The 133,531-nt window shown below is 34.7% G+C and overlaps 6 protein-coding genes and 1 long non-coding RNA gene across 9 annotated transcripts in view; 6 read left to right on the forward strand and 1 right to left on the reverse strand.

Moving 5' to 3' along the window:
* The first annotated feature begins 9,127 nt into the window (after window positions 1–9,127).
* On the forward strand, window positions 9,128–12,983 carry LOC130622126 (F-box/LRR-repeat protein 15-like). Of its 2 annotated transcripts, none has more exons than XM_057437532.1 (4): window positions 9,128–9,896; window positions 10,421–10,651; window positions 12,238–12,274; window positions 12,439–12,983. In XM_057437532.1, the coding sequence occupies exons 1-4, from the start codon at window positions 9,783–9,785 to the stop codon at window positions 12,615–12,617; spliced, it is 561 nt and encodes a 186-aa protein (XP_057293515.1). In that variant the 5' UTR covers window positions 9,128–9,782; the 3' UTR covers window positions 12,618–12,983. The 2 variants fall into 2 exon arrangements, with proteins under 2 accessions (XP_057293515.1, XP_057293514.1); XM_057437531.1 differs by having other exon boundaries at window positions 9,376–10,190.
* Window positions 12,984–13,177: 194 nt separating this feature from the next.
* On the forward strand, window positions 13,178–27,686 carry LOC130622127 (pyridoxine/pyridoxamine 5'-phosphate oxidase-like). The gene is made up of 8 exons (XM_057437533.1): window positions 13,178–13,318; window positions 16,890–17,047; window positions 19,090–19,189; window positions 19,531–19,584; window positions 20,108–20,236; window positions 20,339–20,409; window positions 21,012–21,186; window positions 27,331–27,686. The coding sequence occupies exons 1-7, from the start codon at window positions 13,232–13,234 to the stop codon at window positions 21,175–21,177; spliced, it is 765 nt and encodes a 254-aa protein (XP_057293516.1). The 5' UTR covers window positions 13,178–13,231; the 3' UTR covers window positions 21,178–21,186; window positions 27,331–27,686.
* Window positions 27,687–44,624: 16,938 nt separating this feature from the next.
* On the reverse strand, window positions 44,625–48,462 carry LOC130622128 (uncharacterized). The gene is made up of 3 exons (XR_008981002.1): window positions 48,329–48,462; window positions 47,954–48,043; window positions 44,625–45,879 (listed from the first exon to the last, which is right to left on the reverse strand). It is a non-coding gene; the product is annotated as an uncharacterized LOC130622128 (long non-coding RNA).
* A 184-nt stretch (window positions 48,463–48,646) lies between these two features.
* On the forward strand, window positions 48,647–90,545 carry LOC130622125 (diacylglycerol kinase beta-like). Of its 2 annotated transcripts, none has more exons than XM_057437530.1 (25): window positions 48,647–48,977; window positions 62,934–63,007; window positions 66,344–66,515; window positions 66,826–67,008; window positions 67,341–67,568; window positions 75,277–75,326; window positions 75,407–75,481; window positions 76,115–76,234; window positions 76,622–76,648; window positions 77,972–78,065; window positions 78,755–78,849; window positions 79,059–79,172; window positions 79,506–79,601; window positions 79,697–79,839; window positions 79,924–80,084; window positions 80,788–80,838; window positions 80,925–80,966; window positions 81,318–81,387; window positions 81,898–81,988; window positions 82,264–82,328; window positions 88,240–88,330; window positions 88,665–88,824; window positions 89,131–89,251; window positions 89,486–89,546; window positions 90,194–90,545. In XM_057437530.1, exons 1-25 carry the CDS (start codon window positions 48,908–48,910, stop codon window positions 90,299–90,301), a joined length of 2,562 nt encoding a protein of 853 aa, XP_057293513.1. In that variant the 5' UTR covers window positions 48,647–48,907; the 3' UTR covers window positions 90,302–90,545. The 2 variants fall into 2 exon arrangements, with proteins under 2 accessions (XP_057293513.1, XP_057293512.1); XM_057437529.1 differs by having other exon boundaries at window positions 66,344–66,542; window positions 90,194–90,544.
* A 20,166-nt stretch (window positions 90,546–110,711) lies between these two features.
* On the forward strand, window positions 110,712–124,937 carry LOC130621590 (bridging integrator 2-like). The gene is made up of 14 exons (XM_057436897.1): window positions 110,712–111,203; window positions 111,279–111,359; window positions 111,506–111,560; window positions 114,847–114,941; window positions 115,417–115,512; window positions 119,788–119,850; window positions 119,962–120,015; window positions 120,401–120,486; window positions 120,758–120,833; window positions 120,932–121,023; window positions 121,424–121,916; window positions 122,067–122,354; window positions 122,460–122,561; window positions 124,792–124,937. The coding sequence occupies exons 1-14, from the start codon at window positions 111,108–111,110 to the stop codon at window positions 124,870–124,872; spliced, it is 1,758 nt and encodes a 585-aa protein (XP_057292880.1). The 5' UTR covers window positions 110,712–111,107; the 3' UTR covers window positions 124,873–124,937.
* A 701-nt stretch (window positions 124,938–125,638) lies between these two features.
* On the forward strand, window positions 125,639–132,086 carry LOC130621589 (uncharacterized). Its single transcript, XM_057436896.1, has 2 exons — window positions 125,639–127,381; window positions 129,230–132,086. Exons 1-2 carry the CDS (start codon window positions 127,351–127,353, stop codon window positions 131,437–131,439), a joined length of 2,241 nt encoding a protein of 746 aa, XP_057292879.1. The 5' UTR covers window positions 125,639–127,350; the 3' UTR covers window positions 131,440–132,086.
* A 349-nt stretch (window positions 132,087–132,435) lies between these two features.
* The window catches only part of LOC130622540 (major facilitator superfamily domain-containing protein 6-A-like), a 2,398-nt gene continuing 1,302 nt past the window's right edge, over window positions 132,436–133,531 (forward strand). The window contains exon 1 of the mRNA XM_057438000.1: window positions 132,436–133,531. This exon is cut by the window's right edge and continues 1,302 nt beyond it. Within this exon, the coding sequence (XP_057293983.1) occupies window positions 132,791–133,531 (741 nt within the window). The 5' untranslated portion in view covers window positions 132,436–132,790.

Here is a 133,531-nt window from a genome sequence, read left to right on the forward strand (position 1 = left end):
CCTGAAAATGGACTCTGGAGACTCCGTGTCAGTGATGGGTACTCGGTAGTGATAAATCGACAATTGCAAGAACTCTTAGGACTGCCCTGCGATCCCGCAAAAAAGTACTATATGAAGGGCGACTATGATGCATACTACAGGACCGATGTTTACCATAGATTCAGACTCGTTTGTCCGCAGTTGGATGAAGACAACTGCCTGCTTGATGGCAAAAAGTCTAAAATGCTGGCCTTGAGGATTAAAAAACCATATATTTTATAGGCCATACAAGACCTATAAAATATAAATATAAATTAGGAGCTGTAAACAGGAGGTGTGTCTACATAGTGCTTGCATACTGTAGAGATTGTAGTTTTTTTTAAATTTCGTCTTTTCCCTCTTCTCGGCCATAAGCAACTAACTTGGCACGCTCTTGTTCCTTGATACTATTCACAATCCTGTTAAAACGCTGCCGCATCTGTTCCTTCAAAAGCATATACCTCTGCTTTTCACGGCTAATCAGGCTGTACTGGTAGTTACTAACCACAACGTTTTCTACTGCCTTCGAGATGAGATCAACAACAGAGTTCAATTTACTTTCAGCGAGTAGCCTGATGCCCTCATGTTTTTTCGATTTAACACGGAGCCTTTTTGAAGCGTTCCGGAGACCGGCTTGACCTATCCCAGCCGCAATCGCGATTCCCCCCATGGCACGGCCAAGGGAACCCCCATGCCTGAGGCCATTGCTCCTATCCCAAGCCCGGACGTAATCACGCCTATACCGAGCAGTCCATGGTCGCAGAAGCGTACCCACGTATCATACATTTTAAATTTCTTCGCAAGCGTGTTCCGCTCCTTTATTTCATTTCGCAGATGTATCTTTATTTCCTCGATTTTTTAAGTCTGTAAACCTGTCCTTCATCCTGTATATCAGAGCCTTGCGCAGGCGCACTCGGTAAATTTGGGTACAGCTTACCTATATCGCTCATCTTTATTCTATGAGGATCTGCATCGTAACGTTCGTAACGTTCTTCTCATGGTGATATACGTCTGTAAGCATAAACTCCAGACGATCTGTGCTACCCTTAAGTGGAAGGTAAACAGGGGTGTTAAAACTCCAGGTTAAAATATCCCCCAAGCGTTCAATTCTTTGGTGGGAAGTAATGCCAGAACTTTAGACTTTTTGCCATCCAATAGGCAGTCGTCCTCGTCCAATTGCGGACAAACGAGTCTCAATCTTTGATAAATATTGGTCATATAATAGGCATCGTAGTCGCCCTTCATATAATACTTTTATGAAGGCTCGTAGGACAGCCCCAACAGCTCTTGTAATTGTCGATTCATCACCACTGAGTACCCATCACTGACACGGAGCCTGCAGTAGCCATTTATCAGTACGAAGAGTTTAATCTTATCTTCTGCCTGGCTATTCACAACAGTCGCAATATCTTCTATCCTGCATAAACCACTCAGGATGTCGATCCGAGTCACCCTCTGGTCAGGCCCCACTTTACGTATAGTAAACTCTGTATTGCTATACCAATTCAACCATCCAGGTCGAATACTTATCGATTTCAGAGCTATACGAGTGTCCTGTCCAAGGTAGTCTTCAAATATAGTAGGCTTCTCGATATCGGTGATATACAGTTGTTTCATCCTTCGTTTTAAAACAAAGATGAATATATGCTCATACAACCCCAAGGCAAAGTACAAAAGTAACAGGGGAGAATGGCCACTTGGTGTAACCAAATTGAAACATCAGGATCTCTATTTGGGTACAGAATCACATACATCTGTGGTATTCCCCGAGTTTACCAAGTATGCCATAAAGGTTCCAACAACCTACCTTGATGACCCCGTTCAACTGGGCTGGAAAGGGCAGGTGCTGGACTATTGGAATATCCAGGTCAATTTCGCTACCCATTGCGCCACAAAATTTATTATGCCTACAAGTCAAGGTTTGACATCTGAAGGATTGACCAAGCTAAGCGAGAGTGTCAGGGTTTACGTGGTCTTATTGCTGAGGTCTGAGGCATTGGCCAAGGCATCCCTGATTGGCTCCGGTGCCGACAACTACACGGCAAGGCAAATTTTGTCGCAGAAGTTCGAGGCCATGATCGAACGTCAGGAGAATGTAACTCATGACATCACCGAATTCCAGAAGGTGTTGCAGTATGCCAGAACTCCTGCAAATTTTGCGTTATGCATGGCGTGTACATGCTACCTTCCGATATGAATTTACGCATAGGCAAAATCGTAGGGTATAACAACAACATCCTCATAGCGCCCGCAAATGCAATTATTGGTATCCGGCTTGACCTGAATAACAAACCTGTTGTGAGGCATGCATCTGTCGCACCCCTTAAGCATACTGAAAAAACACCTCCTATACCTCCAAAGCATACCACACCTCCTATACATACTCCTGATCATACTATACAGGCTATAACATCCATACATACATGCTACATCGCCTCATATACCCGAACAACCACCACATGAGGATGTCAAGACTGCCATGATCATAACAGGGGTCGGTCTCATCCTTGCATATCTATGGCTCAAAAAATAGGTCTATTTCCTGATATAGAGCACAACAAAACTAGAGGCTGCTGCAATTGCAATGTACAGATGCTTAGCCACGTATTCCACCATAGTTGACGCTACCCTCAGAAAGAAGGAGACTACCGTACCGATAATACCGGGTAATGCAGTACCTGTCTTGCCCGCAAGATATTTCTGCATTCTTAATATTTTTGTTATACGAAGTTATCTTATGTTCTAAGCTTTTAATGTTACCTTGATAGGTTTGAAGTTCAAGGTTAAGTCCATTTAATTCACGCTTGGTGAATTTAGAAAATGAAGTTTCTTCTGTAAGTGTTCCTGCATCATGTACAACCCTCTTGATATTATCTATAGTTTTCATCTGAATGATCTCACCCGGGTGCTTCTCACCTTCATTAACAATAAAATCAACCTCCATCGCGAGTTTCCGGACCGCTTCCGTCTTGTTTGGCGTAGAGACATAGCTGATAAAGCCCATATCTCGAATATCTTGAGCCGTAAGGCCATAATTTTTTAATGTACTTAACGCAAGGAACCCGACCCCATTCTCCTTTGTAAGCCTTATATTTTTGAAAAAAAGCTGTTCCCCTTCAAGCTCGAAGTTACCATTGATCACGTTTTTATCTACCCGAGTTTCATCCAGAGGTCCCAGGTTCCAATTATTATTAATATGTATATAAAAATCACTTACCTCTTTTTGTAGTACAGATTTCGTCATTCTGTCACGTGAACCTCCCTGCTGTTGTTGTTTTCCAGGCGTTGAAGTCCCCGATGTTCCAGGGAGTTGCGTCGATTGCTGTGTGTCTTCACCCTCATCATGCCTGCCCATATCCTTCTCAGGTGTAAATGCTGGATTATCAGCCATTTATTACAACATTTTCCATATATAATAAACAATGAGCATATACGGAACTTTAATGGATCCCAATGTGGAGGCCAAGCAGCTACTAGGTATGAAAGGACGCCGTCAATGCGTCCAAATCTCGAAAAACCCCTCAACGATCAACCAGAACGAGGACCTGTGCATTGATATCCCCAACATGCCTCAGAATGATGTCATTTTTCCGGGTAGTCTCAAGCTTCTATTTGATCTGACGCTGACGGGAACAAACACCAAGCGTACCATTGTCACCAATATAGGCAAAAGCCTGGTGAAAAATCTACGTATTACTTTGAACGGCAAAGAGGTCTAGAATATAAGCGACTAAAATATCCCTGCCGTGTACCGGGACTTGTGATTAACAAAATTTTATAGGGACAACAACCTAATTCTCCAAGGCATTAATCCGAACGACGGAACGATCAGAGCCACACAGGTCAAAGCTAGTGACCACGTGGGGAACGATGAAGAGAAGACCATCGTGGCCGCCTATGGGAACACTTTCTACGTGCCCTTGGGAAGAATGTTTGAGTTGACCCGGGACCTCCCATTCTACCCGGCGGGCCTCCATGACAGGCTGCAATTCGTCATACATTTTGCGGCTCATGCAGATGTTATAAAAGATGGGGCTACGGCAGTCTCGGGGAGCACAGGAGCCAAGGCAGCCGACGCTGCCTACAAAATTACGAATATCAGGTTGCAGTTTGATAAACACACTCATGATGGCCTCGCGAGCGCCATGATGTCCTGGTATGCGAGATTTGCTTGCCCATATGAAAGAGTACTTAGAATGAAGGTAGTCACCATGAAAAAAAATGATACCAGTTCTAGGACCAAATGGATAGATGGCATGCGTTTTGCGGAAAAATAATGTTTTTCGAATTTTATGTGTTCTATTCGGTTAAAGTACTTGAAGTACCTAGCATTTATTTTATTTTATTAAAGAAGAAAGGTAGATTGTTCTAATATTTTTTATTACAGTAAACTTAAATTTTACAAAAAAAGTTATAATAATTTAAAAAATGATAAAATACAATTTTTTTAAAAAAACTGTGGAAGCCATTTTAATTTTGTCCGCGGTTCGACCGTAGCGAAACAGCCGTCAAAGAAAAAAATCGTGTTGGACGATGTTGGATGAAGTTTGATCGCCGTCAAACATTCCATCCAACATTTTTGGCAAGATCAAAGGAACTCTCTATCTGAGTTGCGTGAATTTTCATATTGGATGGTTTGGTGGTACTTTTCATCCAACATATAAAAATCCCGCGAACTTCGAACGTTGATGATATCAGATGGGATATTTCATTAAGGAGGAAATCGAAACCCCCACATCCATCCGAAACATTTTCCTAAATCCAAATCTGTCTTCGATCTTTAATTCTTTAATGATATTACTAAAATATCCATTCTGTTCCCTCCTCTTTGCCAATCTCTTGTTTTTCCGCGGGTTGGTTTTTCATAGATAGATAGATAGATGTGCATATTTTACATGGCTAGCCTCACAAATATCGAGGGATATACCCTGTCTATTATTTCCAGGAGGGGCCATGGCTTAGATGGAGAGTCCTAGTGTATTTAATGCTCATTTTGAGCGACGCAGACCCAGTTAGGGCCCGCGCTCTACTAGACAACTCCCGGCAACATCCAACGGCCCACACAATGTGCCATCTTCCCAATTTCCCTCACATGGCTTGGGTTAACCCGGGGCTATGGTAACATTCACTCGCCCATATGTTGAATCGCCGTCAAGAATAATCGAACCCCGGTCTCCCGCACAGAGTACGAGAGCTATAACCACTAATCAACGGCGCCATTCATCGTCTGAATCGAGGAGTTTGTTCAGCAACATAAGCAGCACTGAAGAATTCCTTCCGTCCGCTTTGTTTTTCAGGAATGAATGAACTCTTATCGTTCGAATGTCTTTAAAAGCAGTCCCACAAACCTAAAACTTTGCTTCATCCAACATGCATTTTTTTATCCAACATTTCATCAAACATGGGAAAAAAATGTTGGATGAAATGTTGCCCCCCGCCTGTACTCTGTGCGGGAGGCCGGGGTTCAATTCCTCTTAACGGCGATTCAACATGGGCGAGTGAATTTTACCATACCCCGGGTTAACCCAAGCCATGTGAGGGAAATTGGGGAGATCGCTTCATGTGTAGGCCGTTGGATGTTGCCGGGATTTGTCTAGTAGAGCGCGGGCCCTAATTTGGTCTGCGTAGCTCAAAATGAGCAGTAATACTCTAGGACTGTCGATCTAAGCCCTGGCCCCTCCTGGAAATAATAGACAGGGTATATCCCTCGATTTTAGTGAGGCTAGCCATGTAAAATATGCACATCTATCTGGTGTAGTGAAAGTCAGCTATAGCCTAGTTTCCATGGTATTTGATCATGTAAAGACAACTTTATAAGGAGAGGGTGAAATATTTGAAACAAGTTTATTAATTGAAACAAGTCATTATTTTAAGCTGTGAGCTTAAAAATGAAACGATGTGGGAGAGAATGGAATACAAATTGGTAACAATTCCGAAACTATTTTAAAAGGAATCCAGAAACAAGTAAAACAACAGTTATATATACCTTATTCCAGGAAATCATGAGGCATAAAAAAATAAACCAGATTTTAAAATTTCGCGTTAATTAAACGCCCCTTCCTTATTAAAGTGTAAGGTAATACCAGGACTTTTAAAAAGTTACTAGAGGTAATTTAAAACCTGTATAGCTATATATATAAAGTTTATATGTATATATTTTTCTAGCAATTGCAATATTAACCCCACACACGCATACTTCGCTCTCCAATACAGCTCACCCCCTGATGTGATTGGCAGGCTGTAGGTTTTGAAGAAAACAAGAGAAAAAGCTTGTCAATAACCAATTCTCAAAAAAAGATAAACATATTTCCTGATTTGCTTTTTTTGAATTCTTTTCGCAAGTTAATTATGGTATTTAAATTCCTTTTTACAAGTTGCTTAAGCACTTGCATTAATTTGCTTTTTAATTTCATGCTTCATTAATTTCCTGAAATAAGGTAGATCTCAAGCCAATCATGGCAACATTTTTTTAACTTTCCCTAAACAATCTACAGTGATGTGTTTGTTTCCTGCAATCCCAGCATGTTTTTTTAGAAATTGTTGATGTGTGATAAACATGTGTTATGTTAGAAGCATTTTTAAAGGGATTTGAACTAAAACAAATTTTACAAAGTGTTGAAACAAAATAAATTTTGTTTTTTTGAAACGATTTGAAACAATTTTGTTGTATACAGATTGTTTCAAATAAAATATTATACGAATTGAAACAATTATTTTTGAAAAGATTGTACTAACCTTTATGCTACTTTCTTGTTTTCCAATTACTTGATACCCTGTGAAGCTATCATCATCATCATCATCATCATCATCATTCTCGGCTTAACGTCCGTTTTCCATGCTAGCATGGGTTGGACGGGGTATATTAATGACCCTCTTCCAATCTGATCTAGACTGTGTTAGATCTAAACTCAACTTCCTCTGTATCAAGTCTGTCCTTATAACCTCCTGCCAAGTCTTTCTCGGTCTGCCTCTGGGCTTTGCCCCAGGAACTATTAAGTCCTCCTCCATTCTTTTCAAGTGCCCCAGCCAATTCAATCTTCTTATCTGGATAACATCTTTAATTATACGGAGACTTAGCCTGCTTCTTAGCTCATCTGAACTCTTTCTGTCTCTCAGACTGGCGTTACACATCCACCTAACCCTTCTCATATCATTCCTTTCTAAACGGTCAAGATCAACATAACACTTCTTACACATATACAACCTACCTTTTACCTCAATTGACAGGACTCTGCTAGTCAACAAAGGAAGTAACTCTCTGAACTTTTTCCAAGCAGAACCTATCCTGCAAGTAACACTTCTTCCAACACCCCCTTCAATGCCCAACATATCACCTAAGTAACAGAAGTTCTCAACTATCTCTAACGAGCCACTGTTGTATCAGAAATTGAAAATACTTTAAAATCATGGTCATCATTGCGATTTTTTCTCAAGAGTGTTTGGGAACCTCAGAAGTTTTTAGTAGCATAATCAGGTTACAAATCACCTAGTTAGTCTACAATGTGTTTCCTAACTAGGTTATGTGGCTTATAATTAGGTCACCATAGTCTAATTAGGTGTTTAGCCTGACTATTTTATTCTTAGGCACCTATTGTGCATGTCAGTTAAAAGGAAGTTTAACAAAAATCCTCCTTGTATCTTTAGCATATATACCTGAAATTATATCCATGTTATGTTGTAAAAATAGTATTTTCTATGTAAATTAACCACTGTTGTAGCCAGAGAATAAAGTTTAGTGTAAACTCAAAGTCAAACAGCTGTATTTAAGTACACAACATTGTGCAACCCAAATAATAAGGCGACTCCAACTTAATTAGTTGTTCTATGGGCCTGACTGACCCTAATTTTCACAAAAACAAAAAAATAATAATATTAAACAAAAATTTAAAAATTTTTAAAAAATAAAAATTGAAAAGGAACACCACATTTTCTCATCCCATCCTGTAAAAATATAATGAGCATAGAAGATAATCAATGTTATATGTTGTTGGTTGAATGTCAATCTACAATTATACCAAACAAGGAGAATCAATAGCGTTACTTAAGACCACCGTTGTTAAGGCCACTTGCAGTTGACTCTCTGTTCATGGTATTTTGTTGCGATTGTTATGACAAGCGTACTCTACCTTGTTTTTATTATTTTCCTAAATGGTATCAACTAAAGTGATTTATAACAAAAATTGGCTACTTTTGCTGAAATAGTTATAATGCAAGTGAAAAACAAGACACCCTCCTTTGTTATGATTATTTTAACAAAGAAAAATTACGCTTGCTAAAATGTAATACTGAAAGACTTTTAGTCGATACCATTTAGGAAAAATAATAAAAACAAGGTAGAGTACACTTGTCGTAACACCCTCCTCCATTATGAATTTTGAATAAATAATTTTATTGCTGCAAAAGACCTTGAATGTTGTCAACTAAACTATAGTCCGTAAAAATTTTTGCACTAAAATTTTTTTATAAGGCTGCGCAAAAAACATTAAAAGAACTCTATAAGATTTTATCAAAATAACTTTTCTGTTTTTTTAGTAGTAGTAGAAGAAGAATGCATTGCTGTATAAATTTCAAAATGGTGCAAGTATAACTTGCTGTATGACTTTCAAAACAACAAGTATATGCTGTATAACCTTCAAAACAGCACAAGAATAATTCTTGCCGTATAACTTTCAAAACAACACAAGAAAGATTGTTTTCAGTATGCAAGTATTTTTATCTTTTTACCTTGACAGCTAGTTATTTTAAGAATTCAAAACAAGAGAACAAATTTATCAAAACAATTTTTCAGTGCAAGACAAATTATTATTTTCCTTCGCAACCAAAAAATATTAACTACTGCGTGCCTGATGCGAAAATACATGGAAAATATGCTTGTCGTACCACCCTTCTCTGTTGTTATTTTTTATAATTTTTTGTTGTTGCGACCATACATTCTCGATAAAATTTATTTTTATTTCGCTGACCGACCGTAAGGCACTACCACTTTGCCTGTAGAACAACTAATTAAGTTGTAGTCGCGTAATACCTAAAATTATTGAGAGTTAGACATACAATTAGGAAAAATTCCATGCAATTGCGGTATAAATAGGGCAATGACTTAAGAAGTTATGCTAAAAATAAATCACAATTTTTTTCTCTAAATGCATAGTGTGGTGCAACTGTGTTTTAATAGTTGTAACAACCATTATATACTGTGTTTCCTTTAATAAATGCCACTGCATTTATTGAAAATCCCAGCTTTTGGATGCAGCATTTAATAAAAGAAAGTGCTCATTTGAGGGTGACATTTTTACAAAATAAGAAAATGAGATAGTCTTTAAACAATGTTTTTTTCTCCTAAAAACGTAACAAAAAATTGTTTGAAAATGTTATATAAAAAAGTCAATATCACTGTCATCGTCAAAGTCCTCAATATTTGTATTTATTCTTAGCTGTGGAAAAACTTGTTTGTAGGAAACAAGTAAAAACTTCTTGTTTAATCTGTTTTCTAATAAACACCACTTCTTAAAATGTGACATTTATTACAAAGGAGGCGTTTATTAGGGGACAGCATTTATTACCAATGTTTGGCTAAAAGTGCAGTGTTTAATACAGGGCAGCATTTAACAGAGGGAGACGTTCATTACAGAAAATATGTTAGTGTGTTTTTACCTCAAATTCTGTTTAAACCAATTTGAACTGTTTATTCTTGTTTGTTAGAAATTGCGACCATTTTATGGTCCAACAATATCTTATATTATATACTATATATAGTTCAACGAAGTATGAAAATAAATATCTTGCTGATAACAGAACTGCTACAGTATCACATTCTTTCCTACTTGAGCTTATCTGAACTTTGTTTGTTGCGACGAGTGTCAAAGTACTTTAATGAAGAAGTAATTATTTATTTCTCTAACTTAAAAACCCTGGATATTACTGGCTACAAAAACATTTTAACCGAAGAAGGATTTGGGTATATGGTCATCCATTTTAAACAATTGTTAGAAGTATACCTAACAAGCTGTTGGAAATGTGCTTCTGCCATAAACGTGCGAGTGATCATAAATAGATGTCCCAACTTGAAAGTTTTTGTTGCTGATCATTGTGGTTATATCGATGATAATATTTTAAAAGAACTGGGTAGAAGATGCAAGAGTATTAATCACCTGGACATAAGTTACTGTTTCAATGCAAGTTAATATATAATCTCAGTTTGCCCTACTAGAAGTTGGTGGACAGTGTTTTAAGAATATTTTTTGCCACTTTCTGAATCTTGCAAGGCTAGTAACCTTTACAAAATTAGTTGTGGTGTTTACCTTCCTCTATGGTTTTTACAAACATTTCAGACGTATATACTGTTTGTTGAGTTTAAAGTGTTTTACTGGTGTGTTGAGTGTAGTTACATATTTTGCCATTTTAGGTAACTGATAAAGGTGTATCAGCAATAGCAAAGTGTTGTTGTGACCTTGATGTCTTGCACATTAGCTCCAACTATGGAATAACTGAAAAATCAATTAGGTCAATTGCAAAAAACTGTAAAAAGCTTACGAAACTGGATGTTGCATTTTGCATGATACGGAGTGAGGCCTTTCAACACTATCTAAACAAAAAGACTTCTTTAAAAGAAATACGAGTCACAAAATGCCCGAATGTAAGTAGCATTATTTAATCTCAATTTGGTGCACTAGCTAAAATTAGACTGACTGTATGTTTTTTATAGCATAAAGCTTATAAGCATATTCAGGCTTAGATATGGTAATCTTTCAAGCATATGCTTAGCATATTGCCAGGCTTGGTGAATCCTTGTGTGTTTTTCTTTATGGGTTTTTTGATTAGTCACAGACTTTTTAATTCCTTATACACAATAAGACTTCATTAACACCACTATACTGTCTGAACCTGTCTTTATAATTATATACCGTTAGTTATATACCGTATAAGTTAGTTTTGTCCCTGTTCTTTTAAAGATAAAGAAATTTGAATTTGAAAGGCTGTTAGCTACTTAGCATTACAGCCTTTCAAATTCAAGTTTTTAAATCACAATTGGTTGAGAAATAGTAAATTGAAGCTAATCATTTATAAATCACTGAAAAGTAATTTTATTAAATACTTATTAAATCTTCAACACAGCCTTTCTTTAATGAATGACTTCTTTTACAGAAAATTTCTCAAAAAGAATATAGGACCATAGATTGAAATGTTGTCAGTATGCATTGAGTTAAACCTCTTCAACAAAGATTCATTTAACTTTTTGTATGCTCCTGTTTTTACATGTTAACATTTTAATGACAAATTTTCAGAAGAATCAAAGATCTTTTTTATTTTTCTTCCAGGTAGCAGCAGTTCTACTGGAAATGTTTAATTGGTTAATCACCTCCTTTTTTAGTCTCCCTTTATTCGTTGTGTTGCAAATAAAAGAATTCAAGAAGCTTCAAAAAACTTCCAAGAATTTAAAAACACGAAAACATTTGAATCTTAGGATCCACATGGTAATATACGACTAAAAAACCCTGAGAATTTGTTACATGGCTTTTTAAATGGGGATATGAATTAAAGAAGTTCGAATTAAAGAGTTTTCTTGTGAGGTTTTACTAGTAAGTTTTAAAAGAACTCGAAAAAATTGTTTCATTTAAATGATTTTTCGAATGACAGAAGTTTGAATTGCATGAGTTCAACTTAATGCAGTAAAACTTGGAAACTTATGATTACATTTGATTAACATAAACCATAATGTACTTTAAATCACCATGCCTGATACTTGAAAAGTTGGTACAAAATTAATATTTTTGGTCATTTGTCATGTACTTTTAACAATTATACAAATGGTGCCTAAAAATCTTCGTAATTCTTGTTATTTAAAAAATCTTTTCATTTTCTACTTTTACCCTTAATACCCTTTGTTCCATCAAAAATATACATAATTGGAAATATTTTATTTCTTCTAAATTTTTTAGTATAGTTTAGCAGTGTTTGTAAATCTGTTGGTTTGAATTGTTATATAATTTCAATTTATTTTAGTGAAAAACAACTTGTTAATATCAAATACTTTTAATAATCTTTTCCAACCCTTCTAACGGGCACAACTAAAGTAAAAAGTTTCCCTAGATTTGAATTTTGAATTTTTTAGGATTTGAATGTGACATTTTTAGGATTTAGAGTGCAAAAATTAGAAAAAAAAGTTTCAACACATTCTCAAAGCTTGGTGTTGTTATAAAGAATGTCTATTGTTTATTTTAGATATCAGAAGGTATCATTGAAAAGTTGGTGCATCAAGGTATCATTGTAAACTCTTGTTTTTAGACACTGTCCTTGTGGAGTTAAACAAGTGTTATCCTTTGATGGATTGTAGAATTATAGATTATTTATTATGGTAGAAGCTATTATATTACGCATTTTTGTGACTTGAATTGTGAAAAAATGACTTTTCCAAATTTTTAGTACAGCAAATCAGATGGTTAGTTTGCATCATCAGCATTTGCAAAAACAAAACAGGATGGATCATTTGTGACATATTTTTGGTAGCCTTCGAATTGTCTTTTTATTTTACTAAAATGTCAATCTTACTGTCTAATAAAGAATTTTTAATGCTAATTGTAGTTTTGATTTCAGTCCGTTAGTTTTTATGATATTATTTTTCTGAACATAAATTTTCACATTTTAGTTGAATCACATTTTATAGTCAAAGCGTTTTCTTTTGTTACTTTAATGGGAGAAATTTTCATGAGACAAATTTTCGCGAGGTCAAAAATTGGTCGTTTTTTAGGATTTTCGAAATTCGCGAAAATTTTTCTCGCGAAAATTTCTCCCATTAAAGTAAATATTATTTTAAATAGAGTTTTTATTAAAATATAGGTTTTATCAGAGACTCATGGAGAAATTACATATTTTACAGCTATTGTCGTAGTGTTGGTTTGTATGTGATTTTAAAATGTGTGATATTTTGGGATTCTATTAAATGGCTAATACACTGATTTTTTAACGTATCATTGCTTCTTACTGTAGAATCATTTTTTTATTTGATTTTTATATTACTTGATGTGTATGTACTTGTTTGTTTACAAGTTGTTGGCGAATCACTTATAATAGTATAAAATAAACAGAAAAAAAATAATTTCAGCTCTTGTTACAAAATCAAACTGGGAAATGTATTCTCCCTTGTTGATGAATTAACCTAAATGCATTTTAATATTTTTTCATAGTTAACAATTCTTATGTATCAACTAAAAATACCATGATATGCGTACGTTTTGTGGAAAGAAGACTTTCTGTTTCAAATATAAATATTCTGCAAAGGACAATGTCAGCAATAGAAAATAAGGTAACTGGTTGAATGTCTTTTTTACCAAACGACCTGGCTAACTGTTGCTTCATGTAATGATGCATAATATTTTGCTTTTACTTTCATAATATAATTTTTGATCTTCTCAACAGAAAAAAAAGTTAGTGAAACTAGAAGAAAATTTTTTGTAAATACCTTTATTTATTAATTAGGACCATTGTTAATTTTCAGTCATAAATTGCTGTTATGTGTGTACAAAAACCATACGTTTTGAGGCCGTCCTTCAAATTTTTTTTATTTCCTGACCCTAAAAATTATTGTTAAAAAAAGACTTTACACGTCCTGTTTTCGTTAAGTTCGGAAAGTATGTGGAGACTTTGGTGATTTTGGCGTGCAATAAATCTTTTTTTTAATAATTTTTTTTCTGTTTTTATGTCGACCTTAAAGCTTCAGGGACATGGAAACAAATTTTCATGCGATTGAAACAAAATACAATTTGTTCCAAACACATGAAAATGTTTCTGTGTGTCCCCTCGTTAAATTACTAGAATTTACAGCATTTTTTCCTAAAAGTTTTTGTTGCGGAAAAAAAAAAATTCAAATCGATTTGAATTTTTTTTTGTTTCAATAACAAAATTTTCATGTTTCAAAAGTAGAGATATTTCAAAAGTAAAAATCTGCCGTGTCCCGCACCTTGAGTAAAGTGTTTGCAGCCTTTTTTTTTTTAACCAATCAAATTCGTTCATACAAATCAAAACAAACCAAAGCATTTTATAACATACTAGCAAATGGCGGAAAGTCAAAGCGTGCAACAAAGCGAAAGCTTTCTGATGAAGAAAAATCAAACCTTATCAATTTTTATCAAAAACACGAAACACTCTGGTTTTCAGACGTCTACCTTCTGAATAAAGAAGAAAAATCTGTAGTTAAGGAGGATCCAACTTTTTGATGAAAAATATACTGAAACTTTCCTTGACAAAAACTTCCAAGCTCTTCATACCGCTTTTAATTGAGGGTCAAAAAGAAGGAATTAAAAAAGTAGAGAAAAAAAGTTATATTTGATTCAGAAGAGAAAGAAATGTTGATTAACTTTTTCAATTTAAAACCAGCCCTTTGGAATCACCACCTCACTGAATATAGAGATCGTAATTTGCTAGATTGACTGCTCAAAAAATTGATTGATCAGTTCGAAAGAAAGTTTTCAAAAGAAGATATTAAACGTAAATGGCATAATTTACAAACAGCCTATAAAAGAAAAAAGGCAAAAGAAGATGGTTCAAGGGTTTTAGGTTCGGGTTCCTGTGAAGTACATGTTTCTAGTTGGGAACTTTTTAGTCAAATGGAGTTCCTTGTTGTTACAGTTGATAGGGTACGTGTTATACATCTCTTGATAGTACAGCATGTGCACAACCACCGAAAAAGATCAGAAAGCAATCAAGTTATGCCGAAAGCGAAAAGTTGTGGAAATCATTGGCAGCTTCTTTGAAGCCGCAACAAAAGGTGGCAATAGAAAATACAAAAAAAGAACGAAAAAGAAAGAAAATTATCAGAACGTGCAATTTTATTTGGAAATGTTGTTGCTGATTCACTCTTGCAGTACGACCCTAAAGAAAGTCTTATTTGAAAAAGAAAGTTATGGACGTGTTCTACAACTTAGAACAACAAAAATTAGTTAGCCATCCAAGTTACCATAACACGCCCTTTCAACCGCATCAATTCCAAGGGAATCAGTTCCAACCGGGTCCATTTTTAACATAGTTAACAGCCATGCTTTGGTAAGTCAAAATGCACAGTTTGATCCATTTTTACCTGCATCAACGTGTTTTAACGATTCCTAGACATTTAAATTAAGACACAGATTTTTTTTCCTACGTTACATTTTTGTATCTTTATTTACTTAAAAGCGTTTTCAGTATGTTATAATCACAGCCATAAAGAAAAGTAAATATACTTACACACTAAAATATACTATCGTCCCTACTTTTCTTAGACATCAAGTCTAGCACAGCGCCACGGCACACATCCTTCATTGTAAAAATAATCTCTGAACTCCTCCCTGATTGCTTTCGCCTCATGCGTAGCGTTACTTGCTATATTTAAGGAAAAAGAGTACCATGATTCGGTAGGTGGGTCTTTTCTCCAAGATACCTCAGTTAACTCCCCAGTCATCACATCTTCATTATCAACTAAACCCTTAGGAACATAAATCTTTCCGTAAGTAGAATCCTTTTGCAACCAATTATGAAGAGTGATTGCACCAATTGTGATACCTTTAAGCTTTTCTGGTTCCAGTGAAAATGAACGCCTATACACTGTCCAACAATGGGCTAAAATACTGAATCCATTTTCAGAAATGCGTCGTATTCTCGAAAGTCTGTAATTAAATACACGCTTTTCGGACGTCAAACCTTTCAAGGGTATGGTTTCATTATAAAAGTAGAAAAAGGAAATGCATTATCACCTGTACACACATATGGTATTCTTTTAGATCGACCAAGGAGGGGTGCAGATTCAGGTAAATTAGGTGGGCCAGACTCTTAGGCAAGTTTTATGGGCTTTGGGACCAGTTCCTGCCATCCGAATTTCTACCATTCATTCCTACATCTGCGAAAAGAAACTCATAATCAGGTCAATCATTCCCATCAAAATTATGCTATCGCTTCCTTTATAGTTTCTATAATGTGAGCCAGAGTTCTTTGGTTGCTATTCGTCCACTCCACCCAATCCATTTGGAAAGTTCTCCATCCTTATCCACTCTTCTGTTGTTTTTGGCGTTTTAAAGTAATGTTTTCCGAAAACATCGATAATAGCAGCGCACACTTCTTGAATTATATAAGATACTGCTTTCTTACTAACCCAGAATTGGTTATAAGGATCTAAATGATTCGCCGCTCGCAAGATATCTTAAGGCGATGCAACACAACTGACGGGCTTTTTACATTCGCTCATGTTGGTATCTTGTTTTTGCAAGATTGGGGTAAGAAGGTGAACCAACTCATTAAAATGTTTAACGTCCATTCTCAAATAACCTTTAAAACCTTCGAATCTTCTTCTTTAAGCTTTTTAAACAAATTATGGTAATTTCCATCAATTTGTTGGCGAACCAACCATAGTATTGTCCAAATAGAGCACCTTGTTTGTTTTTTCGTTTCTTCTTCATCAAGAAGAAGTGCTATTGATGCTATTACCACATTTTTTTTACAACCGCCATCTTTCTTCGTAGCTACATGCAAATTTGTTTCATAAGCACCCACGCGACACGAGGAAAAAAATCATGTGCTTGAAACAAAAATTTTGTTGTTGCAATGCCATGAAAAATGTTTTCGTGTCCCCGAAGCTTAATTCTCTTTTGCTAACCAGCTGACCCAAGTTTATTTTTTAACTGGGTTTACTGCAAACAAATAAGTTATTAAGGATGGCCCTGAATCCCGAATTGAATATTTTTTTAAAAATAATGAAATTAAACATGGTTATGCTTCAAAGTTCATTCTGCTTAACGATTGTTTAATTGTTAACTGTATATTTTCTTGCTAGGACTGGAAAATTAAAATGATAACATTTAAATAAAGTTTTTTGACATGTAATATATTTTTCCACAACCTTTCTGCAGGTAGCTAATATGCGCATTGATTACGGTGTCAATAGCAGCTTTCAAAGTACCCTGCCATCTAAAGACCCATATGAATGGTTCAAGTTATGGTTTCAAGAAGCTGTTGAACATCCTGGCGTAGGTGAGCCGAATGCTATGTCTTTATCAACTGCATCTAGGTAAGATACTTCATTTCTACATACTCCTGTTTACGTGGAATATATGGAAGTTCTGCAAACTTCTGTTTTAACACAAAAAGGTTTAATTAATAAAATGTGACGTAATAAAATTAATATCAGGGCATCCACTCGGTCAAAATCGAATAATTTTTTATTGTCAAAAAACTTAAAGTTCATAGAAGTTGCATAAGTCTGCTTACATTTTTACTTAAAAACGTTTATACATACAGCTTGGTTGGATTTCTATGTGATTCTAGTATTTTGTGTCGTTTTCAGGTTTCTGTCTATAAGAAGTTTCATTCTGGTATCGGTTAAATTAATTAGCAGAAATCAGGAATTTTGATATTTTGCACTAATTAGATAATGGAATTCTTAGAAATCCTCTTACTAATTTAGTTCTTGCCAGTATAGCTCATTGGATGCATAAAAAGCTTCGCAGTTGTAAATAATTGTAAAATAGGATGCTAATGGTTAAGCTAAATCTGCAACATTTCTCTATATAATTGAAATACAGTTTGGATGAAATTAATAAGAGCTTTGTGTGCGCACATTTTTTTATGTATATCACTAGTCGATAAAACCCGTGGAAAAATCCACTTAGACAGAATAACAGTAAAAAAGAACCATTATTTAAATTTTGATGACGTCAGCAATGATCTGTCAACAACAAAATATTTTTTCATGGAAATTTGTTTTCACGTTGCCTCTATTGTGTAGAGCGTAAACTGCTGATCAAGACAACGTATATGATCATGTGGTTTTAATAAGCAATTAATGAGATATAAATGTTTCCTGACGGCAGCAATGGCCTGTCAAAACCCCAAAAAATTTTTTTAGAAATTTGTATACCTGTTGCCTTCATCGTGTAGATCTTGAAACAATAATCAAGGAAATATATAGGATCATGTACTTTTGAGAAACGGTTGCAGAGATATTAGGGTTTGAAGATTTTTTGATGACGTCATCAACCCGTCCATCCCGAAACAGATTTCGGGACCCAGGTTTGGAAAACTTACCCAAATTGGTCCCAGGTGGTCCCTAGTTACCCACGTGGTGAAAAATTATTGACGTCACCACTTCGTTTCCAAGTTTTTTGGCCTCAAAGTTTTAAGTGCACTGTAATGGCTTCACTTATGTTAATATACTTTCCTTTGACGTTAATATTGTTTACCGTTAAAGTTTGATAAATTACAGAACCGTTTTATGTATGTATATGTATTTTATATTTTATCCACTTTGCAAAAGTCACAGACAGAAGCTCCGTATTATTATATAGACTAGTCGATAAAGAACCGTGGAAAAATCCACTTAGGCAATAGGACATTGAAAAAGTTTGTTGTTTAAGACGTTTTGCTGACGTCAGCATTGCAAACCCAAACATAAATTGTCGAAATTTAGTTCATTCGTTGCCTGTAAGGTGTAGAGGTTGAAGCGCTAATCAAAATAATGTATAGGATCATATCTTTTCTTCGAACGACTAAGGACATATAAGGGTTTAAAAATTTTGCTGACGTCAGCAACGGCCCGTTAAAACGCGAAAAAATTTTTTCAGAAATTTATGTCCCTGTTACTTTCATCGTATAGACCTTGAAACGATGATCAAGAAAATGTATACGATCATGTATTTTTGACAAATGGTTGCAGATATATTAGGGTGTAAAGGTTTTTTTGATGACGTCATCAACCCGTCCATTCCGAAACGGATTTGGGGACTCAGGCTTGGGAAACTTACCCAAATTGGTCCCAGGTAGTCCCTAGTTACCCACGAAGGAGATGACGTCAGTTATTTCCACCTGTTTCAAAGTTATTTAGCCTTAAATTTAAAAGTGCAATGCAATGGCTTCACTAATCTTAATATACTTTCCTTTGACGTCAATATGGCTCTAACGTCAAAGTTTGCTGATTTACAGAACAAATTTATAGGCGATGTTTTATAGACATTATCAAAGAAATTTTATCCACTTTGCAAAAGTCACAGACAGAAGCTCTGTATTATTATATAGATTTACTTTTGATTAAACATTCTCTTTCTTCTTTTTTAGTGACGGTACACCATCATGTAGGTATGTGTTACTGAAAGGTTATTCAGACAAAGGATTTCGATTCTTTACAAATTATTTGAGTCAGAAAGGTCAAGATTTGGTAGGTTAAATTACGCTGTATTTTCAACCTTAAAAACCATCTATTTATTGATAGTACATAGCAGGTCTCTGTTCAATAAAAAATGCATTAGAAATGACAAGAATTTTTAAATAAGAACTTTGAAATTCCTCTAATAACAAAATTGCTATACACCGCTAGATGGGGATTGTAGAAAGCGCCTTTTAAACTGCCATGACGTAACCACAAATTCAACTTTCAAAGCAAGGATTACTTCAGAGTTCAGTAATTCACGAAGTTTAGGATGTATCCATCATCTATCTAACTGCTCGAGTCCAATGCATGGGATCTACATGGCAATGCAGTCTGCCCTTGTCTTTTAGACTGAAAATCCGAAAGCTGCTTTGACGTTTTATTGGGAACCTCTACGAATGCAGGTGATGTCATACATATTCATACATATTTTTTTTTGTGAGAAACCAATTAAAAAGCAAGTTAGTACTTGCTTAATCCTAGCTTAATTAAGTGTCGTGACTATCTGCTGTAAACATTTCATTGGAATAGATGAAATGTTTTTTTGTGAATACATGTCCTTGTTTGGATTTCCATAGATATATTTGAAGTTAACCTATGTATCATAATGTCTGTCTGTGAGCAAAAACGGTAGCTGTGAGTAGCGATGGGACCAATATCTGTGAATCTTTCACAGGCGAAAACTTGTGGATTTTCCAGAGGAAAACGCGTATCAGTTAAGAAACGCATTAAGAAACTTTTGAATATAAATTTTCGGAACTTAAAGTTTAGCACTTGACCCTTCGAAAACTTTTTTTTTAAAGAAATCATCGTTGTGTGTTTTGATTAAAAGCAGGACCGAATATCATTTCCTAAATTTCCCCCTAATTTTCCTCGTTTCCAAAAATAAAGATAATCTCTCCGTACCTAATTAGATATTGTTTTCAGATTCGAATTAATGGAGATGTAGAGCGGCTATCAAACGAAGAGTCAACGGAATATTTTCATTCTCGACCATTTTCAAGTCAAATATCAGCCTTAGTTAGCAAGCAAACGACTGTACTACCGAAGAATTGGGTATGTAAAAAACGTGCCTTGCTTATCCAGTTATTGTCTTCATACAAAATATAACAATTACCATTAGTTAAAAGTTCTTGCAAGTTTGTTGTTTGATTTTAGTGTTTAAAAGATAAGATGTGCGAACTAACCGAACAATATAAAGGAAAGATTGTTCCAAAGCCTCACTACTGGTATGTTTCTTTAGCATGTACACTTAACCTTCTTTTCATCTTTAGTTTATATTATTCGTATTTACTTCCAAGAAGGCGAAATGGGGGATTTACTTCTCTTAGGGACTGTTCATATGAGGCGAGCTAGCCCGGTTAACCGAGCCGGCTCGGTTGGGCAGGCTGATATTTTGTTACGTTCATATGAGGCGAGCTGGCCCGGTTAGGCGGGCTGAAAATAGTCACAGATTTTGTTCATGTATTTTATATCGCGTTCTAAAGGCAATTTAAATTACAGGGATTCTGAAAAAAATGTAATCCATAAAAAGCTACAAATAATGCTTAATTTGGCTGGCTCGCTTCTCATATGAACACATGCATTTTTTATAAGGTTTACTAAAGTATGGCGAAATCTCGCCTAAGTTAGGCAGCCTGGTCAACCGGACAAGCTCGCCTCCATATGAACAGCCCCTAAATCAATTAACTCATGAAAACTTTTGCAAAAACATTCAGGCCATTTGCGAAAATGAATACCCACAATTTTTTTTCAAATGTTTAATGTTATGGAAGAGCAATCATTCAAATGTATTCATATTATTTCACTTAAAAAAATAATTCTATTTCAGGGGTGGTTATTTGGTTAAACCGCACTCCTTCGAGTTTTGGTGTGGTGGTAGTGCGAGGCTGCATGATAGAATTCGTTTTCGTAAACAAGGGAAGGGTGAAGTGGTTGACGAGCAGCTGGTCAGCATGGGAGAAAATGGTTGGCTATATGAACGGTTGTCACCATGAGAAGACTTCGTAAGTTTTATTACACTTCGAGTGAGATCCGTGGGAGAATATCACTCTATCTCGCCCGCAAAGATAGTATTCGTTTGCAACAAACTAAACTAAACTAGTCCCAAATAGGTAATTGCAACGTCACAGATTTAAACTTCGTACCTAAACTCTTTAAGTACTTCCATAAGAGTGGCCTCGAACCCACTGAACCATGGCTCCGTTGTTGATTTTAAATTGTGATATATATGATAAGTGAAACGTTCTTACGTTTTTTGTTTTTGAAGACAAACTATGAAGACCTGTCATAAGTTCTTGTGTGAAACTTAGGACGAACATTCTCGACTAAAATCACTAAATTTCTAAAAAAAAAATAGTATCTTGGTCATTTCTAGTAACTTATATCACCCTCGGTATCACCCTCGTTTGGTGGTAGGAAACCCTTTTTCTTGATTTTTTTTCAATTTTTTTTTTTTATTTTGTTTTGAAGCAAATTTATCGTCGATTCCGAATATGTATGTTTTCTTTATGAAGTTGAAAACAACGTATTTGCTGTCATTGTACATCATGCAACAATTTTTTCGCTTGACAACGCCCTTAGCAACATGTTTTACCCTTGTTTAAATCCAAAAATAGGGCTTAATTCAGCCTTAAAATAACACCATAGTGTTTATGCACCCTTACGGGATTGCCACATTATTTAATCTAAAGGCTATAGCTCTAAAAACCACCAAAATGGTAGCAAAATGAGTGGTAGGTCTTGAGGCTGATACACTGAATCAGGATGTAGCTAGATGGCAGGATGAATATTCCTACTATAAATTATTGATTATGGCATATGAATCATTCCTTGAAAAGGTAGCAGAACAATTTAATAAACAGTTTAATTCTACTTTTACTTCTTTTTTAAAAATGTAAACAAATATAGCTAGTTGTGCCAAGAAACAAATCTAGAAGTCGAAAGCGAAAATTTTAGGGAAACAAATTCACTTTTCGTGAAAGCAAAGTAACTCCTTCTTGTGCCAGTGCTAGCAAAATAAATGTCACAAAGAATTCTGATTCAAATGATACAGATAACTACAATATAATTATAAACTTTCGAACTTTTAAATCATTTTTACAATAATTTTTATCGTGTCCGCAATGCAAAAATGGCAATGTAGTTTTATCGAACGATTTATCAAAGCGTCAAGGATTTAGTTATTTATTATTTTTCAAGTGTCACACATGTTTATTTGAGGACTCTGTTTTTAGTTCTGAACTTTCCCAAATGAGACCTGTTAGGGGAAGACCTGTGCATAATGTGAATTTGCAAACGTTTGTAATTTCGAGAGATTGGAAAGGGTTAACAATCCATTCAATTGTTTTCAACCTTGATGAATATGCCGCCACCATTGTCAAGACCTGCATATAACAGGATTAATGATATTTTACATGTCACTTGTAATGGCACACAAGTCCACATCATCTGCTGCTGAACAAATTAGAAAAGCATCAGGAAACATAAACGACATTTAAAACTGTCAAGCTTCATTTGACGGTACATGGCAGGGAAGAGGATACGCTTCAATCAATGGCGTAGTGACAGCTATTTTCAGTTTTAATGGAAAGTGCTTGATGCCCATGTTATGTCGAAAAACTGTTATAGTTGCAAGATGTGGGAAACAAAGAAAAATTCTTCTGGATTTGACAATTGGAAATCCAATCATGATTGTCAAATTAACCATGTTGGTAGTTCCGGTTCAATGGAAGCAGCAGAAGTTAAAGAGATGTTTCACCGGTCGATTAAAAAGAATATGCTACGTTATACTGAGTATATTGGAGACGGTGATACATCCTCATTTTCTGTTGTTTCTGATTCAAAGCCTTATGATGGTATTGAAATCAAGAAACTTGAATGCGCTGGTCATGTTAAAAAAAAACTTGGGACGCGATGCAGAAATCTCTGCCAAAAACTGCGGGGGAAGAAAATTTCAGATCAAAAACTTATTAATGGAAGAGGAAGATTGACAGAGAAAGCAATCAACACACTCCAGAATTACTATGGAATAGCAAAGTAATATCTATGGAATGAAAAAGTGTGTTTGGGCAGTGTTATATCATAACTGCGATATCAGCAATGAAAATGTCCGCCACCAATTTTGTCCTAGAGAGGGAAACTCTTGGTGTTTGTGTTCAAGCAGACAAAATTAATGGAAAGAGTACCTACAAGCCAAAACTTAGTCTTCCAATGGCTATTAAAAGTGAATTGACTGAAACGTTCCGAAAACTGTCCAGCGAAGAATTACTCTCTAAATATACTCACGGGAAAACTCAAAATAACAATGGGTCACTAAATGGAGTTATCTGGAAAAAATGTCCTAAATCTGTGTATTTTTCCAGAAAATTACTTGAGCTAGGAGTTTATTCTGCCATTATAGAATTTAATGATGGTTGCAGTGGACTGAAACTAGTTTTTAGTAAGTTGTTTGGTGATTTGAACAAGCGATTTTTGGAGAAAGTCTTATTAAAGAACGACCTAAAGCGCATTGATAATATACAAAGAAAATCGTCAGCAGCTGGAATTGCTAAAAGAAAACACCTGAGAGCTGCTAGCAAAGGTTTTATTGACATAGAGAAGGAAAGTGAGCCAAAGCCATGATATTCCAAAGGAGATTATATGTAATTAGTTTTAATTAGTTTAGTTTTAATTGTGACTTTTTATGGTTTAATATTTTCTTTATCCGACTTGCAGTTTTAAATCAATAAATCTTTTTTAGTATAAGTACAACCCTTGAAATTTTTCACACAGGCTTGTTATATGTATAGGTAGGAGGTATACTAAGAAAATCTTGTTCTGAACTTCATGTCTATTTTTATGGCGTTCAATCTGCCAGGTTTAGGTCCCGTTTTTTGATCAAAAAATGAAATTTTACGTTATTGGGAATATTTTTTGAAATAATTACTGCTGCAACTTGATTTTGAGCTGAAATAATATAACCAATCAAGAGATGTAATTTTTTGGATTTTAGAGTTATTTCTGGGCAAGCGAGGCAAAATTTTTTTTCAAAAAAATAATTATTTTTATTTCCTTAAATAAAAGCAACAACATTTTATCGAAAAAAGCTTCAAATAGCCTATATTTAAGAATTTTGAAAAAAATGGTTTCCCACCACCTTAAATTATATCCATTATTTTCCTCAAAAAATATTTTTTTTACAAATTTTACAGCTGGATTTACATTTTTTTGTAAAATACCGCTAGTAGCTTCATCTAGCTGTTTTAAATCATTATAACTAATAATTTTCTGAAAGAAATGGTTCAGCCTTTATTTTTTGTAACTATTACTTATGTTTGTATCCTGAAAGACAATCGAGTAATCAGAGTCATTGAGATTGTAATTAAAACCTCATAGTATGTACGAATTTGGTTTGTTTGAATACTAATTAAGCAAATTGGGTGTGTCCATTGTGAATGTGTTCAGTTTCCAGGGGCGGATACAGGATTTTTTTCTCCTTAGGCGGATTTGCGAAGCGAAGCGAAGCCCACGCGCAATTTTTGCGTAGCAAAAATTGCGCGTGATAAAACAGCTGGGGGTCTTGGGGGAAGTGGAGTCTGGGGCGAAGCCCCAGAAGCTTTAGCTTATTTATCTATTTCAGCACTCAAAAATGCAGCAGACAGGACCTTCACATGTCCATTTCTTATATGTTATTGGAAAAAAAACAACCATAAAATTCATAAATAAAAGCCAAATAATGTTTTCAGAAAAATTAAGGCTAAAATTAGCCAGCCAGCAAAATTTCTTCTTTCTTCCAGATTCACATCCAGATAAATGAAATCCAAAAATAACATTTTTTAAAGATTAGAGGATTAAATTAATAATCCAGTCAAAATCTTCTTTCTTCATTCAAAATCTTCTTTCTTCTTTCTTCCAGCTTGCACATCAGGTAATATAACCAACCATGAACAAAATGAATCTGTCATGAAATGAGTCAAATTGATCAATTGTCAAAACCAACCAATGAATAAATGAATGAACAACAATCAAAACTGAAAATTTTAAACTAAATTTCAGTACACCAGGTCAACATGAAGCATAAAAAAACATACTCCCTTATATACCAACTTACTTACCTACTTCCCTTACCTACTTACTATACCTACTTCCCTTACCTACTTCCCTTACCTACTTACTATACCTACTTCCCTTACCTACTTCCCTTACCTACTTCCCTTACCTACTTACTATACCTACTTCCCTTGCTTACCTACTTTCCTTACCTACTTCCCTTACCTACTTACTATTATTGCATTAGGGGAATACTCGCACCCACCAGGCTGACTTAAGACAAGTATTATCATTGCAGCTAGCTGTTTTGTTACCTTAACTTAAAGTATAACCGTCTTTAGACAAGTATTATCATTGCAGCTAGCTGTTTTGTTACCTTATTAACTGAATATTATTTATACTGCTATCATGGATGTATACAGAATTTATGAAAATAGCCTAAATCTTATCAATCACATCTAAAAAATTTAACAATCAGATGAAAAGAAAAAGGGCGAGGGGAGGGGGGAGAGAGAGAAAAAGAGCAGAGAGGTAAAAAAGATAACGGGGTGGGGGGGTAACATGGTAAGTACTATCTATTAACATTTCTTTATCATTAGTTATATATCTCAAAACATGTCATGTCTTAAAATTTTAGTCTTCTGTTATCAATGGAAAATTTATTTATAACTTCATTTATATCAACGTTTATTTCTTTATGGATGTGGAGAAGAGCTAAGCCATTTAGTCTATCGTTAGACATAGTACTGCGGTTATAATTTTTTAATCGTCGTAGTGCAGAAAAGGACCTTTCACATTCACATGAGGTGACTGGTAATGTGCCTAAAATTCTTAGGGCCACAGTTATATTTTCAAAGCCAGGAAAATGAATTAATTTAAGTGTAGAGGAAACATTATCTGGTGCATCAAATTTGTACGAAGTCCAATATTCTTCCCACAAGTCCATTTCATTTCATTTCGATGACCCAAATAGAAACTTTTTGTTTATTGTAGTGAACCCCCTTTTGTTTATTGTTTAAAAGCTTAATAGCTCTTTGTCACCACAATACAATTAATTTATTTTTAAACATTCCTTAGGGATTATCAACAAAAGTAAAATTAGATAGTTACCTCAAAGCGACGAATGCTTTCTCTTTTGCATACCCAGGAATAAAATGTTCAACACTGAAATTTCTGCTTAACAACTTTTTCTCAATCTTTCTCCAATGATCTAATGTTCCAAAATCAGGAAACTCTGTTATTTTATCTTTCAATATCTTATAAAGACTTTTACATTCGCAAATATCATTGCTTTTTACAGCAAGCACAACCCGATCCCGCAAGCTCCCATCAGAAGACATGTTGGATCAGAAAGAACTTCAGAATTGCAGTTGGCCGAAGCTGGCCGAACCCATTAAACAGACCGGCTACCGCGAGGCAATAACAATAGGAAGAGTAAATTATTCCTACGCACCCATCCCCTAATATCAATCTTTCTTTCACCGTAAATTTCGACTAAAGAGAGTCCAAAAGTCCACACTTCGGCGAGATTCTTTTTACGTCACAAATTCTTTTGTTTTAACCAGAGTCCAAAAGTCCACACTTTGGCGAGATTTTTCTCGACGTCATAATTCTTTTGTGTTTCTTTTGTTTAAGAGAGTCCAAAAGTCCACACCTCGGCAGCCGCCGAAGTCGACTGTTTTTACGGCAGAAAACAAAGGAATCGAGAGAAACAAAGTCAGCGAAATGCGGCAAAATGTAGTTCGACTACCGTAAGAACCATAGTACTTCGGCAAAGCACATCGAAGGAGAATCGAGCCTCGGCAAACACTCCTGAGTGGAGATAAGAATATTACCTCGGATCCTGGGCGCAAAGGAATCTTATTAAACGCTTATAATAAAAATTATGCGTTGCTTTAAATCAATTTCTATATTTAGATACACATGATTTTCTCATTGGCAAAATTTCTCCTTAGGCGAGTGCCGAAGTGGCCGAAGTCTAAATCCGCCCCTGGTTTCAACTATTTTAATAGCGAGATAGTTTATGCAGTTTCTGCATCTTGTTCTTGTTGCCGTTGTTATCTTTTTGTTATTTTTATTTAATCCAGGAGAATGATAGACTACTAATTTTATCGTTTTAGGTTGCGAGTCTTAATTATTCGAATGTGGCATTGATAGTTAAAGCGCTAGTCAATCAAAGTCATTCAGCACCCATGAATTACTTTTGGTGTTGTTGTTTTTTTTTTAATTTACACGTTAACTTATTATTAGAAATATAAAATTTGTAAACAAAATTAATTACACATTTGATTATATCATTTGGGTAACTGAATCATGCACCATAAACAATACGTACCAAGGATTTCTGATATGATTTCTTATGTTAAACGTTTAATTTTAATACTATTTTAATAATAGTTCTAGTACCAAAAATTATTTGTAAGGGTATCTATATAATAATACGCCAGTTCCGTGTGTCTGTGACAGGCAAAGTGGATATGTTCATTTTCCTTTAATCTTACCGAAATTTTCTTTGAAGTAACCGAAAAATGCATGTCTAATATGTTAAATTTTCTGACGGTACGGCGCGACGTCAATAACACCACTTTAACGTCAATATCCTATATTAAATTAATGAAGCCGTTACAGTGCACTTAAAACTTTGAGGCCAATTAACTTGGAAACGAGGTGGTGACGTCAATGATTTTTCACTGCGTGGGTAACTAGGGACCACCTGGGACGAATTTGGGTAAGTTTCCCAAACCTGGATCCCCGAATCCGTTTCGGAATGGACGGGTTGATGACGTCATCACAAAACCTTCAAATCCCAATATTTCTGCAACCGTTTGTCAAAAGTGCACGTTCCTATACATTTTCTTGATCAGCATTTCATGATCTATACGATGAATGCAACGGGTGTACGAATTTGTGAAAAAATTTTTTTTGGAACTTTTGATAGGGACTTTGCTGACGTCAGCAAAATTTTAAAGCCCTTAAATCTTCTTAGGCGTTTGTAAAAAACATAGGATACTATACATTTTCTTGATCAGCGTTTCAAGATCTATACGATGAAGGCAACAGGTATACAAATTTCTAAAAAAAAGTTTTGGGGGTTTGACTGGCCATTGCTGACGTCAGCAAAATTTTAAAACCCTTATATCTCATTAACCGCTCATCAAAAGCACATGATCATATGCATTTTCTTGATCAGCAGTTTAAGCTCTACACAATAGAGGCAATGTGGAAACACAGTTCTACTTTTTTTTGTGGATGGGTTGCTGACGTCATCAAAATTTTTATTCTGCCTTAGTGGATTTTTCCACGGGCTTTATCTAGACTAGTCTCTATAATAATACGCCAGTTCTGTCTGTCTGTCTGTGACTTTTGCAAAGGGGATAAAATTTCTTTGATAAAGTCTATATAAAACATCGTCTATAAATTTGTTCTGTAAATTACCAAACTTTGACGTTAAAGCAATATTGACGTCAAAGGAAAGTATATTAAGATTAGTGAAGCCATTGCATTGCACTTTCAAATTTAAGGCTAAATAACTTGGAAACGGGTGGAAATAACTGACGTCATCTCCTGCGTAGGTAACTAGGGACCACCTGGGACCAATTTGGGTAAGTTTCCCAAACCTGGGTCCCCGAATCCGTTTCGGAATGGACGGGTTGATGACGTCACCAAAAAACCTTCAAACCCAATATCTCTGCGCAACCGTTTGTCAAAAATACGTGATCCTATACATTTTCTTGATCAGCGTTTCAAGACCTATACAATGAAGGCATCAGGGCAGCAGGTATACAAATTTCTGATTATTTTTGACTGGCCATTGCTGACGTCAGCAAAATTTTAAAACCCTTATATCTCATTAAACGCTTATCAAAAAGACATGATCATATACATTTTCTTGGTCAGCGTTTAAACCTCTGCACAGTACAGGCAACGAATAAACTAAATTTCGCCACCACAGTATTTCCGTAACCGTTGGTACATTTTCTTGATCAGCCTTTCAAGAGCTATAACATGAAGGCAACGGGTATACAAATTTCGAAAAAATAATTTTCTGTACTTTTATTAGGGACTTTGTTGACGTCAGCAAAATTTTTAAACCTGTAAATCTCATTAACCATTCATCAAAAGCACGTGAATACATACATTTTCTTGATCAGCGCTTTTAGGTCTACACAATAGAGGCAACGTAAAAACAAGGCTCTAATTTTTTTTGCAGATGGGTTGCTGACGTCATCAAAATTCATATGACGCTTATTTTTCAATTTTATCCTGCTTCAGTGGATTTTTCCACGGGCTTTATCGACTAGTGATCTATATAATAATACGCCAGTTCTGTCTGTCTGTGACTTTTGCAAAGATGATATTTTTTACCACTCGAATGCGCGAGTTTTTCGAGTTTTTTTGTCAATATCTTTTAACGTCAATATCTTATATATTAAATTAATGAAGCCATTACAGTGCACTTAAAACTTTGAGGCCAAATAACTTGGAAACGAGTTGGTGACGTCAATGATTTTTCACCGCGGTGGGACCACCTGGGACCAATTTGGGTAAGTTCCCCAAACCTAGGTCCCCAAATCCGTTTCGGACTGGACGGTTTGATGACGTAACCAAAAAACCTTGAAACCCTAATATCTCTGCAACCGTTTGTCAAAAGTACATGATACTATACATTTTCTTGATCAGCGTTTTAAGATCTATACGAGGAAAGCAACAGGTATAGAAATTTCTTAAAAAAATTATTGGAGGGTTTGACGGCACTTTGATGACGTCAGCAAAATTTTTATACCCTTATATCTCCTTAGGCGTTCCTCGAAAACATATTATTCTATACATTATTTTGATCAGCGTGTCAATTTCTACACATTACTATCAAAAACTAAAATAAATTCCGCCAATTTTTTTAGGGATCTGCACTGCTGACGTCAGCAAAACATCTAAAACAACCTATTTTTCCATTGTCCATCTGCCTAAGTGGATTTCTCGACGGGCCTTATCGACTAGTACTTTATATTTGTAGTACATGTTATATTTCAAACTCGTCCCCAGCGCCTTTATATATTTAGTATAGTGTAATTTTTTGATTGTGATATATTTTATATCCAACAATTTAAAATGGAATGAATAATCTATGCGCTGTTGGTATGCAGGTAAATTGTCAACCCTAAATCAGTAGCGAAATCAGTTAAAAAACTTTTTAAGGGAAAAATTGCAAGCAAAAACGCAAGGACATCAGCTATTATTTCGACATTAGTAATATTGTAAAAAAAAAGAGATTAGTAATATTTATTCAAATTATTACGTTCGGCGTATTTTTGAGCAGTAATTTGAGCATGCGCAGTTGTTAATCGAATTAGTGATTGCATCATTCTACAGCGTGCGGTTGGTCGTAAAACAAGTGAAAATAAATCATAATTGTTTGAGCGAAAAATTGTGTTTGTAAAGAAATAGCCAATCAATTACAGGGATTCTCAAACTAGTATGGGACGGGAGGAAGGCGGACAACATGCCAAAATGTCTGTCTGTCTGTCTGATAAAAGCTATGTATAGGATCATACGTGTTCGAAAACGCACAAGGAAGTATGTTTTAAAATTTTAAAGTTTTGCTGACGTCAGTAAAGTGCTCTAGAGTAGAAAAAAAAAAAACTTGTATTTTGATGATGTCTGCCAGGACCCGTCAACACACAATATTTTTTTTCCTGAAATTTTTCGACACGTTGCTTTCAATGTGTAGAGCTTGAAACGCCAATCAAAATAATGCATAGAATCGTGTACAATAATAACAAAGTCAGAAATGTCACATTTCACATATTTACACCTTACAAAGTGATTACGTTTGATTACATTGAAAACCTTTAATATTTTAATCAAAATGTCAAAAAACATCAATTTATATTTGGAAAATCATTTATTCAGTTACATACTATCCTCTTTCCCAAAGACATACACAAAATGTAAAAATTAACTGGTTAAGAACACAAAATTTTTTTCTTAGTATGATGATCTGTAGTGGCCTTTACCAACCATTTTAAACGTAAATGTCAAAAAAGAATAAGGAGTAAATTTTGAATGAACAAAGATATTATTTGTAGAATATATATGGTCCGTCCTCACAAAAGTTTACACAAAATGTAAAACAGATTAGTTTTTGAGGAGCATATCCAAATCAATCCATTGCCCATTAATCTTCCACAAAAAGGTTATGAAACACATCAAATTATAGAAAAATCAGTCATTTTATACAATACAAAAAACAAAAAAGTTTAGTCAGAACAATTAGTAATTTTTTTCATTATCACCAAACACAGTTATTACAGCAATTTTAAAAGTCTTAACAAAAACGTGAATTTATTTTTTCAGTACATATTGCATGTGGTCTTTTTCTTTTCCCACAAAACTTTACACAAAATTTTAAAAACAGAGATAGGAAAATGTATGTTATAGCGCAGTCGCGCACGCGCACGCAGTGACGTCACAACAAATCCAATACCTTGCAGTGCTTGGCTTTGGAATTCAAGGGGTAAGTCCCTATCATGCAGTGCTGAGTAGGGTAAAGTCCCTAATGAGTGATGATGTCATAAAATCATACAAAAACGAGTAAAATTCTAGCGCAGGGGGGAATTCCTTAATGATACTAATAATCATTACTTACTGACTACTTTTATGGAGATGCATGCTGCTTGGCTTATGTGGAAGAGCGGAAGGTGTATGACAGCGCGTACGAAATATCGTTGTGGCTTTTGAAAAGGCGTTATAAAGTAAAGCCTGCCCGAGATTGGAGACGCCTCAAAAGATTTGGGGGTGACTTGACGCAAAAGGATTTTTTGGGGTTAATGTGAAACCAATGTTATCTTACAACATAGTTGCAAGATAATACTACTAATAAATGTGCGTCAACTGTCAATCAAAATTCGACATATTTGAAAATGCAGCAGTGATGACCTTTATGGCTGGCAGTGGTATCTCACTCCCACTTATGGCCCTAGCATGCGTACAAAAATCAGAGAAGGAGAAGGAGAATGAATGGTGAATTCATGAAGCAAGATTGCGGAGGATTCAAAACCTAGAGGACCGTCTCAACATAAGAGAAACATAAGACAAATGGAACAATGTAAGGACTGTGAAGGTATATTGGATGCGTACGACAGATGTACCTGTGGTCGGAGGTTTGTGGTAAATGGTAAAATGTTGTGTTGGTACTGCTATCACGAATATATCACATATAACGGGGGCGGCTGCGCATGTACAATGACAAGCAATTCTCTGAAGTCGTTTAAACTTTCAATAAAGCAAGATGCTACAATTTGAGAATGCTTGTCAACCATAAATTACTCTACTCATTTGCTGCTACCTTTACAGACATCAACGATATCAATGTGGATTATCTGACGGTGTCGGATCCCATTCCTGCTAATGGAGGTAAGGATAATTAGTATCATACACGAGACCTTGTGGTAGCCCTCGGGGTAAAGACGCCCAAAATCTGGTCCCCACATGGAGTGACCCGATATTTGGTACCGGCAATGAGTCTCAATTTCGAAGAGTACCCTGATTGGTTTCCGAAACATCGTCAAATCTTATCCAAGATCGAAGGGCTGATATCTAAGCAATTGATGATGGAGCCGGTTAAAAAGGACCGTTACGTGAACGCCAAGCTTAAACACTACAACGACGAGAATTCCATGGTATGCCAGTACCCTACGATAAACCCTGCCAAGTCAGTGCCATCCTGATCATATCATCTGTGTATATGCAAGGTAAAAACTACTACCCTCAGGTACATGTTGTAGAATGTCGATATAAGGACTTCAAAAAAGAATGGCTGCTGAGTGAGGATTAAAAAGCCATATATTTTATAGGCCTACAAGACCTATAAAATATATAAAATTAAGGCTTATATTCAGGTGGGGACTCTAGGTACCGGATACATACTGCACAGATTGAAGTTTTTTTAAAACGTCTTGCCTCCCTTCCTCCGGACCCTTGGCAACTAACTGGGCACTCTCCTGTTCGTTGATAGCGTTACCGATCTGTTTAACACGTTGACGTATCTGTTCCTTTAGCAGCATGTACTTGTTATGTTCCTGCGTGATGAGGGTGAACACATAGTCGCTGACGACTCCATTCTCAATGGCTTTTGAGATGAGATCGATGATAGAATTCAGATTGGTCTCCGCAAGTAGCCTTATGGTCTCAGGCTTTTTAGATTTCACACCCAGCCTCTTCCCGGCGTTCCGCAGACCGGCCTGACCGATTCCGACAGCAATGGTGATCCCGCCCATGGCATTAACCAAGGGTACTCCTGTACCAAGCCCTGATGTGATAACGCATATACCCAACAGACCATGGTCCGTATAGCTCACCCAGGTCTCATACATTTTAAATCTCTTCGCGAGTCTGTTCCGCTCTTTAATCTCATCCCGCAGGTACTCTTCAATATCCTCAATCTTTTTGAGTCTGTAAACCTGGATTTCCTCCTCCATATCGGCACCTTGCGCAGGTGCACTCTGTAAATGTGGATACAGCTTGGTTATGTCGCTCATTTATTCAATAAGCAAATGCATCGTAATTCCGGTGAAGGATACATTTTTCTCATGGTGATATTCGTCCGTAAGCATGAACTCGAGGCGATCTGTTGAACCTTTTAGGGGTAGGTACGTTGGAGTGTCAAAACTCCAGGTCAGCATATCCCCCCAGGCATTTAGCTCTTTGGTGGGGAGTAAAGCCAGAATTTTAGACTTTTTACCATCCAGCAGGTAGTCGTATTCATCCAGCTGGGGAGACAAACAAGGCGTAGTGGAATATAGACGTCGGTTTTATAGTACGCATCATAGTCACCCTTCATATGGAACTTTTTCGCGGGATCGTAGGGTAGGCCCAGGAGCTCTTGCAAGGGTCTGTTAATCACCACCGAGTACCCGTCACTAACACGCAGCCTGCAGAGTCCATTTTTCAGTACAAACAGTTTAATCTCGGCCTCTGCTTGGCTGTTCAGAATGGCCGCCAAATCTTCGATCTTGTACAGACCGTTCAGGATCTCAATCCGAGTCGCTCTCTGATCAGGCCCTATTTTACGTATGGTAAACCCGTTGTCGCTATAAAGGTTCAGCTATCCTGGCCTGATACTTATCGATTTAAGAGCTATCCTCGTATCCTGTCCCAGGTAGTCTTTAAATATTGTAGTTTTGTCAATGTCAGTAACGCATAGTTGCTTCATCCCTTTCTTGATAGAAGAAAAGGATGAACATGTATTTGTACAATCCCAAGGCAAAATACAAATCCAACAGGGGAGAATGGCCACTTGGTATAGCACCAGGACCTATATGTATCGACCAGGTCACATATTTCCGTGGTATTTCCCGAGTTTACCAAATACGCTATCAAAATTCTCACCAATTTGCTGAAGACCCTGTTGGAGTGGGTTGGACAGGACAAGCCTTGGACTATTGGAATATACAGGTTAATTTCGCTACCCACTGCGGAACCACCGCAATAGGTAAATCTGCTAAGCACATGACGGTTTCCGTACCCCTTGTCAACTCGATCTTTAAATTCCATGTCTATTACCACATGCGTCGTATATTGACAAGAATAAAGGTACTCATGCCGTATGACGACGGTTTTTCTCGGTATACAAATCCCTACTCCACCTCTGGCTATGCAGAAGTATGTCGCGAGTATGGTTCAGATCCCAATAGCCTCTACAAATTCAAGACCGCCATGTCCTCCCTGACAAACGATAGATGGTGGCCACAAGTTGACGGGGACCGGACTAAATTCATCATACCAACAAGTCAAGGCCTAACATCGGAGGGCCTGACCAAGCTGAGTGAGAGTATCTGGGTTTACGTGGTCCTGTTGCTAGGATCGCAAGCAGGGGCCAAAGCATCCCTTCTTGGTTCCGGCGCCAACAACTATACGACAAGGCCGATTCTACTGCAGAAATTTGAGGCCATGGTACAACGCCAAGAAATTGTAGGCCATGATATTACGAAATTTCAGAAGGTGCTTCAATATGCGATGACGCCGGTTAATTTTGCCGTCATGAATCTGCGCATAGGCAAAATTGTGGGGTATAACAACAACATTTTGATCGCACCTGCCAATGTAAATGGGGGGTCCCAGTTGATATGAATAACAAGTCTATTCATACAGAGAGGGCTATCAAACCACCTCCAAAGCATACTACGCCCCCCGTACCACCTAAGCATACTACGCCGCCCATACATACTACAAAGCATACCATCAGACATGTGGCAGCTGCCAAACCACCTCCTAAGCATACTACATCTCCCATACGTACTGCCGATCATACTATACAGGCTATACCATATATACCCCCCAAGCATGGCATACCGCCCACGTCTCCTTTTCAAATGCTTAAAAATCTCTGAGGAAAGTAGACCGTGCCTATCCAGCACGGCCTTTTTCCCCCCTTCAATTCCTCAATATTTTTCTCAAGGCCAGCGATTTCTCTACCCTTTTCGCCCCTGCCTTCTGCCTCTTAAGTTGTTTCAACCTGCCTTCTTTTTTTTATCTCATATTACTATCATATGAAATAATCTCATCCTTCAATTTTTTAATGTTATCCCGCAAGTTTTCAATTTCGAGCTTTATTTTCTTTATGTCGGGGACCTCGGTGGCATCGTCGTCGATGCCAGCAAACGAAGTATCTACAAAACCCTCTGCATCATTTGCAAAATTTTGAATACCCTCTATTCTTTCCATCTAGATCATCTCACCCTCCTCCTCTTTACTCGAAGCTTTCTCTTCACCCTGAGGTTCTGAGCCTCTGCTTTACCACCTCTATTGGGTGTCTGATATTTTTCAAAACCTATGGCCTTCATACGCGTACTGCTTAACAACTTCTGTAGCTATCCAATAGTTGGAAAGTTACCATCTTGCAATGTGAGTACTATTTCCGGTAGGGATCTATTCCTTGTAACAACCTTTTTATTGACAAGTTCGCTATCCTTCTCCATTCTAAACCTGTCGTAATGTATCGCGTCGGACCCCATATCCAGATTAACCATAAGATATGAGTAAAGACTATCAACCTACGATTGAAGAAGCTCGGAGTAGGCCGACTCCGTACCCCACCCCAATCGCCTACGCGCACCTCCCGACTGTTGCCCTGGCGTTGAGGTCCCCGATGTTCCAGGTAGTTGTTGGGTTGATGGTGTATCTTCATGTTCATCCCCCCATCCCTCCCAAGATCATCTTCATGCGTAAATATCGGATTATCAGCCATTTTATTAGAACATTTTCCTACTATAATAAAATGAATGTATTTGGGACGACTCTAGACCCATATGCGGAGACGAAGCAGCTTTTTGGTATCAAAGGCAGGAAGCAAAGGGTTCAGATATCCCACATACCCTCAACCATCAACCAGAATCAAGACCTCTACGTGGATATTCCCAACATGGGGCATAATGATGTCATTTTGCCGGGTAGTCTCAAACTCCTATTGGACTTGACGCTGACGGGGACCAATACAAAGCGTACCATTGTCAGCAACATTGGCAAAACTCTGGTGAAGAACCTGCGCATTACGTTGAATGGTGGAGAGTTACAGAATATATCGGATTATAATATCCTGGCAGTGTACCGGGACTTGTGGTTACCCAAATTCGATCGTGACAACAACCTCATTCTAGACAGCATCAACCCCAATGACAGGATCATCAGGGCCCTGCAAGTCAAAGCCAGCGACCATGTAGGCACGGATGAGGAGAAGGCGATTGTTGCCGCGTATGGTAACACCTTTTGCATACCATTGGGAAAAATGATTTGCCCTTGTATCCGGCGGGTTTATATGACAGACTTCAATTTGTTATACATTTCGCGTCTTACGGTGACGTCATCAAAGATGCGGGGACAGCAGCCTCGAGGTCTTCCGCGGCCAAGGCAGCTGATGCTGCCTACTAAATCACCAACATCAAGCTAGAGTTTGACAAGACCACTCACGAAGGTCTCGCGAGCGCTATGAACGGATACTCCGTAGCAAAGTAGTCACGATGAAAAAGGCAGATACCAGTTACAACCTCCAAATTGACACTCCTGCCAAGTCCTTGAAGGGTGTCTTGCTGCTCTTTGTAGATCCCGGGAAAGTGAAGGCTTATGCTGGTGTGAATGAGGTGTTCTATAACCCCAAGATCGAGAGTATTAGTATCACCGTTAAAGGGGAGCCTATTGAACTGTACCGTCACACCATGCTCCCCAAGGACCACCTCGAGCAGATTGTCAACATTTTCGGTGCCCACGAAAGTAATGTAACCACCACAACGAGAGATATGGGTTATTCATTGATTTTCGAGCCTTTCCCGATGATATTTTACATGGTAGCGAAAGACTCCTACAGCGGTTATCAGATGACATTACGTTGCATATGACAAAAAAGGCTGATGGAACTAGGGATTATACATGCTACGTGTACTTGCTTCAAGACGCTCAATTAAACATCTTAGATGGTAGATTTTATAACGTTGAGTACTGAAATAAAGATGACGACAATAGCGTTTATTGTGGTCGGGGCTGCAATAAACGCACTGGCATTCAGTGGGACAAATTTTCTATTCAGTAAGCTCTTGGGGCACGGCGAAGCCGAGCGTAAACGGCATAATGAGGCCGTTGAAAAGCTTAATGCAGCTCAGGCAGAGTGGATCAGGAAGAGGCAGGCCAAGCTCGATTGGTTCAGTGAACAGCGAGAGATGCAATTGAAAGCAGGCAAAAGCCTCCGTGAACTCGATGACGATATGTACCAATATTACATTGCTTTGAACAATAAGTTCCCACAATTGAAGGATTTTTACACACCCTCGAAGCAGCAACAAGATGGCGAGTTAACGTTCGTCCTTGGCTCCTTATCCCTACTAGGCTTCCTAGCTTACAAATATTTGTAAAACGTTTTCTGACATATAATAAACATGTCAGAAAAATCACCACATATCGTTACAGATGAGGAGGCGGAAAAATTAGGCCAGATTTACTATATGCCAGAACATCTGTGGACCGGACGGAAAGCTATCAAGTTGCTCGCGAAGGAGAGCGACCTATCCAAAGATTACTCATTGGCTATCTAGGCAACTCTTATTTCTCAGGCATATTCGAGGTCCGAAACGTATAGACTATCCCCATTTTACTATTACAACACCCAACGAAATGCATCAGTTTGATCTACTCTATATGCCCCATGACAAGCTATATGGAAATACGTACAAGTATATTCTGACAGGCATTGACGTTGCCTCGAGGTACAGTACAAAGTAGCGAGACCTCTGCGCACCAAAAAGACTAGCGAGGTCGCGGATATGTTGAAGGACATCTACAAGGCAGGACCTTTACAATACCCCAAGATTTTTCAGTGTGATAACGGTATTGAGTTTAAATCGGATGTAACGAAGCTGCTGGAGGACAAGGGGGTTGAAATTCAAAGGACTACCGCCAAATATCACCATACGTTTACAACTTTTGTAGAGAGCTACAACAAGGTCCTCGCCGAAAGACTCTTCAAGCCTCAGGATGCGCAAAGGTTGGCTTCTGATGAGACTACTACCATTTAGGTCAAGCATCTGTATGCCATCGTAAGAAGTCTAAACAACAGCAAGACTGCCATGTTTGGCCTAAAACCTAGTAGGGCGATTAAGCTCGAAGATGTACCTCTTGCAAAAAGTCAGCAATATCCCGAGGAAAACCCCCTACCCGAAGACGGCTTGTACTTGTATTTGCTACAACCCGGGGAAGAACATGGAGATTCGAAAAGACGCGCAACTGACGCCTGGTGGAGCAAACATACTTACAGGTTGGACCGTATAGTAGCGGGTAGCCGTGTTTTGTACTACTTGGTCCTGAAAGGAGCTTCGTTTCAGAGGAGCTCATGCTTATTCCTGAAGATGTTCAGGTACCTCTCGAAGCCAAACCGGTCAATGGGGGAGGGGTTGGGAACCCACCACTAAATGATGCTTTTTCCATCTTCTAAGGGGGCTCATAGGAGGTGCCTAATTTTTGCTTATAATTTTTACTACCCGCAAGAGTAGTAAAAATTAGCGTCCGCCTACGACATATTAATATCAAACATCCCTTTGAATAGATCCCTCGTATCATCATCGGGTAACGTGAAGTGATTTAGGTGATAATTCTCAATGCCCAAAGTATCGTCTTTGAATCGGCACCAGGCATGTACAGCATTCGGATCATCGCATTCCGGTTTCCTCACGGTCATCTCAGGGTACATCTCCCCTAATGTGCTTATTCTTGCACCGAGTTGCCTGCGTTGGCATCAGATCATGTAATGCCTATGCATGCCTTTTTTTCCATGTTCGTGGGGATCGTTTTTATCAACCACGCATAGCACGGTGTCATATTGATATCGGTGTCGAACATGCCTATGCCGTAGTTCCGAGTTGTCTTTTTTAAGAGCACTAAGTTGTTCATCCCTATCCTCGAGCTCATCCCCCAGCACCAGGAGTTGGTTGTCCCTATCCTCAATTTCATCATTGAGTAAGGCCAAGGCCCCATCCTTGTCCTCTAGGGCTTGACGCTGTTCTTTAATTATATCTTGTCATTTTTGGACACCTGCCCTGGCCATCCATGTGATGACCCCTGCAGCCTTTGGTTTTCGAAAAACGACGAACGATCTCTAATGCGTCGTCTAATGTCACAAAAGCGTCATACCTATTTTGGTCTCCTTTTAGTGGTTGGTTAGTAACCAATCCTATCTCATGACGTGCAAGGGTGGAAATATCTCGATAAGCTCCGCAATCTTTTCAATACCCAGGAAGCGTCCCAAATTGGCGAGTTTAAACATAGGTTGATCCTGGTTGTTGGATAGTGCCTTGATGGCTCCTGCGTTGAACATAACTTGCGACGACATCTTTCTAATATATCAACGAAGGCGATATATTATGTGGTCATTTATTACTGTGGTCATTCGAGAATATTCCAAGTCCTAGGGTGTTCCAGTCTCACATACAGGCATGCATGTTTTGATTTTTTAAGATCAGCCTTGATATCATCCCAATCGGGGATCATTTTCGTCTCTTCATCGATTAGCCTCATGTCACTCCTCTCATGAGGATACCATAAAAACAAGGCCTTCTTCTGCCTCCTGAGGTTCTTGGGGAGGGCAGTATACGATTGGGTCAACAGTCAAAGACTGTGTTTGCGATGCCTACCACTGATAGGCAATTCAAGTAGTGATTGTCGATCCTTTAACAGTTTCTTTTTATCAAGGCAGGGGATACATGTACTCGTTGGCTGACCGTCTCGTTTGATTTTAAACTGGAGATTTTGAACACTTGGAACACTTTTTGGCCTCCTCCATATTTCTATATCCCTGGGTGAGATATAGAAATATTACCATGGGCTTACGTTGGGGGTATCAGTGATTTTTTGTACCACTTGTTTCTCCTCTCCACTCATTTATCTTATAGCACAGTCTCCTCCATCTTTCTTTTTACCCATATGCCTCGCAGTATGGCCCGCTACAAGTAGTGGGGCTAAAATCTCCCGATGGTGCAGTACACGAGTATTCCTGAATCTGTCATGGATATCTCGACGTTATTCATCCACACTGTCGATATACATGAAGTTCCCAATCATGCTGGCACGTGAGTAGACAGGGCTTTTGCAGTCTTCTCTCCCTTCTCTTGGAGCTCACGCTGTACGTACTCGCTATGGACCTTATCGATGGCCTCATTGTGAGCCTAAACCCTTCGGTGCATTTTTGGGTAGTAGGTGACCCCTGCCTTTCCTCAGAGCCTCTTTCAAGGCCTGGCGTTTATCGATTGGTTTCTCTATCTGTTCGTATCCTGCAGAGGTGGCTTCATCGAATACTCGTGCGATATCTGACATTCTCTTTATTAGTAGTCGATATCGAAAAAAGCAAAACGCGATCATGGCATAGGGTAGAAGTATAGCAATACACATTGTTTTGAATCAGCACTTGACTCTTGTAGACATCAACGCCCTCTTCCAGACATCGCCGATAGCGTCAAAGGTGATGGATTTTTTGGTTGTGCATCTGTTCACGCTCTTCGCTTTGCGATCACCGCCGTCTTTTGTAAGGCTCTTGTAAGCATAGAGCTTGGCCCTCAGGGTAATGAATTCGGTCATAACCTTCCCACCTAATTCGTCCTTCATGAGGCCTACAACCTTCTTGTTTTTCCCTATAGGGAGAGGCCTATTATCATCCGCATTATAGGCACTTGTGTCAAAGCGTGTTTCAACGTCCTGCGCGATATCCCTGTAAAAATCCTCTGTTCGTATGTGGTATACAAAGCTGTCCGTATTCATGTAGCAGAGCTGTATTTTAGAACCATATTTGGGCTGCATGAAATCGTAGTAGAACTTGTACATCACCATTTTTTACATGTCCAATATGGCCTGGCCTATATATACGGGCTTATTCATTTTAACCTCTGTTTTACCCATCTCTACACCTACTAGGTGCTTGCTAAACCGGCTTCCACCCTTGAAATTTGGCTTCATCACGAGTTTCATATACTTGTCCTCAATGGTGACCAGCTAGATGTTGCGATGATTCCTATTATTCTCCATCGTCTTGCCAAACACGCTTAAATTCATAAGCTTGTAGAAGTCCTTCTCGAACTGACTTTTGGCATCCGTTCTCAACCTCGTGTTGTGATCGATATAGCCCTTCAACCATGCCTTCTGGTTAAACCGGATGACCCTGCGCACTCTCTTCAACTCAAGCCCATGTTTTAAGACCTTATTAAATGCCTTGATATGCACCACATACTTTCGCTTGTCCTCCAGGTTCGGCACCAATTTCTCGACCTTGTGGACCACCGTGCGTTCGGGTAGGAACGGCAACTCGTTATGCCTGTCGTGTAGTCCCTCCGGGTAATCGATATCAACCTCCAGGATATATGCATGCCTATTTCCTAAACGAGCTTCCCGATCCGCCTTTCGGTAAATGCCGCAACGCTTGACACATCACCCATCCGTATAGGTTGTTTGCGTCGAGGTACTGTAGGTAGGAGGATTCAACCCCCGGATCGTACTGGTCCCCCATGTACTTATTATTTTCTTTGGCATACCGGTGTACAGCTTTGTTTATACCTTCCCGGATACCCCTCTCGAACATCAATAGCATGTCGGGGTCTGTGAGGAGCTCTAGCTTGATTCCGGTATATTTCAGTGCAGACTTCCATGCCAGGCCGGGTGCGCTGTAGAAGTGTGCAGGATCAAGCTTATAATTTGTCAAGCACACGCCTCGAAACACGTCGGCGAATAGCAGGACGTCTATGGTCAGGTAGATGTCATGGTAGTCCCCCATGGTGACGTTATCACCCTCTGGGGTAATAACATTCCATACCTTTTTAGCATATTCATGGTCCCTGTCGCTGATACCCTTCATATTCAGTTTGCTGTAAAACGCCTCCTTTGGAGGTAGCTCCAACTCCTCGAATCGCTGCCATCCATCCATGTATTCATACGGATACACGCCTTTTCGAAGCATTAGCCTGAAGGTATCATCTTTGTCGATGGGCATCATACCCCGACAAGTTGTGGAATATCACGGGTATATGGCTAGGTATGTTGTATTTGATATTGCAGCTCTTATGGGCCGCACCCTTATATAACCCAGTATAGTGACAATGGTCCCGAACTTTGCGGTTATTCTTATAGTCATCGAAGGGCTTTATGCAGATATGGCATTCCGTGGCCTCGTTGTGCTCCCTTTCCAGGACCTCTGTTAGAGGCAGCATGTCCTGCTGCGGGTAGGTATAATATAGTCTTTTGACCTCATCCTCTAGGTGGTTAAAGAAGCGGGTGACGCAGTCCTGACCCCTTTATACTGTTAGGGGATCTGCTACATCGCCGTAGGCAAAGGTGCTATACGTGCACCAGCTAGATGGTACATGCTTGCTTAGCTTTTTAGTCTTTTTATACTCTTCATACTTGTAGGGAACTCTATACCATCTTTCTCGAAGCTATCCACTTAGGTGCTTTTATATACGATGGACCCCTTGTTAGCCTTAATTTGTGAAAGTCTGCATCGAGGTGTGGGATTCGAGAGATCGTAAAGCCACTCTGGGTTAGTGCTGGATTTTCCACATGTGTTTTGATTTAGGCAAACCTCCTATCCAGCATGCCGTCCACGTCGCTACTCTGGAAGACTGAGGCCATATTACTTTTGAAGACCTTATTCACCTCAATATACTCATCGTCTTCCTCCCCCGGATTTGTTTTCTTTCTTCACATGATCCATAAGAGCAACTGTACCTTCGCTGACCCCATATCTTCTACCTGTCCCTCAACCAAGGTTTTCACATTGGGTCTCACCATTCCTATATACCCGTCGACGTCTGCTCCTCCTATGCCGGGAATTCGGAAACTTCGGAAGGTCCTGCGGATGGCATGTTTATGTTCCTGGGGTGTAAAATCTTGCCCCGGCTGTTCATATAGATTTTGGATGTCTTCTATATAGTCTTCCCAGCTTCCTTTTCTACCTCATCATGAAGCGTAGGTCTTGCGTTGGCTGCCGCGCTATAGAGCCCCATCACCCTACGTTTAAGGGCTGCATAGCTTCTTTTGACCCCCTCCCTTACAGGTTTGGGGACAGCATCAACTAGCCATCTTATCCCTTACAACGGAACAATTTTTTGATAATTCCTGCTTCTCAAAGACGTCCATCTCAGATGGGGGCAATACCCAGTTATGCCATTACCTGATTTTACCCCCCATAGTTGGACGGGTCTTGGCCATCTCCTGCGTCTCAAATAAGTCCATATCCTCAGACGTTATAGGTTTGACCAGTTTCTGTGATACATTATCCAATAGGGCAGCCAATTCAGCCTTGCGTAGCTTGTAATACCCCGTAAGTCCACGACCTTTTGCGATATTACGTAATTGTTTCACAGTATGTGTGTTCATTCTTTATTGTAAGAATTTTTACTTTGTCGGATGATTTCATAACGGTCAAAAAATACTAACGCAGTTTAGTCCTTACTGCGCATGCGTTGATTTTTGATGATTATTAGTGTCATTAGGGAATTCCCCCTGCTCTAGAATTATACTTGTTTTTGTATGATTTTATGACGTCATCACTTATTAGGGACTTTACCCTACTCAGCACTGCATGATAGGGACTTACCCCTTGAATTCCATAGCCAAGCACTGCATGGTATTGGATTTGTTGTGATGTCACAGCGTGCGCGTGCGTGACTGCGCTAGAACATACATTTCCCTATCTTTATAACAGCAGTTTGCAGTATAAACAAAAACACACACAACCATATTATATCCTCTCATAAATTAAAATAAAGTCATAAACCCACGCAAATTGACAATCAAATGTCTACAACCCCCTGTAAAAATAACCTAGCATTTTACTAGAAGCTAGGCTGGCAAAAATTTAACAGGATGTCAGAAACAAAACAATAAAAAATAATTTAACACACACTCTTTAAATTCTGAAAAAAATTATTCCACTTGTCATATTGCACGCGGTCCCCTTGTAAAATTTACAGGAAATGTGAAAATAATTATACTCTTATGAGCATAAAAATGCATCCTACTATCCTGCAAAAGTTCCAGTCTTTGAAAGATTTTGTAGGTAGCTAACTAGCTTGTTACATCATAATCTATATAATAATACGCTAATTCCGTGTGTCTGTCTGTCACTTTTGCAAAGTGGATTACATTCTTCAAAATTTTCTTTAACAAATTCTATAAAACATCGCCTATAAAACTGTTCTGTAATTTACCAAACTTCAACGATAAAATAGTATTGACGTCAAAGGAAAGTTAATTAAGATTAGTGAAGCCATTACAATGCACTTAAAACTTTGAGGCCAAATAACTTTGGAAACGAGGTGGTGACGTCAATGTTTTTTCACCGCGTGGATAACTAGGGACCACCTAGGATCAATTTGGGTAATTTTCCTAAACCCGGATCCCCGAATTCGTTTCGGAATGGACGGGTTGATGACGTCATTAATAAACCTTTAAACCCTAATATCTCTGCAACCATTTGTTAAAAGTGCATGATCCTATACATTTTCTTGCTCAGCGTTTCAAGATCTATACGATGAAAGCAACAGGCATGCACATTTCTGAAAAAAAAACATTTTGTGTTCTGACATGTCTCTGCTGACGTCATCAAAATTTTAATGACGGTTGTTTTTCTCTGTTATCCTGCCTAAGTGGATTTTTCCACGGGCCTTATCGACTAGTCTATATAATAATACGCCAGTTCCGTGTGTCTGTCTGTCACTTTTGCAAAGCGGATTACATTCTTCAAAACTTTCTTTAACAAATTCTATAAAACATTGCCTATAAAATTGTTCTGTAATTTACCAAACTTTACCGATAAAATAGTATTGACGTCAAAGGAAAGTTAATTAAGATTAGTGAAGCCATTACAATGCACTTAAAACTTTGAGGCCAAATAACTTGGAAACGAGGTGGTGACGTCAATGTTTTTTCACCGCGTGGGTAACTAGGGACAACCTGGGACCAATTTGGGGAAGTTTTCCAAATCTGGGTCCCCGAATCCGTTTCGGAATTGACGGTTTGATGACGTCATCAAAAAACCTTTAAACCTTGATATCTCTGCAACCGTTTGTTAAAGATACATGATCATATACATTTTCTTGATCAGCATTTCAAGATATATACGATGAAGGCAACAGGTATACAAACTTCTAAAAAAATATATTTATTTTGTATTTGCACTGCTGACGTCAGCAAAAAAACTAAAACAACCTATTTTTCCATTGTCCTTCTGCCTAAGTGGATTACTCCACGGGATTTATCGACTAGTCTTATATAATAATACAAAGAGTGTGTCTGTGTGTCTGTGTGTGTAATAGACAAAGTGGATGTGTTTATTTTCCTTTGATGTAGCCGAAAAAGGTATGTCTGAAATGTTAAATTTTTTGACGTTACGGCGCGACGTCAATAACACTACTTTAACGTCAATATCCTATATTAAATTAATGAAGCCATTACAGTGCACTTAAAACTTTAAAGCTAAATAATTCGGAAACGAGGTGGTGACGTCAATGAGTGGGTAACTAGGGACCACCTAGGACCAATTTGGGTAATTTTTTCATACCTGGGTCCCCAAAATATCTCTGCAACCGTTTATCAAAAGTACATGATCCTATACATTTTCTTGATCAGCGTTTCAAGATATATGCGATGCAGGCAAAAGGTATACTAATTTCTAAGAAAATTTCTTAGGGTTGTGACGGGTCTTTGCTGACATCAGCAAAATTTTTAATCCCTGATATCTTCTTAGGCGTTTGTCGAAAACATATGATCCTGTACATTATTTTGACTAGTGTTTCAACCTCTACTCATTACAGACAAAGTATAAGCAAATTTTGCGAAATTTTTTATCTGCACTGCTGACGTCAGCAAAACATCTAAAACAACTTTCTTTTTATTGACCTTTGGCCTAAGTGGATTTCTCTACGGGCTTTATCGACTAGTTCGTGCTCATAAAAGAAGAGACGTTTGGAAACTTAGGTAGCTAGCTATAAATAATTAAAAATGAGGAATAACAATATAAGTCACAGGTTAGAGCTAGCCATGATGGGATGGGGAGTAGGACTTGGAGGCTAACATTAGCTAGCTAAAAGTAGCTAAGACACCCAGTTAAATATACTTAAATTGAGAACACTTAGCTAAAACTGAAGCTAGCTATTTGATGCTTAGTAAAACGCATATAAAGAGAAACAATAGTAGTGTAAAAGTAATAACATTACAGTGAGTTTAGTTACACGCCAGAATGCAACATAATGCAAACAAATATGAAGAACAGAAGCTCCATAATATTATAAGAGACTAGTCGATAAGGCCCGTGGCAAAATCCCCTCAGGCAGAATTAAAATTAAAAAAGGGTCAGTTGAATTTTGAAGACGTCAGCAACTCGTCTGCAAAAAATAATTTAGAACTTGTTTTTACGATGCCTCTACTGTGTAGAGCTTAAAGCGCTGATCGAGAAAATGTAAAGAATCATATGTTTGCGACGAAAGCCTAAGAAGATGTAAGGGTTTTAAATTTTTGTCGGCAAAAAGACCAGTCAAAGCACAAATTTTTTTTTTAGAAATTTGTAATTTCGTTGCCTTTATCGTATAGATCTTGAAACGCTGCTCAAAATAATGTATAGGATGATATGTTTTCGAGGAACGCCTAAGGAGATATAAGGGTTTAAAAATTGTGCTGACGTCATCAAGGCCCGTGAAAACACAAAAAAATGTTTTAAGAAATTTTATACCTAGTGTCTTCCTCGTATAGAACTTGAAACGCTGATCAAGAAAATGTATAGGATCATGTACTTTTGACAAACGGTTGCAGAGATATTGGGGTTTGAAGATTTTTTGGTGACGTCATCAACCCGTCCATCCGAAACGGATTTGGGGACCCAGGTTTGGGAAAATTACCCAAATTGGTCCTAGGTGGTCCCTACTTACCCACGCGGTGAAAAATCATTGACGTCACAACCTCGTTTCCAAAAATTTAAGTGCACTGTAATGGCTTCATTAATGTAATATACTTTTCTTTGACGTTAATATTAGTTTAACGTTAAAGTTTGGTAAATTACAGAACAATTTTAAGGTGATGTTTTATAGACTTTATTGAAGAAAATTATGAAAAATATAATCGACTTTGCAAAAGTAACAGACCGACACACGGAACTGGCGTATTATTATAGAGACTAGTTTGTCGTGTATAGACCGAGCATAAATCACTGTAATTTGATATACTCACCAGAGGATTGTTCAATTTCCATCACGGTTTATGAGATTCAACTGCGAAATAATTTATTGCAAGATAATATATATGATCATGTCTTTTAATCTATATAATAGATTATATTTTACACGTTATGCAAAAACAAGAATTTAAAACGGAGAAACAACATCTATGTGTTTCTTTTTATAAGAACCTAATTTTTAGGAGCTGAGGTATTGTCAAAATTTAAAAACATTAAATAGCCAATCGAAAATTCCTTAAAATAACGTAAATACGAACAGTGTTTTTCCTCTTTACTATTATGCATCCTAATTTCAAGACTATCCCGTCCTAAAAAATAAATTGGGGTGTCAGTTACGAGTCGGTTCAATTCAGAAAAAAATTCCTTACCAGTTGCTTTGTTGTTTTGAGGACTGTTACTTACAAAATGTTGACCACAAAAAAAGCGCACAGTCCCTGTGTGTTTTCGGGAACGCGCGATAAAGTAACATATAGAAACCGTCCGCCTCCGGCGACAGTTCAGATTAACTGCTCGAAATATAAAGGGAATTTGAGCAGCTGTATACGAAACGACGTCATACGCAAAAACTAGCGGAGATAATATTTTAATTAGGCTAAACGGTAAAAAAAACGAAAAGAAATAAATATAATATTTTATCTCCATTATTTCGTGCTAGCCTTACACAATCGCAAATCATATTGATGGTTTTGCGGAACGAGAAAGTTTGACAGAAAACGAATGTAATCGGTTGTCTCTCCAGAGAGCGATATAAAGGCTAAACAGATAAGATCTTGTTGCGGAAAAACTCATTCGTTTTAGAATCAATTTTTTACGCAGTAGCATGATAATAAGGGGTGAAATCCTTGAAGCATAGATAATAGTATTCGCTATCTGAAGGCAATGCTAACAGTATGTTTCTGCTAAAGCTATATTCCCAATGTTATGGAGGCGTGAAATTATAAACAAACATGGCTGCTGTTGGTATATGGGAAAGATTACCCCCAGATGAATTTAAACAATTGCAAGAATATACTAAGTGTAAGTTCCACATGCTATGTCTGTTGGTACTGTAACTACGTACATAAACAGATGTTTTAAACTTTTATAGTCAGCTAGCTGTAGTTTTATATGTTGTCACATTTTGTGTTGTATGTGCTCACAGAGCGTAGAGGTTAAACATATACTTTTTACATTAAAATCCTTCAGTATATGCAGAAACTTTACACTAAATTAACAAGCAGCTATATTTTAACGTTATAACTAATAAACAAGTATTGATATTCTTTACGTTTTGAAAGGATTTGTGCACATGTGCAAAAAAAAATCAAAAGCCAACAAGCAATAATCGTAAACTTTAGGTAAAGAAAATCAAATTTTAGTCAGTAGAATTCTTCCACTTTGGCTTATAGAACTATATATGTTTTATTCATATGTGTGCTAAATCCAAACTAAATGCAAACTATAAATTTTGAGGTCAAATGATGCTTTATGATTGGAAATATGAAATGTACTGATCCGTTGATTATACTATGTGTATTTTTTTGCCTGCTGATTTGCTTATGCAGTCCGGGAATATAAACAATACTGTCATAACAACATTTGTCTATTGGCAATAACTACCCAATAGCTAACAAAAAAATAAAAAATACTCGTTGACTTAATTGTGTCATAAGGGTTAACCCCATGCTTACTCCTAATCAGAATTGCAGCTTAAAGTCTTGTTTTGTCATGCTCTATTGACTTTTTGCACAAAAAGGATGGGGTTAATGAATTAGCGGTTCTGCAAAGAGTATTTTTCAATTAGAAAAATTTGTTTTATTAGGCAAATTAATGACAACAAGCATTTTTAGATTCATCTTTGTCATATTATCCCGACTTTTTCAGGAAAGTCAGGGGAGCACATAAAATGTTTTTTTGTGTTGCTGTTGTGTTGCTGTTGTTAGTTTAAACAGTAGTGGCATAACAACATGCAAGCATATAGCTTCCATGAAAACCTTTATTTAATGAACATTCTGATTTTAAGGCCAACACTGTTCACTATGGAAAAAATGTGTGTTCAGAATAGTATTTTCACTGATAGTATTACTAGTTAGCTGAGCATGGTGAAGGTAATGGCTTATTAATTAGCCTTACCTTATTTGTGTTTGAATTCCATCCTTATGAAAAATTTGTTTCAATTCTATAATATATTCAACAAATAGTGAATTATATTGTTACTTGATAATGAAAAGCTTTAATTTCAAATAAGTGTATCTAAAAGCCTAATATATTTCCCACTAATATTTATGATAATATAAAATATAGTAGAAAAGCGATGTTTTGCCAAAACTAATTATAAAATATATACATTTTTTTTATAGGAATAAGAAACTTCATAATTTTCTAATGCTTTTTTTAATTATTTTGGGAATTAATGAATTTAACAACTTGTTAATGTTCTTAATTTGCCCTACTAACAAAATATTGCATATATAGACACTTCCCAATACTATTTTTAAATTTTTCAAAAATTATGATATGAAATTCTTAAGGGTTCAAGATTTTCAAGACGCGCAAATAAACCTGCTAGGTGTATCAGTGTTTTTTTAGCTCAATTATAGCCTGACCTTTGGATTTAACCTGAAAGAGACATGACATGCAAAGTTATACAAAAACAACTATTTAAATATACCATTAAAGAGTAGGATAAGGAGATTGAAAACACAAGGAAAACCAAAAAATGATAAATTACTAACAATGTTACTTTTTTATCAGAATCATGTACCACCACAGGTTTTTTTGGTATTTTGACCAACTAAGCTTTTGATGAACAAGCATATGCAGCATCCCTGGACATTTTAGCAAACTAGGTGGATTTATAAACAAATTATAAGGAAATTTTGCTTTTTTACTTTTTTGCAATGTCCAAATCAGTGTCTGATATTTATGAACTTGTTCATATATACAAAAACAACAACATTACCAAAAGAGTATTCTTTTACACCAAATTGAGCAAAAAACTTCAAACACTCTTTTAGCCATGCTAACATCAATGCTAGTTTCATAGGGACGTCAAAATAGTTTTAAAAATCTCAAAACTAAAACAAAAATTCTAAAAAAAACTGACATGTCTAGATGTAAAAAATTATTTTTATCATGTAAAAAACAAAATGTTAATTTGTTAACTTTATCTTTCAAAAGAATTTATATTTTATTTTTACCACCTTCAATTATGTATTTCTTCCATTTTGCACTTTTTTAGTTCTAAAATGGACAAAACTTTGTATATGAATACAATAGAAACAGTAAAGTGTATAAATTTATTGTTTTTAGTCATCATAAATTGACTCAAATTGATGTTAAATATGAAAGCTTTTAAGAATACCACAGTATTCTGGTATCCTATTATCCTATTAGTTGCTATATGTAGCCAATTTTGTTTTCTTTGTTTTTTTCCTCATATAATACCCATGTCTTATATGCGATAAAGTTGCTGCCAAAATGTACAGGTAGTTGGAAACATCCAGCTCTTCACAATATATATACTTATAATAAAGTTATTAATAAGAATATATAAGTATTTTCATTACAATTTTTTTTCTCAAATAAAAAAATATTTCCTGTCAATTTTTATATTTTTAAGACCTTATTCAAAAATTGTATATGTAAATTCTTTTGAAATGGTTTTTATTGTGTGTTCAATAGGAAAATACTCTCGCTCCATTTCAATTCTTCTATTTGTTTAAACATCTGCCATGCAACAGGCTGGTGTAAGTCAGGATTTTCTATTAAAACCTGCTACCTTTTTTTGTCACATATACATAACACATATTTATATTTGCCAAATCCAAAGTATATGCTTTTTTTAAAAAACATTTTTCGTATGTTTATAAGATACACAACACAATGAAAGAAAGAAAAATTGGCTAAATTTTACAAAAAAAAAATGTGGAAAAAAAGTTCTAATTAAAAATAGATCATGGTAGAAGGATTCGTAATAAATAATTCAGCAGTTATATTTTCTTCGTTGTTTGCATTTTTACAACAGTTGTTTGATCTGTGGATAAAAAACTCAATTCACATGAGCTTTTTATTAATATGGCAGGGTCATCAGAAAGCTAGGAAAACACAGCGTAATGAAGTGTGGTGAAGAAGGCCCACATCTTAAGATTAAAACAGTTTAAACTAAAACAAAAATATGTGCATCAACTACCAAAAACACCATCAAATTTTTAACAACCAAAGTTTCCGTTGTTTAAAAATTTAAGCACTGAATATTTCTTATGGATACAATATTTTAATATGAAAGGGAGACAAGAAAAGATTATTTATTTTTACCTTCTTTTAGCTACATTTTAAGCATTTCAAATATTTTACCAATATAGGGTATATTTATTGCATCAAAAGACCAATTTGAAGCCTCGGTGGGGAATGATTGACTTCTTATATTTTCTTAGTGCAAAAAAAATTGATTTTCCAGTTTTCCAGCTAAAAAGTAAATTTATAAAGTTATTCATAAAAACGTTGCAGATGTACAATGTTTTCCATAAAATATTTAGATACACTTAGTTTACATCTCATCTTATTTTTACCTGCCATTTTTTATTCTGAGTGTTCGAGAATACATATAATATTATTTAAAACTTTGTCCTCACATCAATGAGTTAGAATTAAAATTGGCTGGTCATAATGCTAGTCTTTCAAAGTAAAATTTAATGAGAAAAAGAGAAGATGTGGTAGAATTGTATTGAAAATCACTCATTTGTTAGCAAAAAGGTAGGTGCATATAGGGTCTAACCAGAAGGTCAAGTTTCCTTGACCTTAGATTTGTGACACCATTTCCAAATAAATCCTTAATAAAAGTTTTTAAGGGAACTAAATACAAAATTATTTTTTTGATATATTGTTACTACTACCATCAGAAAACAAATTCAATTAAAAGCAGCGATGGAAAAAAGAATGGCGATAAACCTACTTTTTTAGATCACATTTTAAAAGTTTAAGAATGAAGCACGGCGATAGAAATGCTTTTTTTAGATCGCGTTTTAAAAATTTGAGAACAAAGAACGGCGATAGAAAAGCTTTTTTAGATCGCGTTTTAAAAATTTTAAAACGAAGAACGGCGATAGAAAAGCTTTGTTAGATCGCATTTTAAAAGTTTAAGGACGAAAAGAGACGATGGAAATGCTTTGTTAGATTGTATTTTAAAACTTTAAGAATGAAGAATGGCGATAGAACTACTTTTTTAGATCTAATTTGTTTTTGAAATCTTATCATGAAGAGAAAAGTCCTCAAGTATGTTTTTCCGTTTGTGTTGTTAAACGTTGCTTTTTTAAGAAGAACTTTAAAAGTTTTGCATGTTAAAAAATATGCTTCGATGATAAATAAATATTACTAAAAAAAGTAAAAAGTAGCAGCATTATTTTTTTTAAGTATTAAGACCATTGGATTTCAAAAACACAAAATAATATCTTTGAATAGCCTTCACAATCTTTAATTCACCTTATATACTAGCAATTGAATTTTATTTCATAAATATGCAACGTTGTACATCTGAAGGTTGTACAAGTTGCTCCCTCGTGTGACAAAGACCTCAGTTTTAATAAGATAACTACAGAACAATCAAACTACATACTTCTTAAAAATGGTTGCAATCAGAAGAAAAGGGGCCTTAATAAAAGATTCTTGGTTTTACATCTGCTCGTAACACCTTATGATGATTGTTTCCAGGGATATGATGATGAGACAAGGTTCATCTGAAATTTTTTAATGCAAAAAATACAGTTTTTTTTGGATTTGCATATATTTATGGGTCATCAAATCCATGCCATTGTATAATTTATGCTCTCTTTAATTTTATTGATGTTATTTTACTCATTCATTCCCCTTTTTTTAAATTTATAAATTTTTTGATTTTCTTCCTCTTCGCCTCTGATGATTATCTTCTTTTAAAACTCACGGACATAGTTTTGTATTTTAGTTTTGCAGGAATAAGAATCTAATTTTTGACACTAAAATGCTAAAATATTATTTTGCTAGAGTGAGCTAATTGGTGAGCTGATGTTATCAACATTTTTGAATCAAATGTTTAAGGGTCTCCTTAAGAGACAAGAGAGGAGTTGAACGTCCTCCACCATACCTTAGTTTAAAGGGGCGATTGTGGAAGTCCCATGATGGTGTCACTTTAAAAAACACCCAGTCCGGTCTGTGAACGGTTGGCGCTAGGAAGGGCATCCAGCTGTAAAACAATGCCAAAACTCTTTATTAATGGCCGTAAGAATAGTTGATCAGACAAACTGCGTAAACGGGGCTGGAATTCTAAGGAGTAAAGGTGTCGCGTACAGTAGGACAGATGTCAGGTGTGAGCATCGTCAGACCGTTACCCAGCTATCACATCACAAGGTAGATAACACTAGGTTGAGGATGGCTAGTGTAAATGTTGGTACTCTGAGAGGTAGAGCAGGTGAAGTATTTAAAATGTTAGAACGTAGATCTGTTGATATGTGTTGTGTTCAGGAAGTCAGGTGGAGAGGAGCTTCAGTGAGATTTGTGGAAGGTAAGAGGGCAAGGTATAAGCTTTTTTGGATTGGTAATAGTGATGGATATGGAGGAGTTGGCATATTCGTTGCGGAGAAGTGGGTAGAAAAAGTAATAGATGTTATGCGTGTTAATAGTCGTATTATAGTGATAAAGTTTTTGATAGGTAATGTGTGGACTCAGTGAGGAAGATAAAGATAAGTTTTATGATGAGTTAATAGCAGTCACATCAAAGTTTGGAGACACTGAACTTGTCATGGTGGGCGGCGACTTTAATGGTCATGTTGGGAAGTCATCTGAAGGTTATAGAGGTGTGCATGGAGGCTATGGATTTGGGAGCAGAAATAAGGAAGGGGAGAGATTGCTTCAGTTTGGAATGGCAATGGACATGGTGGTTTGCAACACATCATTCAGTAAGAGACAGATAAGGCTGATAACATATGAGTCAGGTGGTTGTAAGACACAGATAGATTACTTACTGGTTAGAAAGTCAGACAAGAAAGTGGTGAAGGACGTGAAAGTTATATCGGGGGAAGAGTGTGTTTCCCAACATAGGTTGCTGGTTTTTGATATTATCCTGAAGAGTGTTAAAGAAGCCAAGGGAAAGTACAGGCCCTGTCGAAAAGTCTGGAAGCTGAAGGAAGAGATTGTAGCAAGACAATTTAGTGCAAAAGTTCAGCAGTTAGCCTACAATGGTCAATGTGATAGTGACAATGTTGAAAGTACTTGGACTACTTTGAAGAATTGTCTTCTAGAAGCTTCTGATGATACCTGTGGGTGGACGAAAGGACCAGCTAGACATAGACAGACCTGGTGGTGGAATAATGAGGTTGACCAGTGTATAAAGGAAAAGAGGAAACTTTGGAAAGAGTGGAAGTCAGGTGGTAGTAAAAATATTTACTTAGAAGCTAAGCGTCGCGTTCGTACAGCAGTGTATAAGGCAAAATCAGAAGCAGAGAGAAACAGATTTGCAGATGTGTTAAGAAGGGAAGACCAGCGCAATGAGGTATTCAAGATAGCAAAGCAAATGAAGAAGACTAATCAAAATATTATATACGTAATGATGAAGGTGTTTTGGCTAGCACAGAGGAGGAGAAAAGGGTAGCTTGGAAGAATCATTATCAGAGGTTGCTTAACACTGAGTTAGTTGGGATGATGATAATTTATCTGATAATGATGTTGTAGAAGGGCCAGCTATGCAGATCAAGACAGAATGGGTAGTGGAGGCTATTAGAAAATTGAAGAAGCAAGGCTGCAGGAGTATCAGTATTGTTGCAGAGATGGTAAAAGCATCTGGATATATTGGAGTTGAGCTTATTACAAGTCTTGCTAACCAGATTATAAAGGATGGTGCTATTCCGAGTGAGTGGCAGTCGAGTGTAATAGTGAATTGTTTCAAGGGCAAGGGTGATGCATTAGAAAGGGGTAACTATAGAGGTTTAAAGTTGGTTGATCAAGTAAGGAAAGTTATTGAAAGAGTGATTGATAAGTTACTTAGAGAAAGAATTGATATAGATAAGATGCAATTTGGTTTTGTTCCGGGGCGTGGCACTACAGATGCAATATTTTTACTCAGACAGCTTTAGGAAAAGTATTTAGGAAAGAGAAAGAATCTCTATTTTGCCTTTGTAGATTTAGAGAAAGCTTTTGATAGAGTGCCACGTAAAGTTATTTGGTGGGCTATGAGAAAATTAGGTGTGGATGAGTGGCTAGTTACGATGGTACAGTCTATGTACAGCAATGCTAGAAGTCGTGTCAGGATTAACGATTCACTTAGTGATGAATTTAGTGTAAATGTTGGTGTACATCAGGGTTCTGTACTTAGTCCTTTGTTGTTTATTCTAGTCTTAGAAGCGCTGTCGATGGAGTTCAGAACAGGTTGTCCATGGGAGTTATTGTATGCAGATGATTTGGTTCTCATAGCAGAGTCGATGGAAGAATTAGTTAAAAAGTTTGAGAAGTGGAAGAAAGGACTAGAAGAGAAAGGGCTAAAGGTAAACACAGCAAAGTCTAAAGTCATGATTAGTAGCTTAGATTAGACCTTGTAGTTGGAAAGTGGCATTGTGGAGTTTGCAGGAAAGGGGTTGGTAGTAACTCAATTTTTTGTCAGACTTGCAAGCATTGGGTACATAAGAAGTGCAGTAGTATTAGTGGAAGGTTAAGAGCTGACATACAGTTTGTATGCAAGCGTTGCAAAGGTGAGATTATAGAGAATGAAGTATTTCCAGCTTTAATGATGTACAACAGTGGCTCGTTAGAGATAGTTGAGAACTTCTGTTACTTAGGTGATATGTTGGGCAGTGAAGGGGGTGTTGCAAGAAGTGTTTCTTGCAGGATAGGTTCTGCTTGGAAAAAGTTCAGAGAATTACTTCCTTTGTTGACTAGCAGAGTCTTGTCAATTGAGTTACAAGGTAGGTTGTATGAGGCCTGTGTAAGAAGTGTTATGTTGTACGGTAGTGAGACATGGGCAGTGAAGCAGGAAGATCTTGATCGTCTAGAAAGGAATGATATGGGAATGGTTAGGTGGATGTGTAACGCCAGTCTGAGAGACAGAAAGAGTTCAAATGAGCTAAGAAGTAGGCTAAGTATCCGTAGAATTAAAGATGTTATCCAGATAAGAAGATTGAACTGGCTGGGGCACTTGGAAAGAATGGAGGAGGATAATTGGGTAGGAAAGTGTAGAGACTTGATAGTTCCTGGGGCAAAGCCCAGAGGCAGACCGAGAAAGACTTGGCAGGAGGTTATAAGGATAGACTTGATACAGAGGAAGTTGAGTTTAGATCTAACACAGTCTAGATCAGATTTGAAGAGGGTCATTGATATACCCCGTCCGACCCATGCTAGCATGGAAAAGGGACGTTAAGCCGAGAATGATGAATGATGATGAAATGAAAGCAAAGGACGTTTTTAATACTGGTTTGTATATGCACACAGTTTTGAAATCCATTTTTGGTTATACACTTCTTTCCTAGCAGAAAAAATTGTTTTTATTACCCCCTGAATTATTTTGCATTTAATATGCAAATTCTTAATGTGAGGTGCATCATACAATGAATAAAAAAAAGGATGAGCTTCTATTATCCTTCATCGATATAATTTCATTTTTTATGCGAATATAAACTTGTTATTAATTGAGAAGTGACAATCCATCAAAAATGCCCAAATTTTTTTATGAAGACTGCTTGATCATTTGAGAAAATGCAGTTTTATTCTTGTTGGTTATCGTTTTTTTCAAAACTAATAAGAAGAATTTATTTTCATAAAAAAAGCATTTACTTTTTACATTTGGTTTTATTGTTGGGTTCATAAATTTACCTTTAAAAAGTTTTTGTTGGTATTGCGACAGCAAATCTCTGGCATATATTTGCAATCGAGCAACAAACAATTTGAATCATAGTTATTTTGGTTTGTGTTTAAAAGTTAAAGTTAAAACGAATCACAATGTTTTCTCTTAGACTCGTACTTCTCGCTGCTGTTTGCCGAGTGCTGCACTCTGCAACATTATTTTCGTTAAAAGACCCAGTCTTCTTGTTTTAATGCGGCCCATTGAAAAGACCGTATTAGTTTATCAATTAAATTAAAAGTTGACAGCTTAAAAATAAATTTTAATTCGTCATAAAGCTAGCTATAAAATAGTTTTTAATCCTTTTGGAATCAAGTGGCATCAAAAAGGTATCAAATACAGCTGAAAATTTTTTAAATAATTCTTCCACAAATTTATCCCCATATTTTTATTAAAAAAACGCTTCTGTGTTTTAAATAATAAAATAATAATAAAAATAAGAAGCTGCTGTCGTTTTAAAACCTAATCTTATGAATATCTCTTCACTTTTCAAAGATTGATGTTATATATAATGATAGTTTTTATATTTAGAATTCTTTATTCTTTATTTTATAAATTAAATTTTAAGGTCAAATGACAACTTTTTATACGTCTCTTGTAACAATACAAAAGTTACATGTGAAAAACAATTGTATGCAGAATATTCACAGGTAAAAAACTGGTAAAAAGGTTTTTTTCTCATTGTTATAAAAGTCAAGATGCTTGTTCTTATGTTTTTTAAACATGTATTCCTTACCGTCGCTAACATTTTCTTAGGACTACGTGAAACAGGTGTAATAATATTGACGATTTCACGTAATTACACATTTTTTTAAAAGAGTAAGGTTAGTATTTTTATTACACTGTATTTTTCCATGTCCACAGGGCTTGCTGTCCAAGAAACAACCCCAGAGACGAATTGATTAACATCATCATCATCATTATCATTCTCAGCTTAACGTCCGTTTTCCATGCTAGCATGGGTTGGACGGGGTATATTAATGACCCTCTTCCAATCTGATCTAGACTGTGTTAGATCTAAACTCAACTTCCTCTGTATCAAGTCTGTCCTTATAACCTCCTGCCAAGTCTTTCTCGGTCTGCCTCTGGGCTTTGCCCCAGGAACTATCAAGTCTCTGCACTTTCTTACCCAATTATCCTCCTCCATTCTTTCCAAGTGCCCCAGCCAATTCAATCTTCTTATCTGGATAACATCTTTAATTATACGGAGACTTAGCCTGCTTCTTAGCTCATCTGAACTCTTTCTGTCTCTCAGAGTGGCGTTACACATCCACCTAACCATTCTCATATCATTCCTTTCTAAACGGTCAAGATCTTCCTGCTTCACTGCCCATGTCTCACTACTGTACAACACACAGGTTTTTTATAAGAGTTTTAGCTTAGACTGGATGTGCTTATTTCGTAACCCTTTCTCAGCCTCAAATCTTCTCAATTGTGTTCTAATTTAATTTTTTAATAAATTGATTGTTAAAGTTTTCCTATAAAAAATATGTTAGCAAAAGTAAAATATTCAGAAATAATGTTGCATTGCACTGCTAATCATGTTGTTATTAGAGGATCCTTTAAAAACAATGAGGTTGGTGCTTGGTTGTTTAAAAAGTATTACGCATTTAAGAATACGGTAACCCTTTTGATACACACTTTATACTTTAACTACCTCAAAATAATTTTACACCTTTTCCTCTTCCACATTTCTCGAAAAGATGTACCAACATGTACACAATATTTTAAAAGGAATAATATTTTCCTCTTTAGATTCTAATACCTGATTTATATCTATAACTAGTTTGAAAATTCACACACAAGAAAACATGTTTCCTTTAATGTAAGAAACATACTTTAAACAAGATTTTCTGAAATGCATGGAGTCTGATCGTTGTTTTTACCTTTAAAATGTTTTCACCAAGAGACATACAGGTTTTTTTTGTTTTTATAAGAAACCAGGTTATAAGAAATCTACATGTAGAATCTCAAAAAATTAAGAAACTTTCAGAACTACATTCTTATGACTTTTTTTTAAATAAGAAACTTTTTTCCATATTTTGACTTTTCATTGGAGGAATTTTTCAAGTTAAAACAAAAGGAATGATTTAATAAATTACAAAATATTAAAAATGCTGTTTTCAGTTTTGCCTATAAAATATTTAGCCAATATTACCAATATTATTGAATTATTAACAAAAAAAGGAACATAATGATAACCATCAAATGTTCAAAAAAGGAAAACATGTAAGGGATTACCATGAGAATAGCGCCTTTCCTATATTTTTTACCTTACATACAAAACGTTTTCTGAATGATCTGATGCTTTTCCTTGGTGCTCATTAACGACCGGAAATACTTTATGTAAATGAGTGTATTTTTCACATTTCTCTGAAGTTACGCCTGACTAAAAATCTAATATTCTAGCAACTAATTCTTCTTTTTTTTGGGTTTTACCCGTCTTTAAATTTGATGCTCCAGTTTGAGCCACAGCATCTCAATTGGATTTAAATCAGGGCTTTCTGCAGGAGTAGGCCAACAGTTGATGTTATTGTGTTTAATAAAATCAAGGTTGTATTTACCTATAACAAGAAAAATAATATATAAAAATAATAATAATAATCCAATGCATTTCCATTACTCTCGTTTTATTGAGTGACTGATTGGCTGGCGTAATATTCAGACATGAAAAGAATGAAATAAGCTAAGTTTGAATAAATCATTTTAACAAGAAATCTTGTATTAGATCCAAACAATCACAAAAATTATTTGGAAAATACGTATATTTGATTTACAACGAAATCATCATCAGAGTGAATAATTAAAAAAGATTTTGTGTTTAGTATGTTATCTTGCTGAAAGTGATGTCCATCAGAGTAAACTCTCTGGTTAAATGGCAGTAGTTTTTTTTGTAAAATTTCATATGCAAAAAATTATTTTTTTATTATTCCAGTGAATAATAAGATATCCATAGGCCCCTTTTCGGATATACCCGCCCATACAGTATCTTGTAAGGATACTTGCAGTTGGTTTTCAGCTTGGAAGACAGCTTTTTTTGTACGAGAACATATTTTTCCGTGATTATCCATCATTGTCATGGATTCATTGGTGAAGATTACGTCTTCAAACTGCTCCTTGGTCTGAAGAAGTTTTGAAAAAACTCCAGTCTTGTCACTTGATTTGGAAGACGCACCAACTGGCAATAGCGAGGACCACTTAAAGTCTGTCCTTTCTTTTGCCTTGCTTGTCGAAGCATGATGATGAGACGTCCAGTTAAAATTCACTATTAACAAGTTTTTTAAACATCTACAATATATAAAACAAATATATAATTACATTATTTTTTATTTAAAAATGAAAAAATGTTAAACTTATTCATATGCAAATATTTCGTACTAAAGATAATAGAACGCTAAAAAAATATTTGGAGCTTACCAACTGAAGTTAATTCATCGTTTTTTTCATAGCATGTGTCAATAAAATTATGATGGTCTGATGTGAGTTTTCTTTTTCAACGACTCTCTTAAAATGTAGTTTAATTTTACAACTGTTAAGTATTTTGCATATATTTTTGGTTTATCCTTCTCTTGAAAAGAATTTTATGGTCAGACAAATTTAACTTTTTGTACAAAAAATACAATCGCGTCTATGACGAAAAGTATACACCAAGCAAAAGCTAAAAATATGCTTCGCTAAACTCGATAAAACCAGAAACAAACAAATTAACTTTAATGAAAGATACTTTTTTGAAAAAAAAATTAAATTATACTGGTTATAAAAATCGTGGAGCTCGCAAAAATGATTGTGGAACGCACAATCATTCGTGGAGATAATAATATTAGTGTGGTGGTTACGATAAAATGTTTGAATGTTTGTTACACATAAAGACCACAATTTTATCATGGTTTGGGTGCACCACGCTCGTTACACAAACACGATGTTAACAAACCTTTTTGCAATACTGTACCACCCAAGTTTTTTTGTTTAATTTCCCTTTAAAACCTGTATTTTATCTTGTCTTAAATAATGGAAATAAGCCTACTTGTATATCTGTTTTTGTTTTGAAAAATACACTTGCGAAAACACAGAATCAAATGAAAACGAGATTAGTTGAGGAAATTTTCAGGATATTAGTTGTTCACATGCAAGTTTTAAGAATGTATCAAATTTTGACCTTTTCAGCTTTTTACTTTATTTTTGTAGTGCGTATCTATTGATATATATTAGCTAAACCATCTATCTCTCTGAACAAATGCTAAGATGACAATTCATGCTTTTAATGCAAAATGTTATAAGTAGGTTATCACCTTGAATTTTTTATTGCTATGGGGCAAATTAAGTTTGAGTCCCCAGTTGTCAACTTCATTTACTTGTTACTTGTATCTATATATTTAGCTTTGTTTTTGAATTATATATTTTTTATAAAAGACGACCTGGGACAGAGGCTTAGTATGTAACAAAGGTAAGCAAGAACATCTCAAAGAAAGCTGTAAATTGCTTGGAAAAGTCCTTAAATTTCAAAACAAAAAACAACAGCACGTAAAAAAGCCTACACAGATATTACTTTGGGTTAGCCCTTTGAGTTATTTAAAAACTGTCAAAATCTGATCTTGTCAATCTCAAATATGATTTTGGTTTACATTCAAACTATTAAAACAGGATGGTACACTCATCACAGTTAGCTTAAAAGTAGCCAAACACCTTCCTGTTCCTTATACATATTTCTAGACAGCTGTCGAGGTGAGTAGAATGAAATCCAATTTGTAAGAAGTGTTCATGTGTATTGAATTAATGTTTAAACAAACTAAGATTGTATATGCTACTCAAGCTGTGGTTACAAATCGTACCTAGGTTGGAAAATAAAAACCTATTTAGTGAATCTCATTATTTTCTTTGGGTTTGAGGAAAATAATGATTAAAGTAGTTGTTAGCCCATGGAAAAAATCAACGAATAATGGTCAACGTAAGCTTTAATTTAAAAAATATGTTAGGTCATCAAATGCTGAGACCTAACGTGAATTACAAAGGCTGTATCAACCAACAACAAGTTATCTGTTATTTAAATTAATAATGAAAAAGTTTTTCTTATTTAGTAAGACAAAACTTTAAGACAAAAATTTCCAGGGTAAAAATATTATACGTTCTATATTTAGATTCTAAAAGAAGATTAAAAGATGTACTAAGTGAATTTCGAGAAGGTTTATATGAAGATTACAACACAGAACAGGTAAGTGTTACATGAAGGCTTCCAAGCAGTTGAAAACATTGAGCAGATATGAATTTCTTTTCATATTTATACATAATAAACACACACTTTTTTATGTTAAGATAATTTATTTTTTACTTCCTATGGTTCACTTAGGAAAAAATAACTTACCAGAAAAGGAAAATTAATTTGAATATGCGAAATATCAGATATGGCGACTCTAAGTTAATTAGTTATTCTTTTCACAAAAACAAAAATATAATGATATCAAGCAAAAAGAAAAAAAAATGAAAAAAACAAACATTTTTAAAGAAAAAAAATGAAAAAAACAAACATTTTCTCATCACATCTCGTGAAAATATAATGAGCATAGAAGATATGATTTTATTTTTTGTTGGTTGAATGTCAATCTACAATTATACTAAACAAGGTGAATCAATAATGTTACTTTAGGACCACCATTGGTAAGGCCACTTAAAGTTGATTCTTAGTTCATGGTAATTTGTTGCGATAAAACTAAAATGCGCGATGCACTAATTTTGTAATCACAAAAATAGTTACATTGTTAAACATTAGTTTAAAATTTTATGTGATTTATAACAAAAATTAGCCACTTTCGCTAAAATAATTATAATAGAAGTGAAAAACAAGACAGATTATTGTTGTAACACCCTCCTTCGTTATGATTAATATATATTTTTAAAATTACGGTAGCTATGGTCAATAACTAGTCAATGTTAACTTATATTATAGCACAATAGTAAATAGGGAAATCTAATCAGTAGTTTTGGGCTGTGAAGGTAGTTTAGTTGGGTTGTAAGAGCCTTCTTTTTTTGTACGTTTGATATTGATAAAAATATTCAAAAAATTATTAAATACTCAAAAGAGCACCAGGAAAAAGAGCATACAATCATAGAAGTAAGTAAAAATCAGGACAATCCATCTTAAGATTCTAATAATTAAAGAAAAACAAAATTAATTAACAACAAGATAGAAACCATGGTTGTTGTTTTCTTAGTACAAAAATACATGAAGAAATTTACCAAATGCTTTAATATAAAGTTGGATACGTTAGGAACAATGATTTGTGAGGATTATGAATTACTTTGGGTCAAATTATTTTGACTCATGTAATTTATAATGCATAGATCCTTTGTGACTGTTGCAGGCTTATCGGAGTAGCAAGATATTTGTTTTTGTAGTTTTATGCTTTCTTCTTTTGCTCGCCTGTGGAAAATTTGCTTGATCAGGGAGGATAATTTTTCATTTTAAGGGTACAGTATACCTTTTAAGCATGGTTTATTAAATGGCGATTTTTTCTGCAATAGTTAATCAAAGTTTATTCATTCATACATCACCAAAAAGCATTTTTCAACACCTACTAAATGGTATAAAAATGATTTGAAACTTTTTTTCAGAGACATTTTTGAAACACACCCTGCCTTCAAAAAAGTGACTTCATTCACAAAACTACTTCGTTTCCAAATCTCATTCGATGTTCTTTAGAATCGTGATAGATGTATGTAAAAACGATATTTTAATTATTTTCCACAAAGTCCCCATTTTTGATTTATTTTACTTTTTCTAAAAACGCCATTTTTTAACTGAAACTTTTGTCTTTAAGATGTAATATCTAGAGAATCGTTGATTCTTTTTTAAAAAATATCGCTTTTAGATAAACATGTTGGCTTTAGCACAGTAGCACTCTCCCTTGTAGATCTTCTGTAGTTTTGTAAAAGAGATTTGAAATGTAATAGATGGTATACGAAAAAAAACACTACGAAAAAGTGTTTTAAAGATTTTTTAAAATGTCACACCTTTCAGGCATACTCATAATGATGGTAATACTTCACACTTCCGAGGCGAGGAATATTCACAGGGTTGTCCTTTTAAATTTTATTATTCGCAAAGACGTGACTGAGAATACCATAGAAATAGAACTTTCTAAGTCGTTTAACATTTTTCTGTCACTTGCATAAACAGAACAGGATGGCATACATTTTTAGAACTGAAAGATTTGAGGTGGGTTTTTTTTTCAGATGGTCATTTCTTTTTGGAAAGGAAATATAATTTATCTTTAAAGGTTATACTCAAGAAGATGATAAGTGTAAAAAAAATTCACTCGTAATTCCTATTGAATTTGAAGGTGTAAAAGACCCATCAGAAGAAAAAGTTAGTTATTTGGATAAAGTCAATATTCCCTTTCGAAAAATAAATAAATAGTTTCGCCATTGGAAAGATCATCGTTCCTTTGGTATAAATGGCTTATAAAAAAAACATGATTTTTTGATACAATAAAGGTATACCGTCACCTTAGAAATTGCTAATTTTAGAGATTGCTTAATGGCAATAAAATAAAATACCAACTTTTCTAATTTAATTTATTTCACATCAGAAAAAACTGCCAACTTAAAACGCCATTTGCCTGCTTTATGTTGGAAAACTTGTGTTTTTTCTGTCGTAAATTTATATTTGGTTTTGTTATCACGCGCTCCCATACACAAACAACTTGACTTAAAAGAAAAAGTAAGAGCAGAACTTTGGCAAATATTTGCTAAGATTTTGTTGACTTAGTTGTCTAATTAAAAAATTAAATTAGGTGGTTTAAAAGGCAAATTAGAAAGTTGAATTAAGTGAATTAAAAGGCGAATTAGAAAGGCTGAATACTAAGAAAATAATACAGGTAAAGAGGTGATGATGAGATAATGCAATGCTGCAATCGTTTCTAACCTTGGTAACTGTTTTAATAACAATTTTAAAAACATTTTCTTTTACACCCTCAGAATTGCTAAAAAAGTAGACATATGGACTGTGTATCAAAAAATGATTTGACATTGAAAAAAAAAGTTTTAATAACGTCATTGGTATTAAAAATGAAGTCATATCCGCAAGAAAGTTTGCTATTTAAAAAATGCAGATAAAAGGTCTGGTTCTCCAGAAATATTGGCAGGGATGTCATTAAACTTGCAGCCCATTGATAACTACCTAATGACCAACATACAACACATATGTAATAAATATTTTTTGTAACATTAAAACACTCTTTTGTGAAAACGTGTGTATTAGTGGTGTGGTTATGAGAGAGAATTTTGAATAAGTTCATGATAACCTTGACTATCAAAACAATTGTTTGTAATGTATAGATTATTTTTCTTATTCTATTTATTTTTTTAATTTTGTATACTTAAGTTTTTCAATGAGTTTGAGTTTCTGTTGCTGGAGTAGCCAGTCAAATTGAAGACAAGTGTTTTTATATTTGATAAATATTAAAAATCAGGTCTGATGATTCTTCAATGCTCTTTTTGTTAATTATAAAGATATTATGCAATTAATAAAAAAAATGTTCTTTTTATTTAGCCAATGGGTTATGATGGTTTTAAAATATTTATGTCATCTTACCTTGGGGACACTGTGAGTGATGAGCTATGTCAGACATTGTTTTGGACTTTTCATAAAAAGGTTCCTGCCTCCGATGCCGCAAACATAGAACTGCCAAATGCATTGCTGAAGAAGTTTTTAGTAGAAAATGGTAAACTAGACAGTATTGATGGATATGGTAAATTATCTACTGTAGTTTTAGGCAGTTAAAATGCATAGTTGCTATGATGTTTACTGGACCAAACACAAATGAAAAACCCTTTGGTATTTGTTAGAGGGATGATGTAGAAATAAACTTTGCACTAACTATGCACTAACACTATGCCTAATGCAAAAAATGTTCAAAGTTTGCCATGCATCTCTATTCTCTTGTGAAATTTCCCAAATTGTGTACTGATATCAAGCTTTTGCATAATCTTAGTTATTGAATCAGTTTTAAAATATTTGAACTTCTTTTTTAGATTCTGCATATACAAGAATAGCCAAAGGTGCAAGACGTGCAACTGTTGTTGCTACTGCCACAGTTGTTGCTGGTATTAACCGTAACGACAGTCCCAGAGGAGAACATGCTTCTCCAAGGCAAACGAATTTGAACTCCTCAATGAGTTCTAATAAATCTGCTTTTAATGACAGTCTCCAGCCAGGTTAGTGTGACATAAAGAATTCCTATGTGAGTTAAATTCTGACTGGAATTTGCTTTAAGGTTAGCCATTTCAGTTATGCAGTTGCTTAATCACATGAATCTTTATGGTTTTTTCTCTATAGCTTTGTTCAAATTTTGCTCACAGTGTTTCAATCTGTATTGAAAAGAATTATTTTGTATTAAGTAGGATGGTAACAAAAACTCTTATATATCTTTACAACTAGCTTACACCTTTATCAAATACAATAATAAAGAATTACCCTGGTGTAATAACACTAACCTTGTTTTGGTACCTCGTGATCACTGTAATAAGGTTAATTTGCGTATTTTTAGGTAACCTAAACAAGAAAGCGTTATCTGATTTTGAGGTCTCTAATTGTCACCACGACAACCACATTAATCAAGGGCAAAAGAGTCTTTCATTTGATGAATCGACAGGTGATTTAAATAACCAGAAGACGTCTGCACATGAATTGGCTTATGTTCCCATGATTGAAATTAAAGAAATAGCATGTTATTTGTCATTATTAGAAGGTGGTGATGTGCAAGATAAGTTAGAATGTAAGATTTTTTTACTTTTTTATATACTTATAGCATTCTTCCTATATTTTTATTATTGCTTTGTTTTTATATTTAGGCCATTCTAGCCAGATTTAAAAACTCTTCGCCATTTACACTATAATGTATCCCCAAACTGAACTTCCTGTGCAAATTTTGCAGTAGTTTTAACATTTTTCCATAAACAAAGTTCCTCAATTTTAAGATACACATTTCTTCAAGATGCACGTCTTGTAGAGCCTAATTGTTAAATCTATATATTAATACGCCTTGTGTGTATTGGTGTGTGTGTGTGCGCCAGTGTGGCCAAGGAAGAAAAATTATCAGTCACTTTCTTATGGCTTGAGCATTGCCTCCCTTGAGCGTCACATTACGCTAAAGTTTACCAAAATAAATTTTGTTGCAAATTGTTTATCATTGGCGTTTTGGAATAAAATATTGTTTTATAGGGCATATGCAATATATATAACAAAATAATTAAATTTAACCTCTCATCTTTTACATTTTGATTTATTTTTTGTGGGAGAGTGTCAGTATGCAATAGACCGAAATGACTTTTTGAAACTAATTGGCTAATTGGTCAATTAGTTTCACACCATACAAGCTGTTATTTTTTTTAAATATATTTTATGTAAACTTTTGTAACAGACTACTGTGTACCTTAGGGGTACTAATTTTCACGGGTATTTATTTTCGCGAGTCAAAAAAGTTGTACTTCGCTTTGCAGGAATTAATTTTCGCGGAAGTAGACTTTAAATAAAAAATGTAATTTATTAAGTTTGCATTCCACAAGAAACCCTCCGAAATGGGAAATTAAAGCAATTAAAACACATGTTCTAAAAAATTGCCACTTTCTTACTAATCATAAGCCATGGTCTAATGCATCAAACGCATTTCCATCATCATCATCTGATTCTGGTGCTGAGTAATTATTAGAATCACCGTCAGGTTCTCATTCTGAGTTGGAGTCATCCTCACTTTCCTGGATTTTCTCACGAAAACAATCAAGCTCTTCTGGAAAGAGGGTCGATAACCTCAGGTTTTCACGTAACTGGAGAGATTCAATCAGAGGGCGTATATCTGCAAATGGATCCAAAGATGGAAGACCCCTTAACCATAGCGCTGGTTTGAGAACTAAAAGACGATAGTCAACCTCTATGTCATCTAGCTCCACACGATTTTCAAGTCCTAGAGATATTTGTCTTGAAAACCATGCAGTAAACTTCCCTTCAAGAAGTCTTTCGTAAACTTCTTCATGGTTAATCCAGTGGTTGAACCACATGTGTCATGTTCGGTGGTATCTTCGTTGACAAAATGTTGTTATCTTTATGTTTGGGAAGAAAAACAAACGATGTGATGTGATTTTTCGCGGGTATTAATTTTCGCAAATTTCAATTGAAAAAGAAATTTGTGGGTATTAATTTTCGCGAGTTTAACATCGCGAAATATTTCATGTGCAATTAATTTCACGAAAATGGTTAAAAAACGCGAAATTTGCTAAAAAAATGTTCCCATGAAAATTAGTACTCCTAAGGTAAGATTTAAAATTGTGTGTAAGACTTTATTAGTGGTAGAGACAGCATGCAAGTTGCTGAAAGGACTGAATTTTGTTAATTTAGGGTTTACAAACCGTTCTCTTTAGGAAGGACTGTATGCAATATATCGAAAAACGTTTTTTGCATTATAATTTATTCTTGCAATTAATTTTTTTCAAATTTCGTATAAATATTTCTGCAATATTTGAAGTGTTGTTAACTGTTTTTTTTTTAACATTTTATGTCAAACTTTAGTACTGTGGACTATGGAATAAACTAACCGATGTCAATATATATAGGATTTGTGTTTGATATTGATCAGCTTTTTTTTGTATGAGACACAATGAAATATATTACAATACACATATTGAATGATTTAAATTTTATGGGTGGCATGTATTTTGAAATGCTTTGGTGAACCTTTTTTCAAATAATTTGTGCATTTTCAGAGCAAGTATTTTTAGTATATTTAGCTTTTAATGTTACATTGTCCTGCAGTTGTTGGACACATTCAATTTTGTTAGTCACTTATATGTGACAATTCCAAGGAATTTGATAACAGTTATATAGCGATAATTTTCACTTATTGATGTGCTTTATGGCTATATTGCTAACAGTAACAAGATTATCGATAAATGTTAATATTTATTGGAAATTATCGCTAATTATAGCTAAGGCTATTTTATCGCTAAATTTATTGCTATATCTCTTACAAATTTATTGCTGAATAAATTATAATCATAAAATGGTGGCGTTAGCTAAGAAAGCTATGTAGCTTTTTTTATTGGAGAATCAGGGGCTTTTGGGATATTTGATCAAAGCAAACAGAAAATTCAAAAATGACCAAGAAAGTTTTGCTAGTTATCTGGATTTTTAGGTTAAGTCAGGATAAATTTTATTTTTAGAGGATATGATCTAGAATATAAATCACTAGTCGGTAGCCCGTGGATAAATCCATGGGGTCGCCTGTCCTTTATATACTGCATTTCGTGTGTCTATCTACTTGAGGTACCATTTTGCGCAGAGACACACAGAATACGGCTATTATTATAGAGAAGAGGATAATCATCGAACATGTGGATATTTTATGTGTTTTGTTTACTACAACAGGGTATGCCTTTTCATGTAGTTCTTGTATCTCTTTTTCTTTCCAAAACAAAGTTTGTAACAAAATCAGTAACCAAGGAGTTTAATAGGGCACGCGTTTTATGTACTCTTTGTTACGAATAAATTAAATGTGTAACTTTCTATCCCAGATAATTATTGTAACAAAGCTTGGGAAGGGGGCATTGGCTATTTTTCTTTCATAATGTATAAAGTCATCCTTAAAGGACGTCTAAATAATGGGTGGAAGAGGGTCTTTGTATTTTTATTGATTTTGTTGGCTTTTTGAGGAGAAGAGAGGATTATACAAACTGTTTTGTTCTCAATTTACATGAGAAGCATTTTAAATAAAAATCTTAGTTGTTAAAATTTGCATTGTTTCCTGACATAGTTATTTTTTAATTTCGCTATGATTTTTTTCAGAATTTGTTTGCATTGTTTCCTCAGAAAATTATTCTTTAATTTTGCACTTTCCCTCTGAAAATTATCCTTTAATTTTGCATTGTTTACTAGTAAATTATTCTTTAATCTTGCTGTTTCCTTTTCTGACGGCTGCTAAAGTTTCTCCTGCAAACAGTTTCTTTCTTCATAAAATTGAAAACTCATTCCACCCCATGGAGAAATAATTTGGTGACACAGGTTATAAACTAAAATGAATACATCAACATTTCCATTTCATATTATGGTGACAAGTAAGGCGTAAGTAAGGCAACTTAATTAGTTGCTTTACGGGTGAAGTCGATAGTAGTTTATGGTTGGTGGGTCAGCGAAATAAAAATAATTTTATCGAGAATGTATGGTCGGAACAACAACAACCAAAAAAAAAAATAATAACAACGGAAGAGGGTGTTACGACAGGCATATTTTTCTATGTATTTTTGCATAACAATCGCAGTTTATATTTTTTAAGTTGCGAAGAAAAATTAATATTAATTTGTCTCACTAAAGAAATGTAACTAGCAGCACTCAAGGTGAAAAGATAAAAATACTTTCATACTCAAAAACTTGTTTTTAAAAGTTATGCAGCAAGAATTTTTTTTGTGTTGTTTTGAAAGTTATACAGCAAGAATTATTCTTGTTCTGTTTAAAAAGTTATACAGAATATACTTGTGTTGTTTTGAAAGTTATACAGCTAGTAATACTTGTGCTGTTTGGAACAACACAGCAAGTTATTGTTCTCCCACTTAAGTATAATGAAAAAAACAAAAGTTATTTTGATAAAAAACTTAAGTGTTCCTTTAATGTTTTTTGCGCAGTCTTAGTTTAGTTGACAATATATAAAAAATTCATACAGGAGGAGGGTTTTACGACAAGTGTATTCTAGCTTGTTTTTATTAATTTTCCTAAAAAGTATCGACTAAAAGTCTTGCAGTATTACATTTTAGCAAGCGTAATTTTAAACATCTATATAATAACTATAAAGAAAGAGGGTGTACAGCAATAAGTAAGTAAGTAACGGGAAGTTTTGATGTCCTTGGGGATTCCATCCTCACGGTTGGCTGTTACATTGCCACCAGAGATACGTATAGCATTGCTCTAACTTGCTTGCCTATCACACAAGCCTGTTAGCGGTCAGTAGATGGCACAAAATGAGCTGACAACACTGCATTTAAAGTGTCCTGAAGTGGGGTCTCAAACCTGAAACTTATGATTACAATTCGAATGCGCTACCACTACACTATCTGTCTTGTTTTTCACTTGTATTATAACTATTTTAGCGAAAGTAGCTATTTTTTGTTATAAATCATATAAAAATTTAAACTTATGTTTAAAGCGTAAGTAAAGGAGAAAAATTTTTTTCAAATAATTAGAAAGAAAAAACCCTGGTCTTTCTAATGGTACAATGGTATTTAAAGTTCATTTTTTCCAAAAAATTTGTTTGCTATGTGATAACGATCAAATAATTGTTCCCACATAATCACCTTGGGTATCACTTTTTTCTACTCAATTATGAGAATGAACACATGCAGCATAAATTTTTTTTAAAAACCTGTTGGCTAATACTCATTACTATAGTGACCAATTATTTATGCAGAAGTATAAGATTTCTGTTGAAAACTTCAAAGCTCTTTTTCACAGTGTTTTTTTTAAGAGAGTGCCTCCTACGTTTTAAACCTCTTTTACAATACTATAAAAGCTCTGAGGTTAAGAGCAGGCTTAATGTGGAGATGAATGTTTGATCCAAAAACAATTTTTTATTTCATGAGTTTAAGCAGAATTTAAGTTGCACTAAAGTTGTACTAAATATCTCAAAAGTAAAGAATGTTAACAAACACCAAACATGAGAACCTAGTAGTTTTGTAAATGTGATCTCATTTGTTAGAGAGGGGTCGTTTTTATCCGTGTCTATTAAACTGTCAAACTTTGTTTTTTCTTAATAATTTTCATACCATCATACAAGCTTTTTAAAAATATAAATACAGGAACAGAGGTATAAAATGATGTTGGACTTATACTAGAGCTTAAAAAGTTAGTTGCATAAATTATGATGTCATATTTGGGAAATAGCAAATTTTGACATTTTCTGTCATCAGTAATTTTAGACCTGTTGAGGGATATGCATTGAAACTTTATCAATGCATAAATATTATAAAGGTGAATTGATTAGCATAAAATTTTTAGCCAAAATAATACTTGTTGGCTTATTAATTATGGTGTTATAATTTTCTTAAAAATCCAAGAATGTCTCTTTCTAGCCTTTATTGAGAAGTAGCATAGTGAAAAAAATCTAATGGGCAGATCCAGAAAAATTTTGTGAAAAACTGAGATCAGGAGGCAAAAAAAACAAATTTAGCTAATATGGGCTGTTGCCTAGCAACCAAATTTTCCTGCATATGAGGCTAAATGAAATTTGTAGATAATGATCTGTACTAACATTTTAGATTATTTATAGAAAAAAGTTAAAATAATTTTTAGAGCAAAACTCCTGAAACCCTTTATTGCCAAATATGGTGCAATTATGATTTTTTTTCATAAATGCAAAAATGTTACTTCCTAGTATTTATAATTAACTTTGTACGAAAAATCATTAAATTGTGATGAGCAGATCCAGAGAAAAACTTTATCGTATGAACAGACCCTTATTTATAGGTAACTTCGCTATCACGTGTGCCCCAAAATAAGAAGCTAAATTAATTTTTTTAGTTAAAATACATTATGAATATATAATTCTGGAGTGCACCATGGGAGCCATCAAGCTTTCTGTAGCAAACAAAACTCTTCTCCCCCATTTAACACCATAATTCTAAATTTAAAGGAATATTTCTGATGACACCATCCCCCATAAATGAAATGTCCAATACAGGATTTCACTGCCACAAAACAAAGAAAACATTAACAAAAAGTGACGTAATTTACGGAATGACCACACAAGCTATATTGTGTTAATGTCTAATAATAATACTTTTGATACCGCAATTTTGTGCAATATAAGGAAATCTCCCAGCATGCAAGCAGTGAAAAAAATCTAAAAACGGGACTTTTTGGTAGTGTTTGTATGTTATGTGGTTTGTGTAAACAGGGTTTTAAGTGCAACAACGAAAACATCCCCTAATTTGGCTGTATATTATTTAATTTAAGCAGAACATTCTTATTATGTTGGGATATAATATAATTTTTCTTATTAAAGTTTGGCAAATTAAATGATCACATATAAAATTATTCCAAAGCAACAGCTAAAGGCTAGCTAGCTAGCTGCCCTGAACCAAGACTTGTTTAAGTTTTAGGAAAGGATTCAAATCATTGACATGGACTTTTATATAAAGAAAAGCTTGTTTCTTACCTGTTGTAAAGTAGCTAGCTAATTCAATAAGGTTTTGTTCCTGCTTTTTGTTGAAAGTTTGGCAAATTAAATATCACAACGTCTTTGCCGCTTTGCAATTATTTAATCACAAACATTAAAAGAATGTTGTCTCACTTGTTGTCTGCATAATTAGCTATAAATGCATTTGTCAGCCATATTGGGTTATTATCAATATCGGCAGAGAAAACAAATCAAATTAGCGATAAATATAACTTAGTATTGCTTATCGCTATATATCTTTATCGCTAATCAATTTCTATTTAGCGATAATTTTATTGTTTTTTAACTAATTATCGCTGAATAGCTTCAATAGCTTATATGATTATATGATTATTTTCTTTTTTTATAATAAGGCAGATTGCAAGATTTGCGCTTGTTTTTGTTTGTTGTTTGATGCATGTATATCTGTTACATGGATTATATGAGAAATACAGTGGATTCGTCCACGGACATACAGCTAGTCTATAGTATCAATACAAACAACTCCACAAAGTCAAATCCATATGGTTGGTAATAATCACCGTAAAAAGATTTCACTTTGTCATCTTTTTTCTTTTTTTCTTCTCATTCACATAATATTTTTCGAGAAAACTATTGTGTGAATGTTTGAACATAAATAAAACTCTTGTAACTAACACCTGAGCCTATGGACAAGTTGGTATAATAGCTTTTACTGTTACAGGGTTCGAGAGATATAAAGTCAGTTTGCAAAAATTGCAAAAATCTTTCTTAAAAAATAATGAAAATCATCTAGTTTAGATGAAAAAATTTAAACATATTTTGCTTCGAATTATTGCTGACCATAACGTCATTTGCTTTTCTAGTAAGCCCTTATTTTTAACTTAACATGGTTGCACTGATTAAAAAATTGTTAATAAAAAACAGCATTAAGCTCAAATCAGCAATCTGTTAATTTTATAAAAAACAAAACAGCTATGTTTAGGCTTTACGCGTTCTGTGTCAATAGTTTTTAAAAAATACACTTAATCTCAAATCTTACATCACTTAATCTGACTCGAGGACTAAACGTCTGTTTTCCGTTTCTGTCATCTGTCATGTACTAAAAATTTAAGAAACATGACCTGACTGGTTAAAATTGTTTAAATGAAAAATCTGACAAGTCTTTTGTTACTCCTTTAGTATTATATACAAAAAATTTTTTAAAGTGTTAGTCTAGTTCTCCATGATTTTATTGAGATGTTTTTATGACCTAAATGTGCTAAACCAGTTATCTAAAGACAATTCTCATTATTCTCTTCTACTTTTCTAGTTGTGTTCCGTGTGTATGATTGTGATATGAACAACTATCTAGACCAACAGGTAATATTATGCACATACACATAAATAAACACGATACCTCGACAGATAATCTTGTTGTAGAAGTGTTAACGTTTTTTTAGGAACTGGAATCTATAGTCTCACAAATGATTCGAGTGGCAGAATATTTAGGTTGGGACACGTCAGTCTTAAAACCAGTAAGATGTTCTATTATTTGCCATGTTAACATTGAAAGTGTTTAGGTTTTTGATAGAAGTAAATTTCGTTACCTCGGTATAGCCTTTATGTTATTTGTAAAATCTTACCGTTAAATATATATAGCAATTTTGCTACCATAATTTAAAAAGCCCTTTCTGCATACAAAATGAAAACTTGTTGAATTGATCAAAGTTTGGATCACTAATTTTAATTTAATACCATGTTTGTCAATTTTAGAACTTGTATTTGTAAATGATTTTGATATAAGTTGTAAAAGTTGTTTCAAATTGAAAGTATATATAGAAGTTTCATCCTAACTTTTATATGTTTTAAAAACTGCATTTAACCATAATTTATAACAGTACCTTCTCTTGAGAAAGGGGATCGTCAAAAACCAACACTCATAAAATATTCATCACACTTATAACGATTCATGAATGTGTATTTAAACTGAATTGAGGTTCTTTTGTTTCCATAAATAAATTTCATGAAAGTTTTAATGTTTGTACTGTTTGCAAAAGTTGTGATTAAAAACTCGCTATTAAAATCACGAAGTATGTCTTTTAGCTACATAAATAGCCATTTCAAAGTTTTGTGTTTGCTTAACAGTTTTTCTACACATTATATTTCAGATACTCACAGACATGTTGGCAGAGATGGATTTTGATGCTGATGGACAGATTAGTATGGAAGAATGGGTGAAGGGAGGGATGAATAATATTCCTTTTCTTGTATTGCTTGGCATGGATGTTGTAAGTATCATAAAACATTAAGCTATGCAATGCAAGGGAGGAAAATTATAATGTTATTTAAGGGTTATTATTGCTTATAGAAGTATCTATATCTATAAGTATCATTAGGTATATTTCTAGATAATTAATATTTGCATTTTTTTATGCCAAAGATTTATAAAGTTCTTCCAGGTTTTTAATTTCGCAGATCTGTGTTAGACAACTGAAATTTTATTATTTCGTGAATGGATGTTACCAACACAGTATTGATTTTTCATTTTTGGCGCAATTTTATTTATAAGAGTATTTAGTTGGTGTATGTAAATTTCAATCAAAATTCTAGAAACAAAGCAAGTTGTCATTTAGTGTTAAATTGTACTTTAACCTTATTTCGTTTCCTCTGTTTAGAAAGTTGATGAAGAAGGTCGACATCAGGTGTGTTAATGTTTGCAATTCGATTTTAAATGTTTGTCACAGTTTTTCTTTTTATTATTTCATTTAGTTCATGCTTTCACCTTCTTTCCACAAGTCTAGGCAACTAACAACTTTTTAAATTAACAACTTTGTAATTACAGAGTGTACTTTTAGCCTACTCATGTTTTTGTTTGTTAGTTTGTTGTCATTGTTGTGTTTGTTGTCATTTTTTGTTTTTTTGTTTGTTTGTTGTCATTGTTTGTTGTCATTGTTGTGTTTGTTGCCATTGTTTGTTGTCATTGTTTGTTGTCATTGTTTGTTGTCATTGTTGTGTTTGTTGTCATTGTTTGTTATCATTGTTGTGTTTGTTGTCATTGTTTGTTGTCATTGTTGTGTTTGTTGTCATTGTTGTGTTTGTTGCCATTGTTTGTTGTCATTGTTTGTTGTCATTGTTGTGTTTGTTGCCATTGTTTGTTGTCATTGTTTGTTGTCATTGTTTGTTGTCATTGTTGTGTTTGTTGTCATTGTTTGTTATCATTGTTGTGTTTGTTGTCATTGTTTGTTGTCATTGTTGTGTTTGTTGCCATTGTTTGTTATCATTGTTGTGTTTGTTGTCATTGTTTGTTGTCATTGTTGTGTTTGTTGTCATTGTTTGTTGTCATTGTTTGTTGTCATTGTTGTATTTGTTGTCATTGTTGTATTTGTTGTCATTGTTTGTTGTCATTGTTTGTTGTCATTGTTTGTTGTCATTGTTTGCGTTTTAAGACGAATTGTCAAAATTTGTGCTTCTTAGTTTCCTGGAATAAGGTAAACCAAACATGGTGGTAAACATAAATTGAGGGGGAGAAGTTGAAAAAGATTTACCTAAGATAAAATTACCTAAGCTCGACAAATTTTTTAACTGTGAAACACCAAATAGTAACCATAAAAAACCAAGAAACTGATACTTAATACGACCATTAGAAGCAATCACGTAGCTGAATTTCATAAAGCAAAGCGCTAATTGGATTTTTAAAAGTCATATTTAGTATCTTCTATCAATCTTCAGTTCAAGATGTTTTATTTATTTAACATTATTTATTTGTAATTCCTTGACCCAATTAAATTTCAAATAATACTTTTTTGGCACTTTTAAATTAATCACCAATTTGGCACTGTAGGTTGATGTCTCAGAGTTCATAAATTCAGCATTTCGCCCTTGCTGTTACGTCAATTCGGTTTCTACAGAGTCAAAGGGTTAAGAACTTGGAACTTTATGTTTTTAATTTTAGTGGTAGAACTTTTTCTTAAATACATCGTAATCTTTAAACTGCTGTCCACGTGATAAGGATATATTTTTCTTAGTGGCAAATGAAACATTTCAAATCACAAGCATATTGTAACATATGCCATTCTACTTTGACTGGATTTGGTCGAAAACAAGGTCTTCAGTGTATATGTAAGTCAAGTTTAAAACTTCATATTTAATACCTCTTCATTACCAGGAATTTTGCAAATAATAATTTTCACTGTATTTATGAAGGTGTTTTTGCAGGAGTTCTTGCAAAAGTGATTTCAAAAGAAATTAATTTTGCTGCTATTGACGTTAAATAAGTTGTCAAGCGCAGCAGAGAAATAATAAGGTAATATTGAGTGGACACTCTGTAGTTAATGGAAAACAGCAATATTAGCTAAAGAAATAAACATATCAAAATAAATCTATTTAAGATGTGTAGCAACAAAAAAATAATTTAATATTAATAGAAACTAATAGAAAACTGCGAAAATATAAAAGTAAAAGGAAGCAAAAGAAAAAATATAAAGTGACATTACTTCAGCGGTCTTGAAGTTTCTGGCTCACACAGACAGACTGAATTATTGTATTTTAATACAGAAAGCAGGCAGATTAGTATTTTGGTTGTTGTTTTTTAGTTTGTCGTTACACTTGCCATGAAAGGTGTGTTAATCGTGTTCCAAATTCTTGTATACAGACCTACACTGAAACAAAAAATAAAAGGAAGCAAAAGAAAAAATATAAAGTGACATTACTTCAGCGGTCTTGAAGTTTCTGGCTCACACAGACAGACTGAATTATTGTATTTTAATACAGAAAGCAGGCAGATTAGTATTTTGGTTGTTGTTTTTTAGTTTGTCGTTACACTTGCCATGAAAGGTGTGTTAATCGTGTTCCAAATTCTTGTATACAGACCTACACTGAAACAAAATCAAAGCGAAAGAAAGTAGTAAGTATGTTTGTCTAAAAAGTAGTTCAATAGATTCATGTCTGATTTATAACCGCCTTCGTGTACCTCCGGTATTTCGAGCACAGAATAAGAAATGATTTTGTTCGTCTCTGACATTTATCCTAGGCTTTTATTTAATGGTGTGCTTATCTGCTAATTTGGTTGGACTGGGACCTTGACCTGTCATTTACAGTATGCTATTTGTTTAGAGCATGGACCATCATTGGGTGGAAGGGAATTGTCCTGGAAAATGCACAAAATGTAATAAAAATATTAAAATGAATTGTTTAACAGGCTTGCACTGTGTTTGGTGTCAAGCTCAGGTGAGTGTGTATATTTGTATAATTTGTGTGTTCAGTGATAAGTGTTTTGATTGAAGTTGTTCATATGCTTTTTGCACACTATCTAGCGATAGAAACCTTGCAATTAAAGAAAAAAAGTATGCATGTTTTGAAGAAAATAGCCTTAATTTAGTAAGATAAAAAAATAAGAAAAATAAAAGACCTTATGTACTATAAGCTCTTTTATAGGCATGTAAACAATTAGTAGCAGAAAAGTATAACATCATGCAGACATGTAGGCTGTATCTTCATCCTCTCTTAGTGTAACTTGTTGACAGAGGTACGTTGTTGACTGGAGATCTGTTTTTTATTTAGGTTCACAATAGGTGTGTGAATGCAATGCAAACAGAATGTTCATTGGGTCCCCACAGGGTTCATATATTACCTCCTATCTGTATCACTCCACAGACGGTATGATGATTTTGAATACTGTGAATCCACTTTCTGGAGAAGATTCGTGTCAAGATGTATAAAATTACATTGGCTATTACATTTTTTTTATTTAGAAAAAAGTCAAAGAACATTCAAAAGTGAAAAAGAACTCTGTTATAAGTTATGACGGGATACCGATGTTAATCTCCCCATTGCCAAACACTCAACCTTTAGTTGTATTCGTGAATCCTAAAAGTGGTGGAAGACAGGGTGCAAGGTATGTGCATTAGTAGTCTGGTCACATCCTACTTGTTATTTTCTATACTCAAAGTAATTAGGCATCCTTTGTTGTTTTTCTTAGACTGTTAAACAAATTTCGTTACATTTTGAATCCAAGACAAGTGTTCAATTTAGCTGATAATGGCCCTTTACCTGGGTTAAAATTTTTCTCCCAAGTTCCAAACTTTCGTGTGCTCTGCTGTGGCGGAGATGGTACAGCTGGCTGGATATTGTCGACAATAGGTAAGTTCTGCAAAAAGCAATCACTAGAAAAACTAAACTATCGTTTAGTTTTTCTAGTGATTACTCTCGTGTTACTAGTCTTTACAAATGGCCTTTTCGAGGGCGCAGAAACAATAGTGTATGAAAAAGTGGTGACTACGAAGCGCGTGCTATTTGGACATTAAACTATGTGATGGTGTTGTTATGTGGAATGTTGTTTTACTTGACTCGGTGTCATAGAGTGCTGGGGTAAAGGGTTGTTGCAAAACTCAAGAGTGTGTTTGATAATAAGTGGACTGTTATCACAATCACCTGATATAATACAGATTTGATTCACCTGATTTGAATCAACTGGTATAATATAGATTTGGTAATTTATGCTGGCATGTAAGCAGTCGTGTACAGTGTTAACAACTGAATAAATCTGCAAACATTGATTTGGTTTAAGCTGTGAACGCTTTTAGATGTGCTGTTTACGCCTATTATAGTTCACACCATGCGTTTTTATATGGCAAGGGATTTACGTGGCATAGTCCGTAGCCGCAATTTAAAAAACCCTGTAATAGAATGCAGCTTACACTAACACCATAACAGTTCGGTTTTGCTTTTTTTAACTACTGTATTGTTTACCATGTTTTTATCTACCACTGTTGATGTTTCAAGTCATGTCTGAATGTTGCTCATGTCAAATTCATTGTTAACGTTTGAATTTATTTGATCATAGATCGACTATCAAGCATAAAACAAAGACCTGCGATGTCCATTCTACCACTTGGTGAGTTGGTTACACATTATTTACAATGAGCTTAACTCTAGCTTCAATGAAAATTAAGATGCTAAAACATGTACGTCTTTTTATAGGTACAGGAAATGATTTAGCACGCTGTTTAGGCTGGGGAGGAGGTGTGAATCATACAATTTATAATATCAGTGTGTCACGTGATGTGTATCGATTATGTTCTGGAAGTAGCTCAGAGCTTTGTTTTGATTTTTTACTAAGTGTATTGCTCTGGGAATAAAGCTTTGGTTTTATTTACATTCCCAATGCTATTGCATTCTGTTCATTTTCATATCGATCTGGACTTGATTAAGTCTGGTTTATCTTCGTGGGTCTACAATGTGTTCGTCTCAAAAAAAATAGTATCCAATTATTATACTTCACTTTTAACAAATAAACAATTAAATAACTCTCTTTTAGGCAGTGAACTTGTCAATGTTGCTTCACTAAAGGTTATCTGCTTTCGTCTCTTTCAGGTTACGACGGTGGGAGCATAGATAAATGTTTATGGAAGACTGCAAATAGTTCAGTTGTTATGATGGATAGGTAGGTAGCTTTGATAAAACTGATGAAGGTAAAAGACATACAAATCGAAAATATTGAGTACTAGATTACGTAAAATATTAAACATATGCAAATAAAAAATAGCGGTAATATAATGGAAATTTTTCTAACATTTGCTGTTTTTTAACATAAGTGGGTTATGTACTAATAATAGTATGTTGACTGACAGGGGGGATTTTGTTGGACATCAGTTCTACTGAGCAAGGGTTCGCACTCAACCTGAAAATCAGGGAAAATGTTTGGAAAAGGTGTCTTTAGCATTGACATAAATGTTTACGCCTGTGATACAATATTGGCATTTTAAAACTATTTTTTCTTTTTTAATTTTTTTCTTCTTTTACATATTTAAAATCTGTTTGGTAATTTGTATAAAAGATCTTACGAAAGCCTTCACAAAACTAAACAATGTTTGTGACAGACAGACAAAAAGTGAATTTCATCACGATGCTGGTTGTGTTATTAGGTTTTATGTATACCAAGTAATATTTTTAGGTGGCAAATAGACTGCGAGGAAACAGAAAAGTCGGAAGAAGGTGATGTCATGCCACAGAGTATAATGAACAACTACTTTTCTATCGGCGTGGTAAGTCGTGCTGCATTTACATTTTGTCTCTCGAGAGAAAATATTTCTTTAAAATCGCTTTTTCTACCACTTTCTGTAGAGTGTATGAAAATGTTAAATTGTTTTTCTTTTGACACGTTCATCCAATTTGATAGCAATTCGCTCGTTAAGCGGTTATAGTGTGACTATGTACATTCTGTTCCTTATTTCACTCTGAGATTTATGTATGGCATAATTATCTGTGTCTGGCGTGTGTGTTGTCTTTTTAATTTTTAATACATTTTCAAATTTTTAAGGATGCGTCAATAGCTTTAAAGTTTCATTTGCAACGTGAGAAAAGTCCAGAAAAATTCAATAGCAGGTAAATTTTCACACAGTATGCACCTGAATGCACTAAATATTTTTTTTAATCAAGTGTTCTCCAGAGCAACGATATTTCTATTTTGGTTTCAAATTCCATCTGACTAAAGTTTTAGGTTGTTTAGATTTTTATCTGACGTCAGCAGTGCAGATACGAAATAAAATTAGCGAAATTTAGTTTATTTGTTGCCTGTAATGTTGGAGCTGAAAGCTCTGATCAAGAAAATGTATATAATCATGTGCTTTTGATGAACAGTTGATGAGATATAAGGGTTTAAAAATTTTGCTGACATAAGCAGACACCTATCCAAACACAAAAAAAATTATTTTAGAAATTTGTATACCTTTTGCCTTCATCGTATAGATCATAAAACGCTGATCAAGAAAATGTATAGTATCGTATATTTGGCAAACGGTTGCAGAGATATTAGGATTTAAAGGTTTTTTGATTAAGTCATCAACCCGTCCATTCTGAAACGTATTTGGCTACCCAGGTTTGAGAAAATTACCCAAATTGGTCCTAGGTAATCTCTAGTTGCCCACGCGGTAAAAAATCATTGACGTCACCACCTCGCTTCCAAGTTTTTTGGCCCTAAAGTTTTTGTGCACTGTAATGGCTTCACTAATTTAACGTAGGATATTGACGTTAAAGGGGCTACAAACCGGTTAAAATGCTCACATTCCGTATATCCCGTGCACATATTAAAAATCCGGCAATCGCGTTTTCCGCAATGAACAGACCAGCGCACTTTGCTCGCTGGTTTAATATTTTTTTTCGAAAAGTACATTACAAAGAAATATTTCAGCAGGACTCATTCTGGATGAAAACATGACCAAGGCTGGAGAAGATAAAAATTCTAGATATGTCTATATGTTCGAGTCTGTAAATTACATACATGCCGAAAAAATAGCCATTTTTATTTTTCGCAGACATCAGCTCAACTCTCGTGTAAGTCACTAAAGTCGAAAATCAGCAGCCGTTCCGTAGCCCCTTTAAAGTAGTGCTATTGACGTTACAGACACAGTCTCTGTATTATTACATAGACTAGTCGATAAATCCCGTGGAAAAATCCACTGAGGCAGCATAAAAATGAAAAAGAAGCATTATTTGAATTTTAATGACGTCAGCAACCCATGCACAAAAAAAAATAATTCAGAAGCTTGTTTTCACGTTGCCTCTATTGCGTAGAGCTTAAAGCGCTGATCAAGAAAATGTATATAATCACGCGCTTTTGATGAATGGTTAATGAAAGATAAGAATTTAAAATTTTTGCTGACGTCAGCAAAGTCTATAATAAAAGTGTAAAAATATTTTCATTCGAAATTTGCTACGATTGCCTTCATCCAATAGATATTGAAACGCTGATCAAGAAAATGTATAGGATCGTGTACTTTTGATAAACGGTTGCAGAGATATTAGGGTTTGGAGGTTTTTTGATGATGTCATCAACCCGTCTTTTCCGAAACGGATTTGGAAACCCAGGCTTAGGAAACTTACCCAAATTTGTCCTAGGTGGTCCCTAGTTACCCACGCGGTGAGAAATCATTGACGTCATTACCTCGTTTCCAAGTCATTCGGCCTCAAAATTTTAAGTGCATTGTAACGGCTTCATTAATTTAATATAGGTTTTTGACGTTAAAGTAGTGTTACTGATGTCACGCTGGAACGACAGAAAAATTAACATATAAGAGGTGCGTTTTCCGGCGACACATCCACTTCTGTTACGGACAGACACACACAGTCTCCGTATTATTATAAGAGACTAGCCGGGGTAAGCCAAAGTCAATGTGTGACCCGACGTTGAACACTCTGTGGAGCGCTTATTAAGAGCCCTAAACTGTGCCACACGATCAGGTGGAGCGCTTTAGTTCAGGTATACAGTATGTTGTAAATTAAGTGAATCGCATACACCATTCTTGCGACTGTAACATATTTTTCACAAAATATTCCCCGCAACAATAGCTGAAGTAAAAACACAGTTTACAAATTGCTGTTACTCCATCATAGCAAAAACAATCAGTCAATATCATTTTATTTTGCGGAATAAGTTTTTGTGAAAGTTAAAAAATTTATCGTGACACTGGGCTAAGCGCTTAGTACAGTTAAACCGTGTTGCACAGGGGTCTAGGAATAATACCCCTTTTAAAAAAACTTTCTCACAGACTCTTTTTAAAGAAACACAACAGGACTGAGCGGTTAGTCCAGGTAAACATTGTTGCACATCCGTACAGGTGTGATTACCGAGAAAGTTTAAAAATGAATTGTCACATTGGGTTGACCCCTTAGTACAGGTAAACCACGTTATACATGGTGCATAGGTGTAACAGCCTTTACCAAAAGCAACAGTCTGTTGTTAACACTGGGCTAACCGCTTAGTATAGTTAAACAGAGTTGAACAGGAATATAGGTATAGTAATACCCCTTTCCAAATGAAATTTTTAATGAAAACACAGGGAACAGCTCATTACCGGTTCAGCTAAAATAATCTGTCAGTCATTTTATTTGCACAAAAAGTTTTCAGGAAAAATTAATAAAAGATGTAGCTATCTAGCTAACTGCATTTATAGCATAACACTTATATATTATTTAAGAATATTGTTGTAGCCAAACTGCATTTTTATACTCTCACTTTTTAGCCAAAGATAGGAGCTAGCTAAATGGCTACAGTCTCAACACAAAAATAAATGGTGGGTAGGATAAAAAGCTCTTATACCATACAGAATAGTAATAAGTAAGGTTCTAGCTAGCTAGCTAGCCTCAAAAAATCTTCGTTCCTAGCCAAAAATCCTAAAACTGGTGCGTTTAAGATCTCTACGTGACTAAAAACATGACAATATATTTATTTAGCTCCTGAGCGAAAACAGCAATCGAGGTCACGGCGGTAATTATTATTAAAAAAGGCGTATTAAAATAATGCATTCATTTTTATCACTAAATTTAATTTTCTTACTTAATGGTAATAAATTAAAGTAATTCAATTAATAAAAGAAATAAATTAATTTTAAAATTTATTTTAATCAATAATTTGATTTGCGATTAAACAACCCCCTGGTTTCTAAAAATCGCGGAAAGATCAAAGGAATTTTGAACAGACAGACAGACGGAATACGGCTATTATTATAGAGATTATTATAGAGACTAGTCGATAAGGCCCGTGGAAAAATCCGCTTAGGCAAAAGGCCATTAAAAAAATAGGTTACTTTAGATGTTTTGTTGACGTCAGCAGTGCATATACAAAAAAAAAATGTTCTTAAAATCGTACACAAAATGTCAAATATCAAATCTTACACAAAATAAATAAAGAACATCTTGCAAGGCGCAAAATCTAGTTGATAAAATGTTACAACAACAACAACACTCACAACACCAACACCCACAAAACCGACAGTAAGAACACCGACAGTTACAACACCGACAGTCACAACACGGATAATAACAATGTCAGAAATAACGCATCTCAAATATGTACATCTTCTAAGTGATTATGTTGAAAACCCCCAGTATTTTATTCTTAAATGTCAAAAAGTTGGCCTGCAAGAGTTAGCACAAATCAACAAAAATAAGTTCTTTACACATTTTAAATATTGTCTTTCCCCTAAAAGCTTATACAAAAATATGAAAAAGCCATAGTTTGGAAAACATCAAATTTAAATCTACAAAAATCATTCTTTTCAGTTGCATACCAGCATCCTCTTCCACAAAGATTTACACAAAATGTAAAAATCAACCAGTTAAGAACACAAAAAATTTTCTTTTTTAGTATGATGATCCGTACTGCCCTTTACCAACAATTTTGAACCTAAATGTCAAAAAATTAATAAGCAAAGAATAAACTTGAATAAAAAAAGATATTATTTTGGAAACATTATATACGGTTTGTAAACAAAAGTTTACAAAAAAAAACAGATTGGTTTTTGAGAAACGCATCTAAATCAACAAAAATAATTTCATTCAGCATGTCGTATATTGCCATTACCCATTAATTTGGCACAAAAAGGTTAACACGTCAAAATTTAGAAAAATCAGTCATTTCAGTGCATACAGTCCTCGCCTATTAGATTACAAAATATAAAAAAACATACAAACTTTTGTAAAATTCTCAAGAAAAACAAAAACGTGAAACCATGGAATTTTCTTCCAACAAAAATGACATCACATACAGTTAGTTCTCCCCCAAAATAGTTTATATTACGAAATATATAGACATCAGCTTTACAACAGCTTACAGTGAAGTCTGATTCTACAAAAATTTGTTCTTTCAGTATATATTGCATGTGGTCTATTTCCACAAAAGTTTACACAAAATTCTGAAAAACAGCATTTTGCAACACAAACAATATAAACTGACTTCCTCTCATAATTTTTTTTTAACCCCAAAGTCATAAACCCACCTAAATTTCCAATCAAATGTAAAAAAATCTGTAAAAAAACCTGGTATTTTACATGTAGGCTGATAAAAGTTTGACGGGATGTCAGAAAAAAACAATAAAAAATAACTTAACACACACACTTTAAATTCTTAAAATCCGTTCCACTTATCATATTTATTGCATATGGTCCCCTTTCACAGGTAATATGAAAAAAATTATACTCTATGGGCATAACAATGAGTCACACCATCCTAAAAGTTCAAGAAAGATTTTGTAGCTAGCTTGCTTCATCATAACTCGTGTTCAAAGAAGAAGAGATAGGTTGGAGCTAGCTAAGCTTTGGATGGAGCCTTAAAGCTTACATTAGCTATCAGCAAACAGTAGCTAGAACAACCAGTTATATATACTTAAAATGGGGAGACTAGCTGGGTCTATAGCTAGCTATTCTTGCTTAGTAAAAGATATTAAAAAAGAGACAATAGTAATGTAAAAATGATAAAAATTGAGTTCAAGAAACCAAAAGCTTTCCGTTTGTCCAGCAAATAGGTAGCTAACAGCTTTATGTAGCACAGTGAATTTTAGAACAAATACATTAGTTACGTACTAGGGGACTCATTAATTATGCAAAAAAATTGTAAACAAATATGGCTAGCTTTTTTATTTTTTAAAAAACGTAAAATATAATACTTTAAGAATTTGGAGCTTTAATGGATTTTTATTTGAGAATACGATTCTCCTTGACAATTTAAGTGTGCTACATAAAAAAAAGTAACACGTAGCTTCAGCGACATAAAAACGGAACGTCTAAATTATATCAAGTTCTTACTTTTTCTGAATTCGAATCCACTTGAAACTCTAGCATGCTTTCTACTTTAAACTTTACTTTACTAGCTCCACTCTTTACTTCCGAAGTAACTTCTTGTGACTTTCAACTTTATTTTTCTACTTTTACTTCTTTTCTTTGAGTTTTTTTTCTCTGAATCACTTTTTGCACTTTTTTCAAGACGAAGGGACCTTTCTTTTGTTGTTGTTTTTTTGTCCAGGGTAACCATTTCCCGGTAGTTGGCCGTTAAAATTATTCCAGCAAATCAAGTTGCTTTATTTTGATCACGTGATGTAAACAATGTAAACTCGCTGACAAAATGAACATACTTTTTTCGGCGACTTCAAAGAAAATTTCGGCTACATCAAAGGAAGATAAACACATAAACTTTGCCTGTCACAGACAGACAGACAGACACACTCTCCGTATTATTATAAGAGATAGGAGTAGAAGTACTCCAATATGCCCTTCAAAAACTTCAAAAATCTGAAAATTTGAATATGAACAATAACTAATGTATCGCGAAGCTACGATGCTAACTAAGTTATTCTCTGCGAGTAAGCCTCCTCTGTAGCTTTGTAAACGCAAAGTAATGTCACTTATAGAGTTCAAGAGAATGACAGTTAACGAAATTAAAGAAAACTTTTTTACCTGATTGATATAAAAAACGTTGTAATTGTTATCATAACCAAGTTTTGTATAGCAACGTTTTCTTTAGGTTTAAGAATAAACTGCGTTATTTTGAAGCTGGCACATCAGAGCAACTGGCTGCTTCATGTAAAGGATTGCACAACGATATTGAAATATACGTGAGTAAACACCACGAACGAATTGCTTCTTTGGGAAGTAAGAATGAGAATCGCTCATACAGCGATATTTAATCGAGTTTCCCAAAGATTAATGTCGCGTGAGCTATTTTCTGCTGAAACAATCTTCGTCTTCAAGTAATAAAAATCTCGTATTTGTGATAATAAAAGAATTATTGTTGAGTTTATCCATTTTGTACTAATTTTCTAGCAGGATCTACGAAAATTGTTTTTTGTATGTTTTTTTGCAGACAGGCGTCTCTATTTTGTAACAATTAGACGGTTTCAATAAAATAAATTTGTGGCTGCGTATATAAATTTTTATTTCTCACATTAGTGCGATGGTAAAAAGTTGGAGTTACCAAGTCTTGAAGGAATCGCAATTCTAAATATTCCAAGCATCTACGGTGGTGCGAACATTTGGGGTGAAACAGAGAAAAAGCGTCGGCGTGGAATTAGTAGTAAAGATAGCACGGACCTCAGCACCGTCGCACAGGGTACGACGTTTTAAACAGTTTCTTTTCACCTCTTAATAATAAATTAAAAAAAAAACAGTATTGGAGTAATTTGGAATATTGCGAGGCTTGTTCGAGGAAACAGCATGTGTATGTTTCTAATGCGCATGCGCATAACCCGAAATGCTGGGTTACGTTGTAGTGCAGAATTCCAAAAGAGACTTCGTTCCCGACTTATCGCAAATCGTCGGAGACAGCGCTTGTAACTTATGAGAAATCAGGAAGCTGTGGATTTTGGAGGGAACGTATATGTCATTTTTTTAATCCCTGGTTAATTTTAAAATCTAGATATGGGTGACAAAAAGATAGAAGTTGTGGGATTGGAGAATAGTTTATACGTTGGACAAATCATTGCTGGTGTTCGACAGCATGGTTTACGTCTGGCGCAGTGTAGCAGTGTCATGCTAAAGTAAGAAGTGCTTGCATGTATACAAATTTTTATACTTTTTGTGTTCAGCTTGGATGTTTCTCAACTTTACAGGAAATTTTTAACAAGAGCCGTGTCAATTTAAAAACTTATTTTTTCTATTTTCATAATATTTTACGTGTTAGCTTCATGTTTCTTATGAACATGGCATCCTTGTAAGCATATATTTTAAGATGGAATAACATCTTCCTGTACGTTTCTTGTATTTTTCCATAGAGTAAAAAGAACTCTACCTATGCAAGTTGATGGTGAGCCATGGATGCAAGCACCAGCAGAGGTAAAATGAAAATAATGTTGGAAATCGATACATGTGTTTTATATAAGCAAGTGAAAATTCTAAATCAGGCTAGGATATGCTGATGAGAAAAACGCAATTAGGCTTAGAGTATGTTTACGTTAGGCTTATTGCACAAACAAATTTCAACATTGCCGTATGCGATAAGATGAAATGGTCCCGTTTTTATCTTTAAAGGAACAGCAACAAAGGTATACATAAAGCAAACGGTATAATGATGGTAATTAAGTTTTATTACATACAAAAAGTTAGAAAAGTCTGTCTAATTAAAAAATACATAACGCAAAAAACACACGCACATCAGAAAAATTCACTAAGGCTGGGCAATATGCTAAGCATATGCTTATAAAACATGTATCAGGCTTTAATAAAAAATTGAACCATTTAATTGATACATGGTGCTATGAAATTTATATGACTAACATTGTAAGTTACGTGAGACAATCGCTTTAATTGTTTTTAAAGTCAATTGTGTCAATTGCCCAGTCCATGCTTCTAAGCTAAACTGTTATTTACCTCAACATGCGCTTAATGTGTTCATCATACTAACTGTTGTTTACAGATTTTGTTTTCTCTTTTCTTTTTTATTGTTACACTATGGTTGATTAAGTCATTTTCGTATCTTTTAGTTATCCATAAGCCATAAAAACCAGACTCCAATGTGCGTTGCCCCTGTGCCAACCAGAAGGGGTTTGTTTGGCAGATTCGGTAAAAAAGATTACGAAGAAAAATCTTAAAGTATCCATGCTGTTGAGATAGGTGCTTAGTCTTCTTGGCAGAACTGTCGTTATCCCGATAACAATGTTGAGAATTAACACATTTGTAAATACTTAATGTAGATTCATAAAAGTAGGAAAGTTTGTTATAAGCATATATGAATTGTCAGAAACGCTCGCTGTTTAGTACTAAAAAAACGTTTTTTAACTAAATAATTTCACTATTGCCTTGAGCAAGTTTAGAATGCAAATATTCGAAGTGAGAAATACGACTTTTTTGTTATCGAGATATACTGCTGATTACATGTATGCTTTTGATATATATATATATATATATATATATATATATATATATATATATATATATATATATATATATATATATATATATATATATATATATATATATATATATATATATATATATATATATATATATATATATATATATATATATATATATATATATATATATTATGTGAGTATATACACATATTCTGTAAGCATATTTATTATTGGTTCATCTTGCTTTGTTGCATATGTAAGAGTTATTTTTCTACACACTAATGTACATGTCAATTCGTTACCACAGAACTGCTGGTAGCTAATCACACATTGCTTACGATATAATGCACTGTGACATATGTATATACAACACACTTCGTTGCGTATATATAGACAAGCACACATAAGTGATGTCATCAGCAATGTGACTGCGTTCTGCATGGTGACTGTTATATTAAGAATGATATGATGTTCATAGTAACATTCTGCATGGATGTAGATAGCGCAGGCGTGTATCTATCTGTTTTTGTTTCTACACATACTTCGACAATTATGTTGGAGATTTTAAATTCAGAAATATTTTACTAGATAGCATTTTAGGTTTTTAAAAAATTTGAAATGATTTTATGTTCGCAATTTTATTTAATAGACCTATGGAGACAGGCTTGCCTGTTTTTATTTTTAGGCGAATTTTTGTTATTTTTTGTGTGAATATGTGAGTTTATGTGAAAAACTTGGGTGTTAAGGGAAAGAGTCAGTTATATTGCTACATATTCTAAATTTGTTCTGTGCTCTCGCATTGTAGCATTGGTTTATCTCGTATTTGCACGTTTGTAGGAAACTTGAGCAATGTTTCCTCCGTCTAGATGTTTCTGAAACAATATTTCTGAAAATCTTGCTCCAATTTATACTCAGAAACAGAATTGTTTTGTTTAATAATTGGTCTGTTATTTTGAAAGTTCGCGTTTTTATCTTCTTTAACATTTCTCCAGTTGGTTGTGCCTTATATATAAAAAATGTTTAGCAATATGCCTCGCTGCCTGCGACTCATCAATAGAAACCCATTTCAAACCATCTTTTTCTTTTCGATTCAACTAAGGTCGTTAGGCACCTTTTTTTTGTTATTTAAAATGTTAGTTTTTCTGCTACTAATAATGCACAATATCTGGCAGTAAAGAAATTAACTGGTCAAATTTTTGATGTTGTACCCTTTACAAAGTGGCACGTTTTTCTAACTTGGACGTAAAAAAAAAGAGACCTTTGGATATTTCCTTTTAAGTGTGATCAATTGCCAAAATGTATCAACGCAGTTTAGATCAGTTAACCTTGTTGAGGATTTAAACTTCTTTATGTTAAGGATTTATTTATTTCACGAAGTATGTTTGTATCATCGTCACTACAGCAAATGAATATACAATAAATATTTACTTGATGATTTCATTTCTTCTGTATTTCACCCTTTCTTTTTCGGAGAGATGGAGATGGTAGTGGCAGAAGGTAGGATATCCTTTGATATTAACATTTTCTAAAATTTTGCTATTTTCTGAACTGTTATCGCGTCTAGAAATTTCAAACATAATTCGTCAGCTGACACAGTCTAGATCGGAGATCACATAGATAAATTGTTTGATATCAGTAGCAACCTTGCCTATACTACCACAGGTAATTTCAAAAGAAAATGTTGTGTTTAACTTTCACAATATTTTAAAGGCGACATTGTAAAACAAATTTTCTGATGCATGTCTCGTTCTAGCAAGAGGTTAGGTACATACTCACAATTTTCAATCGAAGTGTGCAAATGTATTGTCTAATTGAACAGCTTCCAGTTTACTATTTTCTTATCCGTATAGTAAGTTATTGTGAATTGTACATTCGAGCACCGTGCTAAAACGCGTTATTTCGTCATTTCTTTATCTGACGTTATTACACATTATCTTAAAAATTGCTTTAAATGTTTTTTGCACATTTATTTTCGCCGAAAACATTTATCGTGGTCTATAAAAATAGGTTAATTCAAGAACTTAGAATCTATGACTTTAAACATAAATTATGTTATCAGTTGTATCTAATGTAAATAATAACACACGGCGAAACATGGTTCTATCATACAAAGGAGATCCTGGTAACTGCTTAGTAAAGCGTCTAAATAACACTTTCAAACAGTTTCCACCTGCTAAAACAACCCCAGGAAGTAGCCCGAAGGCTGCACTATCTGAACACTCAGCCTATGTAGGCAGGTGACAGTATGTCGAAAGGTAACTGATACATTACAGAATAAATGGCGACTATAGCAGGTCTTGTGGCTGGCGTTCTCAGGAACAAATTATCTATTCAGTAAACGCTCGAGGCATGGTGAGGCGGAGCGGAATTGACACGATAAAGCTGTTAAACAGTTGCAGGCAGCTTAAGCAAAGTGGATCAAGGACAGGCAGGCTAAGCTTGACTGCTACGCCAACGAGAGGCAGGCGTAGATCTCTCCGAGCTGGAAGAAAGTATGCGGCAAACTACATTGCCACTATCGACAAGGATCCCAAGCTTTCAGATTTTTACGTACCTTCCCAAGGGCAGAAGAACGGTAAACTGACTTTTGTAGTAGAATCTCTAGCTCTCCTGGGGTTTGCAGCCTACAAATAAGCATAGAGAGTCGCAGACTGCGCTAGCACATCGTTTTGTCATGTAATAAAGATGAGAAAACCACAAGTACATCACTCTGTATCTGAGCTGGAAATATTAGCAAGATCTACTATCACCCAGACCATCTTTGGAATGGACGAAAAGCCATCAAATTACTCGCTGTAGAAAAGCGAATTGTCCAAAAAGAAAGTCACTCATTGGCTCTCTAGACAGCTCCTGTGGCTTCGACACATTCGTAGGCTTATAAAGATCGACTATCCACACTTCACCATAACAAAGCCGAACGAAATGCATCAATATGTGTAATTTTTTTGTCAAACCAGTTGATTACTTTCATCTTCGTGTGCTCGTGTACAAGGTCTATCCTGAACAAGCGGTCGTATCTTAAGTAGGGACTTTCGCCCTCTCTACTTAACTTGAGCATAATGGTATGCATGAGTGACCAGGAACAGTTATTTTTACTCATTTGATGTATTCTACATCACAGATTTTTGAGGGGTAGCTGCAAAGGGACTCGTAAGCGAGGATTTTGTCGCTATAGTTAAGGCCTTTTAGGGAAATACCCTTTTTTAGGCGATGTGTCTGAGGAGCAGTTGCGGAAGGAAGCGAGGAATTGTCGCTACAGTTAAGATTTGTAAGGGAATTAGTCTTTTAAGCAGAGGTGTCTGAGGAGTCGCTACGGAGGGACTCTAAAGCGAGGAATTGTCGCTACATTTGCTCTACTTTGAGTGAGTTCCTACTTCTACTGAAGGATTTTGATGAGTGAACTAAGCCACGATTTTGCCGTTTCTGTTTTGTTCGTTACCAGATCATGGGCGCTCGTTTTAAAAGACGTTCACACAGTTATGTACATAATTTTTTTGTCATTTTCATTATGTTCAAAATATAATTGTATTTTCCTTTACGCCTATCGAACAAACTTTCGCGCGAGAATGTTCATCAGCAATTCTTAAACTATCGCGTTGAAAGTTACTAAAACACCTAAAATATAACTGTATAAGTAGAAATTTCAAATTTAAAAACCACGTCGCTTCTGCGCGCTTTCATTATTTCTTGTTTCCTTAGCAGCGCGGTCTTAGCAAAGCGTAGTACGGACCGAGCTTAACACAGGGCACTGGTAACGACAACAAACAGCATAATCCCAACGAGGGTTTGCTAATGCACATGGTTCTAATGGTTCTAATAGGATTAAGAAATACTTTAGTTTACGTTTTGATTTTTTTTATATGTGTATAAAAAGAATAAAATAAATAAAATAAAAGTTGACAAGTTAACTATCAGCCAACACTAACTAAGTAGTGAGAAGGTAGCAGGGCAGAGCAGACTAAAAACAAACGGGGAACACGGCTTGCAGGGCTACATACCATTTGGGATTCCAAAGGAAGGTCACACTGAATTCGAGATATAGTGAGATTTATTTTGTAAACAAAACAGCTATTGTTGTTTGTTTACTGGACAGAAAAAAGGTATAAAGATAAAAGTTATTAAAATTTCTTCACTTGACCTTCGTCATGATGGAGAAAAGGAAACATCTCCTTCTTCTTATCGCTATGAAAGCATGTATACGGAAATTTTTTAAATCAGCTATTTCTTGTGGTACACTGTCTCGTAAACCCAATATTTCATCAAAGTCGTCGTAAAACGGAGGAACAATTGGAGTTGCACCTGCTTTTTTGTTGTTGTCTTTTGCATGTTTGTACAAATCTTTCAAGTTTTTCAGTTTCGTTTTCATCTACTTGAGGGTTTTCCTAGGCCCAGCTGAATCAACTTTTCCTTTTATTTTGACCCACGTACTTTGTTGAATACTTGATTCGAGTTAATTAAAATTATCCTTCCATCCCTGAACCAAAGCAGCACTTTATTGTGTATTCCATCTCTCCCTTTTCGCCTTCCTACCACTCGGTTGAGAATCATACGACTACATGTTACCTGTGGCGTATTGGAAGCTTCAGAAAATTGAGTATGATTATTTTGTGGCGCAGACAGAATGTTGTATAACTGTCTCCATTCTTGGAACGATGGCTCTTGTACGCTCGGAAAAGCTTGCAGATAATACTCCAAGTACGCTTGATAAGCGTTTTCCATGTTGACACTTTTCTCCTCTCTGTTTCTCACTACGTATACTTTCATCGTGTTCAAGGGAAATTTCAGGTGGTCTAATTGTTTTCTAAATCGCGAATAGGCCTTGCCTCGATGCATGTCTCATTTTTAAGTTTAAATAAATCGCTCTTACTTAAATTGAATAGATTTTATAAATCAAAAGATGGAGTCACATCAAATTGCGCTTTATTACCATAGTAAGGTCAAAGATTAATCTTAATTCTCTGACAAGAATAATATTTGAATTTTCCTACACAGTTATATATCGGAAATGCTCAATTATGCGTCCAGGTCGCTTATTTAAAATTTTGACTTCCGTGGGTGCTTATTCGATTGGGCCGGTATATCGGGAGGGGCGCTTATTTAAAACATCTTATTTTTATGTTATGTCAAAGCTTTCATTTTAGAAAACTATAATGGTAGCAAAAAATAAACAGAGGATAAGTAACAGCTACGTAACAGGTATTTGAACGTAAATAGTTAAACTTCCTCTTTGTTAATAAAATAATAGCGAAATGCTTAAACAAAATATAAACATAAACAATTTGAAATATCATTTCACGCTATAGAAGATTTAAAGCAGAAATCTGTTTTTGAGTAAAAGTTTGTTTTTTCTATTTTCTAAAATATTCTAGTAGCGCCCCCCTTGGCTCCAACAATATATTTAAATAAACGTCCCTGGGGCGCTTATTTAAAAGAGGCGTTTGCAAAAAGTTACAAAAAAGGTGGGTGGCACATATGATTGTCGTCTATCTGCATATTCAGAAACACAGTTACAGTTCAGGTTCTATATAGTGAACTTTCGACTTTTAGTAAAAAAAAAATTAAAAGAAATAATGAAAAAAAAAATAATGAAATAAAACTATGGATTTTGTATTACTAAAAAGTAATACAAAATCCATAATAGATTAACAGACTATCCATATCAATTGCAAATTCAGTTCTGAAACTTTTCTTTAAAAATCTTTGATAAACTTATTTTCCCAGTGCTTCGTTGATCGCCAAATATTGAACTGCAAAGCTTTTACTCTTTTCAGCAAAAGTCTTCTAATCCAATAAACAATGAAGAAAGCATGCCGACAACCAATGCCGATTCCTAGTGTAGAACTTCATGGTAATGACTTGATAAAACAAAATAAATTCGTAATGTCAGTGATCAGGTATTTTCTTTGAAAATGGCATCTGATAACTTTTTCATTAAGATATTGAGTGAAGAATGTTAACAAAAGTCGCGGGTTACTCAAAAGCAAATAAGGATTCTATAATATCTTTGCTCCAGTAAAGCCTGTCGTAAAAATTACACTAGTGCAACTAAATAAATTAAGTCGTGTTTATACAGGTAAAGACAAAATAGCAAAAAGAAATTTATAACTATAAACAAAGGCAAAAATATCCATGCATATTTTAATAAAATAATCAAACAAAAACATGCTCCCACAATACCTCCAATCTGCATGATTATTGTTCGTATGCTTTCTAAATAACTTTGATATCTTGATGATATGAGTTTAGCAAACACCACAACTAAGAACATCCCACTCATCTCAAACACACTCAAAGAAACAACATACAACGCTAACATAACAATCCTTATATCAGTACTAAGGTGAGCGTACAAAAATATATACTGAAAAATTAATAACAGGATGACAGAAGTTTGGCTTGAAACGCCCACCCAATAAAGAGCTGCGTTTTCCATTTTAATTTCGATGCTGCCAATGTACAGTAAAAGGACATTGATCCCGTTAATAGTCAAACCAATTGACACATAACCATATGACATCGATAGCACGTCCAGTACAAGGACTGGAAAATTTCGAAAAAAAGCTATATTTAGAAGAGCATTAGAAAATGCCATAATTAACATAAATAACATCATTTTTGATTTCAACACATTTTTTAGAACTTCTATGGCGTCATTACTCGTCTCTTTTTGTTTCATCGTTTCGGATGTGACTTTTTTCATATCATATTCTCTCGATAGATCATGCGCAAAAAATATAACAAAAAACTGCACGATGATAGTCAAAATGAGTAGAATGAAACCAGATATATTTCCATACGCAATTTGAAGATTACCAAGCCAAATGTTGACACCTTTGAAGGGTAGAACAAGACAAGGTCCTGTTACAAAAGCGAACGCTTTCGCACCGACTAGATAGGCTGTTATAATCTGAAACTTTTCTGTTGGATATGATCTTGCTGCTTCACCAATCATCAAGGGTCTTAAAATAAAAGATCCGCCATTTAAAAGTTTTCCTGCAAAAGGAAACAGTGGTGACCATGGTATGACGTATAATATATTTCCCGTCATGACTACAAAATTGGTGATGATAATTATCAGTTTTATGCGCCTTGTCTTGTCAGCATACCTTGCAACAACAGATGACAAGAGCATCGGTAGAATGTAAACTGAAACACTTATTAATCCATAATACAACTTCGGTTGATTGGTTTTCATAACATCTGTAAGATAAGTCCATAATGTTGCTGTATCTGCACTTTGTTCAACTCCCTTCAAAAAATTTAACAACATGTAAACAAGGATTGTGGATTTCCTTTTTTTCTCCCAAGCCTCAATATCAACCAAATGTGTCATCATAAATCTGTTTGCTATATTGGTTGTGAGATTGTTGTTGCTGTTCCTTCTTTGCGGAACCCTATCACAGAAGCCTTAATCTGTGATGAAAGGTGTTTCCTTCAATGCTGTAATTAGATTGGTAGTTAAATCACTCTTCTGTTCATGAAGATCAATAAAACCTCTAAGGTGGAGTGCAGAAATGTCACCAGATCGAAAAATCAAAGATATACAATTTCCTTAGTTATTTTCATTGATGTGTGCCAGACTTTTTTTTTAATAGGATTAAGAAATACTTTAGTTTACGTTTTAATTCTTTATGTGTATAAAAAGAGTAAAATAAAAATTGACGAGTTAGCTATCAGCTATAAACTAAGACCTAAAGAAACAGCCAACACTAACGATGAAGTGAGAAGGTAGCAGGGCAGAGCAGACTGAAAAACAAACGGGGAACACGTCCTGCAGGGCCTTTTTTGGGAACGGATAAAATGACGGTCAAACTCTCATAACAAAACCTCCATGAAGCGGACACTTTAGAGCGGACACCTCTATATAACGGACATCATTTCAAGGTCCCCCGATTGACGTTACCCCTTGGAACTGACCTCTCTACAGCGGATAGGCTTAAGAATGGGTCATACAAAACAAAATTTTGTAAGGAATTTGTTTACATTTACTTAAGACAATGTTTTGCATTATTATTTAATAATTCTTAAATCTTTTGTATGTTATCTTTCAGCCAGTTTATGGGTTTTTCAGGGCCATAAAAACGAAAATTTGCAGGAATTTCCAGGCCGTATCCACCCCCGCAGTTAACGGGTTTCACAGTCACTTTGATTTTCATAGAGCAATGAGGGAGGGATAGAAACATAAAAACGACTTTAGAAATATTTTTAGGCACATGACCAACCACCACTTCTTTAGTACAATGAGAATATGTAAGCATGGTATCCTCTGACAAAACTGTCACACTCGAACTTTGAACTGTCTTTCATGATCCTTAGAGATATAGCAATTCGTATTTATCCTCACTAATGAACACTTCAATGTCCGAGAGATATAGTCAGGGCGCTATCAGCCATAAATCATGACGAGTATTCGTAGTTTTTGCGGACAAATTAAAACATGTAAAAACCAATTCCTTGTCACTCGATGATACAGAATTTCTTTACTGGCCCTTCCCAATTGTTTTTGTATAGTGAAATATTAACAAATATCTTCACATAAAAAGCCAACAAAATACTCACATCGAGGATGCCACATTTTTAAGGCCAGGGCAAATTGAGGCAACTTTTTGAGCAACATTACCCGCCAATATTTGTTGATGAACATGTTGACTCGATTTGCTATAGGTATCAACATATTGATGAAGAAAAAAAACTCCGAAAATGTCGATTAACATTTATTAACTTTTTTATAAATGTTGATCAACATTGTTGATGAGTTTTTTGCACTTCTGGCAACATTTTTCAGTATTTTCGAATCATTTAATTGCTAACTCGAATATTCTAGCACGAATTCGAATGTTTTTGTTCGAGTGTATACACGACTTGCATGAAAATAAGATCAAAACACAGAGATATATTCATTTTGAAAGTGGCGGAAGTCACTGCTTCAGCTGCTCCTGCAACTACCACTGCTGGTAAACAAAAATTTAAATGGAACGATGAATTAGTGGAGAAACTGATTGACCTTCTTCCTCTTCCCTTCTTCGAATTCATTTTCTGGTAGGGTCTTGCTTTCTTTTTTCATCGTCATCTATTACCAATGCCAGCAATAAACATGCTGCAGCTTCCTTCTCCGCCATTTTAAAAAAGAGAATGAATGGCCATGTTTCAGAAGAATGTAGTTGCTTAAAATGTTGACGAGAATGTTAACCGAAAATGTTAATCGATCTGCCCCGGGCTTTACACAATGAAAGAATGTTTTGTTTTTAACAGCGTGACTCAATTATGGATCAGGGAGTACACTTGAAATATTGACCAGCTTTATATTTGAATACTGGCTACAAATATATAGCTGTTTTAACGCAAGATTATTCAAAATAAAATAAAATAATAATGTGCAAATGAAAGTTATATATTTTCAGAAAGAAAGGAATGTAGTATTAATTTTATTTATTTATATCTGACCCCAGCCCTACTTTAAAAACTTAAAACGTTCCATTTCCAGAATCGAGCGTTGTGATTGATTTCCGGAGAATAGATGGAAAATCAAAGAGTCGGGAGGAGAAAAGGGGAGCGGTGGATAGGAAAATGAAGGAGAAAGCGTTTAAAAAATGTTTGCGGAAAAATTGTTTTATTCAAATTAAAATTTATATATGAAAAAATCTTTTCTTGTTAAAAATAACGTTATAACGTTCTTTTTTTTAAAGCTGAAAAGGCTCATGCGATATTGTTGGTATGCGCAGTTTAATTTCGCGAATTCCAATCAGCTATCTTTGAAATAGTTTTTCGTCTTACTAATGACATTTTCCTATAAAAACAAGAATCTGTAATTTATAGGAATTTTTTGCTAGGAATTACTCCTTTCCGCAAAACCCAAGTACCTCTTCAGTCTTGTTCAAGAAAGAAGAGTAGGTTACATTTGACGCACCTTCATGCACACTTGTGTACATCGTCGAATCCCCACCTCAAAACGTCACTACCCCACCTATCTGAGAGTAGTTACGCATAGTTGTGAACATGGCGCATGTATTGATGTTCACAAGTGTGCCAGGGGCACTATCCAAAGGTAGTACCGCACATGCGTAAAAAATGAGGCATGCGTTGAGTAGCGATTGAAATTCCCTACTAGTAAAATTCCGTAACCGTAAACAAGTTGGGATCAAATCTATAAAAAACATAAATACAAGAAACGTTAAACTACACAAGGCTGATTGTGTTTCTTTATTGGAAGTACCGCAGAGACCTCCCAGAATAGCAGGAACAGGGAAGTCGGTCGAGCTGTGCAGCATGTAGAGCATCCTGCCCTACCGCAGATCGGTTTTGCTATAGACAGGATCATGCATATGTTGATTTCCATAAACTCGCGAGAGACTCTTCACACATAGAGCTGCCTACATGAGTACCAAAAAGGCTATCATCAATCCTAAGAATGAGGATAAGGAGTGCTTCAAGTTGAGTATCATAACATCACTGCATTGTGAGGAGATCGTAAGGACCCGCAAACCTACAACACAACACGCGACAAACAAGTGAACCTACAGCTAATCACAAGGGGTGAAACGAAGCACTAAACCAGCATCAAGAGTATACTTAGATTGCTCAGCAGGAAAAATCGGGCAAAACGTAATATGCAACATTTCTGTTTAAACTGTATGCATGCATTTAACATAGTCAAGTCAAGAGACAAGCACTATGAATACTTATCTGTTTTTTATTACTATATTTTATCTAAAAAATGGTCTTAATATTTCAAAACATACACTTTACTCGTTTTTTCTTCTCAAACGATGCGGGAGATTTCTTACAAAAATTATTTTAAAGAGGCTTTTTTAGACATTCTGGAAGGTAATGTTTTCTTAGTACGTCGGCACAAGCGGTGGGGCCTCCTTAGATAACCTCAAGGCCCCTCAATATAAAAAATTGTGGTTACGGCGCTGCTACGATATTTTTATGGCCAGAAAACGCATGTAAAGATATGATTTTATCTGGTAACAATAAGTCTCTCAATAGATTTGTTTAACAATTTGAATTTGCGTTATGTTCGAATGATTTATTAAGGTTCTTTGAACGTACATGTACTTTGAATGAATGAATCTTTGAGGTAAGCAGTTAAAGCAAAGTTGTCGTGCTCAAAGTTTCAGCTCTCTGTTCGGAACGAAAAAACTTGGCATTGGACGAAAATATGAAGGTCATCGCTTAAGCAAACAAAAATCCAAAAATGGGATGTCGAGTGATTGCGGAACACTTAAAGATTGGGAAGACTTGTGTCTCAAATATCAAGGAATGCAAAAATTCTTCAAAAAGAATATGAATTTTTCAAAGTAAATTGCAAAAAATTGAGACACGGACAATCCACTTGATTGATGAAATTCTAATTGCGTGGTATAAAAAATGTGTGAGCGCAAATTTATTTCCTGATGGTCCAATTTTGAAGGAATAAAAGAAAAATTGGGCAAAGATGATTTCAGAAGTCATTGACAAAGTGGAAGATATTAAATTGTCTTCACAAAGACAAAGCAATATCTCAATGTTTTTTGTCAAGTCTTGTGTTAATTTTAAAAGAAAGGTAGCATAACTTCAATTTTTTGTGTTCACTGTCTTTTTCTCCTAAAACCAGTCTCTTGACACACGTTACGGTCGATTTCAATACGCCCTAATAGCCCCGGGATGGTTTTTGAAGAAATTTGAGCTAATTTTGGAAAGAACCTCTATGTAGCGGACACCTCTCTATAGCGGACACTTTTTTGAGGCCCTGATGATGTCCGCTATAGAGAGGTTTCACTGTAATATCAAAAACTCGATAATCAGACAAATTAGTGCTCTAATATGAGAAAAAACAAGACCATTTACTTAGCACAAAAGATGACATTTTTGGTACTTTTGCGTGAGTCGAGAGGTAAGAGAGAAATTCAATATGTTGATTATACACTAAAATAGCCAAAAATATCCGTAGTACTTAAAGATTATCTGTTTTATAACAAAAGTGCTCTGCCACCCTCCTCCCTCCACCCTAAATTTTCGTGACAATTCGTAACAAACCTACCTTTGATGTTATCTCCATCTTAAGTTAACTAAAGTAATCTTAAGATAGCGAGAAAACTTGACATTACTCAAGATCTACGCGAAACAAAAACGCATTTTAGACTTAGCACGCAGGAAGTACGGTATATTGTCCAACTTAGTTAATTTCTTTGAGAGTTATTGATTACTTGGTACATACACCCAGACCCTAACAACAAACCTCATGGCTCAGTAGTAAACACGTGCGATACAAGGAAAAAACAAGTAATTAAAATACTGCCTTTTCTGCTTGTTCTACACCATTCACACATAACAAAACTGGTTTTACTTAAACGGTTTTTACATGTACACCTAAAGTTCAAAACACATTTGCAAAGATCAGAAATAATATTCATTATACCAAAAATTTCTAACTTGAAGCCTCTTTGAAAGGAATAAAAGTATTCTCCGGTCAGAATCATGAATAATGTTTATGAAGAATCTATCTGATAAATAGGTTATACCATAATATTGTATCTTAAACAGTGCCGTAACCGTAAGGACGCTGGCACTTTTTAGAAAATTTACATCGCATTTGGACTTTTTAAAATGTGCTGCCAGCCCCCTTAAAACATTCAGTGATTTTCATAATAAAGATCTATGGAAAGGATTCAAATATTCCTGAACGACTTTCTTTCTTTTCAATAAATTTGTTTGCTACGTCATATTATCAGTGTATAATTTGTGGATATGTAATACCATCAGAGTATCTATCCGTGTATCAGTGGTTGTAGCTCGACGGTAAGTTTTATGTGGTTCAAAAAGCTGAAAAACATCGTTTGCTAACAGCACTTGTAGCAGGCATAACTAACATCAGTTTTCCCACTTTTAACTTCAAACAAAATTAATTTTCTTGGGTTACCTAACTTTTGGAGAAATGACACTAAATCTTTCTTTCTTTCTTTCTTTCTTTCTTTCTTTCTTTCTTTCTTTCTTTCTTTCTTTCTTTCTTTTTTTCTTTCTTTCTTTCTTTCTTTCTTTCTTTCTTTCTTTCTTTCTTTCTTTCTTTCTTTCTTTCTTTCTTTCTTTCTTTCTTTCTTTCTTTTTCTTTTTTTTAGTAGGAAAATTATTAGGGGGGAGGGGAAAGGGGCTGTGCCCCCTGGCCCTCCGGCGGCGGCACTGTAAAAATTGATTTAACTAAAAGTTTGCAAGTACATCACAAGAACCAGCGACTTTTAAAACTTCGCCTTCTTAGCTTTATAACAAGTGTCTTCAGATATACGGCCCGTGTTTATTTCGCATATTGCATTATATAGCACAAACCAGTATAATAGTTGGATCAGCGTAAAATACACCAAAATGGTTTTTTTCTGGAATAACATTTTAATTCGTACACAAATAAAACAGCCTTGACATATTGTATTATTAAAACTAGGTCTCATTTAGGTTTTACTGTGGTTTGAAGGGGCATATATATACCATGGCTATATAAAACCACATTAAACATGTTTTAACTTTAGGTGTGAATAGGGTATTAGTTATTTTTTTAAATCAAAATCGCTGGGGAAGAGTTTGCAAACTAAACAGTTACCACAGCAATACGATATCTTAAGATAACTCGGGTTTTTTTAAAAACAGGACAATAATGCGAATATTAACGCATCCCAAAATCACATTCATAGAGTTATCTTAAGATAGCACTTGTTATCTTAAGATAACTGTATTAATATGACTTTGGAATGCCATAAACACCGAGGGATAAAAAAAAGGAATTATCACATAACTCGACACCAAACCGGTTTCTGGTGAAAATAGTCGGTGAAGCCTGGTATAAGCTAGCCTAGTTAACTAAGCTTTCTTCTTTAAGTTGATAAAATGAGTTTCTCTCCGGTGGTAAAAAAAATTACGCTGGGTCTCCTGGCTAGGTAAAGCGGGATTAAGAAACGGATCAAAATGGTGTGTGTGTGTTGTGTGGAGTGAAGTGATGTTGGTTTGGTTTTGTGTTTGGATACGTGTGTAAAATGAAAGAAACTTTGCTGTTAGCTACATAGAATGGTCAGGGAAAGTTGATGAAATATATATTTCATTCAAATGTGTAACATATTTCAGAGAAACAAATGGAAAACTCAGGAAAAGTCCGTGAAAAAATCCACCAGGGTTTTCGAATAAACTGTCTAGCTCTAGAGATCACAAAAAGTCTCAGCTAGCATTAGTATAATTATCAAAACTTTTGATTAATTTTTTTCAAAAAAATAAAAAGATTTATGTAGACAACTTTTTATATTCATATGTATGAGAAGCCAAAATGTTTGGAGGTATAGCTAGTCAATACGAGATCTTTCCTAGGATCGGGTGAGTCTCCCCCGATTGAGTAAACCACCCGATTGAGTAAACCAATCGATTGAGTGAGTCGGCACTAGCGGCAATTTTCCACAACCACCTGACCGAGTAAGTCATAACTGGCGGTAAATTTTACGATTGGGTGATTGACGTGTTTTGTGCTTTGAATCACACAAGAGTGACTGGCCACCTAGCCAGCTTAAGCTCTAAAGATAGCTAGCTAGCTGTGCTAAAGATATCAATATTTCTCTACTATACTTTGTGTCAGATATAATAAAAAAAATATGCACATTTTTCTGTTAGCTTGCTTTACTGGCTTCTCAGTAAACTATAACTCCAAGCACATGTCTATAAGACAAATGAGCTTCAAAACCTCAACATGTGCGACCTAGACTGAAAATATCCACCATGTAGTAAATCCAAGTCAAGGAAACATCAATAGCATCGGAACAGCATAGTGATTTTTTTTTAATTGGTGAATTGTCGCAAAATAAGCGACTTGCCCTTTTTAAAAGCAATTTTAGGAAAGAAAAATACTCACCCGATTCAGGAAGTCTGTCCCAAACGGGTGGTTGCGCACTCACTCGATCAAGTGATTTATCCTGATTGGGGAAAGATCGCGTACTGATAGTATAGTATAGTAAGTAATTATATCTAGATAAATATACGTATATATTTTACACATCAATTGTGTGGATGATGGAAACATATATATCCTATATTTCCTATGAATTACATTCCTTTACTCATAAATATTTTTTTTTATACATTTTGCAATTATGAGTTTTATACTAAAACTCATAATTGCATCAACATACACACCAAGGTCTTTTTCAATTTCTACAGCTTCAACTAGGTGGTTATCAATGTAGTACTTATGGTGTTGATTGTTCCAACCAATGTGTAGACATTTACATTTATTAAAATTTGAAAAGCATAGATCATTTTGTTTTCTGAATTACTTCTGTCTTTCACTTTTAAAAATATCTTTGTGTCATCCCCAAATTTAAGGACATGACTGGTTACGTCATCATCTACGTTGTAAATGAAAGAATAAAAAGAACAGGTCCCAAAACAGATCCCTGTGGTACACCACTAAGCACTGGTAGTCAAACTGATTCTGTACCAGAAAATACTACAAGTATACAAGTATACAACATGTACAACGTGTAAAAACTGAGGCGAAGTATTTGTTAAACATATTAGCAGTTTTTAAATGATAGTGGGTAATATTACCGTCTGAGTCCTGCACTGTCCCTGTATCTTTGGTTTTCATTTTCCTTTTTGCGTATTTGTAAAATGCTTCAGGGTCTTTTTTTAATGTTTTTTGTTAATTTTTGTTCAAATGATCTTTTGGCATGTTTTATTTCTTTAGCAGCTGTGTTCAGTGCTCTTTTATATTTACCATAGTATTGATAATCTCTGGAATTGCTATAGACCCTCCACCAGCGTGATTTTCTTTTTCTTGCTTGATACACTTTATAATTCCACCAGAGTGGTTTGTCCAGAGATTTTCTTTTTTTCTTTGGTACATACAATTTAACGGCTTCTTCTATTTTCAACTTGGTGTACGGATTTCTCATCAAAATTCCAGTCAATAGTTCAAAAATATTGTGTCATTTTTTTGTAATTTCTATTTCTGTATTCATAGTACTTTTTGTTGTGAGTTGTGAAAATATGTTTCGATTTGCGATTTAAAATTGACTATATTATGATCACTAGAACCAAAGGGCTCAGTAAATTCAACATCAAAAATCATTTATTTTTCAGTGGAATATACTAGATCTAATGTGTTGTTTCCTCTGGTAAGTTCACTGACATGTTGATGCAGATAACTATCAAGAACAAGGTCAAGGAATTTTTTACTATTGCTTTGAGCATGCAGGGTTTTCCAGTTAATCGATCTATTATTAAAATCTGCACACAATATCAAAGTATCATTTTCTGCCACTGCTTTTAAAAATGAGGTTTAGCACGGCTTCCTCTTCAATTTCACAGTATTTTTATTTATTTTTATTTTATTTATTTATTTTATTTTTTATTTTATTTGTTTATTTATTTTTTATTTTTATTCTTTCTATTTTTTTTTTATTTTTATTATTTCAGTTCTGGAAGGGGAGTTGTAACAAACTTAAATCATCTTAGATATCATACACCCAGGTATATAACTGAAAACAACAGAAGGATACCTAACAAATATTCAATATCCATAATTTATCCTCTATAAGCACTTACTTTGCTTTTAAATCATTTTTTTGGTAAAATAAACTTTAAACTTTTTTGACCTGGAGCTATAGCTAGGTATTTTCTTCTAAATCCTGCACAGAAACATACCAGATTACGGCATATAGAGTCAGTTGACGCAACAGCAATGACTTTTACAGGTATATATTAATTATCTTTAGCATTTTAGTATAACATTTTCAACAATTACATTTCCTCAAGTTGCCTTGCATCCTCATCAAAATAAACTTTTGATTTATTTTACTGTTATATATTTATTATATCTATTTTACAGATGTATAATATCTATTTTTTTGAGAATACCATTAAACAATTAGAAATCATAAAAAGGAATTATTTAACATGTTGTCTATATTCTTGCAACAAAGTGGTTATAATTTGACCTTTTGAGTGGTATTGTTGTTACACAAACCTTGACCTTTTGAGTGGTTATTACACAACCCATACAAATAGAGCTAAGCTGCAAGTTTAATTGTGGTGACAGAAGTACAGTTCTTTAGCATTGTGGTTGGTATACATTAGGTTTACCCCTAGTCATTGAGAATGTGGGGGAGGTTTCTGCCTATAGACCTGATCTTAAAGGTTGCCAGGGATATTAGTCTCACTTGCTTGTAAAGGAACTGGACCCTACCCAGGTCTTTATTATTAATGGTTGCATACAAGAACCCAAGATAGATAGATGTGCATATTTTACATGGATAGCCTCACAAATATCGAGGGACCCGTCTATTATTTCTAGGAAGGGCCATGGAATGCTCTTTTTGAGCTTTGCAGACCCAATTAGGGCCCGCGCTCTACTAGACAACTCCCGGCAACATCCAACAGCCCACACAGAATGCCATCTCCCCAATTTCCCTCACATGGCTTGGGTTAACCCAAGGCTATGGTAACATTCACTTGCCCATGTTGAATCGCCGTCAAGAAGAATCGAACTCCGGTCTCCCGCACAGAGTACGAGAGCTATAAGCACTAATCTATGGCGCCACAACACCAACACTGCACCAACACTGCACAAGTTTTTAAGATGAACCTTAGAGTTACCCACCCTCCCACCCCTTTTATATATTGATTTTTTCATCAACATGCCTACAAATGGTGGATGCGAGATACCAATTCAATTTATCACCATGGTGTAATGGAATCGAATCGTAATCAAAATATCATGGACGTCTCCAATGCAACTAAAGACAACTGCATCACAACTGTTATGGGGGCACACAGCACAACACAACCAGACAAATTGCTTCTGCCTTAAGGTTTCCCTGACATTTCTTTTGGCTCATGTTATGTCAGGGTTTTGGTCCAGAGGTAGAAGCAATGAGTCTGTAGGTAGCCTCTAATTTAATTGGTGGGTGTGTTGGGCCTCCTTTGTCAGCCGTTTAGGCAAGTATTGTGTTGATACAAGCCATTGTAGAAACATTGTCGAATAAAAATACCAGTAATTAGCATGTGCCTGACGCTCAGGACATGTTGATGCGCCTGACGCTCAGGGCATCTCTAGTGTAGTCATCATGTGAATAAGAAACATACGCCTGACGCTCAGGGCATGTTAAAACCCCTAACGCTCAGGGCATGTTGAAGCCCCTGACGCTCAGGGCATGTTGAAGCCCCTGATGCTCAGGGCATCTCTCATACACCTGGCACTCAGGGTATGGAAGAAAACACCATAATTAGCATGTGCCTGACGCTCAGGACATGTTGACGCTTACGATATGCATTATACATTTGTGCATATCCTGATGCTCAGGATATGCATTATATATTTGTGCATATGACGAAGCCCGAAGGAGGCACCTTTATTCCTACCAATTCCCAAAGAATCTCCATAAAGAGTCTACGCATACTGAACGTGTTGTATCTACTCATTCCAATAGAAATATATTGTTTCTATCAATTTGTGTTATTATTCCGGAACCCAAAGCAATTAAACCACTATATTTGTCAAGTGTGTCAAATTGTAACAGATTTTAACCAGAGTAATAATGATTGTGTCATTTTTATTCCAATTTCAAGGTTCTTTAAAAGAGGACTCCCACTTTTATAAGCTCTTTGTAAATTGCTCATGCAAAGTATATTTTTAAACAAAACTACCACCTTTACTGTCAGATAAGGTGGATGTCACCTGTCATTTCTGTGATAAAATAGTTTTTTTTAAAAAATATTTTTAACTATTCATTGTTTCTTACATCTATACAACCCACAAATATACTGAAAGAAAATATGTATATTTCTCATTACCTAGATCCTACATGTATTTTTTGGAAACTACTTAAATGCTAATTTATGTTTACAGATGATTATAGCAACCCTTTGAGACAATTGTTTACATTCTGTTTGGGAACCGTATATCAAAAAAAAGTACCATGTGGAAACAGAATATTCTACAAGATGTCTGTTTAATCTATAGCTATGCATTTAGTAGTGTGCATAAAATTATCTTTGTAAAGCAACCTTTTTTATGTTAAAAGTGTAGGGTGTTCTCAAGCCTTATCAGTAGTTGTTAAACTATCATTTTTCAGTTTGAATTTATCCTAAATTTCTTGATTCATTAGGGAAGCTAACTATATTTTCTCCCGAATATGGGACTTTGCAGCCTGGCACCGTAGATTAGTCATCATAGCTCTTGTACTCTGTGCGGGAACAACATTGGCGAGTGAATGTTACCATAGCCCCGGGTTAACCCAAGCCATGTGAGGGAAATTGGCGAGATGGCATTCTGTGTGGGCCGTTTGATGTTGCCGAGAGTTGTCTAGTAGAGCGCGGGCCCTAATTGGGTCTGCATAGCTCAAAATAAGCATTAAATATATATTCTAGGATTCTCCATCTAAGCCATGGCCCCTTCTGGATATAATAGACAGGGTATATCACTCGATATTTGTGAGGCTAGCCATGTAAAATATGCACTTCTATCCATCCATCCATCCAATCAACAACCTTGAACCACCATTGAAAGATTAAACATTTTTTATTGTAAATGATGAGATGCTTTTTCTTGTATCACAAACGCTATAAATGAAATAATTTTCTTCAACTTGTCTGCTGACCTATTCTTCTAATATTTTAAAGGTTGGATAGAGAAAATACAATATTGAAGCCTTGCATTTACCCACTATAGTCACACACATTTAATACAAACATATTGATTGCTAATTAGTTATTTTCACATTTGGAGCTTTAATTAATGCTAAATGTTTCAGCAGAGGAAACTAATTTGTTTTATTTGCCTGCTGTTTGTATTTTTTATGCTTGCTTAATAATGTCCTGAGTATTTTAAAATTAAAATAAGCAAAAAACCCTGCTTAGTAAAAAAAGTTTATATACCTTTTTTTCAGCTCTCAACAACAAGTACTAGTGCATGTAAAGCCTTCATGTAAGTTATAACAGCTGACCTGCCAGAGCAACTGCTTAATTAAAAGACACCAATTCTTTTTTGATGCTAAAGTGGTAAAAGCAAAGAGGCTCTATTCACATTTTTTTTTAATCTAGCATTACTGGGTACCACTAAATGGCCTCACTGGAAGCGAACACACTACCACAAGGTTCTTGTAATAAAAAAATTAATTTCTAACTTGATATGTTTCTATAGGTTTGATCTTTTAAACAATCATTATAAGCATATTATAAATTTTATTATCTTTTGTTATAGCTATAATTATAGAGCATATCCCATCAATTATTAATCTTTAAATTATTGGAATGATTAGTTTTATAGAAAATAACTGTCCTTAAATGTGAAATAAAAGTAAACTGGACAGATTGCATAATAGGAAAGTAATTTTGAAAAGAACATCTGTGCCTTCAAATTTTTACAGTTTTTTAATATATTTTTAGTTTTCTATGTTTTACTTAATCACTAGTTATATATATATTTTGATGAGCAGATTAAAAAAAATTGTCCAAAGTATCTACATAGTTTTGTAATTGATTTACATGATATCTTAGATTTTACAGTTAAATTACACTTACATCGCCTGCAACAATGGCTGAAAAAAATGAAAAACATGGCAAGGAAAAAGGTGTTCTTGCTAGAACAGCTACATACACAAGTAAAAAAGCACGCCGCACAACAGCAAAGGTAATAAATCTACTTTACATACCATCTATAGATGTCTACTATGCTCACTACTATGATATTGAAACTCTTTATTAGCTTAAGCAACGAGTTGGAAAAGGAGACGAAACAAAAGATGAAGTCTTTGATGAGTTTGTTTTGAATTTCAATAAGCAACAGGTAAGCCAACATTTGGTGTGCAATCATTAGCAACAACAGTCTAAGAAAAGTTTTTATAAGCACTGGTGATTATTTTATGTGTTGCGAAATGTGAAACAATTCTAATTAACAAGGCTGTGTGTGTATGCTTTTGTTTTTAAAAACAGGCTGCTGCTACTCGTTTATACACAGAACTAAGAAACTATCTGCGGTGTATTACAGGTAATTTGGTATTATAACTGGTACTATGTGTTGTTAGGGTTTCTTGGAAAAACATAGCAAAGGTTCTATTAGGGATACTGAAATACACAATCAGTTTAAACTGACAGTTTATATGGTTGATAAGAAAAATTGATCATATAAATGATGGATTTTTATGTATTTATTTAAATCCTGGAAAAATTTGCTAATTACTAAGTAACTTCTTCCTTAAGAAATTGTTCGCTTGCCGTAACCCTGACTCGTAAAAAATAACTCAAGTCGGCCGGTTAGGGAAATTATTTTTTTGGTCCTCTTTCCAGACAATAAAGACGTGATGTTATACAGCAACTACATAACAGTTTTTCTGAGTTGTTCACGTTCCTCACACCTACTTGAAACCACAAAATGTGTCAAAGCATATGATAACTTTTGATTTTTGAATATTAAATTATGTCAAAAGGAAAAATTGTCCCATAGGGACTACAACAATGAAAATAATTAAATAACAAAAGCCGTACAATTCATCGATTCACCGCGCACTCTTATTTCTTTTTGTTTTTTAATAACAAACTATAAAATTTCCAATCAGAGAAACAATAGCGGTATTTCACTCAAAAAAGCTTTGTGATTTAGAACGATTTTTACTGCGTTGTGCTTGTTAAGCACAACGCAGTAAAAATCGTTCTGCATTCTTGGACAAGCACATTCATTCATTTTTTTATTCTTTACCCAATGTTGATACAGGTGAATAGGTGGTGGATAAACTAACAATGGAACCTTCAACCTCGTGCCCGGGATTCACTGCTTATCGTCCAAAAAAAAGTGCTAAAGGCAAAAGAAAACCACACGGAATAACTGTGTGACTACCAGACAAATCTGTCACTTTATCACTGGATATACTTACGCAGTTTTAAATACGAATGAGCCTGGCACAGGAGTCGAACCTGATGCACTTATTTCGTGAGTATACCTCAAGCATAGCAACAACAGCAAAAAAAAAAAAAAAGATTTGCGTAAATTTCACTCGTTGTCAGTGAAAAAGGTCTGAAAAAAAGAATTTTTATGTCCCCCCGACACAAATTTTTTTCAGTCGGCGCCATTTTCACGATATCGGTCGGGTTACGGCAACCAAATAATTTTTTATAGATGGCCTTATTCTCATATTTGTTGAAATAATCAAGAGTGTGAACCAATGTCCTCGGTACTAGTTTGTTCTGTTGACGTGCTTTGTTTTAGTTACTGTCAATTTTTTATGGTTCATTGCTATATTGGAATTTGCTGAATTTTTGTTTATGTTTGGTCAAAGGATTAATCTTTCAACACTGTTGATTGTTGTTATAGCCACTCAAAAAAGTCATTGACTTTGTGTGTATCCCCAAGATCTGCAAAATTTGTTATATTCAGGTCAACAAGGTAGAACGGCGAACAGCGTACGCTCAAGTTTCACACCTTTTTCTCAGAGGCGGTAGTTGTTTAAAAGTGGAAAGAACATATGTGCTTATGGGGTGTGAGAGCTATCTCGGGAACTGTTTGTTCTCACAGTGAAATTCTGGTCTAAGCTCCCTTAAATTGCAGATTTTGTTGCAAGATGCAGCAAAATTTATCAGTGGCACCCAATTTTCTATTTTTGTTTGTTTTCGAAAGGATGTTATATGTTTTTGTTTGCAGCAAAAAACTGTGCACTGAAGCGTTGTAGAAACACTCTACTGCTATATTTTTTCAAGGTATTTAAAGCTAAAAGTTGAATTTGAATTTGGCATTTGTCACAATATGTTTTGATGCAGCTTTTTTTTTAAAAAAAACAGAAAACCTCCTCAAAGTTTGTTGAGAACTCAATGCCTTTTGGTAACTAAAAAGTTAAAGAAAGTGTGGAATTTTTTACCTTAATTTTACTTTCGACAATATCGCTCTGATAAATTCAGTGTTTTATGGCATTAGATTTACTTATTTGTATTCAAACAGCAGTAGTGTTATGTAGACGCCATTTTCAAAGTCTTAGCGACTTTTTACATTACGTGTGAAGCAGGAGTATTTGATATCATGTAAAAAGCTACACGTTTTTAATTTACAGAAAACCATCCTGTGTGTAGCTATGCCGGACTGAGTACCAGGGCTTTAAAAATTAAAAAAATCTAGGTATATATCTTTTCGTGTACCTTTAGGTTCATTAGGTGCCAGAGCAGGTGCCTCGTATTTTCGTTCACCTCAAAACCTTGTAGGCACAGGCGTGTACGCCATTACAGCATCTCACTGAGCATCTTGATATCAGTTGTATTTTTTGTTTGTTTGAAATATTCATAATTAATAATATGAACATGAAATAAGCAAACAGTTTCACAATATTTTTGTCTTGGTTAAATTGAGTGGCGCCTGTTCCTTGGTTCACATGTTGTTTACAGTCCCTTTTAAAATTTGAATTACGCGCATTACAATGGAAGTTTTTATCTGGTTTATCACTGGTGAGAAGACGAGAAAATTGAACTTGACAGCATCAATTTTTTATGTGCACATTTTTTTATGTACGTTAAGCAAAGTTTAGGTGCAGGCTTATGAGGGTTACCTAATTTTTGATGTACAAAATGATCGTTTAGTTTGAGCATGCATAAAATTGGTGTAAACAGGTTTGGTTCATCCATTTAAACTGATCCGTTTAAACTGATTCAAAATTTCAGCCTTAAGGGAAAATTATGAAATATTTTGAGATTTTTCTTCTAAAATGTTTTCCTTTTAAATTACTACAATTACTATGTATTGTACACTATGCTTTCAATCATTCTGGTTAAGCAGCAAAGGAAACAAATATTTAAAGCTATTGTTGTCATAGTGATCTAATTCTCACAATGTGGAAAGTTCCTTTTTTGCATACAGTGGAAACTTATATTTCTGTGTTCAGTGCTTCTATTTTAAGTTAAACTTACAACCAAATAATTTTTGCCTAGGAAAATTAGTTCAAAAACAAGCTGATTAATTGATCTAAAGACACATTTTTAGTCATCTTTTTGTTGTACTGGATCCGGCGAACAGTTTAATTAAAGCGAAACTACTTAGAATTGAGTAAAAAATAACAAAGCATTTTTAGCACAGCCCTTATAAAAAAGTTCAGTAAATGAGAACCTTAAATGTGAAGGATGTTAGTTTATTAAATTAATACAAAAAATACACTTGAAAAATCATATTTTCCTACGAGTAACATCAATCTTAAATTTTTAAGATCAATCCTTTATGTTGTGAAAAACTAGTGTAAAACTAGCTGTTAAGAATATATATTTTGTTTTTAGTGTGGTCTAAGTGTACGTTATATTTTTAGCCATGCAACTTGCTGCGTCAAATTTTGGAGAAGCAGTGAAAGATGTTTATGAAGATGAATGGTCCGGCAAAGAATCCTTAATACAGTACTTTAAAGTAAATAATTCTTTCCACTCAAAATACCTATAATAAATTACCTTATCAGGGAATAAAAAATTGGAGGGAAGGGATGGAGAAATTTGAGGAAAACCTAACTAATCTCAAATTATTTATTTTTTCCTGACTAAATGCTCAAGCTAATTATTTAAGAATTAAAATTTATTAAGAAAAAACTTGATTTTGCAAGTTTATTCCAGACAAAAAAATAATTAATTATGCAAACTTTCATCAGTGATTTTGAAGTTGCTTCACCTAAAGGTTTCAACAAAGATATCATGAGCAGCTAAGCACCAGGCCAAATAACTGCCCAGTTTTTATTGCTTTTTCAAAAACTTAAGTGTCCGTATCCCAATATAAGTCCCATAGTTGTTTCAACATGTAGAAAAAGAACTTTTTCAAGTGTACCATTTACGTTTATTGTGGACAACATGTTATTAGTCATCCATGTTTTAACTCAAACATACTACTTTAGGATGCAGAGAGCAATTGGAAGTGTCTAAGCTCTCGTGTAGCAGAAGAGATATTGGAACCTCTTAATTCATATCAAAAACCTTTTGCAGATGTGAAAGTATGTGTCTTTTTCATAAATATTTTTACATATGTGACCATTACAGGGAATTTGATAACAAGCTATAATTATCGATAGCTATTTAGCGATAATTAGTTAAAAAAACAATGAAATTATCTTTAAATAGAAATTACAATGCTAAGCTATATTTATCACTAATTTCATTTGTTTTCGCTGCCCATATAGATAATCGCGCAATATGGCTAACACATGCATTTTATAGCTAATTATGCGGAAAGCAAGTAAGACAACATTCTGTTAATGTTTGTCGATTAAATAACTTGCAAAACACCAAAGATGGTTTGCTTGATGTTTTCATAAATTGTATTAATACTTTTTTTAGAACTGTGAATATAATTTGTTAGATTGCTGTAAAGCTATATAGTGATAAACAATGCTAAGCTATATTTATCACTAATTTCATTTGTTTTCGCTGCCCATATAGATAATCCCGCAATATGGCTAACACATGCATTTTATAGCTAATTATGCGGAAAGCAAGTAACACAACATTCTGTTAATGTTTGTCGATTAAATAACTTGAAAAACACCAAAGATTGTTTGCTTGATGTTTTCATAAGTTGTATTAATACTTTTTTTGGAATTGTGAATATAATTTGTTAGATTGCTGTAAAAAATAACATTAAAATAGTCTCTTTAAAATTTTTTTGTTCTGCAAAATACTACACGCTGTAAATATGCAGCGCTGTCCAGACCCCTTTGTTTTAGATTCTTCTTTTGGATACAATGGCTGCGCTGGGAAACCTTATTAAATTAGCTTACTACTTTATAACAAGTGAGAAACAAGTTTCTTTTTGTATAAAAGTCTACGCCAATAAATTTACAGCTTTTTGAAAACTAAAATAAATCTGGGCTAGGGGAGCTAGCTGGCCTCTAACAGTTCATTGGAATAATTTTAATTGTTATCGTTTAATTTGCCAAACTTTCAGTCAGAAAAAATTATATTATATCAGCAAATAGAATAAGAAAATACTGCTTAAATGCAGATTTATGCAACCAAATTAGGGGGTGTTAGATTTTTTTACTGCTTGCATGCCTGGAGATTTCTTTATGTTACACAAAATTGCTAATTTTTTTTAGCTCGTGTGTGGTCATTCTGTAACTAATTTTTCCCATATTTTTTTGTTTCGTGGCAATGGAATCATATATCGGACATTTCATTTATGAGAGATGGTGTCGTCAGAAATTTAATATTTTGATACCCAATTTTTGGGCGAAAATTTCATTGCATATTTCTTTATGGTGGAAAATAGTTTTTTTTGCTACAGAAAGCTTAATGGTTCCCATGGTTCACTCCAGAATTATATATTTATAGTGATGTGTTTTGATCGAAAAAATAAATTTATCCTCTTCTTTTTAGTGATAGTGAAGTTACCTAAAATTAGGATCTGTTTATACGTCAGCTTTTCTCTAGAACCGTTCATCACGATTTTCTGATTTTTTGCACCAAGTTATTTATAAATAAATACTAGGAAGTAACTTTTTTGGATTTATAGAAAAAATCATAATCGCACCATTTAGGCCAAAATGGTTTCATGAGTTTTGCTCTAAAGATTATCAATAATTTTTAGTACAGATCATTATGTACAAATTTTGTTTGGTCTTATATGCAGGAAGACTTGATTATTATTATTTGTTCTTCAGATTTTTTTCACCAAGTTACTTCTCAATAAAGCCTAGTAGAAAGTGACATTCTTGGATTTTTAGGAAAAAAAAGGTTCTATTTTAAGCCAACAACCCAATATTTGGCACCTGTAATCTAGCAACTTCGAGGCTAAATTTGTGTTTCATTACTTTTTGCTATAAATAGGTTTAAAATATTATTGCAGATCATTATCTACAAATTTTATTTGGTCCTACATGCGGCCTCTGGTTTCAAAATTAGCTAAAAATATGGTTTTTCACATTTCCCTAAAATTGATAAAATATAACCTGAGAAGAGAAAATTATTTACAAATATTAGTTTTAATTAATTTTTGAAAAAAAAATATACTACCACCCAAAATTAACCATAAATAAGGTTTTAATGTTTGTCTTCAAATTTCATTCTTTATTCTCATGTTTCATAATCGAATGTGAGCATTAAGATTAAACTAAACTTGTTTCACTGTACAGAAATATTTTTGATATAGTTTAACATTATTAGTAAGTAGCACTATTTAAATTTTAGAAAATTTGTCTTTATTTTACATATTTTTTTAAAAAAAATTGGTAAACTTCAAAAGTGTTAAATTATAAATTATAACATATCACAAGGAGAGTATTTGCATCCCTAGTTTTTGCATTTTACTTCACATATAATATGAAATGGAAATGTTTATGTTTAAATTATTTCCTCATGATGGTGAAATAATTTTTAATTTTATAAAGGAAGAAACTGTTAAAGATAGAATAATTAAAAAAAATAACTTTTTGAGGAAACAGCAAGATTAAAAAATAATTGTCTGAGGAAACAATGCAAAGAATTCTATGCTGGGAAACACACTCTTCCCCCGATATAACTTTCACGTCCTTCACCACTTTCTTGTCTGACTTTCTGACCATGAAGTAATCTATCTGTGTCCTACAGCCACCTGACTCATACGTTATCAGCCTATACTTTGTCTCTTACTGAATGATGTGTTGTAAACCACCATGTCCGTTGCCATTCCAAACTCAAGCAATCTCTCCCCTTCCTTATTTCTGCTCCCAAATCCATAGCCTCCATGCACACCTCTATAACCTTCAGATGACTTCCCAACATGACCATTAAAGTCGCCGCCCACCATGACAAGTTCAGTGTCTCCAAACGTTAATGTGACTGCTATTAACTCATCATAAAACTTATCTTTATCTTCCTCACTGAGTCCACACTGTGGAGCATAAACTGACAGAAAAATGACAATCCTATTACCTATCAAAAACTTTATCACTTTAATACGACTATTAACATGCATAACATCTATTACTTTTTCTACCCACTTCTCTGCAACAGTTTCCTGAAGTAAGAACTATATAAAAACGCGCGCCCTGTTGAAGTAAACAAAAGCATAACTATCCACATGTTCGACGGCTATCCTCTTGCTTTATTCTCTAGATCATGATCCTGTAAAAAATAAAAATTATCCTGACTAAACCTAGCTAAAAATCAAGGTAATTAGATAAACTTTCTTGGTCATTTTTGAATCTTCTGTTTGCGTTCTTTATCCAGAAAATATTTATCTAAAAAGAAGAAATTAACACATATCAAATATCCCCAAAGTCCCAGATTGGCAATTAGTTTTATTCTGAAATAAAAACAAAGCTACATAGCTAGCGTTTTTCTTAGCTAACGCCACCATTTTATGATTATAATTTATTCAGCAATAAATTTGTAAGAGATATAGCGGTAAATTTAGCGATAAAATAGCCTTAGCTATAATTAGCGATAATTTCCAATAAATATTAACATTTATCGATAATCCTCTTACTGTTAGCGATATAGGCACATCAATAAGTGAAAATCGCTATATAACTGTTATCAAATTCCCTGGAATCGTCACATATAAGGTTTTCTGTACACATAAAAAGCCTGAAACACCTGAAAAATCAGGCCTATTTGTAAATCTGAGGGATAACCTGGAAATACCAGGAGCAAGGTTGACAACCCAGTCAAATACTTTTTATTTTTTACTAATTTTATCAGGAAAGATTCTTTTTAAATTCACTGCACTTTAAGAATTTAAGCTCTGGTAATATTGTATCTATGTTTTTTTTCTGAATTTTTGCCTTTTTTAATCATTATGTCACAAAAAATAATTATTTTAGTACTTTTATTATACATAGATGTTTATTTAAATCAGGTGTGTTGATAGCAAAGGAAAATAGCTTTCACAAACTCAAGAATTTTGAAGCCTGTTAAAGTTACTTATCACATCTGTGTACAAGACCAATAATGACAATTTCATACGTTTACCATGCAAAAAATTGAGATTGAGGTGCTGCTCTTCTAGACGTTTCTGGCTACAGACTGTTTAATAATTTTTACGAATTAAAAAAATCGATCACATAAAACATAACAAGTGATTGTTCTTTATAATCGTTGAATAAAACTATGACATGCATTTCCATGCCCCCCTTCATGCCATCATATTTCTCTCGTACGTTTTAATATTGAATTTCCTGGCAATATGTTTTGAAGAGGACTTAAATTTGAACTGATTATGTCTGAAATTAATTAGTACATGTGAATTTCTTTTTCAAATTATTGATGAAAATATCCACGTCATATTTTAGCATAAGATACACAAAAGGGCAAGAAAACTAGTGGATTATGATCACTCCAGACATGCTGTAGATGTAAGTGTGAAATGGTTGTACTTTCACAAACTGAAAATTTTTAGCACACGATTTAACAAAATCCTATGAAGAAAGTGTGTCCTCCTTATCTTCACTTTTCACTTACTCTAGACTCTTCGTGCAAAAGGTGCAACAAAATCAAGTGATGCGAAGAAACTAAATCAGGTAAAATGGCTGACACGCGGCCTTTTAACAGAGAGATAGAGCAAGAAGCAACTTTAATTTTTGCTTCAGGCAGGAAGTAAGGAACAATGATGATTGGAATTCTCCCAGTTGGTGACTAAGCTACTTATCACTTACAACAAGAACAGGAATTCTTGTTTTTTGTCTTGAATATTTTTTTTTATACTTGTTACACTACTTTGTTACAACCTTGGTATAAAAGTATAAAGAGAAAATGGGAAACTGAACAATTATTTAAAATATAAAATTACAGTACTTTGTCAGTTTAAAAGTTTTCCTGTTTTATCTTGTATTACAATTCTCATATATTAAGGTATAATTTTGTAACCCTCTGCAAACATTATATATTGTTCTAATTTTATCATAGGCAGAGGAGGAATACCAGAAAGCAAAGGACGTTTTTATTGAGTTAACTTCAGAATTGTACGAAGAACTACCTGCTCTATATGATAGGTATATATAGGTCTGTTTATTTGACAGATAGAAAACTTTACGAAAATTGTTTCACGTAAAGTTTTCGCAGAGATCTGGAAAGTTTGGAAAGTTAGATAACCAAGGTTTAGTGTCAAGCTGAAATCTTAAAAAATTCAATATTATGGTACGCGTTTTATCAGCAAAATTATACTTAAAGAAGTTGCTAATAACAAAACCTGTGCAGACTCAGCAGTAAAGAAAGACTGGTGATTGAAGGGGTCGTGTTAAGAACTCTTCACTCTTATTTTAGCCGCATTGGATTTTACGTTTCCTGTTTTCAAAGCATCTTTACCTTGGAAGAGGTTTTCCATAGAGACGCATCCGTTGTAAGTTTATCATGTTGTTAGGTCTAAGCAGGCTAGTGAGAACTCTTCCATATTTTTATAAGCTTGCTTATAAAACATTGTGTTTTTCTTTTTTTTAGATTAGACATTCGTTAAATGACCTGATGGACCAGTTAATCACAGACTTTTCGGCTGGCACGTATAGTACGAGAAAACCTTTCTCAGCTGGCCTGTATGGAGTTATTTCCCTACTAAATACATTTTTTTATGATAAGTGCCCATAACTTTCTTTATTTAACTGCTTTCAAATTTGCTGGTTGGTTGGTTAAAATATGCGGAAAACTTAGCCATAACGTTTCTCGAAATTTATGTTTAGTCTTGTCTGAGTTTTAATCGAAACAAGCTGAAGCACATTTCTGTAATCTTTTATTCTGGTTACGTATCTGTATGAATGTTTTATCTTTGAACCATACGTTGTAGCGACATTTGTATCATTATTGGTGTCGTAACAGAGAAAACTGCCTCTCACGAAAATAACTTTTCGATGACACTGCTAACGTATTTTCCTGAAGCGAGAAATGATCTTGCAAAAGAAAGATGTATGTATATAAGATAGTCTTCTTTTCTTTCAGTGAAACAACCGGCACAACAAGTGAAAAGGAAGATACTGATACTAAACTTTCCAGTGGTAGTCTGGCGCAATTTTATGACGTTGCCGTGCCGGGAAACGATCCAAACGTTAGCGTAGATTCTGTAGATTCCCCTCGCAACGAACAAGCAGCAGAAAACTCGACAGGGGAGAGCTCGACGTCAGAAAACGCGACAGACGAAAACTCGATGGCGGAAAACACAGTGACAGTAAACCAAGTACCAAGATATACGACAGCAGAATCAGAAGCAGAAAAAGATAATATAAACAATGAAAAAAAAGATGAGCCCCAAATAGAAGTGCCACATCAACCAGTCAGACCTGCACCTCGACCGCCACCCCCTGCACATTTAGCACAAGCTGCGACGCTGCCAGTAAATAGCACGCAAAATTCCGTTCCCCCAAGTAGACCTAAACCTCCGCTCATAAAAAAGACTGAGGAGAGGGAAAGTGGTTCTCAGAACAACGAAAACATCGTAAGTTCGAACGTCTTTATATTTATCAATTAATATGTTAGTTTTTTGGTAAGCAGACCTGATATCTCTTTTCGTGTGTTCGTTAGCGTTGGAAAGTAGCCATTTCGAAGCCACTGCGATTTAAACTATTACTAAATGCTTTAACTTTAGGTTTCTTCGACGGTCATTAATTCGGATAATAATACCGAGCCACACTTGGAAACAAGTGAAGAACAGTATGAGGCGAAGGAAACAAAATTTAAGCCAACTGTCCCTCCTCCACCGCCTGTAGCGTCTGTATCTGCAGAGGTGCCACCGGCAGATGAATTAACTCAAGTTAAAGAAAGTGAAGCCACTACGATGGAGGGAGTAACATCAAACGTTATAGCATACAAGAATAATCTTTCGCCAACCAATCCTAATAAAAACAATCTTATTGTACCCACCTCCTTGTATCAGGTTTGTTTGTTTATTAATTTTTGATTTGTTTTGTTTAATTTCAGTCTACTAAGCCTAGTCTATCTTTCCGTGGATAATAATTTTTTTAAAGTTCGCCCTTTTTAGGTGATTGCTACTCATAAGTATACACCGGAAGATGAAGATGAACTCTCATTTGAGAAAGGAGAAATTATTCATGTCATTCCTTTTGATGATCCAGAAGACCAGGTATGCAATGGTTAATTGTTTTGCTTTATATGACCTAGGAGGATGGAGAGAAAGAAGGTGGCACACCTTTTAAATTTTTTATCACATAAGGTCGTCTTTCAAATGATTGTAAAGTTTTTGGCGGTTTAGCGCATACATTATGTGGCATTTAAAAATACTGAAACTTATTTCGTGTACGATCAAAACAAAGTTAATTAAGGTTAAGTAAATAATTTATATTCTCCTCATGGATCAAAAATATGGCGAAAATTTTCTAACAAAAAAGAGTAGCTATGTGCAAACAGCTTTAGCAAAAACATGTGGTTATTTAGAGACTCGTGTAGTTTTTGTGCTAGCACTTCCATGCATAAAGCATCTAAAAAGCCAGGAGTCAAAGAAATTTGGGGAAAAAATAAGTCTACAGTTCTTTCATAAATCATCATATTTTTCTAAATAAAACATTTGCAATATTGTAACATACAATATATAATTGTTGGAACAAATCATGCTATAAGAAGCTACAGTTTGGTAAATGGCAGATGATTATTAATATAAGCATTTTAAGGCCTTTGAAGGGAAACTAAGCATCCGGTTAAGCCAGCAGTTTCTTAAAATTTTGATAATTTGAAAATGTTTTTCCTTTTTTTACCGTGAAAAATCTTTTAAGATCAAAAGGCAAAAGCTTTATAAACTGTGTTTTTATAAAAAATGTTTATAACACGTAGTCTTAGCTAGCAATTCAGGTTACAACCTCAGTAAGGTTTGTGATAAACAATATTCAGTATGAGCTATGCATCCCTTACGATTTGGGAAACCATCCTCAGCAAAAGTATATTTTATTTTACAACTAGACAACAGCCTTATGTTGTGGAGACCAATCCAACAACGTCTTCAGCTCTCACAAAAAATATTTTTTCGTTGTAAACAAACTTAATGCCAATTCAAGTATCGCCTCATAACTGGGAATTGGAACCTCCACAAACAAAATATATAACAAAAAAAATGAAAGAAATTGTATAGACTAGTGCCTAGTACACGTCTTTTTCATATATTATATATATTTTTGTGTTCAGTTTGGATGTTTCTTAAATTTAAAGAAGATTTCCTAAAAATTGTAGAGTCAAACCCCTCTGTTTTATACCCTTAAAAAATCAAGATTCGCTTATCTATTTACGTTTTAAGATTTCAAAATATTTTACCAATAATCTCAGTTTCGACTTACCAGTCGATGTAAGTTTATTATAGACTATATACTTCGACCATACTACTATTATACTGGTAACTATAGTCTACATAATTGTAGACTATAGTTAGTACGATTTATTGAACTTAACTCAAGAAACAGGTCATTACCACAGCTCATAAAGCTTCTTTTACTCATTTAAAATTAAAGTTAAAGTCAATGTTTTGAATTCCTTGCCAAATAACCTGATTTCCAATACAATATTGTTGTAATTTCTTACAACAAACACATAAAATATTATCATCTTTTAGAATGCACCCACTGTGATCTCTTAAATTTTCTAAATGGCTGCCTCCATATTGATAATGCTATAAAATTGATGATTACGTTTCGAAATCCGGAATCTCCAACATAGAAATTTCACAGAAAGTTGCAGAAAATATTACTTTATCACATATCTAGCCTGGAAAAAACTTTGCCTGTGCTAACCTGATCAGTAAAGACCACTGTTGTCCTCCGACAAACTTTAAAATAGCGATTTTTAAGTTATCCGCAGTTAAACAGTAAGAATAAGCAGTCATCATTTTTTCATTAAAATTAATTCTTTGGAAATTGAAAATGAGTAGATAGATGTTTACTTCCTTCTCTTTTCTGTCCTACATACGACAGATCTTTTATTTTTGCTGACGGGGTAGATTCTTTTTAGTAATGTGGTTTAAAGGAGGGTTTGGGATATGTGTTATAGATATTGTAAACATTGTCACATTTTTTGCCATGTTAGCTCCCCCTGCATCACTACGATGTGACCCTACTTCTACTTTTATTCTTGTGTCGATGACTTTGTGTAATGCCTTCGTCGTCGCATGCGCTGCCGTTGTTGTTACTTTTGTGTTTCATATTTTATATTTCTTTAACGCAAATAGTTTTCGCAAATAAAAATTTTTCGCGCCCTGGGTGGGAATCCGTCTATGGTTAAGTTGGTAACTGTTCTTATCATTTTCCAGGATAAGGGTATTTTTTTGATTTTGTTGCACATACTTCCGCATTATATACGGGTTTTTCTTTCAGGATGAAGGCTGGCTGCAAGGTGTTATGGATTCAACGGGTTTTGTAGGTGTCTTTCCAGAAAATTTCTCCAAAAGACTGTAGTTCAGATTGTATGCAAGCAGATATTTATATTTTTTTAATTGTGTTTTTTTTTGTTTTTTTTTATATATATACAAGTAAAACTGTAATAACCCGACCATCTTTCTGTATAGGACTTTCTATGAATTTTAGTTATTTTCTGTGTTCAATTTGCTTACAGTTTTTGTTCATAGTTATGTATTCCAACTGTTACAAAAGTATTACGTAGAATGTTCGTCTTATCACTGTTCTTCGGGATGTAAAGAAACCTTTTAATCTGTAAACATTAGGGTTCGAAAAAGCGATTGACAGAAATATTACAAGGCTTCCTACAGGCGCTGGGAAATTTCTTCAAAAAACCTTTGGAAACTTTGGGAAGCCAACTATTTTTATCGAAGTCAGGAACAAGTCAAGATTTTTTTCATGTTGAAGACTTTATGCATATGTCTGCTTTTATTTTCAAGAACTCTTTTCTGTGTTGCTACATTGGACGTTTTAGAAGTGCCATACGCCTATTTCCAATCTTTACGCTCATTTATACAATACACAAAATCAATGGCCAAAATAAGTTTTTCTTCAAATTCTTAATCCTTGAATACGCCCGTTTTTGAAAGACTTTTTTAGCCAAAATATAATTAGTTTTCCAAAATTTAAGTTGCAGTTTGTGGTAAGCTTTAATGGTTCATGTTGGGAACCGTTGTGTAGCCCAGTTTATCCTCTTTCTAAAACTGAGGAGGCACTTTTTAAGTCAACCATGGCTTTAGGAGTTAAGATGCTATAACTGGGCTGTTTTTGCCCAATGTTAGGGCGACAATATTATCAAGGTAATTTCTTTGCGCCATAATCACCTTAACTCTTAGCTACGTCTAAAATATCCACTCAATTTTTACTTACTGAGCCTACGACGTTAAAATTAGATTTATTTCATGTTTTTAATTGCAATTTAAACACGAAGAAATATAAACAGATTGTATACCACCTTCTTTATTCTCTTAAATTTGTCGTTATTTATTTATAGTAGAATTTTTAATGCGAATATTAGATTTAATACTTTGTTTAACAAAAATATTATCTTTCAACATTTCAGTAATTTTAAATTTTCTTTTCAGTTTTTTATTTTGTCCATAAATTATATTTACTGTATTTACCGGTCGATTTTTTAAATAGTCTTCGTGCGTGTGTAAATAGGGTCTTCTGTTAAGGCTTTGTATTTAAGTCGCAACTTAATTTATTTAATATCAACAAAGCTGAATTAGAGATTAGATGGCTTTAACCACGCTTTCAAAGATACATCTGGCATGTTATTTATCGTTATCATGCAGGTAAACATTTATCTAAACCAGAAAATTAGGTACTTTAAGGAAGAAACATTCGTGAATGAAAATTTCGCGATTTCGCGATTTATGGCTAAATGATGAAAGTTTATTCCCGTTAAATATGCTGAAATAATCGCGAATGTTAATTTTCGTGATTTTGTTTTTTGCTCTGTAATCCTCCTATGGTTCATGTAGTTCACATTAACCCACTCTTTTAATCGATCCAAAATCATATGTATTTTTGCTGCTATTTTAATATTAACTTTACATATTATTTCAAGACATTCAAATAATTATCATCACGCGCGAAAGTTAATTCTTGTGAAAATCATTAAAAATTCGCAAATGTAATTTCCCTTCAACTCGCGTTTCTTCTCTAAAGTATCTATATTCGCACTTTTGTTTAAAGGGCTATGGATCGTTTCGTGTGCACAAATCTTTTTCCCTCTGGCTTTCCGAATTCAAAACCTATGCATGCGAAAGCATGTTAAATGACGTAGCTAGCTCGTGTGCTTTATTAATAACAGTTGCCAGCCTTCGCCGTCTTCCCATCTTCGTGCGTGTGAACAAGGTGTGGAAGATTTGTGTTATGTGGAGTTTATTCCGATTATAACCAGTTTGTATATAAATATTTTTTTTCAAAAAAAGTAGTAGTGTTAAATTCTTATGTTTTTTTGGGCGAAATCCTGTACTTGTAAGTTTATTGAAGAAGCTGCGTGTAAAAATAATTTGAGTTACATTGTCCGCAACTTTTATTGGCGCGAAACGGGAGAGAATTGCAATTATTAAGCGCATGCACATGAGGTGTTATGGAGACGTTGAAGTTAAATAGGTAATCTTTTATGTTTTTTTAAAATTCTTAAAAATAAAAAAAAACAATTTTTCATATCTATCTATCCATCCATCCATCCATATGGGACGACCACTGTAATCATTCTTAAGCCTGTGAAACGGAGTGTGTTTGTATTTGTGATCTCCATTTTTGTATTTGCGTACTGGCATGAACAAAAACACAGAAATCTTGTAAGATGTGACAAAGTTTGGTTAAGTTGAGACGGAATTACTTGTAATATGAGATATCAGAATGATTTAACAATATGTTCGGTTGAGCACTTCAGAGAGAAATACTTGTGAACAAAATGAAAGAAGTTTTAGTTTACAATAATTCGACACAAAATTTTTAAACATGTTAAAATTTGCAAAATCTGAAAGAAAAGGTAATTTTTGTTAATTTTTATTCTCACATTAAAATCATGCTAATGCAGCTTCGTTTTTAGGTACGTTAGCTTGCCTTATTTTCATCTGCATAACAACTGCAATGGAGCCCTGTAACCTTTTTATTGTACTGGGAGGGGTGTGGGTGAAGCGTGTTCTCTTCGATAAGCCATAATTTTTGTTGTGCGTGGGATATAGTGCTGAAAACAAAAAATCACCTTAAATGCAGTATGCTATGGCTGTCCTAAGTTTAATGATATTTCTAAAAAAACTGGCCTTCCCATCCCAGGGCTCTTCTACGCCTTCAGATAATTTTACGAGGCAGAGAAACTATTATCTACATGGAATATAACACTGAATGAATAAAGTAAGTAAAAAAATCAAAGTAGATTGTATTGCGAAGTTGGCAATTGGTTTTTAAATAATCAAACGACCAATCTTGCAAGGTTGTCATTTTTGTTACAACTGTAGCATTTTAATGACTTGTTTCTAGAAACATTTTTCAAAAAATAATTACTTATATTGTTCTTTTTTTAAGCATGCACATTTTTCTAATAGGATTTTTCTATAAATTTACACGACCTAACCCCTACCTTAAAATGCTTTTTAACAAGGAGCCTTGTTAATTTACAAATCCTCGTTTACCTTTTAGTACTTCGGGATTTTGGCGTAGTCTTCAAAATTTAATAAATTAAGAACTCCAAGTGCAATGGTCTCGTAAAATGACGAGATTGATACCAATCTTTTAAAGTGCTGAGATATACGAAAACCAACTTTGTTTTAACAGTCAAATTTCGTCACAAGACAAAAATTCCACACCTAATATTGCACACCTAATAAATTGTCCAATCATTTTGTCAAAAACAGAAAACCATACTATTTGTTGCATCGGAAAAACAATTATTTTAGAAATCGATTGTTCCTTTAAACCATAGTTGATATAGATATAATATTTTTTCAAATCAAGAATGTTCGATAATAAACCTCCCATATGGAGTAGAATTCTGACGTCACATGAGAAAAATTCAATAATTAGTAAATACATACAGTGGACTCTCGTTATAGAGAGGTTGGGTTAAGTTGGAGTTTTTCCAAGTTTTTGTATAAATTTTGTATAAATGGCTAATTAAGCGTGATTTTTTTACTTTTTAAGTGTAAAATAAAAGAAGATGCTTTCGTGCTGAAAGATGACATGCATAGCGCTCTGCTGTATTTTAACCTCGTGCTCAAACCTTCTTAGATTTTTAACACAGCAGATGGAACCTGATGTAAAAAAGCCCTGAGATTAGGTTGCTATAACTTCTTTACAAAGTAACTAGAGGACAATGTCCGTTATATTTTAAAGAAAATCAACCTTTTTTTTCTCGTCATTAGATAATTCGAAGCACTGATATTTTAAAACGTAAATTCCCCACGCGGCGAACTTTCCAAAACGACCCTACAAAATACAGTACAACTCTATAACAAGGTCTACAAAGTTGAAATTGTCTAATAGAAGTGTAAACACAGCCTTAAAACGTTAGTTTTTTCGTGCTATGAAATTTGAGAATCCTGCTCAACTTTAAAGCACGAAACAACAGTTACGAAAACATTTATGTTTGTAATGATGCAGTTTGAGTCAGAAAATTATCATAGTAAAATTCAGTGTTTTTTCTTATTTTGTTAGTTTAGCCTAGCTATTTTGCTGTGGTTATTTATTGAAAAATGTCTCTTCTCATAAAGCCTAGTGAGGAAAGAATAAAATTATTTTCCTTTTTTACCTTTAAGAACATTTAAGTAGATTTTTCGATGCTTAGTTGTGGTGGTTGACCTTCATATATCTTATTTAATCAAATGTCATTTTCTTGTAGATAAAACTTCTGTATCCTCAAATGAATGTGTGACATATGAGGGAGGAGAGTATAAACGAACGGTCTACCGCCAAAACAGTTATGGTCTCCGTTCTCCTACCAAGAGTGAATATAGAAACGCCATTTTGCAGACTTTGGAGGATGTTGAAGTGCGTCATCAAATTCTTCCAGAAAATCAACCATGGTCAATGAGATGGAGGGATGAAACTCCAAATAAGTACTTTGCAGACCACAAAGAAAATTATTACGTAAAATCAAACGAATCCTCAGATCTTCATTCAACTTTCCGAGGAGGTTTCTACTCATCCAGAAACACTCGCCGGAAGACTAACTCCGCATCATCAATAGAAAGCTCTATGTCGGAATTAACTTACGGAACAATACAATGGAGAAAACCCGAAGTACCTAGCGATGAAACTAAAGGACTCACTGCTGTCGACATTGCTGAACATTTCTCTCCTGTGACGCATAGAAAATGGGTGTCAGACTTCGGTTACTACGACACTTCACCGTCATATTCATCCGACATGAGTCTGGCATTGAACAACAAAACGACGTCAGAAAGCAGCAATACATCGTGCATTATGGACGATAACGAAAGTTTGTCATCCAACGATAGTTCACTACGACAGGCTGGTTTGTTTAGATTCAGTGGGATGAGAAAACAAGTCAAAAGAGTGTGTCGTTTCGAACGAAAAAAGAAATCAACTATAAAAACTGAACTTAAAAACATGATGGTTCCGACGGAAGAATCGCCAACAGCGGATGAATGCGACGTATTAAATGTTGAAATCCAATTACCGACACATCCAAACAATAACAACGACGCGTCTCCTTCGCTTTCTGCGGAAACTCCGAAAAGCTCGTCAACGTCATTCTTAAACAGCGACAGAAGTTTTTCCGATGAAAGCGATGTCACAAATACGTACAAAGATTTTATCCGCCGTGTCCGACGAAAGTCGTATATACATCATACAATTTACGCGAATGACGGCGTCAAAGAAAAATCCTATCATAACAAATCCATATCGTTTGCGAAGAAGGGCCCGTATGTAAAAACCAAAACCAGCAGTGAAAATATTTGTTCTTTGAAATTTAATTTGCTCTTAAAAATATTCTCTTATCTACCGACGCCGGATGTTTGTCGGCTATCGCTGGTATGTCAGAAATGGCATCAGTTATATTTATCAACAGAGTTGTGGAGATCCATTGTTATTTTTAACATGCCACGCTCAAATATCGACGAAATATTAAATTTGCTACTTCAAAGACTTGCTTTTACGTCTGCGTATGCTTGCCTATGCGTCAAAACCGTACGACTTGACGGATGCGTCCAATTAACTGATGATGGACTCAATTATATCGCCATGCGATGTCCGGAACTTAAATCAATAGAAACAGCGTCTTGTATAAAAGTGACAGGTGTTGGAGTCGAAAAAATGTTATTACAATGTCCAAACATGACTTATATGAACTTCGCTGGATGTGACGGCATCAGCAATTTTTCATTTTTTCTGTCTGCCGGGATGACGTTCGGCAAACACGCATCATTCCTTGAAATGCGTTATGTTGATTTCAGTGAATGTACCTCACTTAGCAACGCTGGGTTAAAAAAATTTGCTTCGTGCGCAAGTTTTTTAGAATTCTTGTATTTGCGTCGCTGTGACAGTATTTCAAACGAAGGCATTGAAGCTGTTGCTAGAAATTGCACAAACTTAAAAGAAATCAGTCTAAATGATTGCTATAACGTAAGCGATGCTGGAATCAAAACACTTGTCAAATACTGTACTAATCTACGGTACATAAGTTTAGCTAAATGCGCAATCACTGACCAAAGTATTACAAATGTGGCAAAATACAGCAGGCAGTTGCGTCATTTAAACCTTAACGAATGCAAAATAATAACTGAAAGAGGAATTATAGATTTTTGTAAGAGCTGCGAGAAACTGCGTTCCCTGGACGTCAGTAGGTGCAACAACGTCACTGACATGACGCTCTACGCGTTGGCACGTTGTAAACGATTACGCCGACTTTGCATGAAAGAATGTAGCAAAGTGTCTGACGCTGGATTGAGAAAGATGGCTACGCATTGTCAGAGATTACAACACTTAAACATACACGGCTGCAACTTCACGTACGAGACATACGTATACATCAAACAACGATGTAAAATGTGCACAATAGAACACAATCGCGTAGATTTTTGTTAGAATTTTTTATCTACTTTCAGAGATAGATGAAAATTGCGCAGTGTGTTTCGTTATAAACTGCGCACTACAAGATATAAGTAATATAATTTTTTTCCACAGAGTCGTAATATATAGACATAATACAACATTTCTGTGGGCACCTATTTGTCCGAAAATAAAACCCTAGGCGTATGGATACCTATGATAAAACAAAACATATACAACATTTAAAGGAGGTTATAAAGAAGCCCACTTATAAGAGCATAAAGAAAGCTGGCCTACTTTATAAGCTATTTATATTTCTTATTTTGCCAGTAAACAGATTATAATAAAGTAGTACCTAGTCCTTCAAAAGATGGTACAATATTGTTGTTGTTGTGTTATCTTCTGTATTCCTATGTTTCCACCAAAATTTTGTGTGTATAGCTTGCTAACTAAAAATTAGAACTGGAGTCATTTGAAACTTCGCTATAGAACAATAACAATAACAAAAAATCCAGCCAATTTTAGATATAGCAGATAATTTAAGCCATCTTTGTAATGGATTTTAAAACATTCCGTCGGGAAATGGATATGGCCACGACAAATAACTTCTGTAACATAACAACGCCCGTGTTTTTTTATAAGAAACATAATTGGTTAAGTCAGCCTGGATGTTTCTTACATTAAGGTTTTTAGAGCTATTATATACCTATTATATACCCTTTACATTTTTATAAGGAACATATTTTTTTGGGTCAGCGTTGATGTTTCTTAAAATTATTTGCAAATTGCCCACAAATGCCTGAGCAAGAAGATAAATTTAAATCTAAAGTACCCTAAAATATACATAGCAACCTCGTTTCCAGGTTGATTTACATAGATTTTTCCGAAAGGTTTTGCAATTGTCATTTGTCATCAAACGATATAAAAGAGAATAGAAAATGAAATTTATCAAGAAAATGGAATTAAATCGAAAAGATAAAGATGCGAGAAAAAAAATATCTACATTAAATAAAATATTTTATGTTCAAGGCGGAAGAATGATACAAATGTTCTGAATATCTGTGCATTTTAACTAACGGTGCGTATAACTAATCATTGAATTGCTGTAAAAATTTGCTGAATATGTGTATGGCTCGCACGCCGGTGTTTATGCAGGAGGGAAATCTACGTATAGAAGAAAGTTATATTACAAATGACACACAGAACAGAAAATAAACATTTTACATAACGTATATTGTCTGTATTTTACCTTCGTTTATCTTACTGGATTATGCACAGTTTTTAGTTCCGTAAAATTCGCCTCAAATCTATTGGTTATGGTAACTGACTGTACATATTTGCATACAGATTTACTTCAATGTAACAGTATAAAGTGACTCGAGGTGAGATGTATAACAAAATCAAGCAAATGTCTGTTGACGGATATAAATACACGAATGCTGACAACAGCGCACCAGAAGCAAAAGAGACATGTTGCACTCCATTATGGCGGAAATGTCGTTGCGGAAATGTAAATAGAAAACTTTTAGTATCAAAATTATTTTACTACTTCTTTTGGTCAGCGTATGGTTCCTTCTTTCCATTGCTTGGAGTGTACTACAAACAAATCGGAATGAACCCATCTCAAAGTGGTTTACTTGTCGGATGTAGGCCTCTCATCGAGTTTATAAGCGCACCCAGCTTGGGTTCACTAGCAGATCGGATGAAGTTGCGTAAAGTGATGATTATATTTAATCTGTGCTGTTGGATTGCGTTCGTGTTCCCGCTTGGAATGATCAAACCATCGGATAAAACTTGTCATCGTTATATTATGTTGTCAAAGAACATATCCGAGTACTCATCCAAAGAAACTGACGAACTCAACGAGTTTTTAAATTCCAACACACCACAGGAACCGCAAATTCACCCCCATCGTAAAAGCAACGTCGTCTTCAGTGAAGACAGTATACATCAAGTATTCTGGGTGTTGCTATTTTTAACGATTGTCGGCGAATTCTTTGCGTCACCTGCTCCCACTTTAGCTGACACCGCAACATTAAATGCCTTGGGTGAAAATAAAGATAAATACGGTCGGCAACGTATGTTTGGTAGCTTGGGCTGGGGGTCAGCAATGTTTATAGTCGGCTTC

This window comes from Hydractinia symbiolongicarpus, chromosome 12, assembly GCF_029227915.1.
Source record: "Hydractinia symbiolongicarpus strain clone_291-10 chromosome 12, HSymV2.1, whole genome shotgun sequence".
Taxonomy (NCBI): Eukaryota; Metazoa; Cnidaria; class Hydrozoa; order Anthoathecata; family Hydractiniidae; genus Hydractinia; species Hydractinia symbiolongicarpus.

Coding starts and splice junctions, on each gene's coding strand:
- LOC130622126 (XM_057437531.1), top strand. CDS start 9,783: ATGAAAATAAATATCTTGCTGATAACAGAACTGCTACAGTATCACATT. Junction 10,191..10,420: donor ACATAAGTTACTGTTTCAAT/GCAAGTTAATAT, acceptor TTGCCATTTTAG/GTAACTGATAAAGGTGTATC. Junction 10,652..12,237: donor GAGTCACAAAATGCCCGAAT/GTAAGTAGCATT, acceptor TGTTTATTTTAG/ATATCAGAAGGTATCATTGA.
- LOC130622127 (XM_057437533.1), top strand. CDS start 13,232: ATGATATGCGTACGTTTTGTGGAAAGAAGACTTTCTGTTTCAAATATA. Junction 17,048..19,089: donor TCTTTATCAACTGCATCTAG/GTAAGATACTTC, acceptor CTTCTTTTTTAG/TGACGGTACACCATCATGTA. Junction 20,237..20,338: donor CTGTACTACCGAAGAATTGG/GTATGTAAAAAA, acceptor GTTTGATTTTAG/TGTTTAAAAGATAAGATGTG.
- LOC130622125 (XM_057437529.1), top strand. CDS start 48,908: ATGGCTGCTGTTGGTATATGGGAAAGATTACCCCCAGATGAATTTAAA. Junction 75,482..76,114: donor ACACGTCAGTCTTAAAACCA/GTAAGATGTTCT, acceptor ATTATATTTCAG/ATACTCACAGACATGTTGGC. Junction 79,173..79,505: donor GTGTTTGGTGTCAAGCTCAG/GTGAGTGTGTAT, acceptor TTTTTTATTTAG/GTTCACAATAGGTGTGTGAA.
- LOC130621590 (XM_057436897.1), top strand. CDS start 111,108: ATGGCTGAAAAAAATGAAAAACATGGCAAGGAAAAAGGTGTTCTTGCT. Junction 122,355..122,459: donor TACCCACCTCCTTGTATCAG/GTTTGTTTGTTT, acceptor CGCCCTTTTTAG/GTGATTGCTACTCATAAGTA. Junction 122,562..124,791: donor TTGATGATCCAGAAGACCAG/GTATGCAATGGT, acceptor TTTTTCTTTCAG/GATGAAGGCTGGCTGCAAGG.
- LOC130621589 (XM_057436896.1), top strand. CDS start 127,351: ATGTTAAAATTTGCAAAATCTGAAAGAAAAG. Junction 127,382..129,229: donor TGCAAAATCTGAAAGAAAAG/GTAATTTTTGTT, acceptor ATTTTCTTGTAG/ATAAAACTTCTGTATCCTCA.